The sequence below is a fragment of the Sycon ciliatum genome, chromosome 3, assembly GCF_964019385.1.
Source record: "Sycon ciliatum chromosome 3, ocSycCili1.1, whole genome shotgun sequence".
Taxonomy (NCBI): Eukaryota; Metazoa; Porifera; class Calcarea; order Leucosolenida; family Sycettidae; genus Sycon; species Sycon ciliatum.
In genome coordinates, this window is record NC_088645.1 from 28574513 (window position 1) to 28718691 (window position 144179).

Genomic DNA, 144179 nt, shown 5'->3' on the forward strand with positions numbered 1-144179 from the left:
CTAGTTCCAGCACCTTTGATCAGGCAGGACCGCGCTGTCCAGCCCGTGATCTGTCATTGGTAGTCTCCAAGGCGACAATCACATGACATACCGAAAATACAAAGCTTTCACAATTGTAAGCACATGCCCATGAAAACCAACAGAACGGATCTCCACATTTCATGACTTTCTATCGATTTTTTCGAGATAGTGGTGGTGTTCCTATTTGACAACACGCGCGTGAGCGGTAGTTAACCTTGACTTGTCTGTCAACAACTGACAACAGTGATGTCAAATGCCTGTCCTTTGGTTGCACCAGCTGGCTTATCTAGTCTATTTCTAGACTTTTGAGTTCCAGTCTTACTGTCAACTTTAGTATCTGCTGTGAGATACCATCCAGGTACATGTATGTGAGGATAATTCTGGCAACATCCCATCCCTGCAACACTCTATAGAACGTGAGTGCTCATGCCCAATGTGCGAAACACCGGCGTCCAAAGTGGTCGACCTATTGCGCGACTGGCGCTGATCGCATTGGAACGAGATGTCCTGAAGTAGAATTAAATTTACAAAGAACCAGGTTGTACTTGCTAGCAGCGGCGAGTATCCAGTATCAGCTTGTTTGCGTATATTGTGTGCACAATGGAAAGGAGACGCAAAGCCATTGGAGTGCTTACGGGTTTTAGAGGTGAGTTACCTATTCATATGGGTGTGACTACTTCAAAGTAGATGACTTGTTGGCTATCTTTGCACAACTGATGGGCATGGAGTGTGGAGGTGTACGCTGCTTTTTGAAAACGTGGCTATTCTGACGTTACCGCAATACTATGGGATATATTTAGGAGAGGATGCATGCCGCAGGATATCTGACACCATGTGGACACGCGAGCCTACATGTACATTAGGTGAATGGACATAATTTTTACGAGATATATAAACATTTGTTCTCGCTCCACATATACTGGCACACACGGAGACATAGACAGCAATAGCGACAACACACAAAGAGAAGGGTAGGTGGCCGCAGCCAGATGTGAACCGGAAAATGAGTGAGGTATGGAAGCAAGGACTGAGAACAGAGGGTCTAAGATAGAACAGGCGTGCCAGTGGATAACAGAAATAGGCCATGATGCAGAACCACTTGGGACCGTCAGATTAATTTTCCTGAACCGGGCCAGACGGGAAAAAAACCCTGGCGCCGACGTACGCAGTTGTGAGGGACAAAACCGGGTTTATATCCCCAATGACGATTACGCATCATGTAGGCATGGCAAGCACATCATGGCCAAAAGTGATAAAAAAGCAATGATAATATGCACAGGAATGAAGGGTGGGAGGGCAGGGACACTGGTGAAACTCAAAACTGACTGAAGAAACCATGCGAAAGTGCTCGTTGCATAACTTACAGACACCTAGGAACTGGGGACCACCTCGAAATGGGCCCAAAATACGACTGAATATTGGGTCCAAGAACGAGCGCTGGTACAGCGTACACGAGTGAGCTGAGAACAAACGACCATCATGCCAACATTACCTCACCTGAGTAGTCTTCACATCAACACCACATAGAGCCATGGCTACATCTAGGAACGCAATGGCCATCATCAACAAATATCACTAAATTGCTTGGCTAAAATAGCCAGATTTCAACGGCCAGAGCGAGAACAATTTGCGGCGCATATTTTCTGAACCATGCATTGCCGGACAGTGGACTATCTCCACTACCACCCAGGACATGTCTCGTAAAAGTGTTCCACGTTTTCTGGAAATAAACAAATTTGAATATTTTCGCTTCACCAAATTGCAACATTGCCAAATTCCTACCTGACGACGGAAAGCGCCTCCTCAAGCTCCAACACCAGGCACCGCTCCAGACGCCAGCACACCAAACACTGCAGCGTGGTCACCTCTACTGAGTCTTGCAAGAAATTTGAACTGACAACTCTTGTCACCCCAAAACACCAACCATTTCCTTCCCTGAATTTAACGAATCGAATTTCACTAACAGAAAAGCCCTGCAGAAGTGCAATAAATACTGAGCAAACCTCGATTGTTCAGTCCTCATACTCTTGAAACTGGCCGTCCGCCAACTACTGCGTGACATAGCAGATGGACGGATTTGATCGAGTTGATCGACAGTCAAGATCAGAATCAAAATCTGGACGACGAAGGCTGGATGAACAGCGGTACTGCTCGAGTATGAGTGACTGGAACTTGCTTCCCGTGTGCACCAAAGCCAAATAACATGCACACGCACACCATAATATTATTTTGATCTACTAACTGAGTTGCTCTTTCCTTTGTCCTTGTATTTGTGAAACAAGCGCAAAGTTCGTGAGCCAATGAACGCAGTGGATTCCGTTCCTGCCAGTTGTGACTTGAAGACGGGCAGTGGACCTAGTTCCATCACCTTTGATCAGGCAGGACCGCGCTTTCCAGCCCGCGATCTGTCATCGGGCGACTCCAAGGCGACAATCACATGACATACGGAAATACAAAGCTTTCACAACTGTAACCACATGCCCATGGAAATCAGCAGAATGGAGCTCCACATTTCATGATTTTCTCTCGATTTTTGCGAGATAGTGGTGGTGTTCGTATTTGACAACACGCGTGTGAGCGGTAGTTAACCTTGACTTGTCTGTGAACGACTGACAACAGTGATGTCAAATAGCTGTCATTTGGTTGCACCAGCTGGCTTCTCTAGTCTATTTCTAGACTTTTGAATTTCAGTCTTACTGTCAACTTTAGTATCTGCTGTGAGATACCATCCAGGTACATGTCTGTGTGAATAATTCTGGCAACATCCCATCCCTGCAACACTCTACAGAACGTGAGTGCTCATGCCCAATGTGCGAAACACCGGCGTGCAAAGTGGTTGACCCATTGCGCGACTGGTGCTGATCGCATTGGAACGAGATGTCCTGAAGTAGAATTAAATTTACAAAGAACCAGGTTGTACTTGCTAGCAGCGGCGAGTATCCAGTATCAGCTTGTTTACGTATATTGTGTGCACAATGGAAAGGAGACGCAAAGCCATTGGAGTGCTTACGGGTTTTAGAGGTGAGTTATTGATTCATGATAATATCATACTTCCTCCGCTAACAAAAACTTTGGGATGGATTTTGATGGATATAAAAACGCTTAGAACAGGTCAAGAACAGTTTGTCTCGACTGCAAATCACTAGATGAAGGTGATTCAGCCTATGTACAGCCTCTTTAGGCCGCGGTCACACATGAAAAGCTTGCACCGCTTTTGCGGAGGCGGAAAGCGGAACTACCGCAGCCGCTTTGGCGGGCCACACGATGCAGCGGTCACACATACATGTAGACTACTGTGCTCCTCAACGCTCCGCTTTGGCGGAGAGAATGCAAATGCAGCACGTCCTATGAAATTTTAGATGTTCTTGTCCGAGTTGAAGCGACCTTCGCTTGTACAAGTAGAGCTATCGTGGATCGCTGACAGGCTGCTGAATGTCTCCTGTCAAGTACACTTGTGGATTTGGGGCGCATTCACTGCGGCCCAGTACAGGTGTATTTGAATAATTATTACTAGTTTGGTTTACATCAATATCAAATTCAAATAGTTGTATAGCAGGGTGTCGTTGCCTCCTTCTTGTCTGAGTTGAAGCGACCTTCGCTTGCACAAGTAGAGCTATTGTGGATCGCTGACAGGCTGCTGAATGTCTCCTGTCAAGTACATTCGTGGATTTGGGGCACATTCACTGCGGCCCAGCACGGGTGTATTTGAATATTAGTTTACATCAATATCAAATTCAAAATAGTTTTATAGCAGGGTGTCGTTGCCTCCTCCATGATCCATCATCGACCCAGCGACTGCGTGGATGCCTGCAGTTGCAGTGAGGGTGTGGCTGAGTACTCTACTACTCCCTGGTTGCAGTCCTAGTGTTGCATACTCTGGTAGACGTATTGCTTGGAGAGAGAAGGAGAGAGTTGGAGATCGTCCGCGATCAGGGCCAATGAGTTGGGAGACGGATTCCCTCACCAATTATCCACTCATAACGATGCAGTATTGTTTGCGAGATCTCCAGAACGTACAGTTCATTGGCAAAGAAGAACAATATGAAAACTGAATACCAAACGGCAAACAAACAACACCAGAACTCAGTGCAGAAGTAGCACACCAAACTCCAAAGCCATCACCACGCAGGTTCCGCCAAAGCGGATCCGCGAAAGCGGAGGCTCCGCTCGCATTTTTTTGGCGTAGCGAAATCCAGACTTTCCGCCAAAGCGTAACTTACGCCTCCGCCGTTGCCGAGGCAACGGCGGAAGCGTAAGTTACGCTTTGGCGGAACCGCCAAAAAAGTGCATGTGTGACCGGGGCCTTACAAGAGAAACTGTTGGCGGAATGAGAATAGAGTTCAGTTTGCGTCGCTTTCGCTCGATTCATTTTTGACCTGCGTCGCTGTCGTCATCTGCTGCACGCGAGTCGTCACCTGCTGTACGCGAGTCGTCATCATTCTCGAGTCGTTGTTCAGCTCGTTTCAGCCTTGCCTCGGCTTCTTTGATCACACTCCGCTTGATGTCGCCGTCGTTCAAGTAAGTTTGCTTTCAAGCTGCGTGATCCGCCGCGATGGCCTTTACTCGTTTCCACCAGGGAGTCGTGAAAAATATTTTATGACTCCCTGGTTTAATCTTCGCCCTCCAGAACTCTGCGAAACGAGACGTAAAGGCACAGCCAAACTAATTCCATTTTCTCTAATGGATACCAGTACTGAACGGCAGCGGCTAGCAAGTCCAGTCGACTTTCTTTAGCCACGAGACTCGCATCGGACTGCAGACTGCTGAAAAATGCATGGTCATCAGCATTCGAACCTGGGCTTTGCGCAGGTTGAACAAGAACTTGAGTTCAGAATTATTTTCATTGAGCCGTGCGATCGGAGCAGCTCCTTGTTCACTGTGGCTATTCTGACGTTACCACAATGCTATCGGATATATTTAGGAGAAGATGTATGCCGCAGGATATCTGACAACATGTGAACACGCGAGCCTACATGTACATTAGGTAAATTGGACCCAATTTTTACGAGATATATAAAAAATTGTCCTCGCTCCACATATACTGACACACACAGAGACATAGACAGCAATAGCGACAACAACCAAAGAGAAGGGTAGCTGGCCGCAGCCAGATGTGAACCGGATAACAAGTGAGGTATGGAAGCAAGGACTGAGGACACAGGGTCTAAGATAGAATAGGTGTGCCAGTGGATAGCAGAAATAGGTCATGATGCAGAACCACTTGGGACTGTCAGATAAATTTTCCTGGACCGGGCCAGACGGGAAAAACACCCTGGCGCCGACGTGCGCAGTTGTGAGGGAAAAAACCGGGTTTATATCCCTAATGACGATTACGCATCATGTAGGCTTGGCAAGCACATCATGGCAAAAGTGATAAAAAATCAATGATAATAATTATGCACAGGAATGAAGGGTGGGAGGGCAGGGACACTGGTGAAACTCAAAACTGACTGAAGAATTCAGGAAAAGAAGCGACAATAATGAATATAATATATTATGGCAAATATGGCATTTAATGCCATATTTAATGCCATATTTGCAACTGATAATATTTCGCTGCGCTCGGCCGGTTTGTTTGTTTGTTTCTTTTATTTGAATTCGTTTAGAGCACAGGCAATTCTGCCTTCTCACCAGAGGAAAAACCTCCGGTTTCTGCTAAGAACGAATATAATATTATGAGAGAAGGAAATATTAAAAAGAATCATAACAATCATGATAATTCCAAAGCACAAAGTTTGTATATAATTCAAATGGGTGTGTGTATGTGTAAGCATGCAGTGAAGAAAACACCGAGAAAACATGCAGTAATGTGTAGGGATGCCGAGCAAGGTGGTTACAAATTACAATTAATTCTGTTTAAAGCCAGTTTAAAGGCAACCGCCGCACTGTGGAGGCGAATATCGCTGGGAAGGGAATTCCAAAGAGTGCTTCCCACAAATGTCAATGACTGACGACCGGAAGGTCCAGGAAGGAAAGGCACTTGCAGTAGCCGCTGCTCCTGTCCTCGAGTAATTCGGCGATCATCCCGGGATGCTTGGCCTGTGTTAGCCATCAACTGAAAATAGGTGCAGAAAAGAGGACTTGCAAGAATCAGATCATGTAGGCAACGGAAAACAAAAAATAAAACCTTGTAGTTAAGAATGTGAGTTAGGGATCGAATAGATAAGCGCACGAGGAGGGGGGCTGTGGATGCACGGCTGGAGAGTCGGAAAATTGCACGAATTCCGGATTTGCTGGATTTGATTAAACGACTCTGCAGCTGCTGTGTCAGCGACGGGAAGAATGCATTGGATGCGTACGTTAGTCGTGCTTGCACAATGCCAATGTACCAAAGTCTGCGGGCTCTTATGGGCAGAGATCGCCCATGGCGCCATAGCTGGCTGATGGCGACTGACGCCTTCTGCACAACACTGGAGACATGGGGCTGCCAGGATAGCTGGTCATCAATGGTTACGCCAAGGTATTTGGCAGTGGAGGTAACAGTTAAGGCTTGATCCTTACATTTCACGACTGGTATGTCGCCAGTGAGTCCCCGAGGTTGAATTACCATGACTTGGGTTTTGCAGGTATTCAGCAGAAGCCCAATTTCGGAGAGCCAGTCAGACAGACGTGTCACAGCCGTAGTCAACGTCTTGCAAACAGTGTCCAGATCTGAATCAGAATAATCTAGGATGATGTCGTCCGCGAACTCCTGATGAACAACAATGCAAGGTATGACGTCGGAAATGTCACTCGTGTAAAGGACAAAGAGAAGCGGCCCAAGAACACTGCCTTGGGGCACACCTCTTGAGCATGGGACTGCATCAGAAAGAGCCTCACACACCTTGACACGTTGAGTACGACCAGACAGATAGCTAGCCAACCATAACAATACTCTGCCATTGACTCCCAGGGTGAATAGTACTTAGGAATACTGGTTGACGAACATCTGTCTTTCTCAACCCAAGTGGATGCAGTATGTGCAAATGTCAATAGGAAGGTTGGAGCATTTGTCCACGCAAAGCAGAATATCAGCATTTTTGGCAAACGACTTTTCTATTTATCGATCATTCAGTCCACATTTGAGTTTGGCAGCACTGCATATATTCATTGCTTATCACAAGCCCTATATGACAAGCTTCTTACTGCCAGCCGCGTAGCATTAAAGAGAATATTTTCGTTGGATAGAATGACTCCCACCACTCTTCTATACAGTCATACTAACTTGTACGCCCTTGAGAAACGCCTCAACTTCAAAACCTATGTATTTGTTTACCGCTGCCTGAATGGACTTGCTAGTCCTCTTCTGCGAGACCGCTTTACCTTGCGCGCCCATGGTGCTCGCACTGCAGCCACCACCCGTGGCCAAGTCTCTGCTGCTCTTGTTCTGCCCCCCGCTAACACCCGATATGGCTTTAGTGCAATTTCTTATTTGGGCGCTGCCAGGTGGAATACACTTCCACCGGCTTGCCGCATGTCTAGTTCACCAGCTGAATTTCGCTCATCCATCAAATTATACCTAGGGTTCCCTGTAAAAAGGCGCTGACGCCTGTTGGGAATTCCCTCAAACCAGTCAAAATAATAATATAATAATAATAATAGTTTATCAATCAGACGTTGATGTTGGACACGGTCAAACGCTTTTGACATGTCAACCATCACAATACCTGTGTATTTTCGCTCTTGTTTGGCCAACAGCCAACGGTTGGCGGCTAGAACTAATGCATCTTCGGTAGAGTGCATTTTCCTGTAGGCAAACTGACTGCTAGGTAATATGCTATGTTGCGTGAGGTATGCTGTGAGTTGCTTCTTTACAAAGAACTCCAAAATCCGGGACAGAATAGGGAGCAATGACACTGGTCTATAGTTAGTAGGGGATGTTGCATCGCCACTCTTGAACAGTGGACTAATGTGTGATGTTTTAAAACACACTGGCACAGGGCCTGATGTCAAGGATGCATTGACTAGGGTGGTAAATGGACGTGCCAGGACATGTGAACACTGCTGCAGTACAATTCCAGGAATGTTGTCACTCCCAGATGCTTTGTGAGGACTCACAGTTTGCAAGCATTGTGCAACATCAGACACGCTTACCGGCTGAAATGTTGAGAAGCTAGATGCAGAGGCTGGACCATGTGGTATATGCAGCTCAGGTGGCCGCATAGGGTCATGCACAATGTCTCCAAAAAATTTACTGAGTGACTCAAGCGGCGCTTCAGGTTCTTTCCGTGTCTTCTGTCGGCCTGTGACATCGTTCATGACAGCCCAAAGTTGCCGTTGATCTGATGTATCACATCTCTTAGTGAAGTACAAGTTGCGCAGACTCCTGTCCAACTTCCGTGCTTTGGAGCGAGCTGATCGGTGTGCTTCTTGAAGGTTCTGATCGGTTTTGTCTCGGAGCCAGAGACGATGCGCCTGGTTCCGTTCACGAACACTTGCCACTAACTCATCTGTAATCCAGGGGCAAGGACGTCGAGATTTGCGGCGCCGTTCCCGAAGTGGAGCATGTTTGTCTAGAGTGGTCTGGATTCCCGCAGTGAGTGACGACGCAAGCACATCCACACAGACAGAGTCACAGGTAGTTAGCGTCTTCTCCAGGTCACATGTAAACATATTCCAATCCACTTTGTGCAAACAGCGAGTCTTGCGCAGATGCTGTCCCTTCAAGTGGTGACTTGCTGAAATTGGCAGCCTGGCAAGTATTGCAGAGTGGTCACTGATATCCAAATGTATGGTCTCGCAAACACCCTGGATCGGGGTGGTAGACAAGAATAGATCCAGTAGTGTGGCAGTACTGCTGGTTACTCGGGTAGGAGATGTGACGTGGTTGCGAAGGTTAAACTGGTTGAGTACATGATGCAAAGGAGTCACAGCATGGGCATCATTAAAGTTTACGTTGAAGTCTCCTACTAGCACAGTTGTGGTCTGCGGTCCACTGCAGGCAGTCTCTAGATTTGACTCCAGCCCATCCCAGTAGCCCGCAGATTCACTAGGTGGTCGATAGCAGCAGCCCAGTAAGACTGTCTCATTGCCTGGTCGACTTGGGGCTAGAATCTCCAGCCACAGCATCTCCAGCTCACACTCGAGGTCACGTCTTCGACGGACTTGCAAGGACGTATGACAGTAGAAGGCAACACCGCCTCCTTGCCTGCCTTCCCGATCTTTGCGGAACACACTGAAATGAGGAATGTTTACTTCTCTGTCTGTTACATCGGCTGACAGCCAAGTTTCCGCAAGGCCTAGGATGTGTACTCCACGGGTTGAGATAAAGTCTTCAATTTCTGCTACTTTTCTCCTAAGGCTACAGACATTTAAGAAAGCTACACTGGTCATGATCTAATACGATATGGTGAGTTCGCCAACTGTCATATGCCGGTCGTTGCTCTCGTTGTTACCCATGACCATGTCCTCCTGTTTCATGTCCGAGTCGGTCAGTAGCTCATTTACTGAAAAGTCAACAAATTTTTGTTTGGCACTCTGAAGGTTTTCCGTCCCTTGGCCACCATAAAGCCTCCCTTGTCATCTGGAGGGCAGTGAGCAGTTCCCAGCTCCTTGTTAAGCTGGTCTGGTTTGGCTGATTCCTGACTAGGTGAAGAAACTTGAGGTGTCCCAGTTTCAGGTGCTGAAGCTGTACTGCTTGCTGACTGGCTGGAACTCACTGTTGGTTCTGAATTTGCACCCACTGTGTCATCCAGTGTCCCCTGGCCCTGAGTACATGTACCCTTCAGCGCGCTGGCTGCTGCATCAGCGTACGGACTGGGCCTCCTGGCCTGGTGGGTGCAGAGTTTGGCGATATGAGTGCTGGAGCCACACTTGTAGCACGTGGGAACTTGACCCCTGTGCCAAACTCGCAGTTTCTGACGGGACTCAGACAACATGATGGTGGAGGGTACGATAGCTGTGGGTACTAAGTTTACGAATGTAGTACCAGTTGTGAAGGTGCAGCCTTCCACAGCCTTTGTTTCCCGCTTCGGAACACCAATGACGGATCCAAATTTCTCCATCGCGGACGTAATGGCGGACAGTGGGGTGTCATCCGCCACACCAAATATATGCACGGACACAACTGCTCCATCACCAACTACTAATACTAGTTGTTTTCCTTCAAATTCTAACCCTCTGGACAACACCTCGTCCCTCACGGCAGTGCAGGAAAACGAAACTCTACAGAATCCGCGCCTTCCACTCAGATCCACCTGCTTGATATCATCAGGTTTTACACCACCTGACAGAAGAAGTCTGATGAAAAAGGCATGATCCTTCGAGGACCACCCTTCATTCAGCTGAATGGAACAGATTCTAGACATCTTTATGACAATTCTACACGCTCTCTAGCCAGTTTCTGCAGAAAAATGTATCACTATCGGAGCTCAAAAGTTTGCTTCCACTCCCCACGCGTACACACTGTGGTATGCCGGTGAGAAATACAACATCATGCCGGTATATACTGGCACATCGCTGTGAACAAAATGATACACAAACATATTGACATCAGATGGACTCGACTTGCGGACATTTGCGGACTCATCAGAGCCTCACAGAGACAGTCAGGCAGAACCTGATAACAATGGCAATGACAATAATGTTTCCAGAGCAGGCTCGAAAGTAATTCTCTGCAGTGCTCAAACTGGCAAGTCAGTGAGCTCTGCGTTTCAAAATAACGAGATATATCGACATTTGATTTTTACTGGTCTCCTCCAACGGGCTTCTCTGCTCACGGTTGCGAAAAGTTGCTAAAGTTGCGATCTCTTCCAAAAACAACCAGGAGTTGCGAAAAAAAGTGGCGAGCATCTTTGGGAAAGGGCTATTCCCCACCTGTTCGTATTCTCTAAAATAAGTGTCGGCATTCATGTTCGCGGTCACGTGACGGCAACTAAAAAATTATTATAGTATGGAATACTGAATGTTACTAATAATTACTGTTGAATGTTTCTGTTTGTCGATTTGCTCATTGTACAGCCTGTTGGCTCATGGCAGTATGTATCTGTTTAGAGAATCAAGGTGTGAAAGGTAATTATCTATTCGTTATTTTATTCTTTTACTATTTTCAATGGATTGAGGGAAAAGACACAAACGGGAAAAGTCTGAAGCAAAAATTGACTGTCACCACCAGGAATCGAACTAGGGGCCTTCGCTTGTAGCCAGCGATGCTCTAACCACTGAGCTATTGTGTTGTCGTCATCCCAGCAGAGACCGTTCAATATTTTCTTTAGACTTCGTTTTGTTTTTTTCACTGTTATTCTAAATTCGTAACATACATATAAATAGGTGGAAAAAAACAAGCAGCTACTGAGTAGAGGCTGCACTAGGCAGCACTAATAGTGAAGTGCAAGAGGCTTCACCGACCAAATGTCTTGGTTTCAATGCCACGAGCATGCACGGAGAAAAAAGAAGAAGAAAATTGAAGCGAAGCTAGATTTAATTATGGAGAAGTAGAATGGGTAGAGTGAAGGTAAAAGTGCCGGTATACCATTATTTAACTCGGGTGGAGAGCCAAGGATTAAATTGAAAAAGAGGACCAAAAGTTCAACAATGTTCTGCTTATAACCGTTAGTGTTGGACAAAACAGATAACTTGTAAACTTATGGTATACCATTATGTTGTTAGAAAAATCAAAAACAAGATAAGGAGAGTATATTTTGCAAGCAGGCGTTTTAACTTTTCGGTGTTCATGACCACCATTCTGATTATTATCCTGATGATGGTCATGAAAACTGAAACGTTGAAACGATATTTTTGTGAAATACAGTGCTCTCTTGAGTGTAGGCAGGTTGCCTGCAAACTATTCCTTCAAAATTTTGATAAAGAAGGAGATTGTGATTTATCAGTTTTTCGATTGATGTACCATGCATGCAAAACACAGCTGAGAACTCTGAGCAAGGCCAGGTACGCGACTTAGCGGGTCTGGCAAGCAACGAGCCCGAACATTACAGGAAATCTGTTGTCCAGTACCAAATGCTGTCTCTCAGGTGTCTGTAGACTTTTATCTTGCTTGACTGAAAACGTTTTTTGTGCGGGTGTTGCGCCAGCAGCGTGTCAGGTAAGGATTTCAATGCGCCAATACAGCAGAACGGGAACGACTGCGTCAAGACGGGTGGAACTGACACAGGGGAGGGGTCTGACAGTTGATAAGGGCGGCTATTGGCATTACTGTGCCGGTTCCTGATTTTGGGATTGGCTGGAGAAACGCTATACGGTGGCAATACAGCAAGTAGCTGAGGAGGACCAGTGATTAAATGCATTGTGTACATGAAGGAGAGAGCAGAAACAGTCCCGCGGACAGCCAGACTGGGGTGAATTGCAGTCCTCTGGACAGCTCGCTGGCGTTAGAACTTCAATGATATGAGCTGCTCGTCGTAGAAAGCTAAGGCGCTCCTGGAGGCCGATGGTTAGGGTCCTGAGGTGACTAAGCGAAGGACAGTTTGGAGCCAAATCGAATTCAAATCAATGATATGCTGGTTTCCTCCGGTGCAGGGGTGCCACCAAACAGGATTTTGGGCAGGTCCAGGTCAGTGCCTCGGAGGTTTGCAGTCATAGCCTGTGACCTGGCGGGCTCGAATATCACTTTCCACTGCCAACCCCACTCATGCAGGCCGCCTGTAGGTATCTGCAAGGTCAGTACAGCGTCCTGAGGGCACTGAGCTGAGGATACTAAGCTGTATAGTGTTGTATTTTCCGCGGAGGCCTCAAGCTTACCATTGGCAGCAAGAGCATCGGTAGCGTCATTCACATAATAATTATCATTAAAAAAAGAAAAAAATTCAAGGTTCGCGTGAGACTCGGTTGGAAACCGAGTTTTCGCATCCGCCATGGGAACGCCACCCCTCTCTAGGATCAAGGCGCAGTTGCAGCGCCTAAACGGTGGGAGGTGAGTAGATCAGACCCACCACCAAGCGGTCAAAGACCGAAATCCCATTAGCTGCATCCATGTTTTTTAATAACACCTTAAAACTAAATATATAAACGTAAATTATCGGGTCCGTTCCCGAAGGGAACTCACGACGGCAACTAACACCCCGTAAGCCCTAGCGGCAGATGTGGTGGGGGTGAGTGGATAAGTCTCACAACCACTGGCACAAGTGCCCAGAAACCCCATTAGCTGCATCCATGTTTTTTTTTTGTTTTTTTTCGATAGTGAGGAAAATGTTATCAACTCCAAAGCACGAAAAAGGCCAAAAACTAAACCAAGAACATATGCAATAACATGTTATTTATAAAGACAGGACAAGTGAATAATTAGTCAGTCCATTGTTCATGATGATCTCCGACGGTTACGTCGGCAAGCGAGCCTCCGCCACTGCCAAAGCAGCGTGGGCTTCGCAGGAGGGTGCAAATTTCAAACCAAAATTTAAACGCCTTCAACCGCGAATGCACATGATACAGGATTTCAGAAGGCTGAAGGAAATCCTGCATCTAACAAATGCCATAACATGAGAGTAATGCTCACCCCTCTTCTCCGCCAACAGATGAGCAATTCGTTTGTACAGTGCTGTTGATGCTGGACCCATTCCGCCACTGGCTGACATGACCGCCGGAACAAAGGAGGCTTGCTCAACCTGCCTCACCCGCTCCTCATAGTGCCTTCTCTTTTCTTTTTCATGTCGCTGATACACAATAGTATGTGGTTGAGGTCGATTTGAGCGTGAGTGAGGATTAAAAACCCGTATATCAATAAGTGTACGCTCAAAACGACTGCCCCACAAACCATTGGCAGCGACATCCAACCGGGCACGGTCTTCCACATTTGCGGTCCGGTAGCGAAGACGCTCCCCCGTCAGAGGTTGCAGCAAGGGCTCGATGGACACACTGGTGCACACCTCGTCCAGCAGCTGGGCTGTGACGTCCCGAATACCATTGTGTCTAATGGAGGGAAACCCTCCATAGGGGCACGACAGGGAATGCGCGACAGTTGCCTCTTGGCCGCAAGAGCAGTGTGACGGTACCCTGGCCGGTGTCCATCCGTAACGGAGACAAAGTCCGTCCCAAAACTCTCCCTTTGTTAAATTAAAATGATATTTCTTAAGTGGACGGCACGTCAGCCAGCTGGACGACCGTTTCTCCTTCGCGACGTCTATGACATGTCGTAGCGACTCCGACGCACTGCCCGATATCGCGTCAAATTCCAGTTTCTGATGACGTCGAGAAGATGCCTTGGCGTCTCTCTTGGCCGAGCTGATTAACACTACCGAGTCACCGATGGTGTCATTCCCTGACAAGATTCTCCGAGACAAAGGGTTGGTCATCCGAACCGACGAGTCGTATTGTTGGCATAGGGACACAGGGTTAATCAAACCGAGCCCACCCAGACGACACGGCAAAGCCATAAGCCGTCGGAGGGTGTCGCCTGGGGGTGCACGGCAAGTTAAGGCTGGAATCAGTTCAGACTTCACAATGTCCTCCAGCGGTTCGAACATGGGTTCGGGTACCCTCATGGTACGACAGAGGAACGCCCATCTACCCCTGAGGCCCGTCACATACGCAGAATACGCAGCCTGCGGCTGGGTTTGTGCAAATACTGCTAGCTTCTTCAGTTCCCCCATCCATTCGTCCACCTTTGTTTTGATATAGCTTTGAAGAAAGCTGTCCCTTCCGATTGCTACGCCAAGATATCGTGATCCCTCGTCCGTTATCATTACACCAGTGTCTCGAAACAATTCAGTCGCCTCCTGGTAACACCTTTCCTTGACGACAAGGACCGATTTCTTTGGGTTTACGTAATATCCATATGCCGGTCCTCTCTTGTCCATTATGTCCCACCATAGACGGAGTCTGCGAAGACGAGCAGCAGCGGATGAATCGTCCGCGAACCATGACTGCACCGCACCCGCCTCATCCGCCAAACGTATCAAGGGCATTATTCCCAACGCGTACATGTACATTGCAAGGGGATCACCCTGTGTTGTCCCTTCTTGCGACAGGATACTTTCATCGTCCACGTAGAGATGAGCTGGATCACGGTAGGTATTAATTAGAACGGTAGCAAGTGATGGACACAAGTGCCGAACATTTCTTAAGCAAGTCTGTCGATTTAGTCTGTTGAACGCATTACTTGCATCCGCCATCAGAATTCTTTCGGTGTCATCCAGCTCAAAGGCCTGCTGCATCGCATGTATTCCCGCCTCTATACCGCAATCCTGGCCAGCGCATAGCTGTATACACCCAACCGCCTCCTGAACGGCTTGGCCTACGACGGAGAGGATGGCTTTGCTTATAATGCGTCGAGCGACCTCACCTATTCCAATCGGCCGGACACCGGGTTGCTTGTCCAACGCTATCAATCTGCTCGCAGTGAAAGCCGACAAAGATGCTGGGTGCACGTACGTGGAGGCTTAAACGCCTTGCACACGATGCTACTGCATCGCAAAGGCCCTGGGAGGCGTCAGAGAAACTAGCGCAAAAATGCCTCCAGTTCTCGGCGTCAACACCACTTGGCCCCGCAGCACCCTGCGTACCGAGCGCTGCACTCTTAATCGACTGACGTCCAAGGCTGCTGAAATAGATCGGATGAGGTGGAGCAGGTGGATCACCACCAATAACGGCGTCCTCGCTCATCGGCTCTGCGGGTGGATGTTTGTCTTTCAGGATATCCCGGACAGTGCGTCCGTCAATCTCGTCGTCCAACTGATGCATGCCTCCATCATCACCACTTGTCAAGCCACGGAGCGCCTTGCCCACTTTGCCCGCGGTGACATAATCTGCAAAACGCCTAGCAGGGTCAACCGATGGACCCACTGAATCACGTTTATGTTTGTTCTTGGACGATAGAAGAGAGGTCTGTATGGTGTCCGCTTCCCGTTGCAGCTCTGCAAAATCTCCCTTCGACCACTGGTCCATGCGGCGCTCAAGTATTTTACCATATTTATTATTGTCACAGTCCGGCTTCTGCAGCATTAGCATCTGGTAGACGGCTGCAATCTTGAGTGCGATCATTTCATACGATCCCCCATCTCCGAAGCAGGAATAGAACGATGTCAAGGTAGTGATAAATCGTCTTCCAATATTTCCAGACGGCACAGAGAAAGCATTCGGGCAAAAGTGAACACATTTGTTATATGCAGCCTCTATGGCTCCAGCTGTCTCCGCTGCAGACAAATCACCAAGCCTGAACTTCGGGTCGGAGCTAGCTATGGGTTCCGGCTGGGGCAGATCCAAGCCGGTCCGGACATCAGCTGAGCCCTGCACACGCAATGTCGACATAGCGGTATTCACTTCAACAGCATCCCCGGACGTGTGCCCCCTGGTCTCCCGGGAAGCAGAGTGTAAGTCACTTGTGGCTGGTACCGAATTACCACGCACAGGTCCCCCAGGCAAGGACCCGGTGTCATACACGCCTGGCGAGCATACTGGAGCAAAAGTGTCGACAGCGGAATGCGGATCAACCGCTTCCTGTCCATCAGGTAAGTTGGTATCAGCTCCGGTTTTAAAGGGTTCAATTCTTTTGTCATTTCTAGTATTGTCCACTTCACCATTGTCAGCTACCGGTAAAGACCGTGCATCGAGGCTCCTATCCAGCCGGCCAGCAGAAGAGAGAATGAGATCGCCCGACACTGGTTCATGTCCAGGTAGAACCGGCACTGGGCAAGCAGGAATACCCCGCCGCTGTGCCAAGCTGGAGTCAGCACCTCCCAAGGAACCATGAACCACTGTGGTACAGTCGCTTGGTGCATTGGAGTGCGCCGCCATCGGCACAAGACCTCTATCATCAGCTCGAGGTGGATGCGGATTGCGACATTTCCCATCCATCATTGGCCTGCAGTTTGTACAGGGCTGCTTGAGGCCGCAGCATCTACAGTCTCTGCACAGGTCACCGTTTGCAGCGCAGCGACAGCACCCCACCTGTCCGCTGTGGCCCTTCGCTCGCTCCCGCTGGCGTACACGGCTGCGCAGCGCGTCTACTTCACGTCTTGACGCTTCCTGCGCCCATACAGATTGGATATCGACATCGTCTTCGATCACGCGTGTACGGTCTGGACACCGCCGTGGCACCTGTGACCATTACACATTACGGGCTGAATCCGATTGCAGAGTCACAACTCCATGGTGCTTCGAGAGGGAAAGTGATTCCGTAAAAAGAAATATCGAGGAAAACAACGAGATTTCAAGACCTCCAGCAAGTCATTCATGCTATGGGAGAGTAAACTCCCCGAACAACTCCATTCGTAGGCGCAGTATGCCCTAGTGCACTGGAAAAGTCGAAAACTCGAAGAAATTCCTCCAAGAAATTCCTCCAATATCAGAGCCCAGAAACGCTCAACCGCTCGCGCTCGCAGTCAACTCATACTGCTGCATCCATGTACCCCTTGTGCCTTGCCACAAGTTCCCAGTTGACTGTGGGTAGCAGCACAGCTGGAAACACTGTTCCCAGGCAGGACTGGAACTAGGTACCTCTCGTATCTCAATCATGGTCTTTGACCAACCCACTGTGCCTGCCTGGTGACACCTTAGGACCCAAGATACTGCTCTGGGGCACCCCTCTGGAGATTGTGTAGCGAGAAGATATCTGCCTGCGGACTAATCACTGGAGTCCACAGCCGTCGAGATAGTACTATAAGAAGCTGAGGAGAGTGCCAGTAATGCCGAGCTAACAGACCTTGTAGAGGAGGCCCACGTGGGAGACTCGGCCAAAGGCCCGGCTATATCAACTGCGAAAATTCACTCCGCGCCGCCTTGGCCAATGATGCCCACCCAGGCGTTAATAAGTTTAAGCACGTATAGTGCGTATGCCATATGGAGACCCTGCGAAACCCAAACTGGTGTTGAATGAGACGCTGCTGGCGCTCATTTTACGATTGACACTAGTTTCCATTACTTAAGAAAGAAATATGGAAAACAACGAGACTGGGCGGTAGTTTTTTCAGAAATGAGCGCAAGGACCGCATGTGATTTGGAACCCTGTTACCTGTCTTCCAAGATTTTGGTTGAACTCCGCACCTGAAAAAGAGAGCGAAATAGCTGGGAAATAGGCTTCGCAAGCTGTTTTGCACACTACTTCAGGGCTCGGGGTGAAATGCCGTCAAGACCAGTAACCTTTGGTATGTCGAGTCGCGCTAGGAAACAATAGCCAGTTGCCGGGCGAAAATGAACGGCTGGGATTGCCGGTGATTCGGTTAGAACAAGGTTAGGTAATTCGTCAGCAGTAATATCCTGGCCAGTGACACTGCACTTCTTTGGGAAGAAGGTGGCAAAGGCCGATTTCTCACTGCTGGTTGCCCACGCCCTTCCGTCTGCACCAGCAATGAGAGGAAGGTCCGTGTTACGTCCGTGTCCACTAGCAAACTTTAACTTTGTCCTTGAATGAACCAGTTGAGAGGCTGTGACAAATACTGGCCTCTTTAGCTTCGTGGGATGGCATTAGGATATTGGAGGCTGTGGTAACGGAGCGGAGGCACTAACTTATGTACTGTGGGAGAACTGGAGCTATCTAGTCTCTCTATCACCCCTTTTCGCCCAACACAACACATCAGCGCAAACGGCAGCCTCTTGGTGGAAAGGTATGAACCACGAAAAATGCAAGTAGGAAATGGAGAGTGAACAAGAAAAGAACAACCAGAGCAACAAATCACGAGCACTTTGTCCAGAAAAAGACACGTCTAACATGGCATCCAAAATGGCGGCAGAGCAACCGATAGAGGCCCGTCGTGGCTGAAGCTGCTATTGCAGCGACAGCCACCACGGCCACCGTTGAGTGCAGAAAATAGAACTGAAAACGAAGTTGAGCAAACAGCAACTCGAACGAAGCAAAGAAAACAACAAGACCAGCTACGCGACTGCGCGCAGCAAGCAAAGGCATAGCGATGACATCATCAGTCACGCGTGAACACAGAATCTAGCATGCGCATGCAGACTTGCAGGCGCTGGCGAAATAAATAATGAAGTCAAGACGCAAACAAATAACACAACGAGTGACCGTTGCAGGAAAACAATTACAATTCAACTAAACTACTTCAAGGAAAGATGAGAAGTGAAACGAGTAGCCATAGAAGAAATAGAATGGAATATAGAACAAGGACAATAGAAGCGGACCACGGATGAAGCTACAATGAGGTAAGAGGCATGATACACTGATGACAGATGTCACCACAACAAATACATAATCGTTATGTTTGTCTACACACAAATTGTATCGTCACACTACACACATTGTATCGTCACACTGCACACATTGCCATATTGTCACAGTACTAACTGACCAACTCGGAGGGAGTTGTGGTTGCTCGTGAGAGTGCTCAATACACCAAGGTGCAGAGCCTAGTACACACACTTGAGAGGAATCAAACGCGTTTCTGCTCTAACTCTGAGTTTTACGGTTTCAACCGATCATCAGACAGCAACTTTACTACAATTTTCAGAAGATATAATATACTTCAAGTAGGCTGCAAGCTTGGCCTAAAGTTTATTCATTTTTTGCGCCTATTTTTGCACCCCATCAACCACCTCCCTCAATCATTTTCATAATTACACTATCAGCCCGGATCATCCATTCGCGCCATGATCCAAGCTTGCAGCCTATATCAATAATAATTATCTTCTGGAAATTGTAGTCAAGTTGCTGTCTGATGATCGGCTAAAACCATGAAACTCTCATAGTTACAGCAGAAAGGCTTTTGATTCCTCTCAAGTTTGTTTACTAACTGACTATGTGTATATCGCTTGGGGTAAATGAAGTATTGTTTTCCCAGTAGATTGTACCTAGTCCCAGTGTTAGTGATGTATTGAGCTAGTATTGTGACACTGTACTGTTGTGTATGCTCATGCAGGTCAAACTGTCATTCTAGGTGCTGCTGGTACAGGACAATCGATGGCAGCATTCACAGTGGCATTTGGTAATGGACAACCTACAGTCAATGTTACAGATTACTTACCTGTGTGCTTGGTGATCAGTGGATCAGGACCATTCATTCGACTAGAGAAGACTGATGGTAGTCTAGTGTTGGGTGAGACAGGTGCCTTCTCAGGAGTTACTACTGTACAGGTGAACAGCACAGCACATCCTATACTCGACACATCATACACTGGACTGTACCATTGCAGAACTGCTACACACAACTCAACACAGACATATCAACTCAACATTGTAGGTAAGTAAATACCGATTTCTTTCTTTCCGATGAATGCAAGGTGAACAAAATAGAGCAGTGATTTAATATGAGGCGCCCGAGCAACAGAAAGTCTCCTCCATAAGCACGAAGTTACATATTACCCAAGCAATGTCTCAGACGAGTTGCTGCACTCTTTTTTAATTTTTTTAATTTTTTTTGCTATGTTCACATAACCAGCTCGAAAATAATAAGGAAAGACAATGGTACAGAGACTAGGACAAACGTGACAACTAATAAGCAGGCGCTGCACCGAGACGCAGCAGTGATGGTGGGGCATTAGTGACTCTGCCGACCTGAGGTCTCGGCGTCATAGCCAAAAACACGCACCAAAAACAATGAAAAAAAAGAAGAACATAGCGCTGTACAGGTAAGGAAGATGCAAAAATCCAAGGCTTAACACGAGCGATTGTGGGGGAGAAACTGTCTTAGCATCATACTATTCATAGGGAATCGACTGCCCAGAGCCAGTTCGTGCTGCGAAGACGGCGGTAAACATTCGTTTTGAATGATTACATTCTCTTTCCCGGCAAAGGAAAGCGGCAGGGAGGGAAGTCCAATCGCTGATGCTGCAGTGTGGGAACGAGCGCTCCAGTACCAGCGGGGCAGATGCAGGCAGCTGGTGTTGGAGCTGGTGGTCATGGCCACTGGCAGCACCATGCTCGCTGCGAGTTCTGGGGTTGGTAGAGGTGATGTGGCGCGGTGGCAACACAGAGAGCAGCTGCGGAGGACCAGGCAAGTAGTGCCGCTTGTACAGACAGGCAAGGGAGGCAACAGTGCGGCGGATGGCCAGGCTGGGTAGGTGTGCCCCAGGGCCGATAGCACGAAGCGCGCGGCGCTGAACATTGTTCAGACGCTGGAGGTGACTCTGCGCAGCTCCCATCCATACAAGAGGCACATACTCCATGACTGGTCGTACGGACGCCTTATTTACGGTCGTCCGGCCGGCGGGGGTGAGTACACGATCAAAAGCTCCTGCGATGTCTACAGCAAGGATACCAGCCACCCCTCCACAGCCCACAGCGCTTGCCCAGGCAGTTTGGAGAGCTTGCAAATGTTGCTGATTTTCCGAGGCCTCTGTGAAATCCAAACTGGTGCGACGAAAGCAGATGGTGGTCTTCAAAATGGTTTACGATGTGTCTGTTTACAAGAGTTTCCATTACTTTCGAGATTATGCACAGTAAGGATACGGGCCTTTAGTTCTTAAGGGTTGATCGGGAAGATCGCTTGTGGATCGGAACCACGTTTGTTGTATACTTTATTTATAGTGGAAATCAAAACAGGCAAAATGCCTAATAACATTGGACCCACTGTGAATAACATGTTAAAGGATATTGTGGAAAAGTAGATTCAAGAGAAAAAGAGAAAGGAAAAAAACGGAAGGTTGGTTGCAACGAACAGATATCAATCCAGTGAGCATTTGAAAACCTTTGTCGCTGATAATATATACTGCAAGGCTTGAGATTAAAAATCCAAATACCTATTTGAACATTTTGCTGCTGGTGGCAATCTATTCCACATAATGGCTCCAGCGTGCGTTAGGCGCTTAGCAGAACGAGCAGTGCTAGCAGGTGGGACCACAAGCAAGTTGCTTTGGCCTCCCCGAGTGCGAGTTGAGGGCACGACAGCAAAAAAGGACTCAAATAGGGTGCTACATGCATCATGCAAACATCGCCAGATGAAACAAAACATATTCAAGTGCACAGAAACCTGTAGATCACAAACATGCATTCGATTTAGCAGGGGAGCAGTACTAGTCCACGGTGGCGACTTGCAGACTGCCCGAGCGGCACTTTTGAACAGCCTATGTAGCCGTTGTTCCTGGGCAACTGTCAAATACGGGTAGTAACTAATAAAAGCATACAAAATGCAGGCAAAATGATAGATCTGAAGTAGGTGAGTCGGCATGAATATGGCAGCGAGGAAGCATGTCGCAGCAGGACAGCAATTTTGCCGGCAACAAGACGAGCAACATGGTCCACCATTGTGGTCCAACTCATGTCCGAGTCAAAATGCAGGCCAAGGTATTTGGCAGTGTGACTACTGGTAGGACTTGTGAATTGCATACAACATTAATGTCGAGGGCTGCAGCTCTTTGGTGTGGTATGGCGAATATCTGCGTCTTGGTCTCTTTAAGGATCAGTCCACGTTTCTTCAACCAAGTGGCCAGGTACTGAACTGCTGCAGTGAGGCGCTGGGAGACAACTTCTGGCTGTGGACTGCTCGCACGCAGCGAGATATCATTAGCAAACTGAATAGTGGTGACGTCATGAAGGGCAAGGTCGCCGGCAATATCGCTCACATACAGAACGAAGAGCGAAGGTCCGAGAACTGACCCTTGAGGAACCCCTGACTGGCTGTCAAAAGTTGTACTTCTGGTTTTTCCTGTCTCCACGTATTGCCGGGGATACATCAAGTAGTCTGAAAACCATTGCAAAGCAGTGCTAGTGAGACCCAGTTCAAAGAGGTCCTCAACCAGAATGGTATGCTTTACCTTGTCGAAGGCTTTAGACATGTCGACAAATGCTACTCCTGTGTGCTGCCCAGCAGCTTGTGCTTCATTGATGTTCTCTACAGCTAGCGCTAAGGCATCTGCTGTGGAATGCTGGTGTCTGTAACCAAACTGACTAGTAGCAAGACATTGTTCGTGTTGAGGTACTGCAGAAGGTGCTTATGTACAATACGTTCAAGCACTTTCGACACTATCGGCAATAGGGAGACTGGTCGGTTATTCTTGGGTTGGCTGGGGTCTCCAGCCTTGAACAGAGGCCGTATCTTACCCACCTTCATTGCCGCAGGAAACTGTCCTTCTCTCAATGACTTATTAAATAGTAGCGTGAGTGACGGTGCCAGGATGTCAGCATGCATCTGGAGGACACTTTTGTTGTATACTTTATTTATAGTGGAAATCAAAACAGGCAAAATGCCTAATAACATTGGACCCACTGTGAATAACATGTCAAAGGATATTGTGGAGAAAAAAAAACAAAACAAAAAAACAAACAAAAAAAAAACAAAAAAAAACAAAAAAGTAGATACAAGAGAAAAAGAGAAAGGAAAAAATGACGGAAGGTTGGTTGCAACGAACAGATATCAATCCAGTAAGCATTGGAAAACCTATGTCGCTGATAATATATACTGCAAGGCTTGAGATTTAAAATCCAAATACCTATTTGAACATTTTGCTGCTGGTGGCAATCTATTCCACATAATGGCTCCAGCGTGCGTTAGGTGCTTAGCAGAACGAGCAGTGCTAGCAGGTGGGACCACAAGCAAGTTGCTTTGGCCTCCCCGAGTGCGAGTTGAGGGCACGACAGCAAAAAAGGACTCAAACAGGGTGCTACATGCATCATGCAAACATCGCCAGATGAAACACAACATATTCAAGTGCACAGAAACCTGTAGATCACATACATGCATTCGATTTAGCAGGGGAGCAGTACTGGTCCACGGTGGCGACTTGCAGACTGCCCGAGCGGCACGTTTGAACAGCCTATGTAGCCGTTGTTCCTGGGCAACTGTCAAATACGGGTAGTAACTAATAGAAGCATACAAAAATTCAGGCAAAACGATAGATCTGAAGTAGGTGAGTCGGCATGGATACGGCAGCGAGGAAGCATGTCGCAGCAGGACAGCAATTTTGCCGGCAACACGACGAGCAACATGGTCCACCATTGTGGTCCAACTCATGTCCGAGTCAAAATGCAGGCCAAGGTATTTGGCAGATGTGACTACTGGTAGGACTTGTGAATTGCATACAACATTGATGTCGAGGGCTGCAGCTCTATGGTGTGGTATGGCGAGTATCTGCGTCTTGGTCTCGTTAAGGATCAGTCCACGTTTCTTCAACCAAGTGGCCAGGTACTGAACTGCTGCAGTGAGGCGCTGGGAGACAACTTCTGGCTGTGGACTGCTCGCACGCAGCGAGATGTCATCAGCAAACTGAATAGTGGTGACGTCATGAGGGGCAAGGTCGCCGGCAATATCCCTCACATACAGAACGAAGAGCAAAGGTCCGAGAACTGACCCCTGAGGAACCCCTGACTGGCTGTCATAAGTTGTACTTCTGGTTTTTCCTGTCTCCACGTATTGCCGGCGATACATCAAGTAGTCTGAAAACCATTGCAAAGCAGTGCTAGTGAGACCCAGTTCAAAGAGGTCCTCAACCAGAATGCTATGCTTTACCTTGTCGAAAGCTTTAGACATGTCGACAAATGCTACTCCTGTGTGCTGCCCAGCGGCTTGTGCTTCATTGATGTTCTCTACAGCTAGCGCTAAGGCATCTGCTGTGGAATGCTGGTGTCTGTAACCAAACTGACTAGTAGGCAAGAAATTGTTCGTGTTGAGGTACTGCAGAAGCTGCTTATGAACAATACGTTCAAGCACTTTCGACACTATCGGCAATAGGGAGACTGGTCGGTTATTCTTGGGTTGGCTGGGGTTTCCAGCCTTGAACAGAGGCCGTATCTTACCCACCTTCATTGCCGCAGGAAACTGTCCTTCTCTCAATGACTTATTAAATAGTAGCGTGAGTGACGGTGCCAGGATGTCAGCATGCATCTGGAGGAGACTTGCTGGAATATCATCACTCCCAGTGGCTTTTCTGGTGTCCAACTGTTCCAACATTTTCCGAGTAGTTGCAATGGAGACTGGCAAGAATTCCGAGAAATGCACCGCAGGTGGAGGCCCAAGGGGTAGGCGTAGCTGTGCAGGGCGAGCTGGATCTTCCACAACTTTCGAAAAAGTGTCTCGAATCGCATCCACCGTGCACTGTGGATCCCTGAACACTTGCTGGAATATCATCACTCCCAGTGGCTTTTCTGGTGTCTAACTGTTCCAACATTTTCCGAGTAGTTGCAATGGAGACTGGCGAGAATTCCGAGAAGTGCACCGCAGGCGGAGGCCCAAGGGGTAGGCATAGCTGTGCAGGGCGAACTGGATCTTCCACAACTTTCTAAAAAGTGTCTCGAATCGCATCCACCGTGCACTGTGGATCCCTGTATGTCGACTGTTTGCCTGTCAACTCCTTGATTATTTTCCAAGTCTCTCTGGCATTTCCAGTACATTGCTGAAATTTGGAGTTGTAGAACTCCTGTTTCCGGGTCCTGTTGTCGCTAGTTGCCGCACGTCTGGCTGTACTGAATTCATCGTAAGTCTCCTGTGTCTTAGCAGAGAGCCACTTTCGGTGCAACCTATTCCGCTTGTGTAGTAAGTACAACAATTGCCGGTCAATCCATAGCACTGAAGGCTTCTTCGTTCTGTGATTACTTTGAAGTGGGGCATGGACATCCAAAACCTCAATAAACCGGCTAGACCACGCGGTCCACATGGCGCTTGGGTTGCCGGTAATACTACACAAGTTCTTCTGGGTTAAGTCACGCCGGAAGTGATCGTGGTTTATAAGGTGATAGTTGCGGTATAACCGTGTGGTGTCAGATCCACGAGGCACAATGAGGTGAAAGTCACTGGCCACGGCAGCATGGTCACTGAAAGCGACCGGGATGATCTTCGCTGTAGTGGAAGGATCAAAATTGTTCAGTATCAAATCGAGGGTGCTGTCTTGTCCTGTTGAGCTAAATCGCGTAGACTTGTTGACACCGTGATGACACGTTGGCCGTCTTCCACATCCTAGGTGGGACTCCAGACCGGAAGCATGAAGCAAATAACTTGGACAGTGGATCTGCGAGCTCATGAACACATTCATTAAGGACAGGAGCAGAAATACTGTCAGACCCTGTAGCCTTGGAGACGTCGAGCCTTGCCAGGAGGCGGCAGACAGCCTGTGGGCGGAAGCGGATGGTGCGAAGATGTGGAGCCTCTGAGGGAGCAGGGTCCGGTAGGTCAGCCTCCACAAGGTCCGGACCGGCAACGCTACATTTCTTCGAGAAGAAGCGAGCGAATGCCTCTGCTTTCTCTGAGCTCGTTGCCCACTTGCGGCCGTCAAAGTCAACAACTAGGGGAATTTCGGGCTGTGTGCGGTTGCTAGCAGCGTTCCTCAATTTCGTCCACCACTGTTTGTCTCTGAGGGACCCAGTTGAGGGGCTGCAACGAAGGCTGGCCTTCTTTGTACGTCGTGATCGGAACTGGGTGGCGATCGCTACAGTCACGGAATCGGTGAATGCCTGCTGAAGTGCTGGGTCATATCGGTTTTTTCTCCAGTCGCGCCAGCGCTTCTCCTTCTCGCTCTCAGTCTGGGTGCATTCAGGCGTCCAGCATACCGGATCAGAAGGCCTCGTTTCCAGAACTTCGGATGGGACAAACTGTGCAACAGCTGCAGTAATCGAAGCGGTAACCTGCTCACAGGAGGTTTCTGGGTCCTCAGTGATGATATCACCCCATTCCACGTTGCGAAGGTGCGCCCTGAGGCGATCGCAGTCTGCCATGTTGTAGCGAAATACTGTTCCTTTAACAGGGGGTTAACGTCTAGGGAGCACGGAAGGAAAGTCTGACAGTACAACTGCATCGTCAGATCGCCCGGCGGAAGTATGCGTGTAGTTACTGGGGACGTAAACGTTGACATTATGAGATCTAGCGGGTTGTCTCCACGAGTTGGTACTGTGAAATGCTGAAGAAGAAGATTGGTTGCTCCAAAAGACGCAAGGAGTATACTTTTAAAGCGCATTGCATAACATTTATCCATGTTGAAGTCAACAATGAACAGGTTTGGAACTGATTTCCCTCTCCTGAGATTCGAAAATTGAAAAAAGGTGAAGCGTTAAGTCGTAAACTCGCTAGTAAACAAGTAAGAGAACGATTGAACAGTTGACGTAACCACCAAGAATTAGAGAGACAATGTCAAACGGGGAACCCGCCAACAAAGATCAAAGAATAAGAGAGTCAGATAGTCAGAAACAACGCTGATGACTACAGACGACAGCAACTTGCAGCGGTAAGCACAGGAAGTTCAGGTATGTTCCAACTCCACAACATCATTATATTCAAATTTCAAAACAAGGAGTATATGTACTGTCGACTCATAGAATCACAACACAACAATGTACCCAAAGTCTCTAAAAAGACTGTTTAGGTCCGTTGAGCGTTACAGTCATGATGATGCAGTCCTCTTGGACCATAACTTTCATTAGCCTACTAAAAACCCAACTGATGAGGTGTTAGTTCCCCGAAACACTGCGTGTTGAACACTAGTGACATCCTTGCATGCTTGCTGCATGGAAGGTTGGATAGAATTCACGTGTACCTTGTATGTTGTCTGTCAAGTAAGGATTCAAGTTCGCATGAAAATCGTGATGTCCCAAATCCTGATATAAAACCATGTGGGGTGAATGTGAGCTACGTTCTGGAATGCCAAGCACCTTTTCTGAAAGTTCTATCCTGTGCGTGTAGATGTCTGTAGAGTCATTCACATGTAAAATGTACATGTAGTAGTTATCTTGGTGCTAGTTCGAGTGTATAGGCAGTCCAGTGACAGACACGGTGGTTTGTCCAAATACAAACAATAGGTATGATTAACTGAATATGTGAGCCACGTGAGATCTTGTCCAATTTTATAATGCATTATGCTCACGACGTGACTTTCTCATAAACACAATAATGCAAAGACTGCAATTCGAAAGAAACCCCTCACTGCAATGACCCCTAGAGAGGGCAATCGCAACCATAGACTAATCCCTAGACAACAACAGACAACAGTTAGAGCTATCGCCTGGATATAGAGCAAGACAATCATCATTGTAAGTAACACAACGACGTAATGACATTATTTTAACAAAACAGGATAAATCCACTCCAAACACACAGTACCCCGAAGGGCAGAGCTTTCTTACAAGGAAGGTGGAACATGTATTGTAAAAAGAGGTGAGGACGTCGGTTTGATCATTGTGTCACTTGCTGATATGAATCCCGACAGCTTGCAAATTTGGGCATGGTCAACTGAAAACTTTGAGCCACAGAGACAGGATGCTGGAAGGTTTTCTAGAGGCCAACAGTATCGGAGCCGAATGTGATCGTGAACATCAACCCTCATATCAAAGCTGAAACCGTGCTCAGCCATAGGGACGGTGGTCAGGGTACTGGGCCCTCCCTTCTCGCGTGTCAAGGACATTGCTCGCTGTTGTGGCTGCGGCAGGTAGTCTTGGATGGCAGTCGCTGTTGCGCCCAGTACTGTGTGGTGGCGAATTCCCACTGCCGACTTAGTTGCCTGGTCCAGCCGAATGCTCTCCAGAAACTCCGATCCGCCGTTAGCGATCTGTGCTGGGAGGTGGGTGGTGCAACCTAAGATGCAGAGTGCTTGCGTGGAGAGTCCTCAACAGGGTTTTTTAAAGACAAGCCTCCATGTCGAGCAGGCAGAGCCACCATTTCCACCTCCAGATCGCTCACTTTATGCTTGGTCATGCTTCATGCTTAGTCAGAGCTCCACACTTGCCCGATCACCAGGCTATACCTATTCTGGTCTGAAACTGGAAATAAGGTCTTATTACAAATGTATAGGTACAGGAAAGCAACTGAATAACCATTGCTTGGGAACCTCGCAGATATGTGCACTCACACCCGCACCCACTCTCACGCGCACATACACACGCACGCGCGTGCGAGTGCAATAAACAACAACGCACAAATATATGCTTGCACTCTTTCCAACACTCACACCTACACAATCACGCACAACACAGAACACCTTCACGCTGCCCACTGGGTGACCCAGAAACCACACATTCACAGTCACACTCATCCATCCATATATGCACATGATGCCTGATCGCATTCACGCTGAATGAGTAGTCATATAACAGCGAAACTAAATGCATTGTGGCAGGGCACGTCTCTACCATGTCATGTTTGGGATTGTATGTGTGTGTGTGTGTGTGTGTGTGTGTGTGTGTGTGTGTATGTGTGTGTTTGTCCATGCATATGGATACGTGTGGGTGCATGGTGAAGTGTGTGCTTCACCATGCAACTGACAGTGTGCTCGTGAACTAACAGTGTGCTCGTGTGTAGTTATGCGTGCAGTGGGTATAGGTGAGTGTGTGGTGTGCATGGATGAGTGTCCTGGGTGCAAATGTGAGGATTTCGTGTAGGATACAGTATGGTATTAGATCATCCTTGTTTTGGTTCAGACTTGTCGTTTCACTGTTATTACCTGACGATGGCCAAGTGACGAAATGTTGTAAACTAACTGAACTGGTTCGGATGTGCAGCGCTATGGGAATGGGAGTGTCCACCCGAATTCATTTCAGAGATGAAGCTGCACGAAGCCTAAGCCCTTCTTCAGGTCGTAGAAGTTGGAAGAGAAAGAGGTAAAAGGGAAGAAAAGCAATTCAGGATCAAAATAGCTATTGTTTGTTTATGAGTATCAAGAAAACATCCAGGAGCGATCAAAGAATATATTACTAACGTTATGAGAAGTCTAAAAACTCTCCTAGAACAGAAAGGTTCAGATGGTCGCAACTGATCGGGGCTCTACCAACTGTGGACGGTTGTAGAAGGGTCACTGTTTCTGAACACGATGTTCTCCACCTTGTTACATGCTGTCAAGCAAAAACATGTTAGGGGTACAGTATGTACATGTGTGCACGTGTGTGAAGTGTGGGAGTGTTCACCTGTAAATTGTGTCTATGACAGAGCCTGAGTTCAAAGTTTATGCCAGCGTGAATATGAGCAGACATCATGTGCACGCATGGATGAGTGTGAATGCATGGTGTTTGAGTCTCCCAGTGGGCAGCGTTAAGGTGTTTAGTGAAGGTGTGAGTTTGTTTACTTGCATAATATATACGTGTGTGTGTGTGTGTGTGTGTGTGTGTGTGTATGTGTGTGTGTGTGCGCGCGAGCGCACGCGCCTGTGTGTGTGGGGGAGCAGTGGGTTAGCAGCCGACCAATCTTACTTCAAGGCAGCTGAATCTAAGACTCGTGCCAAGGTGCGCCGAGCTAAGGACCGTTAGCTGGTCACAATTGCAGCACAAGTTGAAGGAGCTCGTTCTGCTTGTGAGGGTGCTACCGTTTGGGAATCCATCCGCACCATCCAGTTTAACCACCAGGGTATCCGATCACTCGCCAACAGCACTATCAAGGATAAGAATGGTAATGTTTGCGCTTCCATCTCTGACACCTGTTGTCGCTGGGGCCGACGTTTTGGAAAGGTTCTGAATGTGGAGAGCATATTTGATCTTGCTGCGTTGAACTGCTTCATGGACTGCCCTCCTCGTATTGAGTTGGCAGATGCCCTGATCATGGAGGAGCTGCAGAAGGCCATTTCTCACCTCCCAAATAACAAGTCCGCGGGTCCCTCTGGCATTCTGCCAGAAACGGTGAAGTATGGTGGTATTACCCTGCATGAGCATCTGGTAGGATTAGTGTGCAAGGTGTGGCATGAAGGCAGTGTCCCGCAGGCATGGAGAGATGCAGAGTTGGTCCCCATCCCCAAGAAGGGTGATCTCTCACTGTGTGACAATGGCATGGCATTGTTTTCTGGACATTGTTAGCAAGGTCATTGGCAGACTTCTCCAGTAGCGCCTCCAGAAAATTGCAGAGGATGTGCTACCGGAAACTCAGTGCGGCTTTTAGCGTGTTTATTCATGATCAGACCAGATACTTGCTGTGTCACCGGTGGTAGAGAAGCTGTACGAACACCGCATGCCAGGCATTATGATCTTTGTTGAATTGCTTGAAGCTTAAGATTCCGTTCCAAAGCCTGCATTGTTGCGTAGTTCGGAAGTCCTAGGGGTTGCACCCTAATCCAGCTGCTGCAATCGTTTCGTACTGGTATGGAAGCGAGAGTCCACGTTGGCAACGACCCGACAGACCCCATCACTGTCAACAATTGGTTGCGATAGGGATGTTCTATTGTACCGGTACTTTTCCAACTGCTTTTCAATCTTGTGTTGGCAAAGTGTTTTGAGGAAGTGGACAAGACACTCGGCGGTGGTCTTGCACTACGCCATAACATCAACGGAAATCCATTCAATGGACCGCGCACTTGCCATCGGGTAGTAGCCATCACCGATTTCGAGTTTGCGGATGATGCCGTCTTGGTACCACCTAGTCGTCAGTTGGAGCTGATTGCTCTGGAGAGGTTTCACCATGTGAGCCCGGATCAGCGAAAACCATCACTTGTGTTTGATATCAAGTTGATCAAAAAAGTGACGTTGAAGTCGAGCGAAAGAAAAGTCGCGGACCTAACAACTACCCATCACCTTTCTGTCTTTCTTGTCACTAGTCTTTCTTGTCACTAGTTTTTCTTTCCGCCTGACAAGCCCGTGTTCGTTGGTTTGTCAGTGACTAGCTAGCTAGGCAAGCCCCAGGCAAGTGAGAAGACACGGCTGGGAAACCCCACGTGCCTGAGCTTGGCTGGCGAATAGGTACGATCGCACGCGAGCATCGCACGTGCATCGATCGTCGTTGACGCCAATCACTACACAACGTTTTTTGGTGATGACTGGGATGGCAATTGCTCATCAAGGGAGTCAGGAAAGCCGCGGAGCTCCAGAGGATGACTTTCTCCTGCCGCAAAGCGACTCGGCGAGGCTGCAGACTTCGTGTAGAAGAAGCAGCGCTGATGAGAATGACGACGACTCGAGTGGATATTGTTGAGCGATGAACGACTCCTTCACTAGTAAGTTTGTTGGATATCGACTGGGACGATGCAGAGCAAAGGCGTCTCGATTCACGACTGGAAGAGCAACGAGTGCTAGCGCCAGATAAGATCTGCTTCGTTGGCTTGGACACTGAGCAACTTGAAACATTTATTTGGTCCATGCAGCAGCTCCCAAAAAAATTCAAACACAAGTTCCTGTTGGGTCAGGTAACCGTTGAATGTATCTGCAACTAGTATGAACCTCATGCTCATGAGCCGTTGTGCTAAGTAGTCACAGCTACTATGATCGCACTCCGTGTGTGCAGATATGTTTTCATGGAAGTGAAGGGCTTGGAGAGCATCAGTACAGAGCCCAGTGTAGATGCAATATCAGCCCCTGGAACCAACTTGGCCATATGCCGTTAGCTGGGCAATAGTCAATGAATCCAATGATTTACTTGGACAAGCCAGTGTCTGAGTACACCCACAAGGACTATCAAATTCCTCCTTGTTAGCCAGCTGAGTGATGGCAATGCCTAACAGGATCAGACACATACCAATGCTCACAAGTGCATCTTACACAGAAATGCCACTTTCAACATTTGTACAGAGATGTGATGTACCGCATTTTTTTGCCCACTGACGGTGCTGTGATTGATCTAAAACTTCTTGAGACTGGTTATCAGTGGTTGTGGATCAATGTGGAGCACAAAAATATTTTTTGAAATTTTTGCACATGTGATGGTTTTTGCTGATCCAGGCTCATGTCTGTCAATCCATTGGCCTTAATGTCAACTATTCGAAAACTTAGTTACTGATATGTGGCACTGGCAGTGTTGATGCGGACCATCTCCTGATGTCTATTGCTGGTCAATATGTGGAATGCGTCTCGTCGCTCAATGCCAGCGTCTCAGCTGAGCTTGATCGCCGGATTGCCAGTGCAGCACGACCGTGTGGTGCTCTTTGCTGCATCTTTGATGACCGAAACCTGTCATTGTGCACGAAGAGACTGATTTACAGCGCATGTGTGGTGTCGGTATTGCTATACGGTACCGAGCGCTGGCAAGTCCTGCAGCGTGACGAATTCCGAATTGATGGTTTACCTCTTGCTTGCGTATCATCTTGGGTGTGTCTCAGTGAAATCAACAGTCAGATTCAGTAATCAATGAAGAGTTGAGAAGATGGGGAAAGCCGGAGTTGTTATCCACCTGCATCCGCAAGCAGCGCATGGATTGGCTTGGACATAATGCACATATTGCTTTTGGCTCAAGGACCGTGGTCATCACGACCTACGCTCCTTGAATTCACCATTGTGTACAATAGCCCAGATCGAGTGGCGTTGATGTTGTGCCTCCATCACCACTATCTAAACCAACTGTGCAATGCGGTGTTTGCGATTGACGGTGGACTGCCGCCATCTTAGTGGGCCTGGGTACAAGCGGCATAAGTGCAGTGCGGCCCGTCAACTTCCTGTCAGCCAACAGGCTGGTGCAAAGTCGTATCAACTTTGCGGTAGATGGTTCAAGAGTGCTGGTGGGCTGAAGGTACATAAGTGCCCTCTCGCAGGTCCATCCCAACAGCCAGCGGACTCTGGCTATCCTGCACCTCACCTACTGTTCCAGTACCAACATTGTTGTTCATTGCATTGCCCTTCATGTGACCTGTGCTTTCGATCTGCTGGTGGATTTAAACTGCACCATTCCGAGTGTGGCAAGCGACCAACAGCGAGGGAGCGTCTCAAGTTCAAGTTCTGCTGTGAGTGCAGCGAGAGATATCGCAGGCAGCAGGATATTCAACGACATGAGAGCGGATGTTTTGCCGCGACGCTGAGATGCTACCCCTTTGTTCTCCTCCTCATGAAGGCAGCTTAGCAATTTAATGGCAACTGTATATCAAGGTCAAGGTCAAAGTTTGTCACAGTGTGCGTGTGTGTGTGTGTGTGTTTGCTGCCCGGGATCTACGTGCCCGTGGCGTGGAGGCATCGTGGTATGATGTTGCATGTGAGTCCCGCGTGGAGTGACGCAGCGCCTGAGCCTCCGCCCCTAGTGGTATGTACAGTATACGGGATTTTGCACGGAAAGGAGACATGGCTCGGCATAAGTGTCTGTAGGTGCGTGCGCGGCCTGTGTCTGAGCAGCGGGGCGCCAGTCAGTGCGGGCGGTGTAAGCGGTGGCTGAGAAGCCGCGGTGGCTTGGTCCGGCATGTGTTCGCCTCGACGGTGGATGCCACAGTGCCACCTGGAGCTATGGGAACGTCGGCACCGGCAGAGGGATGTTGTGCCGCGCATTGTGACAGGTTTGGTCGCTGCTTTCGCGGTGTCCGGGGACGGGGCAGGCATCGCTGTTCAAGGGTGGCGCATAGACCAACAGCAGAGGAGCGCTCAGCCTTCCAGCACGTGTGCATATGCGGCAAGCGGATGCGACTACCCGTGCACCTAGAGCGTCATCGAGCGTCGTTTCCTCTCTCTGTCTCTTCTCAAGTTTCCCAGTGATGGGATCACGTGACCCTTTTGCGGCAATGACTCTACAGGACAGGACAGGTGTGTGTGTGTGTGTGTGTGTGTGTCAGGCACTGGTTGTCTCTTCTCCAGGAGTGGTTTGCCTCGTCCTAAATGCCTCGATGAGCGCCGCAAACCTGTATCGGAACAGAGAGGTAGCCGACAATGTTCTTCATGCGAGCGCCGGTTCCGCATTGCTGGAGGTTTCGCGGTCAACAAGTGCCCCAACTGTCGGACTCTCCCCGGGACATCGTATTAGGCTCCGTACCGGGCGGCGGTGTCTACCATTGCTGCTCAGGCGACTCCTCCGCCGCCGCATGACCGGCTCGTCCTCTCATGCTGGAAGGCCCACTGTGGAGCCTGTGGTCGGTGCCGCCGCTCTACTCATGGATTCCAAATCCATAGCGGCCAAAGATGGCTCTTTCGTCGTGCCGATTGAATATGGTTCCTAACTTTTCGGCAGACTGCCGACTTTCTCCCGTCGCTCGTCGTTTCCAAGTTGTCGGCCCCGCAAAGGGACACATGACCGTAATGGGAGTGTTCACTGGGACCAGGTGTGTGTGCGTGTGTGTGTGTGTGTTTATGTGTGTGTATGTGTGTGTGTATGCGTGTGTGTGTGTGAGAGAGAGAGAGAGAGAGAGAGAGAGAGAGAGGATGAGTGTGAGCGTATGTGTGGAAGTGTGTGAGAGTGTGGACTTGGGTGCGTGTCTGGGTGATTGAGGACGTGTCTTGTCGTGCGTTGGAGTGAGTGTATAGGTTTGTGTGTTATTGTTTATTTTACGCGTGCACGGGTCCGTGTGTGTGTTTGTGTGTATGTGCGGATACGAGAGCATGTATATGCGTGGTTCCACTGTATTCCTTGACCGTATTCCCCGCTTCATACCAGAAACGTGTTTCCTGATGACAGGGCAAGCGTGAAACTCTGAGTTCCAATGAAAATTCTGTTCCAACTTACTTGTAATAATATCTTGGACAAATTATTGATCGAGGTTTCTGCCCTCCAAAAATGTTGTCTTAGAGAGTCTTTTTTCAGGCGTGAGGGCTTGCAAGCTCTCTCCACCTGTATACGCCACTGGCTGAGGCTACTTCTGCAAACATTCCCTTATCGTACAGGAAGCGGCTTTTCCCGTCACTGCACGATCAGTTGTGTATTTTGTCTTCTTGGGTGCATTATAATCTGTATTGGCCTGGACAGTCTTTTCATACATTTCATTATACTGTTTCCATTTTTCCTTTTTGTACAGCTCAACAGGTTCAATCAGGACCATCCCCTACACCACTGACATTGACCTACACTGGTGATACTCACACCATACCATGCGTGTCAAGTGGAAACTTTCCTCTCAACTCATCTTGGAACTCAACATTAACTCTGGACACACAGATGATACAGACGGTGACATCTACGAATTTGACGAACTCAACATTCACCTTCCAGCGGAATGATTCCCAGATTGTGTTTACAGAAAGTGATACATCAGGTATTACCTTCAATGTAATCTGTACAACATCGTATACTACAAACTTTGATTGTATGGGAATGGGTTCAAGTCCTCCACGTTCACAAAGTGTGATTGACAGATGTGTGAATGCCACCCAGGCAATGTCTACCACTGTCTCTGTCACAATCCAAGGTTTGTATTTTTCAGAATTGCTATGTTTGAATGCATAACAAGTGTGATGAGGGCACTGAACACTTGAGATATCACTGTCAGTGTAAAAATGCAGTTGACAAACTCATTCACGCCGTTCAAAACACATGATTTCCTCATGACGGTTGTAGTTTATACAATTTACTGAAGTAGGTAACATATTCTCTGGTGCTGAAAGATTACGAGCAACTTGGGCAGAATGTTGGGCACCTACTTAGAAGTATCTATTTAGTTTGGTAATACACCTACGAAATCAATACCGCCTCTCTTATCAATTGGGTCAAGCTACAAAAATAAAAAGAACAGCCTGCAGACACTGGGCTTTGCCTTGTTTATACAAAGGACGGCAACTCCTATAAATTATCAAGGGGATTCGGCAATAGAAATACCTAGATGTTAGCAGAAATCACCCTTGTAGTGGGATCCAAGAACTTCAATCTCCCTGAGAAGTTTTTCAAAGTAGGAAGAAGAATGAAATTGAAGACACCACCGCAGCTGTACTTATGGTTGTTAATATGGTGGTAAAGACACACCTGGCAGTATGGCGGTAAACACACGCCTGCCCACACACGCCCTCTAAGCTGCAAAGTTCTGGCACAGAGCTCTCCTTCTCACCACCACCACCACCACCACCACCACCACCACCACCACCACCACCACCACCACCGCCATCAGTTCGCGCCTGGCGCCTAGTCGATGCATGGTTGGCGGTGTCCGACATAGGAGGCTGGTACATCAAGTACCTTATTGCACATAGAAGATTACACAGCAACGACATAGCTCGATTGCGACGTATGAGTCCTGTGGGGACGAAACGTTCGTCGCAATCTAGACAAGGCGCCAGGCGCGAACTGATCGTGGAGGTGGTGGTGGTGAGAAGGAGAGCTCTGTGCCAGAACTTTGCAGCTTAGAGAGTGTGTGCGCAGGCGTGTGTTTACTGCCATATTGTTAGGTGTGTCTTTACCACAATTTTATTGATCAGGAAGAGATAAAAATTTCATACTTAGAACGTGTGTGCCTTGGACAAATACTTTTCACCTTAATCCTTTAGGCCAAGCAATTTGTGACGTCATGTCCAGCGCCGTTTCAGGCGACTTTCTCATATCCTCCAACACATTTGGTTGCGGTTGAGCGACGAAGAATGAAATCGGGGTGTGACCGATGTCTAGCATCTCAGTATCGTGTTGAAGCTGTTTTCTAGGTTTAATGTGGTTTACAACTATCGATTTCCTTCACGAGTCTGAGCTCGTCATAAGTCTGTCTGCAATAGCTCTTCTGTGAGCGAAGGCTTTTCAATATATGTAAAGTAGAACCGACAGTGTGATGGAACATCAAACGATGCGCACTCATAATTCAGGAATAATAACATAATATTATTATTGTATTCTCGCTGTCATTTGGAGACCCACAGTATTTAGGTTAATTAAAGTCTTTCACAAACGAAGACGTGTATTTTGCGCCATTACCTGTGCATCTGCCTCACAAACGCCGTCGATCATACAAAGAGTACATTATCCATTGGTTTCAGGGAAATGAAAACGGGAAAGTCGGAAAACAAAGTTGACTATTACCACCAGGACTCGAACCAGGAAACATCGATCATGCGCTACATCTCATGTGCTGAAGTTCTTGGAGTAAATTATTAGTAAAATGAAATGTTAGATTCTTGAAAAGAAATTGAGTTTAAGGTGGTCAGCTATCCCCAGTATATACTGAGGTACTCAAGTGTTGTGTGTTGAATACAGAGCCAGTAGCTTCCGCAGTGGATTGTTCTATCGAAAATCAATACACAAAAATCAACAAATAAGATAAATTGTGCACTCATAACAACAGCAAAAATGAAGAAAGTCAAGTTCCATAACGTTTTCTTGTGACTGTCATCAGTGGAACGCCGTCACATAAAAATGTAATAACTAAAACACACACTTATATACATGTAGCTAATATGGTTTCAGGTAGAAATACAGCAGCTAACAAGTACAAAAAGCGAAGTTTGCACCTTTGCAATGTGTGAATATAGTGTATGTGAGAAAGGTAGTGGCAGATGAATGTGATACTGTGTGAATGAATGTAATGGTGCGTGTGTATTATTTGAAGAGTGTGAGTGATACAACGCTGCAGGTGTTGGAAGCTGTGTATATTCGTACTCGTGACCCTGTGCTATGTAAACAGAAAGAAAACGTTGTATCACTCACACTCTTCAAATAATACACATTTTGTGACTAAACACCACTTTACTACTGTGAACTTACTTCAGTCATGCAGATCCTCAGTAGGTTATATAGCTATATACATATACCCATTCGAATGTAAGCTGTCCAGTTCAGGTGTTTTACTTTCACAGAGGGCCGTCAATATGGTATCTGAGTTGTTATACGATCATAAGAATGTGGATCAACATACAGCTCACTCAGTTAACATAGGAGTTCATCTTCAGTGTTGTCTGTCAGTATGCAATGATCTACTCTCTGTGTTATATTTTTGTTCTGTGCACAGCAACACATTGTCCAGAGTTAAGCTCGACAACAGTTACGACTTTACCAAGGAGAACTATTGGCACCAGCATCACTGCATCATGTATGTCTGGTTATGGCAATATTTCAATGCCAAGTACAGTGATTTGCCAAGCTGATGGAACATGGACTACACTACCAACTTGCCAAGGTTTGGGAACATGATGACAACTTCTTCTTTATCTTACTTTTTAACTTCTTAACTTCTGCCAGTATAATTACCACAGTATCTACTTCGCCTCAGGGTTATTTGGGAAGTTGCCATGCAGGGGTGTTGAGCGCGTCCTTCGGCACCGGGAATACAACTAGCTCGACTCTGTATCTAATGAGTGAGGACGACCCACACCTTGATCTGGTGAGCTGGTCATGGAGATTTGCAGTCAGATGTGTCGCCGCCTTATTTATTTGCCATTCCGTAACGTCAAAGTAAAAACAAAATTTGAAAAATTTCACTCTAAGACATGTTTTAGCTGGTTGTGGCCCATATACAAATTACATCCTTCATGGTCCCCATCTCCTTGCTCCCAAACGTATTCCTCTTTACATTACTCACGTGTGGTTCTAAGCCAAATTCGCCCCCTTTATTGATGCATGTAGTACATTGTATGTCATATCATGTGGGGTAGGTCTAGGTAGCACCCGCTGGCACTTCAGAACTTTACTCAGATTTTGGAGTTACAGCTCACTGCCACTAAAAACATACATGTACATAACAAGTAGAAGTCGCAAAATGTGGGGAGATTCTAACACCCCGTATCATGGCAATCCCAGTTTGAAATGATTTTGTAAGTGCATCATATTATGATGCCTCCGGTAGTTCTGTGTTTAACTCTGATACGCTGTGTTCTATGCGTGCGTGCCTGTAAACATGTGTTCAGCTCACCGAACAACTGAAGTGTACAACCCGACTGCCATCGGTAGGTGATTTGCCTGTAAATCAAGCACACATCCACTGAAACACAAAGCCTGTGTGGTTGAGTGCCATTGGTCAAAACCGAGAGTCCCGTGGTCCACTCTTGTTCTTGTATGGTTGGAGGGGGGGGGGATAGTAAATGTGTTCATTAGATGTTTAGACTGCGGGTTGCACACGGCATATGGCTTGGGACTCCCTGGTGCCGTATTTACCTTATAGACGTAAGGGTACAATAACGTACTTACCTTACAGGCGTGCGGGTACAAAGACATAATCACCTTATAGGCATCCGGGTACAATGACGTAATCACCTTATAAGCGGGTACAGTGACGTAATCACCTTACAGGGGATTAGAACCCCTTTCTCGCACCAAAGTATTATTTTTGCTACTTGACCATGCAACCCCCTTTTTTCGATGCCAGGTTGTGCACTATCCGCGGCTTCCTCGGTCTGCGCACGAGCTCGATCTTTAAACAGCTCCGCCTCACCACCCTGGAGGACATGTTTAACATTAAGCTCTTCTCCCGAGCCTCTTCTCCTGAGCTAGCTCCCTCTTCACCAGCTTCTTCGTGAGAGTTACTGGTGACCGTACTCGGGGAGTAGCACATCACCTCGTTCGAGTACCATTTTGGCCCGGTTACGCGGGTCGAGCGACCATGCAGGTTATCGGCGCAGTCCTGTGTAACCAGCTCCCGCCTGATCTCCGTTCCGAGCCCAGCCACCTTCAGTTCTGTGCCCTGCTGAAAGCGCATCATGGCTCCGTTTAAATGCTTTTCGGCTAGTGTGTTTCTGTGGTTTAGCGGACTGAAGAATAGTAAACGTGTTTTGCAATATGTATGAAGCTATTTTGTATATAGTATGTTCCCATTCCGTTTTTGCTTTGGTGTAGCCCTGAGGTTGATTGCTTATTTATTTCTACCCTTCCTCTTTCCGTACTTCTGTCACCCCCCCCTCTCTCTCATTCCTTCTGTCGTCGACATGTTTCAAAGGAATCGCCTGTTTATGGTGCGACGTTAAATAAACTTCTACAACAACAGGTTTCAATGCTCGTGCCGAGGCCCCTGGTCGGTCGAGTTGCTCCCTGTACATCGGCACGTCGTCTCTACATCCCCTGTGTCTTGTTGTTGTGTTTGTCTCCACATGTCTCTTTGTAGGGCTGTATTCCCAATAAAATAAAATAAATAAATAAATAGGGGTCCGGGTACACTGACGTATTCACCAGCCTGGTCGTTAATTTCATATGGCATTCAATTGACCGAAACTTTGGTGTCTCTTGATGGATCTGAGTGATATTTTCACCACACACTCCTGCCAAATAGCTGAGGCTGCAGTCACCTCACTAATCATCTCATATTTTCAATGCTCCCTTTATTTTACTTTAACAATTTCGCAACCTCTCTCTCCCTCCCTCTCCCTCTCTCCCTCCCTCTCTCTCTCTCTCCCTCTCTCTCTCTCTCTCTCCTCTCTCTCTCTCTCTCTCTCTCTCTCTCTCTCTCTCTCTCTCTCTCTCTCTCTCTCTCTCTCTCTCTCGCTCGCACGCTCGCTTTCTCTCCCACTCTCTCTCTTGCTCTCCCTCCCTCACCCACTCTTGGTGCGTCTAGGTGGCTTTGAAGTCGAGACTCTAGGTCGGCGGAGCTCTTTAAACCTCACCACCCCTGTCACGATTTCCCAAGGCGAAATGTAGCCTACGAAATGGTTTCTCTAGACTAGGAGAAGATGCTGAGTATTCTCCATCTCTCCTGAGAAATGTTCAGCCAAAATATCAAAATATACGACATTATTACTTGAATCTCATTTGACTGACTTGCCACTGCCATCTAGATCACACAAGAAGTTCATGGGACATTTTACTTGGCAAACTTGCAGTAAAGCACCACTTCTTGCTCCAAGCATAACGTTTCAAGACACTATCCGCTCATCCGTTGAACTTGAGTAGGCTAGTGAAACTACCCCTCATCCGTTGAACTTGAGTAGGCCAGTGAAACTACCCCCCATCCGTTTGTTGAGTTCAAAACAGGGCGACTGACGACACATTATCCAGACATTACAACGGGAACAGATAGGTTGGGGGAACGACATGTATTATAGACGATGAGACAAGAGACCAAGACGAACGAAACGACTACATTGAAGAGTGAAAAAGAGATCATGTCTGAACGGCAAGATAAAGGGCCTGGGGAGCTATGGCAAATATGGGCGCGCAAGTAGCTACACAGGCCAACGGAACAAAAGGAGACAAAAGGTGAGTACGCAAGTTCATGCAGGCCAGCTAAAAAAGGTACGGGAGGAGGTACCTAACATACCACCTCTCCATGAAAAAAATCCCGAGTCCTCGCGGAGAGGAAAAAAAGAAAGAAAAAGATTAAAAAAATTACTGAACGAGAAAAACACACACACACACAACGCACGGGCCTCACAAAAATGTGTACTAAAAAATGCACTACAGATCATTACAACCGTCAACGTTCCTGTACTACTCATACTATAGTGTGTACATTGCTAATAAAAACGGGCCCAAACGCCCCTTCAAAACATGGCACAAAAATTAACTATTGGAGTTCGACGAGGGACTTGAGTTGTATTCTGATGACTAGTATTTTGCACGGCTAATAGAGCCTAGTTACACTTTAATATACGACATAAATAAGAGAGCGTGGCTCACCATGATCTGACCCCTAATATTAATGAAGGACACCCGCGCGCACACACACTACAAAAAATTCACGAAAATACATTTGACGAAGAAGGAACGCATACAAAACGAGAAAGAGAGAAAGGTAGCTGACCTGCATGGCTTGAACGACACGAGGTTGACATAGACGAGACGAAGTTGGCGTAGGAGAGACGAGGTTGATAGAGACGAGACGAGGTTGGCGTAGGAGAGACGAGACTGATATGGACGAGATGAGGTTGACATAGACGAGACGAATGGCGGTTGAGGACGGCTGGGCATGGGATGATCTCAGGGTCGTGGATCGCTCAATAATCGGGCGCCAATGTTGAGTTCGAAACAGGACGACTGACGACACATTATCCAGACATTACAATGGGAACAGGTAGGTTGGGGGAATGACATTTGGCCCAACTTCTGCGAAAACCAGGCTTAGGGTGAAAATCATTTTTTTGAGAAAAATGATGTTTTGTAAAAAGGTTGTGTCGCGTGGACGCTCGAGTGCAGTGAAGTGGAACCAAAGAGAATCTCGCTTGTTTGAAGAAGTAGCAGTCATCAGGTCATGGCAGGAAGGGTTTCAGCGGTCAGGGAAGTCAAAGGGCTTCCGGTAGAATCTGCTACTAGTACTCCTCTAGTCCCAACGAAGAGTTTTTGAGCTGATCGAACGGATTCCATCTCCTTCACTCAGGGATGGCGAAATTTCTGCGCTAGCTGCTGCTTGCGGAAAATGGTGAAGAAATCGTCTCCAGTTAGAGTCGTGATGGCGATAGCGAGAAGAACCTGGACGACATCGACCCAGCCAATCGAAGTATGGAGATACTAGCTGTTTCTGGGCCTCACGCAAAGGGGACACGCGCAGCAGAGCTCATACGTTTGCAGCAAGTTCACTAGGAAAAAGGCTAGAAGTGCAGTGTGAAAACTGTTTTGAATTGAAGTCCTTGGCGATGAAGTGCTATTGAATGCCAGGCGAACGAGCGAGCAGATCGAGAGGCCTCCACTCGAGACTTTCCTCGCTGGACAGCTAGCTCAAGGGATTGTACGGCGTGCCGAGATTTCACTTGCTGGTCAGCACCAAGCAGGCACTGCAGCACGCCAGCACACTATCACTATGCGCATACTACGAACAGTGGAACAGTTTGAAAGGCCGTGTTCTTGCTTGTTTTTGAATAGTTGTACTAGATTCACCCTTCAAAAGGTGCCATCTCAACTGGAGTCGGGTTTCCTTGTGGTGTGTAGCGCCAGAGCATGCCAGTACATGTATGCAGCCCCAGAATGTGCTGAGTGAGGACTCTGAGGAGCAAACAAAATTCATGCAGAACTGTGCATGGCCACTACAGCCTGCAGCACCAAGGGGCCGCAACAAGCCTGGCCCCATATGCCTACCTTGTCATGTCACCTAAGCAAAAATCATCCATGTCTCTTCCTTCACTCTGGTGGATCTCTCTTCATTTCTTTCCTGTGATAACAATTTTGTGTTTTTTTTGGATTTTTAACACAATACCCTGGTGTGTTTGAGATACTTTTAATACCACTATGAGTCGACCCACACCTGTAATATTTTGTCTCCTGACCTCCCATGCCCAGTAGAAGCTGAAAATGGGAAAAAGTCATTTTGTGAAATTTCACCCTAAGCCTGGTTTTCGCAGATTCTGGGCCATTTATTATAGGCGACGAGACAAGAGACCAAAACGAACGAAACGACTACATTGAAGAGTGAAAAAGAGATCAAGTCTGAACGGCAAGATAAAGGGCCTGGGTAGCTATGGCAAATATGGGCGCGCAAGTAGCTACCCAGGCCAACGGAACAAAAGGAGACAAAAGGTGAGTACGCATGTGCATGCAGGCCAGCTAGAAAAGGTACGGGAGGAGGTACCTAACACGTTGAACTTGAGTAGGCTAGTGAAACTACCCCTCATCGGTTGAACTTGAGTAGGCTAGTGAAACTGCCCCTCATCCGCTAAACTTGAGTAGGCTAGTGAAACTTGTACTCACAGAGCACTGCCGTTTAAACTGTCAGTATTGTTTTTCTAGCCTAAATATCACTAGTATTACAGAGTGTGACAGAGCTCTCGGCAATTGAAGATAATAAAGAGTCACTGTGACGGGAATGGTCTTAGAGACTGCTTCCCCCATTCCCGTTGGCCTTCCAATCACATAATGACTTCCACTCCTTCTGCAGGCTCTGTATGGTGATCCCCGAATTAGTCTTATTATTATTCATGCATAATGGACAACTATTTCTCTACACTACCTCCCACACCGTACTCTGAACACAGCAGGGAGTCGAATATGACTCCCTGCATTTATTCTGAAATATGAAGCTGGCCACGACGAGGGTTTCCCCTCAGTTCTTGGTTAGTCCAGAAGGAGTGAGTTCGATGTGTTGTGTCGACTGGAGCTGCTAGTAAATTAGTATGCTTACTGTTACAGTCACCTCTACCATTACACTGCGCTCTTTAGCCGACTAGACCCTCCTTCACACAACCATCACCACTGCGAGGACGATATGGATAAACTCCTTCAGACAGTTGTTTCGCTAATACATAGCTCATCCGTGAAGGGAAATGTTAAACACCACTAGGGATACTAAAGTCCTGTGCAATCATACAGTGACACTTTGTTTCAAGCACAACAAACGCATGTTTTACCAATGGTCCTCAGCGTTCGGTGTGCATTTGCACAAGCGATACTTATACCGCAGTCTGGAGTTCGAAAGGTGTTAGTCGCGCTGAAAACAGAGAGCCAGTGTTGGATTGCACTGTATGAAGCAAGAAACCAACGGTTTTAATGAACTAGCAACTCTGATACAATTGAAGGCATCATGTAGATTAGTATGTGCTGGTGGCCATGTGTCAAAAGTATGTGTGTATGCCTGCGATTATGTTATTTCAGCACTTCCAACAACTGGGAAATACAGCACGACTTCCGGAAGTAAGTGGTATGCCTACACATGCAAATCTAGTACACATCAAATAAGACTCCATACCTTAGTGCCTTGATCGTTGAAGGGTTCTGGTGGTCGAAAGGATGCGGTAAAATCGGCGTCTAGCCAAGTCTTTCGTGTAACGTTATTGTGATCCTTTCTTTAATTAAGTATTGGTCGAGGACAGCGGGCCAAAACCGAGAACACCTTCTTCCAGGCTGGGCTGCCGCAGTCGTTTTTCGTATATTATTTCACACTGCGAATGCCCAAAGCGTCCGGAGTGGCGCTCTTCTCTCGCTGGTTTCACCTTAGAGGATAATGTCTGAAAACTGGAAACATTTGTTACTTCTTTTCGCATGCTTCATGCAAGTTTTGTATTTAATACGCGGTTCGGTGGGAACTCGGTTAAAAGGATTTTCAGCATCCGTAGAAACGCCACCACCGTGCAAATATCAAAGGCAAAATAGACCTCCTAAAGCATTGGGGGAGGGGGGGGGGGAGGAGGAGATCATCCCACCAGATAAAATGCATAGACCAGTGTACAAACTTCCGTAACTTCGTCAAACATTAACGCATTGCGACAATCAGTACACCGTTGGAAAGGTCTTGACCTCATCTTTCGCGAATATAAAGTTCTTCACGATAGAATAATAATTCATTGAGCGGCGACAAGATGAACACGGAAATCACGGCCCAGAGTGAAGGCGAATTTTTTTGTTCATGACTTCTTTTTGTTGAGGAGTGTGCCAGGGGATTTCCCTTTGGCACGGCGCATGCGTGATGGACATCAAATGAAGCGCTTGGATCTTAGCTTTGCAGCGCAGTTTGAATTGTGAACATCGGTTGAATTTGGGCAAGAACCCGAACAAGAATGTGAAATTGAGTTGTTGTGCGGTTCCGAGGCACGGTGGAGTAGTTTGGAGAGGACGTGGAAGTGGCCCTGATGTGTCTATGGAGCTGAGAGCTGCCAGGATGGATTCGCTTGGTCCTGATCTTTCCAACTAGCCCAGGACGATGACAATCCATCAAGGTGGAGTGAAATGAGAATAAATTTCGTTCGGAGCTGTGAGTGCATACTCCACCAAGACAGTCAGTGCGCTGGAAAGCCAGTGGATTGGAGAAAAGGGGCTCAGCATGCAAAGGGTTAACGGCCTAAAATCCCATTTTATTGCTTCAGGAGCAGAATCTGCCAATTTTTCGAATTTCAGCCGCCAATGGGTAGCTGAGCATGTGCACAGGAGACGTGAGTTGCGAAGTCTGGCGAAAGAACGTCTCTGCGCAATGAGAACGACCTATGTACGCCACAATGTTGAAGCAGAGCATCGCTAGCCATAAGCCGGGCACCCTGGTTAAAGTCTGAGCAAGAGTACACTACATGTATTTCAGTCTTGTTGAGAGTTGCCAACTTAAATCAACAAGATCATCATAACCAATCTTCAAGGTTGCTAAAAGAACTGTAGCTCTGTGCGTGAACAGAAGACCCTCTTTTACGGGAGAAAGACACAATGGATGAAACCGCAAAACAAATGGCATGGAGGAGCTTCAAGAAGACGTCGACGCTGAAATATTTGGATGCAATAATATAAAAGAACGTCGCAAGTTTTGTTCTCTGCGGTATGATTTCTCTTTCTGCGTTCGTTCCAAAGTGTCACAGCACCAGTGTCCACTTTCTCCTAGACAAGTTCTCCGGTCTGAGTTCTTTGTTTTGTAGATTTGACACTCCTTAGTGCGTCTTAAGTTTCATTCGTTTACTTGTGCCTTGTTCACGTGCTATTGTCCCCCACAATTAGGCGCTGCATGTGCCGTTAGGGTTTACAGGGTGTTAGCCGCCATCGTGAGTTCCCTTCGAGAACGGACACGATTATTTCCTTTTTTATTGTCCTTTTTTGTCGATAAAATAACTCGCTCTTCGTAATGTTCTGAGAGGTAATTGTAGTATCCCTGCCCGACCAATACGGAAGTAGTACGGAACTAATACGGAGCTTTGCCTGATGTATATTTAGTGTATCTCCGTATGTAAGCGTACCGCGTCTGCTGCATTAAAGCTGCTGCGCATTTCTGTTTAGAGGAGATTTTGATAATAACGAGCTATTCAACCTCCAGGTGTGCACCGGAGAGAAACTCATTTATTTGCCGCTTCTTCTTTCACTAATAATTATATCTCAGGTGTGTACCTGAGAGAAATAGAATAAAACTAATTCTTGTTAATTGCACCGCGCCTACCACTCGGCTACCCATTACAGTAATCATGCTGGCGGTTACCATTTGTTCCCTTCTGTAGATCATCTGGACTGCGCCTGACCAGCACAGCTCTTGTAGCACCTACTAATCCTATGTTGTCTTTGTCTCTGGTCTTACCCCTACAACTTTGTCGGGATGTGCACATACTGTAAATATACAAAATTTTGGCGATGCAAAATTTCGGCACTTCACGATTTTTGACATTTCGGCGGCGATGTATTTTCGGCGTGGGGTGGAGGGCATGGTATAGCGCGACAGATGCTGTGAAAAATTTCATCGGCGTTTTAATTTTGGTGTTTTGGGTCGGTGCCGATTATAAAATTTGTATAATTTACAGTAGTTTAAAAAATAAATACAAAAATAAAATGTGCTTTGTCCGGAGTGACAGCAGCACTAGCTGCATGTGAAGGAGCATAACATCTAGTTTGGTGGCTGTGATTGTGGATAAATTGTGAACTTCCCTGCACTTGTGTATAAATAACCCCCAGTCCACGAATTGACAGCGCTTATCCAAGGGCGGCTGGTGAAGAATGGACGAGGGGTGTTCACTGTTCAAAGAAATACGGTACATTGGTTTCAAACTGCTGGGGAGGAAAAATTAAACTCTCCGTCCCTTTCTGGCTGTTCCTAGTATACTTCTACTACTGACTGCACATTCTGCACGAATTTTTCCTGATTTACGACTTTTGTCTATACGTCGACTGTCCAAAATGTAGCGCTCATTTATTGCTCATTTTCGAAATAAAGTGCTCCTGGTGGCTCGCATATTCGAAAACCGGCGCTTGGTGCTCGTTTTGGCGCCAGCACCAAGTCCCAAGGCCAAATTTAAACAAAGCAAAAGTGAGTTGTACATGAGGGTCACGGGTAAAGTTGGACGTGTAAGAACGCGAAATAAGAACGTAGCCTGGGGCGTTGAAAAATAAGAACTTTGCTAGGCTGGCCCTCTGAAACCGCGTTCTTGGGCGTACGAGTCTACTGTACATGTATACACTCAAGGCCACATATTTCATCTTTTTTCTGTTTCTGTCTCATATTCAGATCCTAACAACACAGACCAATTTTCAAATGGTAAGTGATGTGCGACTGGTTCACGTCCTCCGTTTTATAATTTTGCTTAGAAGTACATGTACAACTAATTAGAGCTCAAACGGTAAGTCTGATTAACCGGTTGCAGACCGGTTACGAAGAATTAACAGTAAACAGATAAAGATAACGGTTACGCAGTAACTTTCCACTCGATTTTTCAAGTATCAGGTCGTCGCAAAGTATGCACTTTCGCAGGCTGTCGCACGCGTACGCAATTTCTGGGCTGTCAACTCCGTTATATCTGGTCTCTTGGTGTGAGAGTATGTATGAATGAGCATGCAAGAGAATGAACAAGTGTGCGTTGTACTGAATAGGGTACATTTTTTGAATGAGTATAGTCAAATACACGACTAAAAAAGAGTCCGCAGGATTGCCGTGGTTTAAAGGTTATAAGTTATAACTGTTGAACCAACCGTTAGCGTAGCAGTTAAACGGTAGGGGAAAAACCGTGACTGTTTGAGCCCTACTACTAATCAATGGTTTGAGAGAGAGAAACCGAAAATTAGAGCTGTAAGATCTTTTCAGACCGCTCGCTCGTTTTTCGTGGACTGCTCCAGCACGCAGGGAACTTTTCAGAATGATGTTTTAGAATGTTGCGATGAAAAGTTTTTTTGGAGGATTTTGACTGCACCTCGGGAACATTCCATCTCGCGGCACAAATCCCCTCCCCCCCCCCCGCCATTTTGTTTCTTTTAGATCAATGAAAACTGTGTTCAGGTCCGGAGAATAGGTCTTAATAGAAGTTCGCAGAAATCGGTGTAAAATTCGGAAACTGTGTGAAGGTTCTAAAAACCTAAAATAGCAGATTCACTTGGACAGTTGATGAGTGTAAAAAGGTAATTATAAATGGCGCCGTGTTCCACTAGCATTCTACCGAGTTGGTTTGCTGACGTTTCGAAGCTCAATGATCCATGATCCCTATAATTGCACTAATTTTGCGGGGAACAGGTAGAGTAGGAATAGCAGTATTTGCATTGTATTATTTAAAGGATTTCCCAAAGGCAAAGCCTATCGGGGGACCTCCTAACAGTGAAAATGATCCTTCCTTTATATTTATACTAGTGAAGCGACTTGTGCAGGCAAATATATGCTGTTTATAATGAGCACGAAATTGTGTCCGAAATTCTGAAACAGAATCTATAGCGGTTATCTTAGGTGGAAGGCAATTCCATGATTTTCCGATTTTATATAAGAAAAGGGAAGATGAAAACTGCCCATGAGAGCAGTAACAGGATGGCCTCAAATAGTCCCTAACTATCAGCGAGGAACCGTGAACAGAGGTATTTCTATATTTTATTTACTGTCTGCACTTCATGGCGCATAATGAAAATAGCCAATACAAGGAAGTGAGGGTGAAACCACCGAGGGCAAAAAAATGCGGTAAAGAGAAGAAGAAAAAAAGGAAAAAAGAAGCATTACTTGCGAAGAGCTTTGTTGAAAGCGGAAAGTGTCTCCGCACGTCGAATACTATAGGAAAGGGAGAGGCAAAGTCGATAAACCTTGGGTAAACCAGGAGCAGGCAATGATACCTGATTTTGAGTCGTTCTATCACGTCGGAATCAGTCATGCTTTTCCAAGTGTTGGGGAATTCGTTTAAAGAGGAAGTCCGCTGAAAAATTTAAATTTAACAGTCCGTAGAGTTCAGGGCGCTGAGTCGTATGGTCTTTATCCGAGGAGGCTGCGTCCTATGGTTCGTCAGATACGGGCAATCGAACGTGTGCGAATTTCAGCGCCTCACCCAAATCCAGGTGATGACGTCACAGCGTGCAGCCAGGGAGCCACACCATCTAGATGTGGACAAACTGGCCATATTCGGACCCCGTTCGATTGGGAAACCGTTTGTTGCAGCTTCTTCGGACCAAGACCATTCGATTCAGTGTTACAAACACTACGTACCCTGTGATTTTCAGCTCGGTAAACCTCGAGGTTATGCCATATTTTAGCCGTTTCGGAGTTGGACTTTTTCCGTCGGGATGCACTGGCCTCTATGGCTCTAGCAATGCGCTGTGTGCATTCTAGCTGTAGTGTAGTCAGCAAACTCATCACACACGGAACTACGTCCCGCACTGCCGTGCTGGGGTGGGTACAACATGACTCGAGTCACAAGACTCAGAAAACTACATGACTTTACTAGTAGCCAACAGACGGACTTGTAATGTACTACAGTCGTATTGTACAGTCGTGTAGTCAGAGAATGAGCGTTTCTCCTTGCCGGTACGGTGCCGGTGGTTGTGCTTTGAGAAAGAATTTTTTTTGTTTTCCGCTCCCGGCTCATTATTATATGCTACAGCGATGAGTGCACAACCGTGACAAGTGACAAGACAGCGAGCAGCTACCGGACCTAGAACTTTCAGATCCCGTAGCGTTGCGAGCGAAGAGTCGTGCCCGTGGTTCAAAGAACCTGCACCGTTCTCCAATTAAGTAGTCCGAAACATGCCAAGTTCGCACCAAAACATCACCATGTGGCAGGCTACTGGAGTCTAAGCGAAACGGTATGGAACAACATTTAGAGCACTCGCATCACTCGCATCACTCTTCTCCATTTTGGCGACTCTGCCATCCAGCTATCTGATAATTATATCAGCCTCGTCTGCAATAGCTGCTGCTTCTTCATCAGTCGGAAACTCAGTAGCGCTCACTCTTGACCGGCTCACGCGGCCATTTCTTCAGCTGAATATCAAGGTTCCCAGCCCCAGACCGAACTCATGAGGGTCAGCCATGGCTGCACCCTCACTCTCACAAGGAGTTACGTCTTCGGAGTCGCTTGCACCACTTTTTCTCTTTTTTTTTTCGAATGCACTTACTGTGGACAGTGTGACTTTTACAGCTCCATAGTGTTTGACAGCCCAGCAGGCAACAGGCCGGTCTGGAAGTAGGACAGTAGTGCAGGGTAGGGTAGCATAGTGTAGTAGTGTAGCGTAGTGTAGGGGTGTAGGTAGGTAAAGCAGTCAGGGAGAACTTCTTTGCCATGGGCGAACTCGCAGGAGAGCCTGCGATGAAACTTCTCTGCTCCCTCCCGGGTATAGAGCAGACTCTGCTCAGCGTGCTGCAGACCCTGACTTTTCATGTCAGCGAGTCGAGGGATCGTGAGGCGCGTCTCCATCAGCGTGTGGACGACCTCTCCACGCCGCTCCCTGGCCTCCGTGAGGAATTTTTTTTAGACATCGCTGTCGTCACCGAGACCAAACTATCACCCGACAAGGCTACAGTTGCGGAATTCTCAATCCCTGGCTATTACCCCCAATACGTCGACACCGGACAGCGCAAGGCGGCCGATTCGCCATTTGGCTGAAAGAAGGGATGGCGTACAAACAACTGGACATCAACTCTGAGTGTGAAACTCTTTGGATTAGTGTTGCTGCACCGCCAGGCATGAAATTTGGCATCTGTGCTGCCTACAGACCTGGGACGAGTGCAGACAGCGACTGCAGTATCTTCACCCAGCTGGAATCTGACATCGACAAAGCCCGGCAGTCCTGCTCACACATTATTGTGGCAGGGTACTTCAATGCCCACAACCGGGAATGGCTCGGAAGTCCACGCACCTCGGCTGCTGGAGAAGCTGCAGAAGACATGTGCTGTGTACATGGACTCCGATAACACGTCACCTCAGCCACTCGTGGAGAAAACATCCTTGACCTCGTCATGTCAGATGTGCCTGGAACTGTGTCTACCACCACCCAACCACCTCTTGGCAGATCAGACCATGTTGTTGTCATAGCCGACTTCCAGCTTACTGCATCTGTAGACCAACCCACCACTCGTACAGTATGGCGATACCAGCGGGCAGACTGGCCCTGCCTCTCTGCCTTCCTTCGGACTACTGACTGGGACACAATAATCGGCGACGACCCTAACATATCATGTGAGCTTCTGACCATGCGAATCACTGAGAGAATGCAACGCTCTATACCATCCAAGGTCTTCAGGACCAGACCGCAGGACCCAATCTGGTGGACGCCAGTTTGCTCTGCAGCAGTTGACAGAAAGCGCAATGCCTGGTGGAAATTCCGCGATGACACCAGAAATGGGGCGTTCCAGTGTACATTCAAGCTAGCATGCCTTGGCTCAACAAGATGTCTACCAAGAGCCAAAGCCAGACATCTCGACCATGTCAAGCAACGGCTCCGGACGGGCAGCCTGCAGGACAGAGAGTGGTGGAGTGTGATTAAACGAGTTGGAGGGCATGGCCGGGACAGCTCCATCCCAGTCCTGGTTGACCCTGATGCCATGGAATGCACAAAAGCCACGACAAGGCTAACGTCATCGGGAAGTACTTTGCCCAGAAGTGCAGCCTAGACGATGACTTTGCAAAACAGTTGAGGCCGTTCCCGCATGTCCGCCAGCGCACCGCAAATATGCTTGCAACAGTCCACTTCCGCCAAGCCACCGTACGCCGGACACTCCGAGCCCTGAATCCACGTAAAGCCACAGGACCTGATGCAGTACCCACTAGAGTGTTGAGAAAATGTGCCGGCTCCCTGGCCCTGCCCCTATCCAACCTGCTTACCCTGTGCTTCTGCAGTGGTCATCAACCTGCCATGTGGAAAGTTGCCAACGTCGTACCGGTACACAAGAAAAGCCCCAAGTCGAAACCCAGAAACTACTGACCGATATCACTACTGCCCATAATGTCTAAGTGTATGGAGTCCATCGTGCACCGCAGCCTGTCCAACTTCCTGAAGAAGAATGACATCCTTTCTCACAGGCAGTTTGGCTTTCGCATTGGACTGGGAACCTCTGATCTGCTGATTGCTCTTCAGCATGAGTGGAGCCTTGCAGCTGCCAGTGGAGGCCTCGTCAGGGTACTCGCAGTAGATATTGCCGGGGCCTTCGACAAGGTCTCGCACAACGGCGTCCTCCACAAGTCTGCGCGGTGCGGCATAAGTGGCCCCCTCCTTGCCTGGCTCCGGAGTTACCTGACAGACCACCACATCCGTGTCGTCATAGGTGGCCAGTCTTCACCGACCCACCGAATCCAATCTGGCGTGCCGCAGGGCAGCATCCTCGGCCCAACCCTTTTCCTTCTGTACGTCAACGACGCAGAAGACCACCTGCCTGATGGGGCGAAGCTGGCTGTATACACCGACGACACAACACTCTACAAGTGCATCACCACCCGACTCAGACTGCCAGAAGAGACAGCAATCCTCCAGCAGACAGTAGACTCACTGGCAGCATGGGGAAGCAAGTGGAGGATCAAGTTCGAGCCCACAAAGTCGCAGGCATTGATCATCAGCCACCACCGCTCGCCAACCCCCCATCCCCCCCCCCCCCCGAAGACAATACGCTTCCAAGGAGCAGTCGTGCCAGAAGTAGAGGGGCTCAAGCTTCTTGGCGTCACCTTCGACAGGCACCTGGCATTCCGCAGCCATATCCGACAGCTTGCAGCACGCGGAGCCCAGCGGCTCGGCTTCCTCCGTAAGGCATCGGCTGTGCTAGACCCAAAGCACCGGGCAATCGTGTACCGTGGCTTTGTCCGCCCTGTGTTAGAGTATGGCATGCTGGTGTGGATGAGCACAGCCCCCACCACCTTGGCCCGCCTCACTGCCATCCAGCGCCGTGCCCTGCACATAATTGGAGATGGATCATACCTCCCGAGCCTCGACATTCGCCGTACCGTAGCAGGGCTCTGCTTTCTGTACAAGCTGCACTTTGTAGAGGGTCCGGAAATAGTGAAAGCCATTCTGCCACCATCAGCAGCCGCACCACAATGCCGCATGTCTACTCGTGAGACAACCAGATCTGCAACACATCATCCATCGCAACTCACCAGTATTCTTCCTCCTCAGTCACGAAACAACATGCTCCGCTCATTTCCCCACTCCCTCATCATCATGTCTTTCTTGTCTGTTGTTGTCCTGTGGTCTACTTTGATTGCAGCGCATTACTTCTCTCTGATTTATTCGAAGACTGTTTGTTTCTTTCTCGTTTGCATACCATTGATTTGTGCATGCCTGCTTTGCACTTTTGTTGAGCCGCACACGCGGCCGTCCAGCCGCGACGCCGCAGGCGTTGCTCTGCCGTACATATACGCAGCGTACGCGAATCCATGCGTACTGGAAGACCGTTTCTGGGGCGCTTTTTGCGTTCTTGTGTTTTTTTGGCTTTCGTCTTCATTGTTGTTCGTCCTACTCTACAAAGTCAATGGAACATATCTTCTACATGTACTAGCCCTCTGTCAAGACGTTGACGTGTGGCTCAGTGTGTGCTGTGTGCAACTTCAGTGTGAAGTGTCGTTCCGTTACATTCTTTTCTCCTATGTATCGGCTACCAGGAGTAACGATGATTCCGAAACCTTTGGTTGGAGGAGTTACTTTTGCCCCGCCCCCACTTCCATCCAATATGCCCCCGCCCCCGCTGTGCAGCATCTGATGGTACTGTGGTATTCAGAAAAAAAGGAAGAAAAAAACTACTATGGGTGGCCAAATCATTTGAAATAGCACTGACACTATTGCTTTCACGAAGTCGTTTTGACCTAGCTGCACGCTTTGACGTTGCGGAGGGTGTGGCGCGGCCGCATGTTGTCATGGCGCAGCCCCCGAAACTCCGTTTTTCAAACGGAAATATCTCGAGAACGCTTTGTCGGAGACACGTGGGACCAACACCAGCGGCCGAAACTCTACCGACCCTGAAATTTAAATTTTTCACCGGACTTCCCCTTTAAGATAAATGTTATGAGCAAGGGTACATAAGTGGGCTTGGCGGCGCTCACAGAGCGGAGATGAGGCGGTCCGAGAATATAATTGGGCACTACTAAATAACTGGAGCAGTCCAAATAACAGATTATTACAGGGTGCGACAAGCCTCTCGGCCATTGAAGAAAATGTTGAGTCACTTCCACCATTACACTGTGTGCTTAACTTCAGACAGCTGTTTCGCTAGTACATAGTTCATCGGCGAAGGTAGATGTTGAATGATTAAATTATATACATGTATGACCCAACTGATATTGTAGCGGTTTTCACGTACAAAACTGGCATAGCTGAGTTGGTAAAGCGGGAAAAGGAAAGTGTGAAGTACTGTTGATGCGTATGGGACATACTTTCAGGGTCAGAAATTCGGCGCCGAAAATCGATCACAATGACTATCAATGCAGAAATAATGTGCCCGAATCAGTGCACGGTGTACCAAAATCATGGAATTATGCGTTACATGGATTCTCGCATTATTATTTCTGCAAAGATTATTATTATTACATTATTCTCGTATCCGTTCCCAAGGGGAACTCAAGACAATGGGGTGAAAAAACTTAAACAAAAATAAAAACATGGTGATGTGGAGATAATAGTGTTGCGTACATTGAGTACAAAATAATACAAATACAATCAGTGCTTCGGCTGCCTGTAGACTCTGATATAGTAGTGAGCACAAGCACCGTCCACACACGTAAGACAGTCCATATGTTCATGTGATGGCCGAGCAGATGTTGCCCCATCTCGTTCGATCGGCCGCAAAGTCCCGGAGCGTGTCTAGGTGTCAATTCGTCTTCAGTGCAACTGCAGTTAGCTTGCGGTCTCGTTGAAGGATGGTTACCAGGCAGGACCGAGGTGCTCCCTTCCTGTGTTTAGTTGTTTCCTCTGCAGTTAGGTATGCCATCATTGCTTGGTTCCCTGTTGTACCGATTGGTTGGCGTAGAATGTGCCCGAGTAACCGCCATCTAGCTCGCTTGGCAAATCCAGATATTGGCTCGGTGTTGGTGAGCTTATACAGATCGTTGTTTGTGATGATTTTCGGATAAAGGATGCCAAGCATGTGATGAAGCTGCTTTCGATGGCTCTTGTCGAGGGAGTCTTCCAGTGCCTTTGACAAGCCTGCGCAGCCAATGATGTACGTAAGAATCGGGAGGACGTATGCGTTGTACAGCCTCATCATGGTGTTAGTTGTTAGGTGCTGTCGCCGGAGCCAAATCTCTTTCATGCGCCCAAATGCCGCTGCGGAAAGGCTAATTCGCAGTGCTACATCATAGCATGATGCATACAAGGAGCCAAGTGTCTTCACCATTCTCCAAGGCTACTGTCCTCGAATAACGGACTGGTGTGTTACTGCTGACTGTGCCGTTGGTTCTAGGTATATTCTGTTCCATTCTGCTTTTGTAACGTTAACTTTTAGATCCTATGTGTTGAAGGTGCTCTCCGCAAGCAACAGAAGCTGGTCAAGATAGGCTTTGGACGTTTAAATAAAGTCTACGTCATCAGCATAAGCTGTTTCTGCCGATAGGTTTTCATCTGCAGCTGGTCTCGGTGGTAGGACTGAACGAAGGTCACGTAGAGCGACTTCGAGGTAAACTGTAAATAGGACCGGCGAAAGGCCATCTCCTTGAGGAATGCCTTTCGTAGTTGGAAAGGCTGATTCCGCCCTGACCTCAAGAGTGGTGTTTGATATGAGGTACCGAATGATGCGTAGCTCATCATCGATTACAATCTGTTAGCTGCTCAGCACACTCAGTAGCTTGTTTCTGTTCACAGTTTAAAATGCTTTACTGAAATCAAGACCACGAACATGAATTTCAGTGTCAAATCTTTCCACAAGAGACGAAAGCCACCTCTTGCACCAGACTACGTCCGCCGTTGACCTGTTGCAGCGAAAGCCAGGCTGTCCTTGTGCAGAAATTTCTCCACTCCTGGTCGGATTCTATTCAAGATGATAGTTACTTTATCGCCATCATAATATTGGGCACCATTGCCCGTTTGGTCTGCGATACAAAATAAAATTTCGACAACAACAACATAAGAGAGAGGCTCTTCGTGAGTGAGGTTAGCAAAATGATCGGACGGAGGTTAGCAGGAGGACCTTTTGGTTTGCCAGATTTCTGCAGCGGGATGAGGGTGCCTTCGCCGACTTTGATTCTTCGATGATTTTCAAATACGTTTTTGAGCATTGCTGATATGAGATTGGCTATTGTTGGTCCGATGTACTTTAGAAGCTCTCCTGGTAGCTCATGAGGACCACATGCACGTCCATTCTTTAGGCATTTTAGAATGCGAGTGACTTCGGCCTGGGTAATGGGATTGTTAAGAGATCGCGGGATGCCTTCAAAGGCATCAATCATCATGTTGCTAGCCGGCCCTAGTTGCTCCTGAAAGTGCTTGGCTACTATTTTGGCTTTGCCTTCATTGTTATATATCTGCTTGCCATCCATACCGTCAACAACAAGTTCACTCCCAGTGTTGGATTGGAGCTGTTTCACTGCTGCAAACATCTGCATAGTATCCTTGAGGTCTTCAATTTGCTTCACCTTTTTGTCCAGATGTTCTGATGCCAGCTGATGTGTTATCTTCTTTATTTGTTTTTGAATTCTATTTCGTTCCTGCTGCAGTTGCTTACGGCTTAAGATATCCTGCACACTGTTGATGTCCATCCAAATTTTTTCTGTTGCTTTGACAGTGCCTCCACCTCGCCAGTTGCATATGGCAGTCTGGACTTCGGTTTGTTGCCGAGTACAGTCCCGGCAACACCCCGCAGAGCATTATTCAGGGAGTTAATGTTGAGGTTTGGCCCCGATCCACAGCAGAGCTCAGTTGCTGCTTCCCCCATTTTCATTCCAAACCTGCCTCTTGTTTCACTGCGGGAAAACTCGACAAGATTTAGGGGTTTGGCTGATGAATGTTGACCATGGGCTTTCCATACGCAAGGCAGTAGTTTTCGTGAGAAACGGCATGAGACAAGGCGATGATCCGATGATGTCTCAATTCCAGCATAACTTCTGGCATCCTGCAGCAATGACTTAGTGTTGTGTTTACACAGGATAAAGTCTATTTGATTATAGATCGGGGTTCCACGAGGTGTCCTGCCTTCCCAAGTCGTGAGGTGACGGTTGGGATGTTGAAAACACGTGTTGGCAAATACAAATACATTCATGTCAGCAAACTGCACAAGCGCGTCTCCCTTCTTGTTACGCAGCCCCTTCACATGACTGCCAATGCAAGCCTCTCCGTTTCTGCGCGGTCCGACTTTGGCATCGAAGTCGCCAAGTACCAACACAAGCGCGCTCCTCCGGAGGCCGTTGACGACATTCGTAAGTGTGTCTTTAATTTTCTCCAGCTCATCGGGATCCTTCTTGGTGATGGATGGCGTTGGGCCGTACGCATTGACCACGCTGAGCAGTAGCCAACGATCCGCGGTCCCGTACGGTACATGAAATTGAGCGGCAGCAATGCGCTCCGTGGTTCCGACCGGCCATGCGCTGTGCAGGGAATTCGCAAGCAATGGCCCGACAAGAAACCCCAGCCCTCGAGCTCGTGTCTCCGGTGTAAACGTCAGTAGCCGGTATCTCCCATTTCGCTCCTTCAAGTTCTCCAGTAACTTTCTTTCCTGCAAAGCAAGTAAGTCTAGATTGAATTTTTCAGCGTCGCGAACAAGCGCTCGCCGCTTCTCAACTGAGGAAAGTCCTCGCGCGTTGAGGGTTCCAAATCTTCATTCTCGTTCCGCCATTCAAAAATAACAACAATAATACACAGTGTGTGCCACACCATTGAAAGACAAAGCCAATGCTCCTCAGTGCTCAAAGAGCTTGAAGAGCGAAAAAACTTCAAGTTGTCAGCTCGAGACTCAAAAAATAGTCATGGTGATGATTTTCCGCGCCGAATTTCTGACGCTGCATTTATGTCCCATGCGCGTCAACAGTACTTCGCACTTTCCTTTTCCCGCGGTGTGACCTCAGGCTTCCCAGTTTCGTACGTTAAAACGCTATAATTATAATAGCAGCTTGATCCTATAATAATTATAATTTAATTATTCAACATCCACCCTCACTGATGAGCTGTGTATTTGTGAAACAGCTGTCTGAAGAAGTTATCGATATCGTCTAGAGAAGTGTCGTCGCGGTGGTGATGATTGTATGCAGGAGGATCTAGTCGGCTGAGAACGCAATGCAATGGTAGAGGTGACTCAATATAGTCCAAACAACCATTTAATAATCCTTTCATGATGCGCTTCAAGTTTTGTGGACAAATTTGAAATTACACCACACCATGCTGTGTGGCCGTAGTCGAACAGGCGCAAAACATAACAATGGTGGATAGGGGGGGGCGTGGGAAAGGCGGGAAGTGAGTGCTATAAGGACGGAGCTAGTGTAGCGGGCCTCGAGGCAAAACAACCTAACAACTCGAAACAAACTTTATTAACAATTCTCTCTCTCTCTCTCTAGAACGGCAAAACTGCCTCTAGCAGTAAAACTCTAAACTCATTGTGAAAGATGAAATAAACGCAATTTATGGAAATAATCACAACCAGCAACGTACTGTCATGCGACCGTTGTATGGTAGAACGAATGTTGTATTGAACAGTACGCTGAGCGTATACGCAAATGCTGAGCTTGTAGCGTGACCAACGCGTGACCAACGCTACACTAGTGCGACGACGAACATCATGAACGTGCTCTGCAGTGTGTACTCATGACCTCGTATTTCATGTTTGCTAGTTTCTGCTTCATTTTATGGTAGGTACTACAGGCACAACCAGTGGTAGGTGCTGTAAGATTTGTTCACTTCGTTGTATGTGAACTTAAGACATTGCATAGATACCCTACTATTTACATGTATGGGTTAAAACATTTGTGACGTGCCCCTCAATTCCTCTTTTGATTATGAAGCTGGGCGATGCCTCACCTTTATTACGTACTTCACCCGATCTATGGCGCAAAATGCCCAAAAAATAATTATCGCAAGCGCACATCTATCACATCACAATGCTCTTACATTAGCGCTGTAATAGACCATCACCAACGTCTTGTTCCCTTTTCAAGGATGGAAGAACATCGTTCAGGATTAAAATTGCCATCACCAAAGCAACATGAAGACAAGAAATTATTCAAAAGTATATTCGAACAGTTTCCCTAGCCCTAACGATTAACCGCGTATTCCTTCGAAATGTTTAAATCAGTAATTTTCTATCATCTACTGCAAATATGGCAAACGAAATCCGGATCGCATTCCAAAAGCAGCGCCAAGCCTCATGCGATCCCTGACGCCCTTGGATCTGTGTTTGTAACCTGTATGATTCAATGATGACGAGACCTTACTTTGACTCGTGGGCGGATTTGCTTAGTCTCGTGTTGGCATTTTCACTTACAAAGCTGGAGAACGCGGTGTTTTTGTTCACTTTGACGAGGAAAAGCAGAATTGGCCATTTGTAACTCTAAACAAGTAGCTTCTCCTATCACCACAGATATTATCGTTGTAAAAACGTTCGTGAAAATTACAGCATTCCAGAGCGATAGGAGCGGTTCCCCAGTTGGATACTGTCCGGAAAAAGAATTCACGAAAACAAATAATTTTTGTTCCAACCCAACTCCTCCCTCCCTCCCTTTCAGAACCTTTAAAAAGTGTTGACGAATACATGTAGATGGTCAATGTATATACAAGAAATGTCGCAAGTCTATCACTACTCTTAAGGCCATGTACATGTAAGATCGTATCAATATTTTCTGAAACGGAATTGGTCATTCCCTCCTATCCCATAACGAAAGTATTTGGTTTCGTCAAAATGTTGGATATTGATTTTATCGACGACTCATGAGCATGCATTCGCAAAACACGTTCAAATTTCGCTCAACAATTACACTAATTTTTAGGGCTTTGGTGCATAGAATAAGGGACTAATTTTTATTCGTTCACGTTTACTCCCTCCCATTCTCTTTTTCTACCTTTCCAGGTGATGGAGGCATAGGAACAGGCGTTATAATACTGATTGGCGGGATTGGTGGCTTGTTGGTGGCTGCACTGATAGTAGCTGTGTTAGTTTTGATAATACGTCCCGAAAAGCCAAGTCAACCAGCAGAGACCATGCCCAATCTTACGGAAAATGCAGCATATGGAGACGCCGGCTTTGCAGAAAGTGTCCTCACCAAAAGTGATGCTTATGGAGTAGTTCAACCAGCCGAGGATCCACATTACTCGTATGTGGATGTTCACCAATAGTTGTTCAATCCCTGCATTTCTTGTGGATACATCCGTGGTCAATAGTATTGCCTTCTCGATACATACGTATGTACACTGTATATCATGTGCACATTCACATATCTGAAGGTTTGTGGTTTTTCAATAATAAATAAATAAAATAAAAAATATAATAGTTAACTGTGTCGTTTGTATCTTCATAATAATCCATTTTCAAAAATATGCAGGTTCAGCCGTTTGACACTAGTCGTCAGAAAGCCCCACTGTGACCATGGCTAAGAGTATCGGCCACATTCCTTGTTTCAGAACATGTCGTGTTTAATAGTACTTTATTACTAACCTGTTATTTTGTCTAGAGTATTTGTTCTGAATCAGGAATGTGCATGATTTAAGTGAGAAAATACTGAAGTCTGCACTGTATGTATTAGCTGTCCAGAAATGCCTTTTTGTTCTTTAATGTTTGCTTATACGCATGCTATTGGAGCGTGTCTGATTGCAGTGTGAGTATACCGCTCTTGAAGTGCACAATATAATCACGACCATTGCCGACCCCAGCAGAATGTGATGTTGCACTTTCAAGCCCAATTCGCGTAGGACGGAGCGACAACTCACGGTAAATTTGCCGAAAGGTACATGTACAAAGGTACAGATCTGAAAGAAGTAACATACCCGAACTGACTATGAGGACACATCGGCCAAGGTAGTGCAATCTTCAGACTAGGAAGTGACCAGTGGCTTTCCGAGTCAATTTAAGGAGTGAGCTACTTCTCATTCAATTTTACAAATCTTTATTTTTGGTTTTCCTAGGATCATCGATATCGAGTTCATTGATACTAAGTTCAATTAGGTTAAACAAGTTTGTTGTCCCAACTCAATACACAGGGAGCAGGGAGTGGTGCTTGCTTGCAGGCTTGCTGAGTGGAAGCTACGACGCGCTCAGCGTGTGCTCGGGATGGCAGTCAAGAGCCAGTCAAGTTCGGAAGAAAGCGTGTGTTCCTCGCGGGAGCAACCAAATTCATGACTAATAGAGAGAATTTAAAAGATGCACGTTAGTTCTGTGTTTCTTCTCTTTTTTAACATTTATTACTGGCTCAGTATCCGAGTTTAAATAAGAGGACGGGAAAGTGTTTTAAAACATTTTTCCGTCCTCGTATTGTTTGAACTAGCTCTGCCTCTCGGTATTGAGCACTTTCCTGAGCAACCTGGAACCTCTCTGGTTTATAAGACACTTATGCATGGACATGTGTATCCACACGCTGAAGGTTCTGGTGGGGCTACGAAGGTTTGCAACGAAAAAAAGGCTGAGCAAGTTATTGTCAGGTTGGTTTGCTTCAATTGATGTTCCAATCAATGAAACCCAGTATGGTCATGTGATTGGCCAATGCAAGCCTGACGAAACACCTCCTCGTTGAGGTGACATTTGGCAGCATAGTAGTCCAGCAAATGGCACGTCGGATATTCTAATCTTCCCAAACCTTGCAGTACTGGGCCAAGCTCGCCAACAAACATCTGACCAATGGCATACATGTTTGGAAGAAACTGGTAGCTTCTTAGATGTTGCCTTTATTTTACTTAACCATAGGTACAGGCATTGCCGCTTTCTTGCTGTGAATCATAAATGATGCCACAGCTCCTAGGCTATGATTAGATTCGCCTGATAGTTTTGTGCCAGGATAATATTATTATATCACATGATAGGCCATTCCTTGCAGCTCACCAGCATGGCCCTTCGCATGCTTTCACCAATTGGCATTGATGCGATGCTGACGGGCTTCTTTGTCCTAGCTTCTCTCCTTTCCTGTATCATGGCGTGAAAATACAGGATGGGTAAATGGAAAAATGCGCTGAGCAAACTGAATTTTCTCAAAAAGCTCTGGCCACGTGGCCAGTCCCATAGGCTCGATCCAGGGCGATAACAGCCTTGAAGGCACAACGTGCAATGCTGTGTATCTACAAGGCTCCGGCGGATTATGCTCGCGAAATCATGGAATTATGCTTTCATGGATTCTCGCATTATGCTCGTAAAATCCTCATTTTAGGGAGGTTTCGCTCTACGGAATTACGTATGAAAATAACGTAGGAACTGCACGGAATTTTCATACGTAAAAATCAGAGCGATTGGGTTTCGCTCTACGTGATATCTCCACGACTGCTAAACATACCGTGTTGCTTTGGAGACGCGTTGGCTGCATGCGCCCGCCGCATGCACCATGAACCGAAACCGCGTTTCCCTTTTTATTTTGCACGTTGGTGTACGGTATGCGTACCTTGTGTTTCGCGCGGCTTGAACGTTGCCATGGACAAATGCGGAAAATGCGAAAAAATATTTCAAAAAGTCCTACGGAGGACCCAACGTAGGAAACAGCTTTCCTACGGAAATTCGTAGAGAGATTTACGTATGAAAGTTGCCCTCGCTCTCCGGCGCGTACGAAATACGGATTTTCATACGTAATTACGTAGACCGAAACCTCCCTATTATGCTTTGGCACCCGGGGATATTATATTCACTTTGTTGTACTTATGGAGCCTCAAAGTTCGGAAAATTGTGCTTTTTTCGTACTTGCAAGTTGCAAGTGGCCATAAGTACAACAAAATACATGAGTATCCCCATACCAAGCTGCAAAGTGTCCATGCATGTTAGAGATCAACATGGAAAAGAGAAAACATCAGTTCTTCTATTCATCACTTGATTTGTTTTGTAAAGTAAAAAGTAAGTAAATTATCGTGTCCGTCCCGAAGGGAACTCACGACGATTTCTTTTGTACTTCAGTACTTTTGAAGTAAAAGTATTATTTCATTGCCAAATTAGTTTGCCGTTGAAATCATGTTCAACTCACGGTCTCCATAGCCTGCAGTCATATCATGACTGCTAAAATCCAGACTCTCATGACTTCGTAACATGCATAATGTACAAATGTAATGTACATGTACATGTACACGGAGTTTTGCGGACTACCCGCCACTATCTCGTCCGCTACGGGATACCTAATGAAGGCTGATTCACTCGCATCTTCTGCTACATGTACTGTATCAGTGTGAGAAGAACTTTGAAGAAGACGAGTTCGAGCATACAATACCGTGACTGTATTGCCATGATTTCTACCCTGCTTTTCATTGAAAACACTATCTACATGACCTCCGAACACTTTACCATACAGACCACCAGCACTGATCAGGTGCATTGTACACAATTGTATAGCCTACATACTAGAATTGTGGTATAATCGTGTAGTTATGCTCCTACCTCCGAGAGGATGCCAAATTATGCTCCAAATTTTCAACCACCAAATTATGCCAATAATTATGCCGGCATAATTCGCCAGTGCCTAGTACCTACAGAATGACTGAAGACGAGGGAAGCTATAGTGTATATTTAAATGTCTACAATAAACAGGTACATGTACGCGTGTGTCACACCGGTGCTCAGGTATGATATCAAGTAGGCAATAAAGTGAATAAACCCATTCTAAATATTGTACTCGGATACTGAACCAATCATGCAATGAAAAGTACAGTGCTGGCAACTGAAATCCGACCCCTGATCAGCTGAGCGGTGCGCTCAGCTGATCAGGGGTCGGATTTCAGTTGCCAGCACTGTACATGGGAACACATGAGTACGAGTTATGAAGCAAATGAAGTAACTGTCCACCAATGCAACAGTAACACGATACACGTCTACGGTCATGTAAGACCGAAGCGCGAAGAGTGCAATTAGATAGTAGCAACTGGTTCTTCACAATTCGCGAAAATTGCCTTCGTATTTATCTATGATATTTCCGATCCACCGAAGAATCTCAGCCAACAACACGTTTCATTGACCACAGGTACGCCACCGACATGAGGGTCAAAAGTGTGGATGAAGATCCAAAACCTATGCAAAGCGCCAGTTATTCACGGCGAGAAAATCCAATGTTCCCCTACTCCTCTCCTAAATGCACTCGACAGACTATGGTTAGTTAAAAATCTAGGGCAGAAAAGCGAGATTTTGGGGTAGGTGTGAAGCTGACATGATGGAGAGGGATACAGGGCCATTGTATTATTGAAAGGTCTAATGGCGCCGCTCACGATTCTATAGCTAATCTCCAGATTTACAGAAAAACAGTTCCACACGTAATTGCTGCTCTACAGTTATTCATAAGAACTATACTCTCCCAAACCCAAAAGAATAGGGCTTGAAGCTTCTATTTAACAGTAGGCCTAAAGGCATAACCAATGCTGGCTTTTGGATCTACATGAACCGTTACTGTTACGTGGATGCATGCATGTTCTTGTCATTCGTATTTTGTTGACCCAAACGCCAGACAGATTGGCTGGACCTGGTCTTCCTGGTCCTGGAAACACTACAGTAACAGAAAGACATCACACGTGCGTGCAACACCAACACAATGGTCTTACCCACCACGCACAACAATGAGCAATGCGCGGCCAGCGTGTCCCAGCAATTGTAATCTGTCTGTGTGTCTGTGTGTCTAATCTTCCACCAAAATTAATTTCAAGTCATAGAAATGACAATAGGACCTCAGTGGACATATATTAGAACTCTCATGGTACACGTCCTTTGAGCTCTGCACGCCATACGCACACTGCAATCAAATTCAGGATAAATACTGAAGATTATGAATCCTAATTTAAGGTATAAAGAGTACAATCTCACTTACTGATCCTAGCTGTGTAATGAAATAATTATAAACTTTTTGCTCTCGCAAATCAAATACCTCATCAACATATCTCTCAATGAAAACAGAAAGCCTAACAGAAAATCTTTATCTCCTCTAAATTTAGTGAAAATGATATCCAGCCCCAATAACATGTGCCAAGGTAATGAAGGAAAAACGAAAAGATAGGCCGCCATCGGACATGAAATATAGCTATCATGATGTACATAATAATGTTAATACACATCTTTTTAGTTCTGGACATAATAACCATACTGCAATGAATTTTGGATGTACATCCAAGATAACTAAGCCTAGCTGTGTAATAAAATAGAAACTTTCTGTTCTCGCAAATGAAATACCTTACCAACATATCTCTCAATGAAAACAGAAAGCCTAACAGAAATCCTTAATCTCCTCTAAATTAATCGAAGGGTTACACCGCACAGAGAGGCATGTATTCCGGTTTTCATTAATGACAGTCTCCAGTCCCTATAACATTATACGTAGGTAAGTAAACAAGAACCAAAAATATTTACAAAAATCTCAAATAGCTTTCTTAAATGTCCTTGCTTGCCATAAATAGAAATGAAGCAAACCAGGACATGCAGGGATAAAACAGCACCTAATATAGCGATTGGATATGAACGTGAGAAAAATTTCTCGGATGAACAAATTTAAAGCAAACATCTGCATGTGTTTTACATCTACTTTTAGCAATAGATTGCGTGATTCTCGAGGATTGTATGAAGAGAGAAGGGCTGCTGTCCACATAAACTAAGAAATGGTCAGCACAAAATGTAGTTACGCTGATAGTTGGAAAATGCATGCGTAGGAAAAATAGCGTACAAACCAGGTGTACATCTTACATACTAAGTTGGTTCCATTCTTCATGCAACACACTGGTTGGATGGTTCAGCAGCGTTAGCAGGGGACTTCACTCTGATATCTCGGGCTGTGACGCTGAGGGCTAGAATTAGCCTTGTTGATCCTCGTTCCTTCAAATATTATCAAAAGAGCAGAGTAAACAGATAATAGGAGGCATCTAAAGATACATGTACCGGAACTAGAGATACACTATAGCATGATATGTCGGTCACATTAATACAAACGCAGTGATTAAATGAGCTCGATCTCATCAAACACCCTTCTATTATCCTGTATGGTTAATACTGATATTTGACCGCTTAAGACCGATTCACAATACAACTTTCTGCCACTCGACACGCGATTTGCGACTGCTGCGACAAGAAACTGCCTGTTATGAGCTGTTGCATACAGCTCGCAAGGTGCCTGTCGCAGAAGTTGAAGAAAGTTCAAATTCTGCGACATACAACGCACAACATACACAGATGGAGTGGTGAGAACGAAATAACTGCTCCATCCACTGCATTTAAAGTTTCTTGAGAGCACGTGCAGTAGAGTATGCACTAAATCTACCCTATAAACCAAGTGCTTCCTCAGGATTATGGGAGTATTCAGGAGCTTTCCGTCTACTCATCATAGAATTTGTTCCAGCCAAACTACATACATTGTATGTACTGTGGCCGACTTCATTCTATTGGCCAATATCTACAACTTGGAGTCACGTTGTTGATGTAAATGAGGTTGGGCAGAAAGCACATATTGTGGAGGTGAAACAACCTCATTGCTTTCTCCACAATCCAAAAATTAGGACTTTTCTTGAGCTATCAGTTCCAGTAAAATGAGCACTGAGGAATCGGGTGAGACCGAAAGGGTGCAAAAAGTTTTTTCAAAGAGTAAATCAACTCATTGTTTTGAATGGCCCTTGCTTTACTAAGCCAAATATTTTTAGCATACAGTCAAGGTAGAACGCCGAATATCCAGACGTCAACTATCTGGATAATCAATTATCCTATTCGCCTGGCCGGGCTGGACTATAGAAGGCTTTATAATTATAGTTAGATATCAGACGGTGTGCCTAGGAAAACATTGTAACCTGGAAAAATGTGGGCACACGTTCTGCGATCGAGGTCACTAACTCAACAGTCAACCAGATTTTAAACAGTCAGACGTGTACAGTCTAGCACAACCCTGACAAGGAGTACTGAGACATTCCACGGCATGAAAGTCAGCTTGAGCACTGCTCGATAGCGCTAATCAACGGTCTTCTGACTTGGAAGGCTCATGGATTAACAATTCTGGTTTAGCTGGTGGACACGATCGCATAACTTGTGCCCACATTTTCCGTGTTAAAATATAGTGAGTAAAATGTTTCAGAGCAGACTCGCTCTCTGCCCATTCACTCTGCGATCTCGAACTCATTCCAAAGTTTTTGTACAGTGCTGCATGGATGCAAATTCCGTTACTCCGCATTAATAGGATTTTCAGAGCATGACGAAGCTGTTGTTTTCCACTAGTTTCCACGCATGGTAATTCTGAAGTAGTGGACATAGTATGGCTGAGGATCTATCTAATGCCGATCTTGCCATCCTCGGCTTTGACGAACTTCGTGACCTGGCCAAGAAAAATGAAATCTCGTTCACCAGCAATATGAGCCAAGGATTATTTTATACAAAAGACCAAGGAACTACGGAAGGCTGCTGGCGTGCGCATTCAAGATGTGCTAGAGCGTTTACCCAGATAGTCGCAGATTGTCAGTACCGTCGGTCAGTGTCGTGCAATGTTATCGCATGAGCTGATTGTTTAGTAACTGGTAGTGTTAGAGAACAGTATAGCGTAACTTGTAGTTCCTTGGTCCTTTCTAATTTGTGTAATTTGGACTTCACGGAGAATTTCAAAGTGTTAGGAAAATAGAGGCCGCATGCCTCGTACTGCTCTTTTCTCTCCGAAACTCTACACTTGGAAGCCAGATAAGAAAGAAGGAAAATCATTAGTCACACCACCGGGACTTGTACCAGTGACCTTGCTATTCACGAGCAATGCTCTAACCAACTGAGCTACAGTATGACTCTTATCTACAGTGATGGCAAATCTGTCATTCTTCGATCAATCAATATCTGGCTTGCATCGTACTGGCAACTCACCATCAGGCGAAATTACTGGTCAGTCGGCGACACGCATTTTTCACAAAAATTTGCGTTTCTCCTGCTGGGAGAGTATGCGTGTACTCGAGTCTCATCCTGAGCACGTTATTTCTTCTTTTTTTTCAGCTCCAGTATAGCTGTATTTTTCATTGCAAAGCCGTCCTCGATTGTTGTGTTCGTTGTTCAAACGAAGTGGACATTCAATCATGAAGGCAGAGGACATCGGAGGATGATTGGAGTCTCTCGTGGCATAGGGCGGCCACACAGAGACACTTTGGGATTTTCTGAATATAAAATACTGTACGCACGATGCTGAGATCAATTTGTGCGATATCAAATTGTTTGTGATCTACCACATCGAGCAGAACGGGATCCAAACACAAGCTTACCGACGGTTAGGCTGCCGACCTGACTGGACAAATGATCCCTGGCTTCACCAGATGCCAGAAGTCGGACACCATGTCCTTTGCCGCGACGTCCATCTCCAAAAAGAACTCCATCTTCGTCGTGAAAAGGCTTGAAATACTCAATATTCAACCGAGATTCGCGGTCTCACCCTTTCTCAGATCGAATCATTTTTTGTTGTAGCAGTTGCAGGGCAGATCCCCGCCACTACTTCAACAGAAGATGGCTCCAAAGCATGCCTGGAACAAGCCATATCGAGGTTGCAAGCCACTCCTCTCAGCACTTTTTTTGAAGAAATTCGAAATTTCAATGGTGGAAGATATACTATGAAGAGAATTTCAAAAAGTGTGTTTTGCGGAGCGATCGCTCAACCTACGTCATTCAAACTTTGCAGGATGGTTCAGACGTACATGCTAGGCATGGAACCACAGAAGATGATATCATAGCTGACACAGAGAGTCACACACACAGCAGATTCGTGTGCACAGATACTAAATTAGTGGACGTCGTCATCTTCTTCCCGCTGATCTCAAATGTACTATGACGTGCTATTTCGCCTGACGACTAATCAAGAGGTCCCTCCGCCATTCGCTTGAAATCTTGGGGAGTGCATTAAACTATGTCGACTGCGAGCAAACACAAATTACACTTTCCAATTTGGACTTCGTTGAGAATTTCAAAGTGGTAGGAAATTAGAGGCCACATGCTCATGAATTTTTATATTGGTATTATTCCCATTAACAGTCCCGTCATCCTTGTCAACTCCACCCCTATCCACATCACAACCCAATTTCGTGGAAATCCATTCCAGAACAATGCATCCCATCAGCTTTTGAGCATTACATGCTCCTGCTCCGTGCATCCACCTGGTTTATGATATCTCAATCCCCCCTCCTATTTTCACTGAATGTTTTGCATTTTGCCCCCAGTTGATTTCTATTTACTTCAAGTAACTGTTTCTGGCTGGTATAAGATCTATCGCACTTTTTAAATTTCCTTTGTGGTTAAATTAAATGGAAACATGGAAAACGGTGTGGAACAAGTTCTATTTTAGAGTTCGCGAACTAGACCAGATTCTGCACAGTCAGACGTGCACAAAGTAGCACCAGACTGATAATGAGCTCTGAAATACTCCACGGCAAGGAAGTTAGAAAGAGCCGAAAAACTAACAAACTCTTGCGCATAACTTGTGCCACACCGTTTCAACCTTGATAACGATACTCAACTGTGCTCCACTGTCCAAAGAGTCCTCAATGCCCATAGATATCAGAGGCTTCTACACGTATCCACAACTATCAGCCACCAGGTTTCCTGATGATCGTGGAAACTTGGACTTGCACTACAGCTTCCAATCTCTCTGTCTTGTGGAACGATAAAAACCGAAATGGTATTGGTATTGATTAAGAGAGCGTGTCCGAGAATACCAAAGTATGTGTGCAAATGGATCTCTCCGATTTCGCTCAAAATTTGCAGGTAGGTTCCCATTGGGGTGTGGATCGATTGTGCAAAGCCCTTTAAAAAAGTTTCTGAAGGGAACCTTGAAATTTGCATACCCTCAAAAATGGCTGAAATATCACATTATTTATGGGTCTTGAAACGAGTCACGCCACAGCGTATACGAACAAGCTATGAACAAAACTCCATGAAGCCAACATTGCCTCACCTTAGAAGTGCTCCTGGGGCAGTACCGCTTAGCCACGCCAGCATCCCAGAAGACGAGGTCCATCACCCCCTGACGCCACAAATGATCGTCTTGAAAATAGCCAATTTACAAGCGCTGGCAAAACAGCCAGCTACGTCGTCAATTGGCCAGAACTATACACCGGCAGATAGTAGAACACCTCTTCTAGCGCTGAGGACATGTCCCCCATCTTTCTTTTGGGGTTTCCTTGAATTAAACTTTTTTGAATTTTTCCACTCGACCATGCTGAAATACGGCCAAAGTCATACCTGTGCAGGAAAGCTCGCCCCTCCGCGACGTCTCCACCGCAATTTTTACTTCAACACTGCTCCCAAGGCCGCAGAACAAAGTGTATTGTTGGCTCTGACAAGGAAAAGCAGCGGTGATCACTTGTCACTCCAAACGACAAGCTTCTTCTTGCGCCACCAATTATTTTTTGTGCGACTGTTGATGCAAAGTGACTGAAGGCATGAGCGCAATTCTTGAATTTTACTACGAGAGGCATGGTGAAATCACGTGCCTTGTGACGCAAGAATGCCAGGCCGCGTGAATCACGGCTCACGAGATTTCAGAGTCACCTTCGTCAAGTGCGCTTGTTACTCGCCTTGAACGCCCGTTGGTCTGGAAGTGATCACACTTGTGTTGTTACTGCACTCAAGAACACGCTGACCGTGTTGTAGGCCTACTAACAGGGACTTTCCCTGCCCGTGTAGGTCGAAGACCAATGAAATGTTGATGAAATCACATTCTTTTTGTATAGGATGTTGCACGGTTCTGAGGGGATTATTTTTCAAATCCCCTAGGCGCGCAGCGCTGCGGGGATTATGAAAAATAATTCTCGCGGACATTGTGCAATATCCTGAATCGACCACCCTTTTCAGGAGATCAGTGTGGTACACGTTTTGTGTGCTGTTTTGTGTGCTGTTTTGTGTGCTGTTTTGTGTGTTGCTTGACTTTTTCAAAGACCGGTACTACCATGTTGTTTTTTCTATGTGATTTCATGCTGGTCAAGTTGTTGTTTCTGTCCTTGTGATCGTCGTCTCCCCGCTGTCTTGTGTTACTCTGGCTGTGCATTCGACAGCCTGTAATAATAGTATTTTAGTAGCGTTTACAGTTCGATAACTTGCGTGGTAACAGTAGCTAGAATAGGTGTAGGTAACGTGCTGTTTGTGTTCTGGGACGACGAGTAGCTAAGCTTGTTTGACATGGGCAAAGATCTGGTCTCATTGGAAGTGTCTGATGAAGAGTATGATGAGCTTCGCTGCTCATTTGTTCCGGATGCTCCGGTGAATAACTGCGACACAGATACTAGAAGTGATGAATTTGACGAGCCTTGCTGCTCGCTAGTTCAAGATGTGGAGGATGAAAAGTTTGATGAGATTTGTTGTCCGCTTGTCCCTGATGCTGATGATAATGCTGATGCTGCTATTGCTGCTGATGAGGCTGATGAAGCAAAGGACGATAATGATCATAATAAAGTCCCGGATGAGTCTTCCAGTTCCACGAATGATAACGCCAGTAATCGCTTTGCCCTGGTTTCGTACGAACAGGTTAGTGCCATGGCAAAGTCAAGTGTGCCCAAGAACACCAGAAAAAATGGCCTGGGCCGTTTCAATTTGGGACAAGTGAAGATCATCAAGGGATTCAGCACAGTATCCAAACGAAAAAAAATGAAAAATGCAGCCGCTCGTCCAATTGTGGAGTTAGACGACATTGAGCTGGTGTGGCTTCTGAAAAGGTTTGTCCTCGAAATCCGTGACGGTGGCGGCCAGGAGTACTGTGCCAAAACCGTTCACGAGATAATGGTTGAGCTGCAGAGAGCTGTCAGGAAAGGGGTCTGACTGCAGCTTCTTTGCTCCTGGGAATTCAAGTCGTTTCAGGACGTAATGGATGGTCTCATGAAGCAATCTGCAAGATTTGGCCAACCAAAGACGAAGCAGGCCCTGGCGATATGGCCTGAAGATGAAGATGTTCTTTGGAAGTCGGGTGTGTTGGGCAGAAGAAACCCAAAGCAGCTTGTGGACACGATGTTTTGTCTTGTTGGCAGGAATTTCGCACTGCGCAGCGGAGAAGAGCACCGTGCGTTGCGCTTTGGTTCCACCAGCCAGATCAAGCTGGTGGAGAAGGACGGGGAGCGCCCGTACCTTCTGCACACGGAGGAAGTTTCGAAGAGTTACCAGGGTGGTCTCAAGACCTGGAAACTGACCCCCAGAACGGTCAAAGCCTTCAATAATCCGCAGTGCCCCGAGCGGTGCATTGTCTCACTTTTCAAAACCTACACGAACAAGCGTCCAGATAGCAATGAGTTTTATCTCAAGCCGTTGAGAAAACCAATCACTCTCTCCGCCGAACGTGTGCCACGGTCCTCTACGATGAGGGCATGGACGAGCAGCTGATTAAAGAGCACACAGGTCACCGAAGCCAGCCGTCCGAGCCTACAAGACGACGTCACATAAAAGCGAGATGCATGCATCTGATGGTAACAGACTCAGCATTGGCTGTGCTCACACGGGTAACGATCAACCCAGATGATCACCGTCTGACCAGCTACTGGAAGACCAGATATTTTAACGTCAATTAAAGTTAAGGATCTCCGGACTTTTGTGGGTTAACGAGGTGAAATTCTAACGAATTCTGTCTCAAAACTGGCAAACGACTGTACATGCACATATCGTTTAGTACATAACGACTTCAAATGTTAACGAATTTTTTAAATTTGTTAAATCGTTAGAATGAAATGTTCGTGTTACGAATTTGTAGTACGACTATGATTTACGCATGTCGTTGTATTTGGTTCTTGTCTTGTGGAGTCCAGTGTCTGATGTCATGGTCTAGGTGTACACGCGAGTATGGTGTGATGTGTGACGTTTATGGTATGTGGTGCATGCAAGAGTACGCGTTGTCAGAGTGTGAGGATGTGCTTCCGTCTGTGTGAGAGTGACTGTCAAGTGAATGCTGTACATGCGCAGTGCTAGTTTGGTCTGGGAATGAGAGTCGTGTGTGATTCGTCCGTGGTCTGGTTGTCTTGGTCTTGGTCATGTGTTCTGTACGTATTGGTCCCTGATTGGTCGTCTCGATTTGTCGTCGGTTTATTACTGCTTGTTCTTTGTTGTTTTCTTTGAGTCTTTTCCCGGGAGTCTTCCCGTTGTCCTTTTTGTCCTCACCAAGTTTGTCTCTCTCCTCCTGCGCCCTCGTCATTTCTTGGTATAATATAAGAGTATTGAAGATACAATCAAGAGTTTGCGTTGTTGTGTGGCGAGGGCCAGGGGGAGAAGCATTTCCTTTACATTCGTTCATCAGCCCAGATGATCACAGTCTGCCCAGCTAACGTTACTGCATTGCCTGGCCCAAAGCCAGTGCAACACGACGAATGGCTCCAAGCCCTTGATAACAACGAGTACTGCGGCATAGTGTTTGCAGATATGAGCAAAGCTTTTGACCGAGTTAAGCATCAAGAGCTCATTGACGAGTTGAAGATGCTTGGCATTGCTGACACTGCACTTGCTTGGTTTGCAAGCTACCTGACCAGACGCGTCCAGCGAGTAAGAGTAGGACAAGAGCTAGGTGGGGCCCGCCCTTGCACAAGAGGCGTCCCACAAGGCTCCGTGCTCGGCCCACTGCTATTTTGCATTTACACCCGTGATGCACCACAGTGCTTCCAACATGCATTGAATCAACTTTATGCCGATGATATCACACTCTATATCAGGCACAAGTCCATCCAGATCATCACAACCCAGCTGAGTGCTGACCTTGCCGCTCTGGATCGCTACCTAGATCAGAAGGGACTGGTGTTAAACCCGTCCAAGACTCAGTTTGTCCTGCTTAGGCGACCGGGCAAGGAGCTGCCACCTGGCACCGCAGTCAACTGCCGGGGCACTTCCATAGCCCCATCTGCTTACGCTCGGTACTTAGGAATACTGGTTGACGAACATCTGTCTTTCTCAACCCAAGTGGATGCAGTATGTGCAACTGTCAATAGGAAGGTCGGAGCATTTGTCCATGCAAAGCAGAATATCAGCATTTTTGGCAAACGACTTTTCTATTTATCGATCATTCAGTCCACATTTGAGTTTGGCAGCACTGCATATATTCATTGCTTATCACAAACCCTATATGACAAGCTTCTTACTGCCAGCCGCGTAGCATTAAAGAGAATATTTTCGTTGGATAGAATGACTCCCACCACTCTTCTATACAGTCATACTAACTTGTACGCCCTTGAGAAACGTCTCAACTTCAAAACCTATGTATTTGTTTACCGCTGCCTGAATGGACTTGCTAGTCCTCTTCTGCGAGACCGCTTTACCTTGCGCGCCCATGGTGCTCGCACTGCAGCCACCACCCGTGGCCAAGTCTCTGCTGCTCTTGTTCTGCCCCCCGCTAACACCCGATATGGCTTTAGTGCAATTTCTTATTTGGGCGCTGCCAGGTGGAATACACTTCCACCGGCTTGCCGCATGTCTAGTTCACCAGCTGAATTTCGCTCATCCATCAAATTATACCTAGGGTTCCCTGTAAAAAGGCGCTGACGCCTGTTGGGAATTCCCTAGTAAAAGAAGAATAAATAATAATAATAATAAAAATAACACATCAGTGGGGACCGGCAGCGAACCCACTAGAGTCTAGACGCACACGTACGCACACACACACACCACACACGCGCGCACACGTACACGTACACACACGCAAACTCACGCTGGATTAGGTGCCATGCCGCGGAGATTCTGCGCCTGGTTGGGGCTGATGTGACCACTATGGAACAACACACACGTACACACACGTACACATGCACAGGGCGTCAGCTTGATTGTTTGGACAATCGAGGTCGGACAATCAACGTGCAAATAATTGGATAAGCAACATATTCGGATAAGCAAGGTATGGCTGCATTATACTCAGGGAAGAACTCATTTTATTGGTCCATTAATTCGCAGATTTTATCCCTCCACAGATATTCCTCACTTCTTTGTATTGGCTATTTTCATTATGTGCCATGAAGTGCAGACAGTAAATAAATAAATAAAATAAATATACTCCAATTTCAGAAATTTTCGGTGCTCAAAATTTTCGGTATGAGAGCAAAAGGCCTGGTTAGAGGTGAACAGAAATTTTAGGTGCAGCAAACCAATTCCCTATTGGATTATGTCTTTTAGTGTTTGTTCGGTTTATTGAAATTTTAGGTATGAAACAGATGCACCGAAAGTACCGAAAATAAAAGTACACCGAAAATGTGTGAGCTTACAGTACTCGATCTGAGTCTCTCTCGTCGTTGTGCCATTGTTACTTTTGCTCCTGGATTTCTCTCGCTGTAACTTTGCTACTACAATTGCTAGTACTCATTTAATAGCTTGTGGGTCGGTGGCACAGTGGATACAGCATATGCCTCCCTCTCTCTCCTTTCTTCCTAAACTCACTACTTGTGGGAGGGAGTAGTAAACTACCGGTATTTTACTACTCATTCACACGCGCATTTGAATGTTTCAAGTTCCTTCCAGATTTCCTTGTCCTTTGTGGCTTTCGTTTTCAGATAATTTTAGTTCGAGTGACTTTTACTTTCAGCTCGAAAAGAAAAATTACTTCAGCCTGTGTATAATTACAGTATTGTTGGTCGCCGAAGAACTGGGGGGGGGGGGGGGGGGGGGGGGTCAGCCTCCTAGCCTAGACCGTTCATATTTTCATGCATTAGTCTGTGTGCAGTTAAGTCACCGTGTATACTGTATACATTGATATGCTGTGCTTGATGAAAGTCTAGCGTGGTCGTTCTCCGACGCTCTCCGTTCTTCAGTGCCCGACAGTACTGTAGGAAAGGTGCCTGCTCTCCACACCGGAGCTCACGCTTTTCCCCCGGACTCGACTTGACACTTGACTGACTCACGACTCAGCCATCCAGAGCACGCGAGCAGTCCATTGAGCTTTCGACAAAAGCGCGAGCTCCGGTGTGGGGAGCAAATACCTTTGCTATGAAACCATCACCGAAGTCGCTACCACTACTTCGTACTGTGTGTACTTGCGAATTCAAATGAAGAATGCAACTCACGGAATATGCATGAATCTTTCAGCTGCAGCTTCTCCAGCATCATGCAAGGGAACAGGTGCTCGTCCGTAGCACTCATACTCCTCAAACTGTAGAGCTCTGATGGCAGAGAACAGAAGGCGGAAAGAGCAGAAGACGCGAGCTCCAGTAATCGCAGTGCACAATGTCACGTTTGTGAATGTGTCGAACGATCAGCTGTTCCTCAAAATGTCACGGGTTTTCACAAAACGAGATGCAAAAACCACAGTACGTTGCAATGCTATGGCCGCAATGCCCACAGCCCAGCACTGCAAGTGTGGAGCCATATGAAATGCCAGGCATGGACACCGGCGTGCATCACTCGTTTCTTGTAAAACAATGTGCTGTGTACTTATGTGATGGCATTCACCTAACTGTCGCCTGTCTCGCGTGCACGTGTAATATGAACATGCATGATTTGTGTCTTTTCCGTCTTCTTGTTCATCCATGTTTCGACCAGTTACCGTTTTAGTCACGTCCAAAACCTACCACGCTAGTCGCAGTAAATACCAACTGTAGCAAACATATAATTGTCTACTTTTCCTTTGTGTTTTGCATTCCGGGCACGGAATGGCCGTGATTCCGTATCACGTTGCTCATCGCAGAAGCAGAACTACTTCCTATCTGTCGTGGGGCTGAGACATGCAGACTTTTAAGATGCAAACTAATATTGACACTGTCGATCACATCAACGTGCTTGCTCATCATATGGCAGAAGTGAAATTGTGCATAGCACTAAAGGCTAGGATCCAGAAGAGATCATTCAACAGCTCCATATGAAAATACGGGTACGAGACGCGCACAAGTTAAATACTTGATCGTTTTCTAGGGCTGAGGGCTCGTAAGAACGCTGCCGAAAACCTCGTATTGAACGGTGTACACCTCTCAATTTGTCAGCTGCTCCGATGTGAGTTGTATTTCGCACTCTTTCCGTCACATAGTGATACAAGACTCGTTTCATTGTAGCAACGATTTGGTACCATATCTCCGAGACTACCAGTGTGTCCTTTTCAGTGCCAAGATACAACAAATACTCAAGTCAAAGAGGGGATGAAAAGCATTCGAAGGTGGGTGCACTAAAAAAGGAGGGGGGGGGGAGGAGAGGAAACTAAACCACTGCTATCACAATAGCTGAGCCCTGTCATAGCACAGCCATAGAAGTATTGCAGTGAGTGAATTGAAATAAAGGAGTGCAGCAGCAGCAACAACAACAACAACATCGACGACGACGACAACATCCATAGCAGCCTGAGGTTAGCCATCGTGAGAATAATGATTTATAACTTACTCGGCCATGGCGGCGTCTGGATGTTTCCTAAAATGGACAAAGATAAGCAAAAGCACCATAGAGAAAAATGAGCACAGAAAGACAGACAGACAGTCAAGCAGACAGATAGATATACACGCACGCACAAATGCTAGTTAGCGTGGGAGGTCAACAACAACACCTTCTCTTCCCGGCCAACTCACACTGACGCCGCTCGACTGCTGGCTTGTGGTGTTGGTGGCTGTTCACGCAATGAAGGAACTCCGCTTCTGAAGAAACAAGACACAGGAAAAGCGGCACTGTTGACTCATACAGACAGAGAAGCAGTGCCTGAAATTTTTGTTACTGTCAGTGCAGAGCTTGGCCCAAGAAGCTAAGCAAGCAGATCAGTGACATTGCAGTGTAGTAGTCATGATCACTGTGGCTCACAAAGAGTAATCGTGATCACTGTGGCTCATCACGTGACACATTCTCACAACCCGAACCCAGGACATAGGGCACATCTGGACAAGACTAGACAACCGGGTGCCAGCCGACCAGCCAGCCAGCCAGCCAGCCAGCCAGCCAGCCAGCCAGCCATCAGTCACCTCCACCCATAGTTAACAACGAGCAACTAGCAAGTGTAGATCCACAGAATTGCATGCCACTATCATGTTGTGAAAGAAAAGCCGTCGTCATAAGTGTAGAAAGGCAGAGCTGTCAAGTTGTTCAGAGTCTGCCAGCACCCGGCAGTTCTGTATGCATAGAGAACATGAAATGTGTTACATACCTCTCCTGCAGTGCGCTATACCTCTCTGGCTGTTGTAGACTGCCGTAAGGTTGCAATGCAGGGCCAGCCGTATTGTCACCATACCTGGGCATAATGAGAAAGAAAGAAAAGAGAGAGAGAGAGAGAGAGAGAGAGAGACAGACAGAGAGAGAGAGAGAGACAGAGAGAGACAGAGAGAGACAGAGAGAGAGAGAGAGACAGAGAGAGAGAGGGAGAGAGAGAGAGAGAGAGAGAGAGAGAAAGAGAGAGAGAGAGAGAGAGAGAGAGAGAGAGAGAGAGGGAGAGAGAGAGAGAGAGAGGGTGAACGGCATCTAGACAGTCTAGTACACAGCTATGTCGTGAATATGCATCACGAATCCGCGTTACGCTCATTATGTCTTTATTTGTTTATGTGTTACATCATGTTGACGTCATGCTGATGTCTTGCTGCACGCATCGCGTGCACCGTTTTGCAGCTCTCAGCCCGGAGCATGCGCAGCGAGTGTAACTCGTATACTCTCAGTCTCAGCACTCAAAGCACATACTTGTTGTTACGTAAGTAGTTATCAACATTCGTTCATTGTTCTGGGCGAATGCCGAGCAGCTAAGTCTCCAGTCTCTCCGGAGGCGTGGGTTCGAATCCCACCGCTGCCACCATTGTAACTCGTATACTCTCAGTCTCAGCACTCAAAGCACATACTTGTTGTTACGTAAGTAGTTATCAACATTCGTTCATTGTCTCACAAGGAGAAGAAGAATACAAGGCAGTGCGAGTATGCGCACAGCCTATCCATGCATTCCTACGGTGTACTATTTATGCGTATACAAATTACGTGTCATAAAGTAGCCATGCTACTCGAGCCTGTCGCTCTTTTTTTGCTGCCTTTTCCCTTTTGCATGCTTCACTTGTCTCAACCTTGTCTCAACTACTAGAACTTGTCTCAAATAAGGTTTTCTGGTGACACTCCTTTTCAAGTCACCTAATCCGTTCAAGTAACAAGTGCAATGTCGTTCCGTGAACCGGAACCCCTCCATATTTGAGTTACCAAGACGTATTTGTGCTTGGCTATCCAAGCTCTCCCACTCAACAGTTCAAAGTTGCGCACACAGCTAGAAGAGACGCATACCAGAAAAGGGCCCACTCTGTTTAATTATCTTGTCCTTGGTGACACAATAGCCTTTTAAAACGACACAGAAAATTTGTGATGCGTCCGAACTGCATCTGTGGCATCCGAGCCCTCTTCGCACATTGGATGCATCCGAACCCAGGCGGGTAGCTCGTGTTTAGTCAGGGTAGTCTGGTCATTACACCAGCAAATGGCCGTCAAATGTACTAAAAAGTCAAAATAGCGGATATGAGGTTGCCGCCGGTGGTACATGGCTCGCACATCACAGATGTGCGAGCCACGTACCCGGAGCCCTCTGGGCACACTGGGTGCATCCTTTTGATGATAGATAAATTGTACGCCATCCTATACACACCTGTTGGGAGTGCAGCGTCCTGCTGTCTGGGCTGGCACCGCTGCTGCCATTGCCATGGCTCCAACGCTTGGTGAAGCACCACGAGACGGGGTACGAACGCCATCGTTCACTTCGCCATAAAGGCTGTAGGGGGAGCTGCAGTGTGAACACAAAGTGAGCAACACCGAAGGAAGATCTTTGCTTGTATCAAGCTCTCGCAATTTTTCCTAATCCGCCTGTGTGTGTGTGTGTGTGTGTGTGTGTGTGTGTGTGTCTTTCTCTCTGTCTCTGTCTCTCCCTCCCTCCCTCTTTCTCTGGTATACGTACACTCTACACCCTACATACATACACACATGAGCATGCGGCACTGTCATCTACACAAAGACAAGTTCAACTCTAGATGGGCGGATACATGCAAATCAAAAGCACACAGGCTGGTGACATACTCTGATACGGACTTGTTCTGGTTCATGTCTTGCAGTGCGTCATACACTGCTGGCAGGTGAAGACTTCCGTAAGCTTCTGCTGGAGGGGCAGCCGCATTGTTCTCCGGTCTGGTCGTGACAAGAACAGCATGTCCAAAACATGAACCATGAATGCACCCCTGATGTCACGTATAAAGGCTAGGCTTATGCTGTAGAGGCCAATATCAGGGCTAGGCTTCTATTCAAACTAGGCATTCTATGTATGTGTATGTCAACACGAAAACCAGGCGTATGTGCCGCCAGTGCATCTTGAGTATCAAGCTTGTATTCAAAACAGGCTGCTATACAAGGCAGGCTATTATACAAGACACTGCGGCACTCATGGGGATCTGAAGCGTCCGTGCACACCTAACAATTTGGATATATTTCGCACGGCTATCAGTTCGATGTGCTTGTAAAGTGCTGCACATAATTATATCATATCCACCGGCCAGTGTCGTTACTCTTTGGCTTGCCACATGCATGGTGCACAGCCATTAGGCCTAACTCCAGCGCATACTGCAGCTGAAACTGGTCCAGCAAAATGTAGCACAAAGGCACAATCATACTATTCATACGATGATTTTGCATGTCCTGTTCGCAATCAATTCATTGTTTGCTACTAAAAAAAGTGTCCTGACCAAGCTCCGGCCAAAGCAGAAGCAGCAGGATAGGCTACTACACGTCTGTATGATCTGTAGGCAATACACCATGACATGGTGATGATCATACCAGTAGCTGACATGGCACTGCGAACGCAGTTCTGTTGTACGGACAAGCCGGCCTGGACAGTGAAGACACGGACAGGCGATCTCTACAGCGTACGCTGAACAGACATTGTACTTACGTGCGCGCTGTCAAGTAGCCACTCACGGAAACGCCGTCGGCATTCGAGCCGCAGCGGCTCAGGTGAGAGTAGCTGAAACAGGCAGGCACAAAACACAATCGACAATACACAGTGCACAGTGGCAGAGTGTCAATCATACAGGCTGAGCGCGGATGTGAACACAGCCGACTCCTGATATAACGAACACCATTGTACAGGAGAATTAGTTCTTTATATCCAAAGTTTGTTTTGCACAGAACTGCACTCACACTATACAAGCAGCAAGGCATGGCTGGAGTGTACTTGGTTCACATGCCGCCCTACAAGGTGTGGTGCACCGCGCACACTTGACTCACTTGATCGGCTTTCATCGAGCAGCACTGTAAATCGTTTTTTTTTACCTGGACGCTGTCTTCAAGGACAGATATAAATACTCTTCTCTAGCAAATGATCTGTACTCCATCATCAGCTTACATAAATATAGCTATAAATATAGCAAGTGCTACATTAGTGCAAATTTAACTCGGTTACTGAGCCAATAAATATAATCAAAATAGAAAAAATCACATGAATAGTGGATGGTTGCTTCATAACTCGTTTCCATGTGATTTCTTCTATTTTAGCTACATTAGTGCCTTACGTTTCCTGTGGGTTAAGTCCGCTGTTGTTGTCACTGACAGGTATCATCCAAATATACAGGTACAGCCGGTCACAGCCGAAAGAAACCACGGCAAACAAACACACACATGCACACACACATACACACACACCAACACGCACGCATGGACACAACTACAGATTATGGGCAATAAGATAACCGACGAGCAGGAGCTCAAGAGCAATGGTCAAATCCGGGGGGGGGGGGGGGGGTGCTTACTCGGTATATTGTGCACCCGCTCTTGATTTCCAGTTGTGTTTGCAGGCTAATAACGTTATCCCTGTGAGCCAACCTGATTCTGTCGATCAGGCGTACCGGGTAAAGTTAGAACGTATGGCACGGGCGGTCTTGTGTGAAAGCCTCACGGGCATCGCGGCCTTCAGGTTGCAATCCCTGTCCGACGCCCAGAGAGGAGGGGGGGATTGCGAAATCCTGACTTAAATTGCATGCATGTGTATACTGTACTAGAGTGAGCAAGACCTGTAACTGCTTCTCAGCCGATCAAAATCGGATTCCAAAAGAAGTGTCCCAAATTGCTTTCCAACAAAAAAATCGGTGACGAATACCATATTATTCTCCGGAGTATAAGCCGCACCCAGATTTTTCAGTCACGAAATACAGACATCTACCCTGTATTTGGGCACCCTGTAAGGGCCGATTTCCACTACGGTCCCGTGAGTGCCGTGCCGTGAGTACCCATGGTGATTTGCTCACGTGAGGGGCAGTTTTGTTGCGAGTTCATTCCGTGGCTCCTGCCGTACCGCGCCGTGGACATTCCGGTGCCGAGGGCCTCTGGGGGGGGGGGGGGGAGGGATGGAAATGGCATGCCGTGGTATTCCGTGGGGTCGAATGCAGTGAGTAGTAGGTATTTTACTACTCCCTGACATGAAGTTTTTTCTTTCTTTTCATGCTTACGGTTTTCGTGGCATTGAAGGCGGTGGGTGAGGCTGAGCAGCACTCATAAACCTTTCGGTTGCATTGCTGCAGCGGTGCACAGGAGAGAACGAATCAACACAGCATTATCACCGTCAGACTGATGTCACGACTGCAGCACTGGCTGGCCCGAGAGGAGTGAACTAAACCTGGCCTACTAACTTACTGCCATGTTCGGAAACTTCACTTCTCAACTCGAAAACGGTCTCTTCACTGCGATTCAAATGAAATTAAGATTTACATTACACCAAATGTTCGGGTCTGGTCCATCGTTTTGGAGTTGAGAAGTGAAGTTTCCTTAATGTGTAAGTGGCTGCGTTGGAGTTTGCGGAAAATTAGAAGGGTTTACTACTGTTATGTTTGGGGAAATCTGGCTGGATTGGGGAAATCTGGCTGGATTGGGGAAATCTGGCTGGATTGCCATCCGCTAGTACACGGCTAAACGGCATACAGTTGAACCCCGCCTAAGACGCACGCGCGCGCTAGCACCCACATCCACTCATGCACGCCCAAGCACACATAGCCCTCCCTCCCACTTCTCCTTTCCAGACACACATTGAACAAGATGACACCAGCGCACACGAGACAAACTGACCGAGGTGATCCCGATGCCAGCGCCTGATATGCCGCCGCCTGCAGATCCGTGGCTGTACCCGATCCGCTGGGAGAATCAGATTTCAGCAGCACAGAGAGTAGAAAACACCAATGGTCCGCACAAGTCGGTAGACAACACATGGACTGGCAGACAGAAATTTGAGTAGAATCCACAGATCCTCACAACATACAGGGCTCTAGCCAAAGGAGGGTAAGTTAGGAGGACGCAGCCACCCCCCCCCCCCACACACTCACTCTAATCGAGCGACCCCTGAGAAAATGTGCCCTTCCCCCCCCCCCCCACTCATTTGTCGATTTTTCAGGCAATTCAATGAAAACGCAGTGGCTAGTCGCAAACAGAGTGTTCATAAAGGCGCACTCGTATGGGTGAAGTCGGCGATTCGCTCCCATACATTGCATTTTGCAGGGCAAGACAATTTTGGAAAATGGAAAAATGGGTTACGGAGCATCCGTCTCCCCTGCCCCCCCCCCCCCCCCCCCCACTATTTGGACCTGGCTAAAACCCTGACATACAAGCAATGCTGGACTACTTGAGGATTGCAAATAGCCAAACGGGTTAACCGAGGAAGCATTGTCTAGAAAAAATGTCACTACTCGTGCTCTTCAGGGTGCTGGGTCGAATGGTCTTGGTCCGATGAAGCTGAGACGCTTCCTTCCTCCTTTATTCCCAATAGTACTCGCGCACTTTCACCAAAACTGGCTGACTGCGCCCTACTAGACGGGGATTTGTATGGAAAATGTCACTAAAAGCGCCATTTCGTTCTTATAAAAGTACGTATGACCGCGATTGGCCCATACGTTGTAGTCTTTCGGATGCCGAGTTGACTGTTTTTGGTCCGAGAAGACGGCGATGCAGCGTTCAGCTCTTATTCCCAATCGAACACCAGGGTTCTAGCCAAAGGGGGGTAGGGGGGCGCCGTGCCCCCTACTCCATTTGCGCCCCCCCCCCCCCTGTGAAATAGTGCCGCCCCTTCTCATTTTCCGATTTTTGTGTTTTTTTTCACGCCATTCAACGAAAATACAGTCGATAGTCACTACTAGAGGGTTCATCAGGGCACATTTGTGAGGGGTGAAGTCGGGGGTTCACCCCGTATGTTACATTTTGCATGGCAAGACAATTTTGGACAATGGAAAAAATGGGTCATGGGTAACTTTTCCCATGCCCGCCCCCTACTATTTTGACCTGGCTAGAACACTGGAACACGGTTGAGAAAGCGGTCATGTGCCGATCCGTACACTAGTCACCTGATCACCATGCCTGCGGGCTACAACTCACAGCCTGTTAGCGCGCATTCCTGTCACTCCAGTTGAGCCTCGGTGTGAAGGTTGTAGCCTACAGCCTACAGCATTTCATACGTAGTGTCCATACCGCTGAAGTAGAGTTTTTTTTTAAAGAAAAGACAAGTAAAGGAAGAAAGAGAGGTAGAGAGTAGTCTTCTTCAAGGTTTTTTCTTAGTTCGGTTTTGGAATTCTGTGGCCATGAGGCGGAGGCCCGAGTAGATTACAAGGCGCTGAATCGTACGTCAACCGCCGATTGCCTTCCAAGTGCACGTCGAACTCTATCCCCTGGAGAAGAGGACGGCGTGTATAGCGCCAGCTATCTGCTTGACAAGCGACGTCACTTCTGGTCCGAGTTCTGTACAGCCGATCATCTCGCGCAGTGCCTACGTGTACACATGTACATGCTGCACGCGAGGCATGGATCCACAAAGGAAAGTCTTCAATGGATCCAGAAAGGAAAGTCTTCAATGGATCCAGAAAGGAAAGTCTTCAATGGATCCACAAAGGAAAGTCTTCAATGGATCCAGAAAGGAAAGTCTTCAATGGATCCAGAAAGGAAAGTCTTCAAGCTGCTGGTCCAACTGAACAGCTGCAGCTATGCTCAACATCTTGTAAACTGTAATGGAAACCATCAAGGACTGAGAGGCCACACTGGCATTCAATGGGAGTAATGCTCCTCCTTGGATTCGGCATACATGGCGGACATCTTTGAGATGAAATCCTCTCCACTATCGTCCATTTCATATGTACCGGCATTCACTGGGAGGAATGCTCCTTCTTGGATTCGGCATACACGGCGGACATCTTTGAGATGAAATCCTCTGCAGTATCGTCCATTTCATATGTACCGGCACTCACTGGGAGGAATGCTCCTTCTTGGATTCGGCATACATGGCGGACATCTTTGAGATGAAATCCTCTGCAGTATCGTCCATTTCATATGTACCGGCACTCACTGGGAGGAATGCTCCTTCCTGGATTCGGCATACACGGCGGACAACTTTGAGATGAAATCCTCTACAGTGTCGTCCACTTCATATGCAGTATCCATAATGTAGACATTAATGATGGAGACGAAACTTGGTTGAACTACACACTACTGCACTAGTAGTGTGGAATGCGGGATCATGGCAGATTAGCAAATATACTAATCGAACGAGGAGCTAATCCCAAGTTGCAGATCCCCCGGGGAGGATGGAGTCCGCTTCACATGGCAGCGTACAGGAACCATACCAGCGTTGTCAAGGTGATGCTGTCACATGACAATGACGGTGTCACCTTGGATACTGCACTGCTTACCAATAACGGAAAACAGTACTGAGTACAGAGTCAGTACTCTCACAACAGTCAGTAGCAGCTCGCCTAGGCCGAGCGCCTGGACTTGTAAAAATTAATTTTGTAAGTCTTCAATCATGTTTGCATGTACGCGCTATCCAGCCATGTGGCGTGAACAGATTGCTTGACGTGAAAGGTAGCGAGTCGTACGCGGACGTGTCTGACACATGAAACGAAAAGATTTTTTTGGCGGGTAGTCAGCAAAAAATTAAGTGACGGTCCCTTTAATCCTTCGCGTCACATGACAGTGACGGTGTCACCTTGGATACTGCACTGCTTACCAATAACGGAAAACAGTGCTAGACATTGCAAACGATCGGAAGCATGAGGGATGTGTGAAATTGTCCCTTTAGTCCTTCGCGTCACATGACAGTGACGGTGTCACCTTGGATACTGCACTGCTTACCAATAACGGAAAACAGTGCTAGACATTGCAAAAGATCGGAAGCATGAGGGATGTGTGAAATTGTCCCTTTAGTCCTTCGCGTCACATGACAGTGACGGTGTCACCTTGGATACTGCACTGCTTACCAATAACGGAAAACAGTGCTAGACATTGCAAAAGATCGGAAGCATGAGGGATGTGTGAAATTGCTGCTGGAACACGAGAGTGACAAGTCTCCATGCATGCAGACAGACAGCCTTCAAATTCTCACCCTAACTTGTGGCAGCCGTCCTTCACTAGCCGCGGTCGCCCGCCATGCTCACGATGTTCCCTGGTGCACCCAGGTGTCCATGCCCGGTGCCCCTTTCGACCAGGGCTTCCGTCCGTCGGCGCTGGGAGGGGAGTCACACTACAGTCCAGCACGCCAACCCATCTTGATTCTTGAGAAGAAAGACCTGCCGCAATTTCACCGAGGACCAGTGCAACAACTCCTTCTGCTGCCGTGCCTGCGTGCGCCTCCAACGCAGTGGAAAGCACTCAGAAACCGAATGCGGTAGGGATCAGCGCGCCTCCTCAGTGCCTGCTCTGTAAGCACTCCGTGGACACCCGCGTCAACGTTTGCCGATTAGCCCGGCTCCTAACCCTTCATTCTGATCGCTCCTTCTCTCAACTTTGCATGTAGTCCATGGGCACTTTGTGCTTTTTCATGCCATTCAAAGAAAATGTTTCCCTGCCAGCCCCCCCCCCCTCCCCAGCCCTATAATTTTTACCTGGCAAGAACCCCCTGCTGGCGCATGTACAGGTTTCCCGTACGCACGGCAGGGCTTGCCGTCTTTTCCAGTTTCCATGCCTGCGGACAGCTTTCAAATTCTGCCCCACCCTCCTCATCCCATGTCTCACTCTTACACTATACTCAACATCACCTAATTCTCAGTCAATATCCCAATTCTCTTTCACTACAGTACCGTCGGGCACCGAAGAACGGAGTGCCAAAGAGCGACCAGGCTAGAACTCCATCAAGCACAGCATACCAATGTATATACGGTGACTCAACCGCGCATGACAAAAGAGTAGTAATACCGTAAAATTCCGTAAATAAGCCCACCCTAAATAACGCCCATGTCCGATAATAAGCCCAGTTTTAGGCGGTGTACACTTCAAGTCCGTTTTAGCGCCCATGCCCGAAATAAGCCCAGGGCGTAAAGTGGACTCAAAATGACCAGCGCACGAGCGTGCGTTCGCGTACAAACTGTAGAACAGTTGTAGATCGAGTGCGTGCACTCCAACTGCACGCAGCACAGTGCAGAACTCAACACTGTCACGGCGCGCGAGGACAGCGATGTTCCGTTGGAATGTAGCAAACTGCCAAAAAATGTAGCAAAACATGTCGCCTGCCAACTAGTGGGTTGCTGATAGATTGATCTTCTGCAGATTGCGTCCGAAATAACGCCCATGCCCTAAAATAAGCCCATGCCCAAATATACGCCCGGTTTTTGACGCTCTGCAAAGTATACGCCCGGGGCTTATTAACGGAATTTTACGGTATTTCCACTGAAACTCACCCAAAGGGTGCCCCGAGAAATAAAAGTGCCTGTAATTTCGGGGTCCGGATAACCGCGATATGAGAGTACTTAGAAAAACTCTCTGGTTTGCGATGACTTACTGTTGACCATGGCTGCGGTTGAATGTGTCGCGCGAAGGCTTGCTGTAGGATGGTTTCTGTGCGGCGGTCTGGCCTGATAGACCGGGCGTAGGGACGATGACAGTTGCTGATGATACGAGATGTGTGGGCTGGGTTGTGCTACTGCAATACACACACGCACGCACACACACACACACACACACACACGCACACGCGCACGCACACGTGCACATGCACACACACACACACAAGGAGCAGAACTAGTCTTCAAGTTGACTTTTTAAAGAACCTACATCACTCTGAAGAAGACAATCATCGGAACGGTAAATATGAATCGGTATCATCATCAACAGGTGTAGTTTTGCTCCTGCTGTGTGGTCCGGCTATCTACCGTTGCATTAGAGCATAGGCAGAGGTTTACCACATATCTGATATGCAAAAAAACAACGTCAAATGTAAAACATCAACAATCCCTCTGGGCGTCCTCTGGCGGAAAGGTTTCAAAATTTAGAGACCAAATCATCGCATTTCGATGCCGCAAATAGTGTGTGGTGTGTGGATGTGTGTTTGGTGTAGGTTTGGTGTGTGTTTGGGGGGGGGGGGGGAGCAAAAGTACAGTCAAGACTCCTATACATGGGGGGGGGCAGAAGTCCTAAAAGTGGGGGGGGGGGCAAAAGTACACAGTCAAGACTCCTAAACATGGGGGGGGGGCAAAATTTCACGGTCAAGACTCCTAAACGTGGGGGGGGGGGAAGTACGCAGTCAAGACTCCTATACAGGGGGGGGGGCAAACGTTCACGGTCAAGACTCCTAAACGTGGGGGGGGAGATGTTCACGTTCAAGACTCCTAAACGTGTCTGTGTGTGTGGGGGGGGGGGGTACGCAGTCAAAGAATCCTAAACAGGGGGCGGGGAGTACCCACTCAAGACTCCTAAACGCAGGTGGGGGGGGGGGGGGCAACATTACGTCGTCAAGACTCCTCGTAAGTAAACATGGGGGACAAAGTTCACAGTCAAGACTCCTAAACGTGGGGGGGGGGGGAGGAAACAGTCAAGACTCCTGGCTACTCATGCTGCCCTCTGTTGCCCCGGCATGCGTTCAACCAGATACAACAGCAACTCGTAACAGTATGAGACCAAGAACTTTCTCCTCTGAGATAAAACTGCAAGAACCAAAACTGTAAACTGCTTCCTACAGTTCAAAACTGACCACTCCAAAACTTCAAAGGCATGGAAGTATACATTCTAGAATGACGAAAGCGAGATCGCAACCGCAGCCTGCGAGTATCCACAGGACTGTGCACAAATGCAAAGACGAGTGAATATATTACGACTAGATAGCATGGAGACAGCACATGCATCAAACGATACGCTACTTGAATCTCAGACAATGCAAAGGTTGAGACTGGCCTGCGGTAACAATAGTCAATACATCAGGCGCCAGCAGCATGCACTAGAATAAAAGAAATGAAACCTGAGTACAATGAAAGGTCATGCAAGATTCACCACAAGCTGGGAATATTCCAGAACATATCCCCCTTCACTCACGAGCACAGGGTCAGCAAACAAACTGTGACGAGTGAGTACTACTACGGTACTGTATGATGAAAGAAAAACTTCATAGGTTGAGAGAGAGAGAGAGAGAGAGAGAGAGAGTACTGTCACAGGGCTGCCTGTAGCACTTCAGATACACAAGGCACAAACTATTCGGTGTCCAGAATAGGTACTAGATGGTGGATAGACCGTCGGTAGATCTTGTCGCCGATCTTAATATCCACTACTCGGACGAGCTTGTCTGCACCAGGATGCACTGCTGTGACTCTACCCATGGGCCATGTTCCACGGGGAGTGTTTGATGTAAGACACAGCATGATGTCACCTACGGCTACATTGCGACCTTGACGTTGCCACTTACGACGGACATTCAACAAGGGAACATACTCATCTCGCCACCTGTTCCACACGTCTGCTACAAGCCGCTGAACATACAACCAACGTTTGCGTGGGTCTCTGCTGGGGTGCTCGTCTGCTTTCACTTCCAGAGCCATTGGTGGGTCGAGTCGTCCGACGAGGAAATGTGCTGGTGTTAGAGGCTGCAAATCAGCTGCATCGGCACTTACAACTGTCAGCGGGCGCGAGTTCATCATGTCCTCAACCTGGCACATGGCAGTCACTAACTCTTCATCTGTGACGTCCGCTTTCCCAAGTACTGCTGTGAGTCCGCGCTTAGCCGTCTTGATGAGGGATTCGAATACGCCGCCGAAATGTGGTGCTCTAGGTGGGTTGAAGCGCCATCGCACGCCATCACTGACCAGTCGCTTCTCGATCTTCTCCTTGTCCATGGCCCGGACGGCCTCACGGAGTTCTTGCTCCGCGGCAGTGAAGTTGGTCCCGTTGTCGCTGACCATTTCAAGCGGGACACCACGGCGCTTTGTGAATCTCTCAAATGCTAACAGGAATGACTCAGTGGAGAGGCCATAGGATACCTCTAGGTGACAGGCACGAGTCTCAAGGCATGTGAACAGGCACAGGTACCGCTTAGCCTGCGTCTTACCTCGGCCCTGCTTGGTCAGGAAGGGACCCGCGTAATCAACTCCTGTACGGCTGAATGGTTTCAACGAGCCTGCAACTCGGAAGTCTGGAATCTGGCCCATCATCTGGGACGCTGGCTCCGCACGGTTCTTACGGCAAGTGACGCAGTTGCTTCGAACGGCCTTGACTGTTGATGTTCCGTGAACAATCCAGTAGCGTTGTCGCAGATTGGCCAGAAGATGCTGTGGCCCAACTGCATGGAAGCACCGATGATCTTCCTGTTCGATTATCAGCTGGGTTACTCGGTGCTTTGCTGGTAGGATGACTGGGTGGCGTACGCCACTTGGCATGTTCTTTGTAGCTTGCAATCGACCTCCTACCGTCATCAGGGGTGACTCTGTTGCACTATCGAACTGGGGACAGAGAGGTGCCAGAGGGTCCGATTTCAACATCGGCTGCCTAGACTGTAGACGATGGTATGCTGTACCATGGCAATCCTTCTGGGCAGTTGCAATCCAGTGCCGCTCTGCTACTGATACTTCGTCAGTGCTGAGAACTGGAACACTGATGGAGCGGGTGCCGCCAAGCTGTACTGGCACTCTCACTGGCGTGCTGGACTGGCTGTCCGATGCGGCATCCCCCTTCGTGGACTTGCTGTCACTGACTGCCTGCCGACAGTTTGCCACAAATCGCTTGCACCATGCTGTCACGCGTACCAGTCGCGACCATGTGCTAAAGCGACCCAGGATCTCGGAGGGTGGAGGGACGACTGCAACTAGCGCCGTCTTGAGCTGACCAGGTAGCGAGGATGTGCTGACTTCCTTCATCTGAGGCCACTCATCTGGCTGCTGGCGAAGAAACTGTGGACCGGACCACCACACTGCGTCACGGCACAGTAATGCAGCAGACAAACCACGAGTACCTTTGTCTGCAGGGTTGTTCTTTCCGGGAACATGTCGCCACTGGTGTGCTCTCGTTGAGGTCTGGAGCTCAGAGATTCGGTTGCCAATGTCCACTTTGTAGCGCCGGCTGTGGCTTTGGACCCAGCCCAAGACGTTCATCGAGTCCGTCCAAAATGTGTGAGCTTACACTGGGATACCGATGGATTCAGCGACGAGATGACTAACGCGAACGCCAAGCACAGCTGCTCTCAGTTCAAGCTGCGGGATCGTCTGTCGCCTCACTGGTGCCGGCTTCGCTTTCGACATCGCTAGCGTTATTCGGGTGGTACCGTCTGGGTAGCTGGCTCTGACATACACAGCGGCTGCTATCGCCCGATCTGAGGCGTCGGAGAAGCAGTGCACGGAAAGACTGGCGTCTTCGGATGGCTGTTGTGGATCCTTGAAACAGCGGCTGATCTCCAGGTTACTCAGGTCTGGGAGGCCTTGGAACCAACCCTGCCACTTGACGACTTGTTCCTTTGGCAGCAGGTCGTCCCATCCCTGTCCCAGCAACCAGGCATCCTGCAGGAGTACCTTAGCCGTGATGACGTATGGCGAGATCAGGCCACGCGGATCGAATATGGAGGCCAGGCCGCGCAACACAGAGCGTCGGGTGAATGTCGTAATGTCCTTCATTTGATGCTGGAAGGTGAAGGCATCCTTCTCGGCGTTCCAACTGACGCCGAGAGTCTTGACAGTTGGGAGGCTGGTGTCACTGTCCACATCTCGGACGACATCAGGTGACCTATCTTCCTCTGGTATGGTGTTCATCACTTCAGCTTTGTTCGACAGCCATTTCCGCATGTGAAAACCGCCCTTGGCAAGTAGCTGCTGCGTTTGCTCTCTGGCCTGGATGGCACGCTGTGTGGATGGTAGTGATGACAGCATGTCGTCAACGTAGAGGTCTTTGCTTAGGCACTGCACGACGTCAGAGTCGTACTCATCACCGTGGTGCTTGATGACCTCTTTCACCGCTCGTCCTGCCAGATACGGTGACGCCTTAGCGCCGAAGAGCACACGGGTGAACTGATACACCTGCACTTGGCCATTGTCATCATACCACAGAAAGCGATGAAAGCGCTGGTCACGTTCCGCCAGTTTGACTTGGAGGAACATCTCCGACACATCACCAACAAGCGCAACTGGTTCCAGTGAGAATCGGATCAACACACTGGTCATGTCGTTTTGAAGTGCAGGACCTGTAAACATCTCATCGTTGATGGAGTGTCCATCCCAGCGGGCTGCACCGTCAAATACTATTCTCACTTTTGACGTGGATTTATCTGAGCGTACTACCGGGAAATGGGGTAGGTACCACTGGTCGTTGCCGTCTTTGGCTATCTCATCCGGGTCCACGCGTCTCACATAACCCTTGGCAATGTGTTTCTGCATAACGTCAGAGTACTGCTGCTTCACGGCTGGCCGTGACTGTAGCGACCGTTGTAGACTGCGGAGCCGCTGCTCAGCCTGAGCTCTGTTGGACCTGACACGTGGCTTACCGCTGTCATTGACCCATGGGATTCGGACAGTTACCCGGTTGCCGTTGCAGCTGATTGATTGGCTCGTGAGCTCCTCGGCTCTTCTGTCATCGGGTGAAGGCGTCTCCTCTAGTGGGTTATCTGTGCCCGCCGACTCATCTCGCCAGAACTTCTCTACTAGCTCGGTCAGCCCATCAGTTAGCACTGTGTCAGTAGCTGGTGTAGTAGCTGTGATTGCACGAGTGGTGTCGACTCCTGTACCAATGCACACCCACCCGAGAGGAGTTCGTCGAGCAATGGGCGCTCTTGCTGTTTCTGCTCGCCGTTCTTCTAGAGTAGCATGAAGCTCGATGGCATTCAGGCCGATAAGCGCGTCGATCTGACTGCCCTTGATGGATGGGAAGTCAATATCACTGAGATGCGGCCAGCTGCTCTTGTGCTGATTCCAGTTCACTGCCGGTAATGGCACGGTGACGGTGGGCAGAACCCAAGCTTCAAGCTTGTTCATGGTCTTGTCGCCCAGAGCCGCCACTTGGATCTGTACATGCTCACGTCTTGCTGCGGTCTGCTTGCCGCCTACTCCGGAAGTGACGAGCTGCCGCTTGGGTCCACGCACATTGAGGGCTGTTGCCACGGACTGCTGGACATAACTCGTGGACGATGCTGGGTCCAGGAGTGCATTACCTTGGAGGCTCACCATTGTGTCGGAATACAACAGGCACAACCATGAATGACTCGCCACTGTCAATCTCTGGCTGATGACTTGCGCAATGTGTTGTAGCAATCTTGGCAGGACCGCCACTGCTGGCCGAAGCTGCGTTGGCCTTGATTGCGGCATTTGATGGGTCTGCAGCGGAATCCGAGCGTCGGATGTTGTAGTGTAGCATGTCATGATGCGTGCGGCTGCACTTTGAACAGGGTTGCCTGGTACAAGTCTTTGCGCGATGATTGAGACCGAAGCATAGGGCGCAGACATCTGGCTTGGACTTGATGACTTTCCATCGGTCCCTGACCTCCATCTTAATGAAATCGGGGCAGCGGTGGAGCTGATGCGCCTTGCCACACGAGGGGCAGCTTCTGTCGGCACCTGCATCCTTGCTAGTTGCCACAAATGTTCGTTCAGACTTTGTAGCACTCTGCTTCGACCATGATCTTGCTGGTGCTGGTGCTGAGGCAGTGACTTCTGTCGACCGGAGTCGTTCATCGGCACGGCGTAGTGTGTTGACGCGTCTGAGGAGCCACTGTGTTAGCTGGTAAATATCACAGTCAGCATCGTCATACTTCTCCATGTACCTAAGCAACAGCGATTTCGGCAACTTCTGCGTAACCGATAGGTACAACTCACGGCCCGGTGTTACTGCACACATCTCCATATTCATGAGCATCGTCCGGAGTCTGAGGACAAACTTGGCAAAGTTGTCGTCTGACTCTTTTAGCTTCGGCCACTGCAAAATCTCCTTCTCTTGGCGCTCAACAGTGCGATTGTCGCCGCCATACCATGCATCTAGCTCCCTAAGGATGGTGTGGTAGGCTCCTGGACCGTCAAGCACGCCATCAACAAGGTCGCTGGCCGTGCCATGCATGAGACACTCACGCAGTTGTGCAAGTTTGTACGCTTCAGTCGTTAGTGGATCTTCGTCAACAACGCGGCGAAAGTTCTGCTTCCACCGGTCGTAGTCACTAGTCTTGCCAGAGAACTTTGGTAGCTCCAGTGGCTTCACGTGAAAGCTGAAACTAGCAGGGTGTAGTGTCTGCAGTTGAGGTGGATAGGGCATGAAGGACTCTGCTTGCGGGTTTAGCACCTGCTTGGAGTGTTCTTGCACTGCCACTGGTGTTGGTGGCTGCTGTTTTGCCACTGCTGTATGCTTCTGTGGTGTATGCCATGGTGGTGTTGCATTCAGCATTGATACTGCCTTCTTGTTACTGCCAGGCAGTCTTGATTGTACTGCTGCACTGCTTATTGCTGGCTGTACAGGCACTGCATTACTAGCTGCCTGTATGGACACTGTAGTACGTCCTACAGGCGCACCACTGGCCATTGACTTCTTGGCTGGCACTACTGACAGCACTGTACTGGTCACAGACTTTTGAGCGGGCGCGCGCATGAATGCTTGCGCCACTGGCCCCAGGGCAGGCACGCCAAACGCATTGACACTACATGTACTTGACTGAGCTGGGCTGTCTTCCGCCACACCTAATACAGCCTCAGGTTGTGTGGGCGCATTCACAGTACGAAGCGTACCTTGCAAACTCCTTGGCTTGCCGTGGTCGCGTTGTCCGTTCACTCCACCGACATCACTCATCGTTCTGAAGTGCTCACGCGGTGGTAATACGAATTTTCGACCAGGTCCGACCAACTTGTCGTGCTCAGCAAGACTCTTGGCAGTCAATATTGCCCTGCCACTGGATGCAGCGTTTCCAGTCTCTGATTTGCGAGACGACACTTTGCTCCCTGACCCGGATCGTAGTGCAGCTGCAGATTCAGCCTCGGCTCTTCGAACCTCCAGTTCCTTCTGCACCAAACTTGTCTCACGAGCCAACTTGCGTGTCTCGGCTTCCTCCTCCAGCTCAGCGATTTGCTTTGCAGCCTCAAGTTCTACACGAAGCATCTCTGCACGAAGTGACGCCTGCGACGCAGCAGTTCCTGAAACTTTCGAGGGCGCATGTCCTGCAGAGCTCACGCTGTCCGGAACGTCACTCCAGTTATCAAACCCGTATCTGCTCGGCGGTCTCCCTTTGGTAGACCGCGAGCTCCGTCTACACTCAGCGCCTGGGACTTGCTCGTCGTCGCGCAGGACTTCTTGGATCTGGCTCTGAGATCCGGCTCGAATAGGACCACTATGGCTACTCATGCTGCCCTCTGTTGCCCCGGCATGCGTTCAACCAGATACAACAGCAACTCGTAACAGTATGAGACCAAGAACTTTCTCCTCTGAGATAAAACTGCAAGAACCAAAACTGTAAACTGCTTCCTACAGTTCAAAACTGACCACTCCAAAACTTCAAAGGCATGGAAGTATACATTCTAGAATGACGAAAGCGAGATCGCAACCGCAGCCTGCGAGTATCCACAGGACTGTGCACAAATGCAAAGACGAGTGAATATATTACGACTAGATAGCATGGAGACAGCACATGCATCAAACGATACGCTACTTGAATCTCAGACAATGCAAAGGTTGAGACTGGCCTGCGGTAACAATAGTCAATACATCAGGCGCCAGCAGCATGCACTAGAATAAAAGAAATGAAACCTGAGTACAATGAAAGGTCATGCAAGATTCACCACAAGCTGGGAATATTCCAGAACAACTCCTATACAGGGGGGGGGGCAAAAGTACACAGTCAAGACTCCTAAACATGGGGGGGGGACAAAAGTACGCAGTCAAGACTCCTAAACAGGGGGGGGGGGGGCAAAGGTTCACGGTCAAGACTCCTAAACGTGGGGGGGGGGGGGATGTTCACGTTCAAGACTCCTAAACGTGAGGGGGGGCAAAAGTACGCAGTCAAAGACTCCTAAACAGGGGGTGGGGGGAGTACACACTCAAGACTCCTAAACGCAGGGGGGGGGGGGCAGAAGGAGTAAGCCATAAAAAAACCCTAAACGTGAGGGGAGGGGGCAAACGAGAAGCAGTGTGTGCTTGCTTACATGAAAAAAAGGTTAAAAAATGTTTCCGCTCGGGTTCGAACCGAGGACCTTGTGCGTGTGAAGCACACGTGATAACCACTACACTACGGAAACACCCACATGCTATCAAGGTACCAGTTGTTCTGCACATACATACAGCTTGATACTTGGGGAAGGTTGGGCACATGTAGTACGTGGTCACTTTGTATGTGAGGCCATGTTCCTATGTCGTGTAAAGTGTGTCCGCCTGTTGCTGCGCTACAAGAGACATTTCGAACTTTACAAAGAAGTCGGAACGAGGACTTGCTTTTGTAGTAGGCATGCATCTCAATTTCATGCAATGCGATCATCACTAGTAGAAATTAATAAGAATAAAAAAAGAAATTAAATAAATCACGTGAGTTTTTCCCTGATGATCGATCGTATGTCGTGATGCCTAGGTTGCCAGCACAACCTCATTTTGACCTCGTTGTAGAGAACCTCCGCTCATTGTGCTATCAGGCACTGTCACGGTGGGCAGGCGAAGAATCACTGGCTACAGTGGGGCTTTCAGATGTGAAAGGAATTTGTACCTGATTCAAAGGTCAGTTGGTGAGCACCCTTGAAAGGTCCAGGCGCCCGTATAGCCGTGGTTGACTATAAAAACCCTGCAATCACCACGCAAAGTGATCATTGGCTACCCCAGCCACGTATTGCTTGGAATAAAATAAATAAATGAGAGTCAGACTCTTGCATTGCTACACACCAATACATGTACTGGCTACTAGTAGTATGCAGCCACTACTCCCCCCCCCCCCCCCTTGCCACGTTAACATCTCTGTTCTCAGACCCACTCCTGTGTTCACAGTTATCAACAAGAGCTGTTGAACACATTAGACCCCCCCCCCCTTCCCACACACACATACCTATAAAAAAAACCTAAAGTGAAGTACTGGTATGGTGCGCTGGGAAATCAGCAAACACAAGGAGACAGGCATTCCTTGGATGCTGTTCGAGCCAATCTAAGAAAAAAAAGAATCGCAATGGGGGTTCAGCTCAAGTGGGGTTTGAACCTCCAACTGCGCTTTGCATGTGGGCTTGAAGATTGCCAGAAATGAAGAAAAAAAAGAAAGAAAAAAAGCATCCCGCAGGGGCTCGAACCTGCAAAGTTATGAACTAAAAGCTCACGTGAATACCATTACCCTATACAGCAGGTGATAGAGAATGTGGCGGAATTTGATGTAATCTACTATAGACATACTTGTGGGATATCGGTTTCTTGAGGGGCTTTCACGGCAAAGGATACAGGATGCTTTGCCAGCGGGAAAGAACCAACCCAGCACAGGTGCCCTAACTGGGAAAACGGAAAGAAATGCTGGCTACATCACAGTGCCCTACAAACACACTGACTGTGTCAATCAACTCACAATGCAGAGCAGGCTTCCTAGCTTCTTTCCAACTTTTCTTCAAAACAATGATCTTCCAACACATATTACTGATCAGGATGGACAAGGTTTGAGAGACCAAACGTGATGGAAAACCCAAACTTCCACAAAATATTATTGAAAAGAAACACAACTCTTGTCAATGAAGGAAGCAAAACCATGTAATGATCAAGCTGAATTTGAGGGAGTGTGGAGTAGTCAAGACTCAGGCATGGGGGGAGGAAACAGTCAAGACTCCTATACATGCGGGGGGGGGGGCAAAAGTACACAGTCAAGACTCCTTAACATGGGGGGGGGGGGGAACGTTCACGGTCAAGACTCCTAGACGTGTGGGGGAGGGGGGGGGGAGCAAAAGAACGCAGTCAAGAAGTCCTAAACATGGGGGGGGGGGAGCAAAAGTACGCAGTCAAGAAGTCCTAAACATGGGGGGGGGGGAGCAAAAGTACGCAGTTAAGACTCCTAAACATGGGGGGGGGGGGTAAATGGTCATTTGTCGCTCGCACCATCCCGGCGACAGGTCCGCTGTTCGAGCCCATTGAGGACGCCGTACGTCTTCAGCTCATCCCCGCGCTTACCGGCCGGTGTCCGCCTGGTGACCAAACCAGGGCCGTACTGTCATTGCCCTGCAGACTTGGTGGATTGGGTCTCATCAACCCCACTCATCTTGAGGACCAATTCCGTCAGTCCAGCATCATCACCCAACCTCTTGTCGACAAGATCCTCAGACAGGAGTTCAACAACGGCGGAGTTCGAGTGGCTATGCAGCTCTTGAAGTCAGAAGTCCGAAAGGAGTCAACGCAACTGGCCAATGAGCAGATGGCTTCACTGCTTCAGCAACTGGACCCAGACATCCAGTATGCCGTGAACCTCGCGTCAGAGAAGGGTGCCTCAAGCTGGCTAACATCCAAGCCACTTGCAGTTTTCGGCTTCAAGTTGCACAAGGGGGCGTTTCGAGACTCCTTATGCCTCCGATATGGATGGACGCCGGATCATCTCCCGACAACGTGTGCATGTGGAAAGTCGTTCACGACCACCCATGCCCTGTCCTGCTCGCTGGGCGGCTACCCCTCTCTCCGCCACAACGAGATTCGGGACATCACGGCCCACCTTCTCCGGGAAGTTGCCCATGATGTAGCCGTCGAACCCCATCTCCAGCCTCTCTCGGGGGAACACTTCCCCTTGAGATCTACCATCACCGACGACAACGCGCGCCTTGATATCGCAGTCAGTGGATTGTATGGTGGACGGTTTGAGAGGACATTCCTTGATGTCCGGGTTTTCAACCCATTTGCCCCCTCAAACCAGAAGTCATCAATCCCGGCAGTGTACCGCAAGCACGAAAAGGAAAAGAGAAGAAGTTATGAGAGAAGAGTCGTTGAGGTTGAGCATGGATCATTCATCCCGGTCGTGCTCAGCACTACAGGTGGTCATGGCAAGGCAGCTGGCAATCTCTACGCTCGGATTGCATCCATGTTGGCCGATAAGAGGTCCGAGCCTTTCTCTATCGTCATGGCATACATCCGCACTCAACTGTCTTTTGCACTGGTCAATGCCGCAGTCACAGCCCTGAGAGGTCATCGGCACAAAGCGTCAAGAATCAACGGCTGCCCTTCGATCACGTTAGCAGTGGCAGAATGCAGCATGTAATGGTCAATCCTTGACTTAGTTTGGTAATCGTTTTAGTACCTCGAACCCCGTGCTGAGTTTGATACGGTTTCTGGTATCTTGGCCGTAGACTACTACGCATACTGCTTCTAGCGGTTTCTTTGGATTTTACTGATTGATTACTAGTATACTGTATTTATTTATTTGCACGTGCTACATAATGGGCTGGTTGTACATCATGTAAAAAATAAAATAAAATAAAGTATTTTACGACTCCCTGGAAAAAAAAAAAAAAAAAAAAACATGGGGGGGGAGCAAAAGTACGCAGTCAAGACTCCTAAACATGGGGGGGGGGGAGCAAAAGTACGCAGTCAAGACTCCTAAACATGGGGGGGGGGGCTTTGGACGACAATTTTGACGGATGCCGGATGGGAGTTTGAGCTCTCACTCGGACCTGGTTTCTGGCGCCCCGTTCGCAACTCACCCTGATGCAGAGTGGCCAGTGTTGCCGGTGCAACGGCAACGGCACCTGCGTCAGGTGTGACTGCACCAAGGCGGCACGGAAATGCTGGAGCTGCCTTCCATCAAAGAAGGATCGTTGTAAAAATTCCGCCATCCCTTCTCCTCCCCAGCCGGAGCAAGCTGTCAACGGCCATCGACAACCTACGGTGCAGGACAACGCTACGGGAACAGTTCTAACCGTACAATGCGATGATGCCAGCGTGGATGCCAGTGCAGCCAAAGCTCTCACCGCCACCCTGCTGGCAGAATGTCGAGATCCCGTACCCGTAGATCTACCGTGCAGCGGTGAGGTGGCGGCTGACCATGAGGCCAATCAATCCACTCGATTTACTGGCGATCAGACCGCTAGCGCCGCCTCAGACTCCCAACAGTTTGCTTGGAGAGCACTGGATCAGCTGCAACCAACCACCGTGGTTACGGAGGGCGGAGCGGACGAGCCTCCTGCCGGCGCTCAGTCGGACTCCCAGCAGTATGCGTGGAGGACACTGGACCAGCATCAAGCACGCACAAGTGCGTCCCAGGAAAGCCCTGTGCCCACCCCAGAAGAGGTCGACCTCGTAGCCAATCTGGATCAGAGCCAGCTGCAACAGACCCCGACACACTCAGATCAGGAGCTGGAGGAAGGCCCACGGGATCTCCCGAATTTTCCTACTGCCCCCACTACAGGATTCCTTCTGGGCGAGCGTACCAACTTGGATTCTGTGCAGGCTGTGCAAGACGTGTACGAAGAAGTGGTACACTGTAGACCGAATGCAATGCAGGTACCCCGAGGAGCCACTGGCAAGCTCTTTGTATCCCAACTCTCCAATTACATTGTGTGCTTTGGAACCAGTGGGCCATATGAAGGCATAGCTCTGAAAGTAGCCATGGTCTTCCAAATTCTGATGCTGCAGAAGCCGCCAGGTCCTGCAGAGAAATCCGCAGATATCCTGCAGCGCCGCCTAGCAGCATGGCACAGAGGGGACCTACACGACCTGCTGCACGAATGCCGAACGATTCAAGAGGAGCTCACAGCACCTAGCCGGCCCCACCGCGGGGGTAACAAGGAGAAGGATGATGCACGCCACTTTGCAAACCTGGTGACAAGTGGGAAGCTATCCAATGCCCTACGATCGCTAGCCCCCAACGGAAATGCTGGAGCCCTGGCGCTGGATGACAGCATCGGTGATAAGTCAGTGCAAGAGGTCCTGCAAGACAAACACCCTGACCCTGCGCCCCTAGCCACGGAGGCCCTGATACAAGGTGTTCCCCCTCCTCAGCCTCATCCGGTCAGGTTCTCTGGTCTCAATCGTGACTTGGTGAGAAAGGCGGTACTCAACACTCATGGCGCAGCCGGCCCGTCAGGTGTAGACGCTGAGGCATGGAGGTGGATGTGCACAATGTTCTCCGATGCGTCTGACTCGCTATGCGATGCGCTGGCAAGCTCTGCTCGACGTGTGGCGACCGAATTTGTCGACCCCCGATCGCTGGAAGCGTACCTGGCATCCCGACTCATCCCCCTCAACAAGAACCCGGGGGTTAGACCCATTGGGATTGGCGAGGTGATGCGGAGAGTGGTGGGCAAGGCCATCCTGTACGTAATTGGTCAGGATATTCAAGAGGCAGCTGGCACCCTTCAACTTTGTGCAGGCCAGGACTGCGGGATCGAGGCGGCGATACATGCCATGCAGCAGGCGTTCGACCAGGAGGATACCGAAGCGGTCTTAATGGCAGATGCCACGAATGCGTTTAACACGCTGAACAGGGAAGCGTGCCTGCGCAACATGCGTCACCTATGCCCATCCCTGGCGACAGTCGTGATTAACAGCTACCGACAACCCGCAAAGCTGTTTGTTGGGGGCAGCGTCATCATGTCGGCAGAGGGCACCACCCAAGGCGATCCCATCGCGATGCCGATGTATGCGCTGGGCATTCTACCCCTCATTCGTGCTCTCTCGGCTGAGGGAACGATCCAGATGTGGTTTGCAGACGACTCCTCCGCGGGCGGCAGAGTCCAACGACTACGCGCTTGGTGGGATATTCTGCGACAGAAAGGACCGGCATATGGGTACGCAGCAAATGCTGAGAAATCAGTCCTGGTTGTCAAGGCTGGTCACCTGACGGAAGCTGAGGACACCTTTGCAGGGACCGGTGTGCACATTACCACCGACGGCCACCGGTTTCTAGGTGCTGCACTCGGATCGACGGAGTTCGTCCAGAGCTATGTTTCCCAGAAGGCAAACGGGTGGAAAGACGAGATCGTGTCCTTGGCCAAGATTGCCGAACCCCAGCCACAGGCTGCCTATGCAGCATTCACGCAAGGCCTGAAGCATCGCTGGTCCTTCCTGTGCAGAGTCATGGAGTGTGCTGCTGAAAATCTTGGCCCTCTGGAAGACACCATCACCAATGTCCTTATTCCTGCCCTGTGCGGTAAGCCAGTAAACTCACGTGAGCGAAGGGTCCTTGCTTTCCCATGCCGTGAAGGAGGCCTCGGCTTAGTCGACCCCACCACCTTGGGCGACCAGTTCCGGGCATTGGCAGCGATAACCTCGGCGCTCGTCCGCAAGATTCTGGACCAGGACACCCAGATTGGCCATGTGCTGGACCTGGTACGGTCCACTAAGAGGGAGGTGGCAAGTCGTACCCGCACTTCAACGGCCCAAGCAGCCAAAGAGTTCATCCTGACGCAGAACACTGATATCCAGCTCTGTGTCGGTCTGGCGGCGGAGAAGGGTGCGTCGGCTTGGCTGACCTGTAGACCCCTGAAGGCCCATGGCTTTGCCCTCTCGAAGGGTGAGTTCCGGGATGGCCTTGCGCTCCGCTATGGCTGGCCGCCAGCCCACCTTCCATCGATCTGCCCGTGTGGTGCATCGTTCACCGTCGCCCACGCCTTGTCGTGCTCTCTGGGTGGGTTTCCCTCACTGAGGCACAACGAGGTACGAGATGTTACGGCTGGTCTCCTCAAACGGGTCGCCAACAACGTCACCACTGAACCACACCTGCAGCCGGTAACTGGGGAAGCATTCCGCTACCGCTCTGCCATAACGGACCCCCAAGCTAGGCTGGATATAGCAGCGAGTGGTGTCTGGGGTGGGCGTTTTGACCGCACTTTCTTCGACGTACAGGTTTTTAACCCTTTCGCGGCTTCAAATCGCTCCACCTCAGTACCCTCCTGCTACCAGCGCCACGAACGGGAGAAACGCCGCTGCTATGAGGAGCGTGTTCGAGAGATCGAACATGCAACTTTTTCACCTCTCGTTCTCTCCTCAACAGGCGGCATGGGCAAGTCGGCAACAGCCTGCTATAAGCGGATTGCCGGGCTCCTGTCCGACAAGACGAAGGAGCCGTACAACCGTGTAATGGCATGGATTCGCTGCCGACTTGGCTTTGCTCTGGTTCGCTCCAGCATGGTTTGTTTGCGTGGTGCTCGGCGACGCCCCATGCGCGTCAGCGATGTGGCGGATGCATCTGCTACCTTGGCCGTTGCCGAGGCCCGCTGCCCTGTGTAACTGACTGCAAGTGGTTCCTCAATCAGTTCCTATTCCTCATTGTTGCTTCTTTTTTCCCCTCTAGTTTTCTTTTACGGTATTATAATTTCACGGAGAAGGCGGAGAGCCCGAACGTGTGCAGTTTTATGTTTATTATTTGCCATGGCGACCCCCATAAGTCCAAATAACTGGCAGGGCAGGGTTGGGCCTTTTTCTTTCTTCTCGGATTTATTTTCATGACATGCTCACTGATTTTACTCAGAAAAAAAAAAAAAAAAACATGGGGGGGGAGCAAAAGTACGCAGTCAAGACTCCTAAACATGGGGGGGGGGAGCAAAAGTACGCAGTCAAGACTCCTAAACATGGGGGGGGGGGAGCAAAAGTACGCAGTCAAGACTCCTAAACAGGGGGCACACAAGGAGTACACAGTCAAGACTCCTAAACGCGGGGGGGGGGGGGGGGGGGGCAAAAGTACACACAGTCAATACTCCTAAACGTGGGGGGGGGGGGGCAGAAGGAGTAAGCAATAAAAAAAACTCCGAAACGTGAGGGGAGGGGGAAAACGAGAAGCTGTGTGTGCTTACATGAAAAAGGGTTAAAAAAAGTTTCCGCTCGGGTTCGAACCGAGGACCTTGTGCGTGTGAAGCACACGTGATAACCACTACACTACGGAAACACCCACATGCTATCAAGGTACCAGTTTTTCTCCAAATACATACAGGTTGATACTTGGGGAAGGTTGGCAGGCGAAGAATCACTGGCTACAGCGGGGCTTTCAGATGTGAAAGGAATTTGTACCTGATTCAAAGGTCAGTTGGTGAGCACCTTTGAAAGGTCCAGGCGCCCGCATAGCTGTGGTTGGCTATAAAAACCCTGCAATCACCACGCAAAGTGATCATTGGCTACCCCAGCCATGTATTGCTTGGAATAAAATAAATAAATAAATAAATGAGAGTCAGACTCTTGCATTGCTACACACCAGTACGTAAAGTACATGTACTGGCTACTAGTAGTACATGTAGTATGCAGCCACTACCCCCTCACCCCCGCGCCCCCCCCCCCTCCCCCCCACACCCCTTGCCACCATGTACTGCTTGTTCCCTCTCTCTCCGGTACAGTAGCAGGCATGTGTCTCAAAGAGGCAATACTGATGACAAACACATGTATCCCAAAAAAACAACAATTTTGTTAACATCTCTGTTTTCAGACCCACTCTTGTGTTCACAGTTATCAACAAGAGCTGTTGAACACATTAGACCCCCCCCCCACACACACACATACCTATAAAAAAAACCTAAAGTGAAGTACTGGTATGGTGCGCTGGGAAGTCAGCAAACACAAGGAGACAGGCATTCCTTGGATGCTGTTCGAGCCAATCTAAGAAAAAAAAAGAATCGCAATGGGGCTTCAGCTCAAGTGGGGTTTGAACCTCCAACTGCGCTTTGCATGTGGGCTTGAAGATTGCCAGAAATGAAGAAAAAAGAAAGAAAAAAAGCATCCCACAGGTCTCGAACCTGCAAAGTTATGCACTAAAAGCTCACGTGAATACCATTACCCTATACAGCAGGTGATAAAAAATGTGGCGGAATTTGATGTAATCTACTATAGGCATACTTGTGGGATATCGGTTTCTTGAGGGGCTTTCACAGCAAAGGAAACAGGATGCTTTGCCAGCGGGAAAGAACCAACCCAGCACAGGTGCCCTAACTGGGAAAACGGAAAGAAATGCTGGCAACATCACAGTGCCCTACCAGGAGGTCTCTCACATACACACTGACTGTGTCAATCAACTCACAATGCAGAGCAGATGCTCAAGCTTCAAGTCCTAGCTTCTTTCCAACTTTTCTTCAAAACAATGATCTTCCAACAAATATTACGGATCAGGATGGATAAGGTTTGAGAGACCAAACATGATGGAAAACCCAAACTTCCACAAAAGATGATGGAAAATTCAAAAGAAACACAACTCTTGTCAATGAAGGAAGTAAAACCATGTAATGGTCTAGCTGAATTTGAGTGGGGAGTGTGAAGTAGTTTATGATTGCTGAAAAGAAAAAGAAAAAAATGTTTCCGCTCGGGTTCGAACCGAGGACCTTGTGCGTGTGAAGCACACGTGATAACCACTACACTACGGAAACCCACACACAACTAGACCCAGAACGTAGCCCTGATGCCAATAGCAACTTTGCCTGGTGACGGGCTTGGACAAAGCAACCCCTCCTCCCTGACAAGCTCTGGACACAAGCAAACACGTGGAATCTACGGAACAAATTTGTTTCCCGAGAGTAACATGTACACTTAGACTAGTATGTCAAACCTACTCAAGTCGTTATATTCTGAAGTGCAACGGCTCACGCAGCTCTGCTTTCCACAAGCCGAAACACTTACACAGGGTTCACACCGTTACAATGTGCAAAAAGAAAGAAAAAAGTTTAAAAAACACCGCGGTTCCCTTAGAGACAAGGCCACTGAGGTATTTGCTCTAGATCTAGTATATTAATTAGTTTACTAAAGTGTCTGAGAGACCGACAGCATTGGGTGACCAGGCGTTATACCAAGACCGCCTCCCATGCGTGCCTCACCACCAACTAAACTGGTCAGAGAGACAACTATCACCTAATTGAATCCCGCAGTCCTTGTATTGATACAGATAGGGCCGAAGAGAGATGGAGATAGAGAGTGAGAGGCTGCTGAAGGCCTGTTACACATGGGCGGTATCACAGTTCGACTCTACGGTAAGCTGCCTTAGGGGGTGGCTTTCACGGCTTGAAGTCGAGAGCTAGAGGAGGGAACATTGCCGGTGCTAATCAAACTAGCCACCTACATTGGCCAGTGGATAATTATCGAAATATGCCTAGTTCATTTTCGGCAGGCTGAAGAACTTGACGGTCAACCCATCAAGATACTCGGTGAGATCTGTAAAGTAGTGTTGATATCATGTACGCTCTCTCTCTTTTGCAGATAAGGACAAACCAATATACGCTGTCAGCATTGCTTTTCGAGGTGATCAATTTCCCTCAAGGCGGCAACAGACGTAATAATTCTGTTGTCATAATATGCCAACGAATGAGTACTGCGAATTCCGACTGTTTAGCCCCTAATAAAAGCACGTTTAGTTACCGCCAACGGACGACAGAGCGGTATTTCAGGGCCTAGAAATTAACTACCAGGTCATATCTATTAGAACAGACAGGGGAAAGTAGAGTGATATCGGACCCTAGGCCACTCCAGATACAATAATATTGGCAAGTTTATGCATAATACTCCCGCCATTCGATCTTGAGGGGCAAGTCCACTAAAACGGTACACACTGTGATACCAATCCTGCATCAAAGGTCATAAACTGTGTACGTTCATACCCACAAATGTACTACAACTGGCTGTACCTGCCAAATAGGTGACAAGTTGCCCCTCAGGAAGGTGGCGGCCATGTTTTATGCATAAACCCCATTCCAGTGAACAACAAAGAGCAAATTCATTCGAGCGCGACACCCTTACAACGAAACTACGAATCACCTCCCCCCCCCCCCCCCACTATACACAAACACTTGCGAGACGCCATCTTTACAGACACACATCGTGACGATGTCGCGCGTTTCTTCACAAGACAGGCGGGCGGCAAAGTTTGGCGTCAAGCTATAGGCTGACAGCTCTATGGTCACATGGCATGCCACTGACAGAACGGGACTTGACCAAATACGGTCCCAAAGAGCGGTGTTTGAACTTTGAACACACATGGCACACACACACACACAAACCTCATGTCGTCAACATGCCGAGTTAGCTGTCTTGCAGCAGGTGTATTTTTGGTAACAGATTCCAGCACGCACACTGCATGGCTGCCAACGCTTTTATACGCGTGTACACTTCAGAGAGGAAAGGAGAGCACGCGTGTGCGCCTGTCCACCATGTTGCTAGCGTCCAGAGGCGTCCATGCAGCCAGCAGGGATGTGTCAGAGTTGTGTCTACGCAGGCACAGCTCTCTCTCTCTCTCTCTCTCTCTCTCTCTCTCTCTCTCTCTCTCTCTCTCTCTCTCTCTCTCTCTCTCTCTCTCTCTCTCTCTCTCTCTCTCTCTCTCTCTCTCTCTCTCTCTCTCTCTCTCTCTCTCTCTCTCTCTCTCTCTCTCTCTCTCTCTCTCTCTCTCTCTCTCTCTCTCTCTCTCTCTCTCTAGCTCTCTCTGTCTGTGCTGTGCGTGATGACAGGCTGCAGTGACATGCAGCGTGACCACACGCTGTAGTCCAGGCCTGGCATTGTGTCACATTGCCGTGTGTGTGTGTGTGTGTGTGTGTGTGTGTGTGTGTGTGTGTGTGTGTGTGTGTGTGTGTGTGCACCAGTGCACACGCCATATGCCTAACAGGGATTAGCATGATGAATGGCCTGCAAACTACACTCCCAGCCGCCCTGTGTCCTGTGTCTGCAGAATCCACCCGCAGACAGTGCACGTACATTTACATTTGAAGGGCTCCAATTCAAAACACTATAAAGACCAAACCGGAGCTTTTGCGTTTTTTGTCACGAAAGAATTCGTTTTCACCCACGGACGTCCAGGCTTATCTCCCCACCTACATTACACACACTGTCGTGTCTGGACTACAAGTATCAACTCTAGATGGCCACGAAAGTTTTTAAATATACACGATAATTTGTAAACCTTTGGTCCTCTTTTTTAAAATTGTTGTTATCCTTGGCTCTCCATCTGAGTTTAATCTGCATACATGATATAATTATAGTTTGAATTGGATGAGGTCAGGCCTGGCATATCTGCAGTTTCGCCTCCTGGTATATTAGTAAGCAGACAGGCTGGACCGGTTTTCATACAAAATATGATAAACTCCGAAGGTCAGAACTGATAGCATCAGCACTGCCAAACCAACACACAGCTATCATCTCACCCTACACCTTCGCCCATCCATTGAAACACAAAACCGTCTCAGAGTCGGAAGTCCAAAACACACTCATCGCCAAGAGCAAGTTCCTGCTTCACAATGACTGTTTCCTGGCTGATACGGTCTGTGCCCGTTGTCTGTGCCCGTTGCGTCGCCGCCGTTGTCGTGGCCCTAGTCGTTACTGTCACCAACACTGCGTCTGTTGTTGTGGTACACCACCATTGCCATTGTCACTGCCGCCATCATTGCCGTTTTCTTTGCTGCTGCTGCCAGCACCAGTACTGTTGTCACTGCCACCACCACCATCACCACCCCCACCACCACCTTTCCTCCTACCAGCACCACTGCAGTCACCGTTGCCACCACAACCGTCACTACCTCTTCCACCACCACAACCGTCACCACCATCACCACCACCACCACCACCACCACTATCACCGTTAGCGTTGCAACCGCTGCCATTACCTCCACTGCTATTCTAGCAACTCCGCAACCACCGCTGCTGTGTCTGCTGCCCGAGTTCTTGCAACTGTTACGGTTGCACCGTGTTGTTTTCATTTCCATAGTTCCTGCCACACATGCTGCTGTGTGTACGGCATCAGTGCGGGGGCACTGCAATGTTAGCTTGTTGTTACTACACGCTATTGCGGATTTGTTTCTAATGCTCTAGTTACCAAGGTCACCATGACATCCGACAGAGCTCGTACACTAGCGCCGACACCGCATTCGCTGGTGACAACTGGCATAGTGACAGGAGTGTCCATGGCTTGGCTGTGACATGGCGTGGGTGACATTGAGATGGCAGGCAATGGTCTCTGGCACACAAGACTCACACGCACGCACGTAAGCATACACAGAACGAGCCACAATCGCACACTCACGCCCATATACACCAGGATGAGAATGACCCTAGTATTAAAAGCGCAGGTCTACATTTTTCCCTGGTCTACATGGAGAGGTTGCACGTGGTAGCTCACGAACGGCTTACTGGGGATTTCCCCCTTTCAGAATGGCTAGGCACAGTATATGTTATGGAACGCCAAATAGAAAATGCTGTCATCACGGCCGAGTTGGGAAGCCATGAGAAGCAGACTAGCGCCACAACGCCCAACTATTCACTTCCCTTATGGTCATCCTACAGTCAACTGGGAACTTGTGGCCAGGCACAAGGGGTACATGGATGCAGCTAATGGGGTTTCTCGACACTTGTGCCAGTGGTTGTGAGACTTATCCACTCACCCCCACCGTTAGGCGCTGCATCTGTCGCTAGGGTTTACCGGGTGTTAGCGGCCGTCGTGAGTTCCCTTTGGGAACGGACACGATCATTTACTTTTGCTATGGTCATGAAGCCCACTCAGACACAGAAAATCTGCATACATAACCAATCTTTTGGGGAATTGCATGTGTGTGTGTGTGTGTGTGTGTGTGTGTGTGTGTGTGTATGTGTGTGTGTGTGTGTGTGTGTGTGTGTGTGTGTGCGCGCGTGTGTGTGTCTGGTCCAGGACCAGGACCAGGTGTGTGTGTGTGTGTGTGTGTGTGTGTGTGTGTGTGTGTGTGTGTGTGTGCGCGCATGTGTGTGTGCGTGCTCACGCAAGATAACCCCAAAGAAAGCAAACAGTTAGTTCTTACCCTGATGACATGGATCCTTGCGGCACCCACATGCTTGGTGTGTCAGCCTTGTGATACTCGATGGAGGTCTTCACAGTGCCCTCGTGTGTTTCGTAGCGGCTAGGGTGCACAGGGACACAAGCATAAGAGAGTGGTATATTCATACAGGGGCGTCGGAAGGTAATTTAGTGTGGTACGGTCAGCCATCTGTAGTACAATTTACTTGTGGGGAAGGGGTGGCTGAGACGAAACGTTTGGAACATTTAGAGCCCAAATCATTGCATTATTTTTTATTGATTCACAGGGTATTCGGGGCAAATAGTGGTACGATCAATACCGCAGTGACCGTATCGTGTGCGACGCCCCTGTCATAAGGGTGAGGATGTCGGAGAGTGTTGCATGGTAAGAGATTCAGAGATACGGCAAGAAAGCCGAAGAGGAAGAAAAATAGAGAGAGATAGAGAGAAAGGTGGACAACACCACCACCACCACCACCCTCACAACCACCACCAACAAGAACAACAAGAACAAGAACAGGAAGAACAGCAGCAACAACAGCAACAGCAGCAGCAGCAACAGCAAGAACAAGAACAAGAACAACAACAACAACAGCATATCATAAGAATAAGGATTTGAAAGATTTGAAACCAAGAACAACAATAATTATTATAGCAATCCAAGTCACACTTACACAGAATAATCTGCAGATTCAATGCTGTCTTTACGCACTCCCTGGTCATACATCAGCACAACACCACTGGCTTCAGATGTCCGCCGCTCTCGATCCTTTGCCAATTCAGCAACGGGACGTTGACGCCTGCAGATCCTGCACATGCCCGTGCACAGCAATGACAATGGCACACACACACACACACACACACACACACACACACACACACACACACACACACACACACACACACACACACACACACGCACGCGCACACACACACATGCACGCACGCACGCACGCACACACACACGCACACACGCACACAAACACACACACACACACACACACACACACACACACACAGACGAAGAGTCAGCATTAAAACCAGCGTGCAGTCATACCTGCATTATTAACCCTTTGTGCGCTCAACGAGCGATTTCGCTCGTTTCAAATGCGCGTCACATTTTTGATCGTCGCGCTTGACTGGTTTACCGCATCGCGCCGAGACTTCACCACCGCGTACCTGAGAAAATTTCCGTGACGTAGGTACTAAACATGATGTAGGTCGCCACTAAATTTTTTTTGATAGCACGCTTTGAAAGAGCCTTTGCAATTATGTCAAAATTAGAATTTGGACTTATCCAGCGATGGATGCAGACGAGGCGCTTCGCCTAATACAAGACGCGGACCAAGCAGATCTCCCAGTAGAGGATATCGCTTGCTCTTCAGGCGACGAGGTAGGCGACTCGGACAACGATTTTATTTCGTCTGACGAGGAAGATCGCCTGAATGACGATCTCTTTTCCGACTTGGAGCAAATAGGATCCGATTCGGCTGACGATATCGCTATTCCTGTTCCCGTCGCTGCTCGTGGACGTGGCGCTGGACGAGGCAGAGGCCAAGCAGTAGGTGTCCCCGCGCGTGGAAGAGGGCGAGGACGTCGAGCTGCGACAGGGCGAGGACATTGAGTTGCGACAGGGCGAGGACGTGGAGCTGCAAGAGGGCGAGGACGCGGAGCTGCAAGAGGGCAAGGACGAGGACGTGGTATACAGTACGAAAATTGTAGTGGCTATGATGATGTTGACCAGCTGCAAACCAATACACCTGAGTTCAACATAACTGGCACTGGTTTGAACCTACCTGATAATTTCGCTCCAACATGTGAACTTGATTTCTTCAAACTATATTTCCCGGACGAAGTTGTGGATTCAATTGTCAAGTTTACAAATTTGTATGCGCACGAGCATATCGCTGAAAAAAAGACGTACCAGACGGATGGTGTGTGGAAGGAGACCAACCGTAATGAGTTTTACGGCCTCCTTGCATTTCTCTTCTTCCAGGGATTTCATCCTCTGCCTGCGACGAGGGACTACTGGCGCGTTACGTCGTTGTACAACGGAAACTATGCACGCTGCATGATTCGAACCTACCGGAGGTACTTAGCGCTGATGTGCTTCATCAAGATTGTGGACTTCAGGGCAGATGATATAAATGATCGACTTCGTAAGGTGCGATACCTTCACGACCATCTGCAGGCGGCCTGCAAGCGTTTGTTCATCCCTGGCAAGTGCGTTAGTGTTGACGAGCGCATGGTCAAGTGCAAGGGACGCGCTCCTTTTACGCAGTATATGCCCAAAAAGCCCGTCAAATGGGGCTTCAAGGTCTTCGCTGCCTGCGACGCCCAAAGCTCCATTGTTGTAAACTTTGAAGTTTACACAGGCCAGCAACCTGGAGGTGAAAATGGCCTGACTCATGCTGTGGTGATGCGGCTGGTCAGTGACGTGCGCGCCGGAAGTGTGATCTACACGGACAATTTTTACACTTCCGAAACCCTGGCCACATCTCTTCGTACCAAGCAAATATCGTTGGTTGGCACCGTCCGCGCGAACCGCACTGGATTTCCAGCCGTATTGCGGACCGACATGAAACAGTTCGAGAAACATGCAGAGCGAGGTGCAACACGCTATGTTCGCAACGGAGATCACCTGTACCAGCAATGGAAGGACAAGCGGTGTGTGTCAATGTACAGCAACATACATCAGGGCCATGAGCATGACACAGTAACAAGAAATGTCAAGATTGATGGTGCACACCAGCAAATGGAAGTGCAGAGGCCAATGTGCATCAGAGACTACAACAGCAGCATGGGTGGAGTCGACACGTTCGATCAGCTGATCGAAACGCACCGTGTGCTTCGCAAAACGAAGAAATACTGGAAGAGTCTCTTCTTGGATATGGTCGACGTGTGCGCTGTCAATGCATACCGCCTCTTTCACTTGTGGCAGAGCCAGCATCCAGGGGTGATAAGTCGACGATGCAACTTGCAGCACTCGGATTTCCGCTGTAACCTCATCCGGCAGCTGTCATCGATTGATAAACATGCACCGCCACCGAAGCGCTCGTATCGCCCAGTGCCTGTTCCGCAGGATGTCCAGGTTCCTGTTGCTCAGCTTCACATACCTGGAGTGAGGAAAAGGAAGAACTGCAGAAACTGCACAGAAGTGGGTAACAAGCAGCACCAGTGTGTAACCTACTGCACTACGTGCGATGTTCACCTCCACATCACGAGCGACCACGACTGCTACGCCGCTTACCATGCACGCCACTTCCCGTGAAGGATATCTTATCTCAGTGCTGTGAGTTTCTATCTTGTCTACTGTATATTTGTACATAAAAGTATGGTTTCATTTCCTTCCGATGGTGCGCTCTGTAAATAATGCGGCTATACACTTGATTATGACAATATGTGCCTAATATGGCAACATTGGTAACCATGGCAACATTCTAACATAGTTTTTTGGATTCAGCCGAACGATTCCATTCAGAAAAACACAACTTCTAATTACATATTCTCAAAAACTGTGGAGTTACAGGGGATTATTGTCGGAATGGAAAATTTGGTCATTTTCTCCGAAACCAGTGGACTCACAAAGGGTTAAGTATGTAACTGTGTTGTTTTGAAAGGGGTACACGATATGGTACCAATCTATTTCATAGCAATACACTATAAAATTGCCTTTAAATGAATGAGCTTCAAAGGGGTCCAAAATCACCAGAACCCCTTAGGATAAATTCCATTTTAATCTTTAAAAGAATTTCGTGCCAAGAATACTACATGTAGTAGTTGAGCAATGACGGCAAGACCTGAACAGAGCAATGACGGCAAGACGTGAACAGAGCAATGACGGCAAGACCTGAACAGAGTTTTGCTAGTAGGATAACGATGCAACCGAGGCACAACGCGCAAAAAACCGGCATAAAATGATAGCGTACGTCATTGAGTGGCTATGAATGAATGACAGAGGGAGTCGTTACCTGTTTATATGCAGTGATGGCGTTGTGGACACATGCACGCGACGGTGACTGCACTGGATGGCGGTGGTAGATGACACTGGCAGATGGCGTTGGCTTGTGACACAAGGAAGCCTAGTGTTCGCTGCGGTTCACTGAAGGCAATCGTGGTGGTGGCTACACAGGCATATATTTTCATATTCTCTTTATCTATCATTTTTGGAGAGACTCCCAAGAGAGGTCTTCATTTACCTCTGGAGAATCCAGACAATACAAAACAATTCACATGTGTGCCAATGTGCAGCAGACAGCTAGTTTGGGACAGCGGTCTAGTGGTGGTAGTGCTGATGTCAGGCTGCATCAACCACTGAGCACGCCCAGTGACTGGTCAGACCATGGGAGTCAATGGCAATGTGTATGTGCACAACAGCAGCAGCAGCACCACCACCAGTAGCAGGAGAAGCAGCAGGAGCAGAAGACACAGACCTACACAAATACACACAGGGTTGTGCCTAAGGCCGTGGCTATGGCATTCATGCATGACTATGACTGAGTGATTGACTGACTGACTGACTATAGTCCATTTCAAAAAGATTAGCAATCAGGTTTTGCTCTTAAAAAGTATGAAGATAAGAGAAATTTGAACAACACAGTACACAGAATGGCTTGTTAGGACATGGCAAATTGTTCTGTGAAGGTTTCGGAACAATTGGACCAGCCGTTAAGGAGTTAGAAATTCGGCCAGGTTTCCGGCCTTTTCCCATGGTTTACAATTTGCCCTGGATGTCAGTATCGATTTTTTTATCAAAACCCACGATTTATCCTTTCCTTTTTGGCCTTGTGGTTATGAATGCTGTCTGCTGACCATGAAGTTGTGAGTTCAAATCCAATCTATCTTGAAGTCAAACTTTTTTTCATTGTTTTGGTGATCACGGTGGTACAAAAAGTACAAGCCAAAGAAGGTGGCTGCATGCGCCAAACGACTTGTTGTTGTTGGAGCTCGCGTTTCCTGCCGAACTTACTGAGTGACACTTGACTGGTTCACGCCATGTGAACACAACCACAACACTGAAATGGTGTGCGTGAACACGGAAGTCATTGCGCTGTAACTACGTGTTGTTGAATACAACGGCACATCGATCGATCGATTTCTCTTCGAGAATTATTTTAGTATTTCAAGATCGCCAATTTATTTGAATTTAGGAGTCAACGCCGTCTTCTATCAGCTTTCACAGGCGTCTGCTTTTCTCAAAATGTCGTCGAAGTCACACGGATAGCTTTGCCAAGTCATGGCCTTGGGAATGAGTCAGTGTCGATGTCGTTTTCGTCACATCGTGAGAGTAAATTGCATCGCAGCTCAAAGAAATTGGGCACGAAACCCATCCCGCTCGTCAACATTCACCACACTTTCGACATGTCCACTCCATATCGATACGAGGAAGAACTCGTTTGTTGTAAACCAGACGTACATGTACCGACGTGAGTGAGTTGTCTATTTTTTATGCTTTCGCGCGGATTATTTCTTCGAGTTCACAGTGAGTTTTTCCAGTCAGCTCGCCAGCGCCCATACGGTAAGACGGCAAACTCCCCGGGCGATCGCCAGGATTGCTAATCTTTTTGAAACTGACTGTAGGGTAACAGATGGTAACAGGTGCTGACAAGAAGGTTAGTAAATGAACCCTGCTGCACTGGCTTGCGGTGGGACCCAAGATAAGGGAGAACCCCTCCTCCATGCATGACAGGATGGCAGCATGCAAGTATGACCTAGTAAACATGCGTATGGTGAAGTCCCCCGACCCAATATTCAGTGTGTGCATGGGAAGGAGGGTGGGTAAGCCCAATAGTGATCTTCCCGGGTGGTCTATTTCCCGGTACACCCCAGGTAAGCACTATAAAGGCATGCAGGTCAGCCACAAATAGGGAATATGGGGCAACACTGTCCCCGACAGCCAGCTAACTTGACTGAGGTCCACAGGGCTCAGCTAATCACATAGTTGCATCAATGTGAAGGCAACCATGACATGCACCACTGCCATTGTGACCCCTAAGGAAGGGATTCCACCATTCTTATTTTCTTCTTCTTTTATTTCTGTGTGTATGTGTGTGTTTGGGAAGGGGGGGGGGGGCATGCCAAGATGCACTAGTGTCAAACTGCATTGGTATGGCTGCACAAGAATATGCTTGTTCCCTGGACAGAGTCCTGTGCATCCTGGAAACATCACAGCTTGCTGCAGCCATACACCGTCCGGTGTGGGTCAACAGCAGGAGAACCCCGGTCCCGTCCAACGGCATCAGGGTCAAAATTCAGAGCACAACATGCAGTTGAACAATGACTTGGGATGGCAGGAAGACAAAGAGACAATGATTTGGGATGGATGGTGAGCGCAGTGACATACTCGACGAGACATGGCATGACACGCATATACGCAGTGAAAAGAGGCGAGCTCCAACAGTAGAATATCCCAACCGGAATTGATAACTGACAGCGAAATATTTTTTCGAGATGGCATTTTAGTGCGCATAGATCATGGTGTCACAGAAAGAAAGCGCGAGAGAGAGAGAGAGAGAGAGAGAGAGAGAGAGAGAGAGAGAGAGAGAGAGAGAGAGAGAGAGAGAGCTCACGAGAGAGAGAGAGAGAGAGAGAGAGAGAGAGAGAGAGAGAGAGAGAGAGAGAGAGAGAGAGAGAGAGAGAGAGAGAGAGAGAGAGAGAGAGAGAGCTCACGAGAGAGAGAGAGAGAGAGAGAGAGAGAGAGAGAGAGAGAGAGAGAGAGAGAGAGAGAGAGAGAGAGAGAGAGAGAGAGAGAGAGAGAGAGAGAGAGAGAGAGAGAGAGAGAGAGGGAGAGAGAGAGAGAGAGAGAGAAAGAGAGAGAGGGAGAGAGAGAGGGGGGGGGGAGAGAGAGAACACAACACGGCGACACAAACTCAACACCTGTTCGATAAAAAAAAGCAAAGTGGCCAGGGCGGCTAAACACCAGACGTATATGCTGAGATCGGTAACTTTGTAATGGTACAAACAGGAGAGGAGGAAAAGCTTCAGGAACACAACACCTCATCATGCAGTGTAGTCAGGTCTACAAGACAACTTCAGTACATTTCTTGACACCATTGCCCAGCACAGGCCAATGAACACAACACAATTCTTACTGGGCCGTAAACCGTGCATACACACAGTGGTGGTCGGCCTGGCGTCCACACAGTCCCGCCTTGCCCTACGAAGAAGCCAGAGCAGGTAGATCTCTCCGATGATGCCGATCACACTCGCTGTCCCTACTCAGTGTAACTCAGGCCCCAGCCTGCATGGTGCACATGCTATTCTGTTTCATTTTTCGTCATTCGGCCCAGTAAAAAAACTGTGCAAAGCTCCCTTTCAAGTGCGCATTATCCAGTGTTAACATCTCCGGACGAAAATTCAGTTCACTGTTACGCTGACTTCTCCATAAGGCAAGGCAAAAGTGCGGCGGGACAAAACGTGGAAATGCGGAACACTGTCAAATAGGACTACAAGGTACAACAGCGGCAACTACGCTGGGCGCCTTGGAACAAAACTACCATAAAAGAGAGCACGGGGCTTTTGAAACAGCTGCAACGTGGCAATGCAGGGAGAGAGAGCATTGCGTTGAGCTCAATCTATAAACGTTCCCTTCGAGTCATGTGTCCAACACAAAGGAGACAAAAAGTTCGGCGGCAGCGACTCGTTGAATCAAAAACTCAACAAAGAGGGATGGTCAGGACGACTTCATATCTGGTAAATTCTCGAGCACTGATGCAGCAGACATCAAATGTGAACGACTCCTGTGCACTTCTCCGACCCAGGCACGAGCCTGTCCTCGACCGACGTCGGAACAAACAACGGGATGCTGACGCTTTTCTCGCCGCTATCTCCGGTCTTGTCGTTGTGTTGCGACGGTGAGCGGTCACGTCCCGAACCAAACCGCTGCTGCTGGTACTGGTGGACGTCCGGACGTAGCGGAACGCCGGCTTCTGCTGGCTCTGGTGCTATTTGGGAGCTGCGCAAGGCCTTGCCACACCTGGACACAAGGAAGACGAATGGCCAGGGAGAAGGATTCAAAGGAACCATCAATGTCAGCAGCACTACAACTCCGACATGGGGGGGGGGGGGCAGAAGCAAGGCAGGACACAGGACAACACAGGTCACACCCCACTTTAGGTAGTACAGGGCACCTGTCTAGTTCTAGTGTGTTTATACAAGTAGCAGTCAAAAATGACGACACGAACATGGCCTCACTGTAGCGCGTGTGTACAACGAGGGGCGCATCATCTCGCTTTTTCCGCTGTCATTATTATCTTTTCCGGTGGGACCACTGAGAAGTCTTTCTCCCTGTACTCCACTGCTAACAGGTTGCGAACATGAAGTGGCAGGACCAAAATTTTCAGAGTTTTTTCAAAACGAGAAACAAGAAGAGAAAGGAAGAATACGGAAGAAACGGCCGTCGAGGCATTGCCCATTGGTGGAGTGAAAAAATGGGAGATAAACGGCAATGTGACGCAAAGTGGATGCCTCACAGATACTGTAATCTGGCGCAAGGTCAGGCCGAAAACCTGCACTGCACAGAGATATATTTGAGGATCTGATGAGATAACGTTGATTGCAAAACAATGCACGGCTCCGTAGCTAGCCTGAACACGCAAGAAACGGCAAAGTGCCGAGTAACACAAACAACTTGAATTACTAAAAAAAAGGGAGAAAATGGAGTACGGCTCGAACTGAAAAGGAAACGAAACTGGGGACTGCTCAAAATTGGCCGCAAAACATGGTAAGAAACCATACCATACAGTAATTTAAAAAAGAAAAGGCAGGCATACATTGTTTGGCAGGTTGCTAAACTAGCTCAAAGGCTGCTTGCCACCAGGAAAGGGGCAATACTAAGTTACCACTACAAGTGGTTGCATAAGATGAAGTAACCACATGTACAGAGGAAGTGGAAAAGCCAAAAACAGAAAAAACAAGAGAAATAAAAACAAGGAAACGGAATCACATGCGGAGGGAGAGAATACGGCAACGTGCAACACTAACTTGTCCTATTTTTTCTTTTTTCTTGGGGAATTGTAACAGTGTGTTTGCTAGCAGTTGGTGACCAGGGGAAGCATGCAAGTGGATGGGTGACAGCTATGACTGATTTTGATGGAGCGTATTTAATGTGGGCATGCAGACCATACATGCACTACAGATGTGTTATACATGAGCAGAGTGAAACTTTTTTGTAGGATTTTGCATTTTTTGTGGCAAAAGTAGGAGAGTGGCATGCAGGTTTCTGTCGAACTTCGTGCGGGTCGAGCAGCCCCTGGCGAAGAACATGACAAAGGGACTTGGGAAAGCGGGGTGCTCAAATATGCACAACAACATTAACAAAGGGGAGAATGGCATGCAGCAAGCGCAGCGTGGAAAGCATTGTGATGGCGCGTGTGCGCGCGTGTGTGTGCACGCGTGCGTAGCGTGGAACGCATTGTGAGCGTGCGCGTGTGTGTATGTGTGTGCGTGTGTGCGTGTGCATGTATCTGTGCGTGCGCGCTCGTGTGTGCATGCGGGCCGATAGTCATAGACATAGGGCAACATGCAAACGGAGAACCGGGCCAATGGGATGGGGATGGCAGGTGCAGCTGAGCACGTCAGCCAGAAGAACCGTGGCCTAGTTTCAGATAGGCTTGCCCGAGGCCCTGGGGTACGGGAAGAGGGACAGGAAGAAAGAAAAAAAGAAACAGGGAAAGACAGACAGAATGAGAGAGCAGGAGTGGTTGCTGACGGCTGAAGAAGACCGATGATGACAATACAGAGGAAAGAAAGGGAAGGAGGTGAGGTCGAAAAAGGATGGAAGGAAAGCGTCAGACTTAGCCTACCATGTACAAGTACTGCTGGGTTGTGGGAAGTGGCCTTACAAGGCATGCCCTCCTACCATGTACAAGTACTGCTGGGTTGTGAGAAGTGGCCTTACAAGGCATGCCGTTGGGATGTCTCCACTCTATTTGTTGCGCTTTTTCTTTGTTGGATCTACCATTGAGTACACGTCTCTGGGAGGTGCAGGTGAATCCGTAGCCAGGGACTCCAAATTTGGTGATGGCAGTTGGTTGTCAGTGGTCGTGCCCTGGGCCGCGTCAGGAGGAGGCTGTGTAGGAGTTGTTGCCAGTGCTGGGGCCTGCGGTGCAAGGTTGGTTGAATCGACCGTCGAGTACACGTCCGGTTTGGGAACCGCAGGTGAAGCCGAAGCAGGGGAAGTGACTGCGGCAGCGTTTGGCAAGACCTTGCCGATGTGGTCGTACGTGCTCGGGTCGGGACCCTCCCCAGTCGGTTCAGCGTTGAACGTGAACATGTCGTAGGTGTCACCGGCCGGGTCCGCACCAGGCTTGGCGGCTGTTGGTGGCAGGGCGACGTCGTACTCATTCTCGGCCTCTCCATTTGCTGCCATCTGACCAGTGGTATTTGTGCCCTGTGCTCCCTGAGCTGTGGTTGCATTGGGTGGAACGACGTCGTAGTCCCCTCCACTGGTCAGGTGGGCGGGAATACGATTCATCGGGACCGTGGCAGGAACGTTGGGATCGTGTGGCGGTATAAAACCCCTCTCCCTGTTCTTCTTGTTGATCTCAATAAGGCCAGTGTCTGGGTCGAGAATGGGGCCAGCATTGCATGTGTTACGCACACATACACCAATACATAATGCCACAGCACGGAGAAACCAATGCAACTGGTAACATTTTAAAGCTAAAACACCACATTATAAGCATGATATTATTTTACTCTTTTTCGTGTGTTGTACTTCACGTACTGTAGTACATGCACTGGGGCCATGGGATGCAGAGAGGGAGAGGCTTCACAGTTGCAGCATAGTACGTGTTTCCCCACTTATGCATGTACAGTCAACTTTGCGTATAACAACACTCGGCGGCGGGGCATCAGAAAACTGTCCTTATTCGCGAAGTGCCCTTATACCCCAAGTCTCATTACATGTGTTACAGTTAGATGGGACTTTGCTTGGGACATGGAAATTCTGTCGTTATTTGCGAATTGTCGTTATATCCGCAGTCGTTATTAGCGAAGTTGACTGTACTTTGAAGTACATTTTGCTAGCTTATCTCGCCACTATTCGCAACACAGTGATAAATTTCACCCTGCTGATGCGTTCTTTTCGCTTTGATGCGTTCTTTTCTTCCGATTATTATTATGTTCTTCCCTTTTTCTTTCTTTTTCCTTCTCTTGCCATGGCTGGATAGCGCCCTCTCCTTTGCATTGGCTTCTGCCATTGGACGGTGAAATAAAATAAAATAAATAAGATGTTGTTGTGCAGAGATTTGACATAGTTTTGGCGTTGGGGGCTTTGTTGACCTCAGGCAAGTGCCACTACAAAACTTGATTTTCATTTCGGCTCGCACCGTCAATGGCCTGCTAAGTTAAAATTCCTTGTGAGACGGTCTTTTCTTGCCACCAAGTCGCATCCACTTTGCAGCACTTTCTCCGGGATGGTGCGTCATTGCACAACTTCTGTAGGAGGTTGTAGTAAGATCGCTGTTTACAGGAGGAGATCTCTTCCTGCAGCTAATTTCAATTATTATCTCGCTACTCTCATTACTTACTGGCAAGAGTACATAACTCCACAGAGTTTTCAACCACCAATGGTTGCTGTCGCCACTACTCATCTTTAGAAGACAGGTCATGCTGCACCCCGTGAGGAGCACGGGAGGGGGCCACTACGTCTTTCTGCCTTCGTTCAGCATGCGCATGTTCGGGCGAAATGGCGGGGACCACAGAGTTCAGTGGCTGCCGGGAAGTCAGAATCGAGTGCCAGTGTGCCAAGTTCACGTTTACCTGTAGCTAGCTGTATGTGTGCTGCATAGCTGTACACTGCAATTTCTTACTGCTGTAGGTGCGGACTGATTCAACAAGATTTTCGGCTATGCACCCCTAAAAGCTGGACCAGATACGTAACTGGAATAACTCCATTCCTCGTGATCTAATTAGGCCCTATGTATTTTAGATGCGAAGTCAACCGTGCACAATGAAGTTTCGAGCACCGTCAGGCGCATTGCACCGTGAAAAAATAAAATACGTCAAAAATGAGTCGTGACTAGGGCTGAAACGATATGCAAAAACTGCTTAACGATAACACTTATAGCTTAACAATCGATATAACGATATAACGATATTTCAAGCCCGCATTTGGCTGGGTAAGGTGAGTATAGTAATGGTATAGCCACCAAAATGAATTAATTATTATGAGTGGTGACATAACACAGCTAACATGTCGTATTACTGTTCAAGCTACTATCAACCAGACGTTACTCTCCCACCCGTTCTCTGCAGCCAGGACAGGCAGCCACCATATTCGAGGCTTCATCATGGCTGAGGGCAACTAGCTGCTCCTCCTTGATGCCAAATCTGCGTACCACATCTTGCGTAGAAAGAGCCAGCTTCTCGTCAGTGTGGCTACCACTGAATATTGCTGTTTCAAGCACACCATTCAACAACGTCCATTCGCCGTTGACGAAGTGAACAGTGTGCGTGATGAATGACTGCGTCGCTGTGGACGTCCAGCCATCACTGATCAGTTGTCAAAGAAACGCCCGCCATGCCGTCGGACCGAATCAACGCCTTCAACTCGGACTTGCGCAGCGAATTCCGCTTGGCGAGTAGCTTGGCGAGATGCGTCCGCAACGGCATCTTGTATTCGGGCTCCAGCAACTTCAGGAGTTTGACAAACTCACCGTCGGCTACGACAGATAGTGGTCGCAGTGAACCAACAACCCAGTCGAGGATGTGTTCTGTGATCACACCAGCACGACGCGAATCACAGGTCCTGGCAGAGCTGGACGGAAAACACGACGCGACAGACTTCGTTCCGCAAGAGGTAGTTGCTGACACCTCTGGTGTTTTACCTCCAGCAATAAGAGCATGCTGCTCCTTATGATGCGTCTTCAAGTGCGAGAACAAGTTCGTTGCGCCACTTTGTTCGCACGAGCGTTTGACTTCAAAATAATTAATTACACTTTACCGATCCACCCACCTCTACGAAATATGCCCATACTGGCGACCGTTTTGTTCTAGAAGCTTTTGCCGACATTTCTTCTGCAGCTAGCTCGCGTAACAAAAATGAACTCAGACCTTGTCCTGCCCAAAGACAGAAAATACAACCTTCGGACACACTGTGACTTTCTTCCCCACAACAAACAACAGCAACAGTTCGCCACAGCCACTTTCAAGTTCAAGTACCGGTACGCATCAGCAGCTGTAACTGACTACAGTCCAAACTGTCATAGCCGAGCGCGGCTGGACAGGGCTAGTAGTGTAGTAACTTACTAGTCCGCGCGCTCGCTGGATCAGTATACGCACTAACTGAACAGTGACTGTCTGCCACCAGTGTACAATGCAGTACACAGCGCGGTTTGGACCCGGTACACACAGTAGCACAGTGCACGCAGCACTCACACTCACAGCACTGTTACTCGCGTTCTGGCACCTCACGCACGTGCATCTACATAGTTCAGTAGTATTGTTATATCGTTAGTGACACCTAACGATAATCGATAATTTCCTTAGCGATTAGCAAACGGTTAATCGATCATATCGTTTCAGCCCTAGTCGTGACTGAAGCCTATGTGGAGGTACGCACTCTTGATACGCTCTTGTTAATAGAGCTGTACTCGTACTCTAAGGCTCTGCTGTCCTTGCCTGCCAGTCCTCGCAATTCGTATTTTTTTTATCTCGCTTACACTTTCATTTTGGCACAGTACTGTCGTGGACAAGGAAATCCAGTCGAATGACCGGGGCCGGCGCCCTCAGCGCGTACAGAACGTTGCATGCAGTGCACATGTTGATCTGACGCGACCAGCGCGCTGCAGCGCATAAATGCATGTGTGTACTGCTTACCCACGCCTGCATGGCCAGCGAGCGCCCTGGGGCCGCTAGACGTGCGACCGGACTTCCATGTCCACGACAGTAGGACTAAAAAAAAACTAATTTTAACGTTTGGTACTGCATGCAGCACAGGCTAGGAACCTTGCCCCGTTGATGATGTCACTTGAGTACTACTTTTACTATTTCTACACTGAACCCTTGGCTAGGCATGTACATAAGACACAATGAAGACATAATTATCATTATTTTTAAAGTGAGCAAAGTGACATTTACTTACCTCACACATGTCAGATTAATTGAAATGCTGAAAGAATAAATGCACTGAGGGGTCGGGTCGGCAAGGGTACATAACCAGGAGTGTGCCCAACGCCCACCCTACATGGTCTGCTGCGATGGGCTCGCCCAGGGCAGAATTCCTTTATTGAGGCAACTTTTCGGCGGCAGTATGATCCTATGTGTACGCCTTTCCGCACTATTCACGCTACGTAAGTTAGTCAGTTTCACCAGTTTAGGAAGCATACACGAATCCACAAGATCTGCTCCATTGTGACCATTGCATTGGCAATGGACGTCTTCTTTGCCCTTTCGATCTCTGGCTACGCAAGATAGCAACAGTGAGTCTAATTACTGCGAAAGACTGTTGTCATTTTTAATACGAACAATATTCTGCCGTGGGCTAAGGGATCGCCGAGCTGCACACTCTTGGTTACGTATTTCTGGTGCCAGCAAACAGCTGCCTTGTTTAATCTACTATGGCCTGTATACGTCTACCCAGGTGACACCATCAACAGGGTATTTTAGCAACTAAACACATCCTATAGATGCTGGTTTCATTCAACTCATTATTGGATAGCACACTTCCGCGGGACAATGGCTCGGGGTGACGTTGGCCATTGATGGGTCTCAATGAATTTCTGAGTTGTCCTTTCGATGAAAAATCTGCAGTCTACAAACTGAAACCACCCTCCAGAGGGATGCGGAGACTGGAAACGGCACTGTAAGATAAGCCGATTTTACCTACGCATGTGCAAGTACTGAGGCTTCAAAACGTACAAAAACTGTTGTCTGAGCTGGTTACAACCGTGGACTGTGCGCACGGTGTCACTGCGGGCGTGACACATCGGACACCAATCGCCAAGCCCATGCATGTAACACATGCATAGGTTGCCCTGCCAGCAGGCCAGTGTATTGTCGATGCACTCATATCTCTCTTATCCGGGCAGCCCCCGGGACCGGGCGCTACCCATAACTTGGACATGGCCGTAACTCTGAATCATGAAGGTTTTGATGGGCAAGGGCCAGAGATCTTGCATATCGCATCACTATTTCCACAAATATTGGCAAAAGAGTAACAATATTTCCACAAATATTGGAAAAAGAGTAACAAATTTCCACTAATAGTGGCAAGAGAGTAACAATTTTCCACTAATATTGGCAAGAGAGTAGCAATATTTTCACGAAAATCACCCATAGGGTGCCCGGGTAGACCGAGGTACCCGGAACTTGGAGGTCTGCTTGAGGGAGATAAGAGTGAACAAGATTTCTTGTAATCTTTTCACGTACAACCTAGCCATGCGTGGGTGCGTCAGCTAACTATTGTTTGATTTGTTTGTTTGAAGTTTTATTTAAAACATCGCAAACCAAACGGGAATTGATGCCCAATATTATGATGGCGATAGAATAAAGAAAGAAATGTGGCTATTAACGCGCTAAGCCTGTCCTGTTCACGTACTGCGCGATCAGGCTCATTTCCCCCAAAGATGTCCTTTCACCTACAGCGATTTCAAGTGAGTGCAGTGTTGTACAGACCACTGTGTACAACACAATACGTCTGCAGAAATCAGTCGAATCTTAACCACTGACGGTGTATCGGAAAGCCAATGAGCAGAGATTTACAGAACTATACGGTTGGTAGAAACTGGGCGGGAACGACAAAGTTCAAATTGCTGCAATTCCTGAAATTTCCTCAAGCGAAGTGCGCATATGGTGCTATTCAGGCACCAACTTCCTTAGTCTACCGTCCAGCCGCAGTCAATTGAGGAGCGAGGGGAGGGGATTCCCTGTAACAATACATTGACCTGGGAGTGGTTGTTGCAGTGATGGAAGGTTTCCTGAGTCAATGCCTCGACGAGTATCGCGTGTGCTCTGGATGGCAGTATAAAAGGAGTCGATGGGAAAAGTGCTAGCTTGAAACAATGCGAGGAATTGGCTTTCCTACTAAGGTTGCGTTTGTTCGGTGCCATTCCCCCACCATTCCAAAGTCATTCCGCCGTGTTTTGGTTCCGGAGCGTTTGTTTGATGCACTGGACAGCGTTTGTTCGGGGCAATTCCGATTCTGGTCGCAGAATGAAGGGGGCAGAATCGATTCTGGCGATTCCTAAGAAAAAGCGGAATGAGGTCTCATTCCGAGCGGAATGAAAATGCGCGGAGGGGCTTCGTCGCTGCTGCATACCTCTCCAACAAAGCTTCAAACGCGATTATCTATATACAGAAATGTTAGCGGACATTGTCCAGGGTATAGGCTGGCACTGTAACCTCGGCATAGTTACTTGTTCGTGGTATTTTGACCCTTCACTGCCTGAGAAAGTGTGTACCAGGGATAGTTGATGAACTGGAAATATACCCTCGCAACTCAGCTCTTCATCGTCGTCAAGCAGGGCCTCTAGAATCACAGGGAGGCAAGCCAGAACTAGTTTTCGAGCCAAAGACCCAAGACCAAAAGAGGCACTGAGCCTGCCACTTCACTTCTTCTTACAACAGTGCCTCGTCTCTGTCAAATAAACACGGGAGCTAGAGACGTTTCTGTGAGTGATACGAGGTCGAATAGCATGATGAAGTAGCGGCCAAACGCCGCCTGCAGGCACCCTAGTTACGGGCGCCCGTTGATCTACGCCGTGTTTGGCCGCTCCTTCTTCATGACTGTCGTCAGGACATGCAGAAACTTACGGAAGCAAGTAGCAACTACCAGGACTGGCATGCAGTAGTCTTCGCGAGGCTGCAAGTAACACTCCAACAGGTAATACTCATACTCCAGAAAACCCAAAACATTTGACCGTCATTCCGTTTCCAGAGCTAGAGTGGCGCAAAACTTTTGCCACATTCCCGGATGCATGCCGGCGCGTTTGTTTGCTACGCTCAATTCCGCGATGGGTACCAACGTCATTCCATGCCCATTCGGGAATGAACGAAATGCAACCTAATTCTACCGAGATTGCTACTCCTAATAGGGTCTTCCTGGGTTATCCATGGTCGTTTTGGAATGATTTTTGTATTTTTCTATAAAATCCTTTCTATCATACAAACACCAGTAAAAATAATTTTCTGTTCGCATGCTTCCGGCGTACTCAACTCAATGGACAGGCAGGGGGACATTTCTTTGCTCATGGTTATGTATCCAGGGGTCCAAAGTTCCAAACACTTTCCTAAAGTTAAACCACCGCCAGTAAAGGGGAAAACACAACGCGTGGCAGCGGGCTCATTGGGTACATCTGCCACACAAAGAACTAGGAGTCAATAGTAATGTCCTACCTCGGTTGCTTCTTGCAAGCAAGTACAGCAAGTACAGCTCCTCCAACAGCAATGCCAACAATAGCTCCAGTTCCTATGCCTCCTCCTCCCTCTGTAGAATTAGTGGTAGTGGAAGGAGAAGAAGACCCATTCATTGTCATACTTGTTGGATTTGTCACATTTGTCATATTTATCATAACTGATTGTGGACCATCGGTTGGCGTAAGCAAGTTTGGGTGCAAGTAGTCATCGCGTCGTGGGCAGAAACGTGGATGTAGTGGTTTGGGAACCGCACGTTGTGACATTTAGGGCAACAAAAGGACATAAACGAAAATGAGGAATTCAGTACCAGAGGTCGAGCAGCAACTAGTTACTTCTGACATGCTGAGTGGTGTGGTACAGACGTACTAGTCGTACACAGAGTACAAAGTGAACAATGAGCATGCCACCAAAGCCACGTGCACCTTTGCACTGCTAGAAAAAAGGCTGCCATAATTTTGCCCAGTACACGTTGCAGAAAGGTGTTGTTACTGATGTAATAGTCACTTCTGAGCCAGTAGTTGCTGTGACAACTGTGCTTCGTCTGGTAGTCTCCTACGTTCCTATGTGTGATACACAACTGGCTTTGGGTGACTGGGGAATTGGCATGCTACAAGCAAATCTATGCATTTTTTAGTAGTGTTGTGCTCCAAGTTTGCCCTTCAAGAGAACTAAGAGATCTGATGATAATGATCAAATACAAAGGGAACCACACAATACATAAAGTGGTTATAACGCGTTCTCAAACTCGGTGCAGTGATTGGTGCATTCAGTGCAAGTGCAGAGCAAGGCAAACGACAGATTAGAACGTACCCGGGGTAGCAGATGGAGATTCTGCAAAATAGAATAGAGCAAAAAATGCACGCACACAGAGAAAAGCACACACATACCAGCACACAAGGGCACGCGTTATAGACAGAAAAACACAGATGGAAACAAACTACTCAAAACCGACAATGTAGATCGCAACTACGCGAGCCATCCAAAGCAAATAACGACCTAAGAACCTTGAAATCAATTCTCAAGCTATGATGAAGCAAAACTTCAAGTTGACATCACTTCTTTTTTGTAGTACAGGTGGAATCCTGATAATTCGAACCTCAAAATACCAGCAAAAAACTTCTAAATATCCGGACATTCTAATTATCCAAAAATGAACCCACAACACAATATGTATGTCAAAATGCTCCCATGGTCACGCAGAGTTGCGCTATGGACCTTAGACACAGATTTCACGGATACTGAACTGACCGGCACAGCCTGCTCATGCAAACTGAACTGACCGGTACAGTGTACAGTGAACTTCGAATTACACTTTGCTAACTTCGAATTATCAGCACAAATCCCACACATTTTGTATAGAAGTGGAATTCGTGGGACTTCGAATTAACCAGGCATGTCCGGCTCGAGCGGGTTCGAATTATCAGAAAATTTTATGTGGGAATCGTATTGACAGAAATCGGTCCTGGAAAAACTTCTAATTAAGCAGTATGTTCGAATTAAGCCATATTCGAATTATCAGGATTCCACCTGTATGTGTGCAGCACGGACATAGAAAAGATGACAAACTTTGGTTTGACTCTATATTCTTGTTCTCGACAAAAGAGCGAGTTGGCGAGTAGATTCTGAATAATATGAGTGTTCGGTGCTCGGGAGCCTGGTCGGAAGTGTCATTGAGCACGAGTCATAGTTTCATATGAAGAATGATCCATGGTAAAAGATACGGCTGGCAGAGTGAGCAGTGCTTCAGTCACGTGACCGGAGTTACTACCAAATTCCTGGATCAGCTGAGTCAATCTGCCCTGCAAGCTAAGCACAGCAAACAGTGTCCATGGAGAAGTGCTCGGTGGAAACTTCAGCGCTTCCGCTCCGAATATTTCCAACAGAGATGAGGGCAAAATATTGCGACAGGAGCGAAACAGTTGTCTAGAGGCGTAACAGGTATCTGTCAATGGAAGTGTCCTTGCTGTGCTGGTGGGTTATGCTTTTCTGTATTGGTACCGCTAGGAGCTCATGGTGGTGACGGGTTGAGGACGTAGTAAGTAGTGATGAGGGTGCGAGAAAACCAGAGTGAGTCCTCATTGCCGCAAATCGTCATGGCGTGAACTCAATTGGTGGAACCTGCATGGCAAGAAGCACCAGGAGCAATGCATACCATCAGGGGTGTCACAGGGCAGTGGCACGCCCGGGGGTTTGGTTTCCCGCGGAAAAAAGAAGGATTTTTTCAGCCAACAGAGCACGTTGTAGCCTTCTCTTATTGCGTTCCTGGATCAATTGGGCGGGCCATTCTGGATGAAAAGTGGTACAACCATGGTCATACTGGTCCGTGCCGTGTGTGACACCCCTGACCATGCTGCTCAGTGTTGAGCAACTCAAGAAGAAGGCGAAAAGGATTACTAATGGCTGTCATTCTGATGGTTGTGCTACGCTCTGACTAGTCGGCACCACTATGCACATGCTCCACTGGAATCTGAGAATTGTCAGTCAGAAGTGCGCAATGTAACTTGCTTCAGACCCCTCCGATGATGCTGAAGTCGTTTCAGAGCGTGGTGGAAGACAGCGCTGTTTTAGCACATTATTTTGGGTGCGTCACATGTACGTGGTGCTGGTGCATGCGCATGCTGCGGTTGTGTGGAAAATAAGTCTTCTTCATGAGTTTGCCATGTCTAGTTGGGTTTCCGCGGTCTCCTGGTAATTGCAGTCTTTTTCCTATGTTGTTTTGCCGTCAATTGTTTGAGTGTGGAGATGGCATCGGGCAGGGAGCAGTCAGAGTAATTGAGTTACAACAATGCTGAACCGTCGCTGCATGGTTAGGCTTGCAGGATACCTGTAAGTGTAACTTCTACGGGTGTTTTTGTTGCTTGTGACAACAGTGCTGCTCACACCTGAACAAAGAGGTACTGCCATACCTCAGCCTAAGCCAAGGCACAGAAGCCACCTGCAAACAGCTTCAGTGTATCCTTATCAACGATTCTTGATCAAGAAACAAATCTCCAACAAAATACTCCCGAGTCTGCTTATGCCCATGTAGGCTAAGCATAATGTACAGGGGCGTCAGAGGGTGGCTGGGAGTGGTGCGACGGGGGGTCGGGGGGTGTCCCCCGGAGAAAAATATAAGGATTTTTCGGCTAACAGGCCACCTTTTAGCGCTCTACAGCCAGCCGCAAAGGAGGGTTCCCCTAGCACTTATTCGACAACCCCACTCCAGCTCCAAAAACATACACGTACTTCTCATGGATTTTTGGTATTTTCTGTACATCGTAGGTAGCCAAGCAAGGCAAATGGAACCCATTCAATGATTCAGGGCCATTGCCCTCGAAAAAATCGCAAAATTCGAAGTACAACTACAAGCGTGCTGCGCGGTCTAGCGCCAGCGGCTATGCAAAAACGTATGTCGTGTCCTGCAAAAGTCTACCGCGTCGCGTACACTATGTACACGTCCGGCCTGGGCAGTCGCGAAGTAATTATTTTAGTTGTTTTTAGGGAGAGAAGAAGATCCTTTGTTTTTGTTCGGTGGGATTGAAAGATCTGCCAGTGGACCGGAGAGCTACAACAATGGAAGCAGAAGAAAGCGCTTGCGGAATCTTCTCTGTCTTCGTGGCAACAGGACTTTATTTTTCGAGAGACTTTCGTCCTGTCGTCGCGGACGAAATTCTTGTTGCTGCTACCAGGAAACTCGGGGAACGAAACGATCGTAAATCGTTATAATATAGGTGAAGCGGGTCGTGTCGGTGAACAGCTGCAGAATATTCTGCCGCCGTGGAGCAGCAGTCCAAACACTTTTCAGCTTCGGAGAATGAAGCGCTTCCCTTTTCTGTTGACAAGCGCTGCGTTCGCGGGTGTAATGCATTTTCGAATCCGCTTGCAGTAGATCGTCAGGAGCCAGAGGCACTAGGTAGGTGTCGTTGTGGAAAGAATATAATTATTATGTTGTAGCTGACAAGTGACATACATGTAGTGTCTCTTGACGTGCTGATCGCCATTGTAACATGGTAGATCTTGGAAAATTTTAGTTCTGGACCCAGTGATCGCCGCCAGCTCAGCTCTGTTTCCGTCAAGTTTGCAGTGAATGCGTCCGTGAGGAATCCATCGTCTGGTTATCTCTAACCGTGACTCCAAGCCTATCGTAATGGATAGCCGCCTGGAGTCTTGGGCGTAGCCCTGGTAGCTGCTAGTGCTAGGCATCAAGTCTGTATGCTCCTTGCAATGAAAGTAACAGTTGCGATGTTTTGTACAAGTCCGAAGATCCTTGAATTTTTTTATTGCTTTTTCGGATGAATTGGGTGGACCATCCTGGACGAAAAGTGGTACGACCATGGTCGTAGTGGTCGTACCGTGTAGCAAACCCAAGTAAAGGCCCTCTGCTAAAGAAAACACAAGGTAATCATTGCTGGTAGATGTTGGCGGTCGATGGACTACAGAACTGAGGAAACTGAAGCATCCAAAAGAAAGCTGCTTGGCCAGTAAAAGCTGATTGGCCAGCCCATTGACAACCATTCTTCAAAACACAGTTACAAAACATGTTAGCTGTTTACTTTGACAATACGGAATGGCACCTTAATAGGGACGTTGTAATCATGTTCCCTAACCTTGGCAAGTTGGGAGTGTAGTCCATGTTCCATTAACTTGACAATTCACTGAAGACGGCATGGAGATATTATCGTAACCAGTCTTACATGATACACTCCTGTTGGTGCCAACAGCACTCCTGTTGGTACCAACAGCACTCCTGGGTATAGTCACCAATGTTGCCGAGCTTAAATCCGGACAATGTGTTGCTGTGCACAGAACCAAAGTATGAAAGAAAACAGATCAGTGCCTACTGACAGACAACACAGAAGATGATCTCCAATGTCAACTGAGTGATTTGTATGTTGATACGGATTTTGGATGATCTTGTCACAACTCAGATAACGTGAAAGTAAGACAGCTGAAACGGCCAGTGTTCATTTGAATGGATTCCTGGCTATAGGCTCTACATGACTGGTATCAAATCACAGTGGTAAAGCTGTGTTCACTGACAGCATTGGAGGAATCATCTAATTCCTGCCATGCCATGAAGCAATTGGCTTGCGCCACTGCACAATAAACTTTGACATCGACATCCGTGGTCACCAGCTTTCTGTGAACACCATAGCATGCTTTATAGCATATTTTAGAATGGAAGAATCCGGGTTACGTTATATACAGCAAGGCACTTACGTTGACATTCACCCATGGTCCATTGGAAGTTTTGTCCACAAACAAAGTTGACAGTTGCCATTGCCATTCCCACTGCTGGTACATGATTACAATCCACCACGTTAGTGTCATTGCATTCCAACATGCAACCTGGAGTGGAGAAGTAAAAAAGTCCTATGTTACCTTCAATCTCGTGAAGATGGGCTTCGGCTTCAGGTGGCATCCTCCATTGACATTGCCAACCCCACGCGAGGACTTGAACTCGGGACCTTGCTTGTCATGAACAATGCTCTAACAATCTGAGCTATGGGACCAGGCCAAACCTACAAGGCGCTGACAAGTTGCTCACTCCAAAGGCAACTCACAATCTGGTAAAATGTGAATATTAAATTTTGTTTGCTTGGAAGAGATACTGGACGAGATATTCCTTTCACTACCAGCTGACCGCTCAAGCGACAATGCACTCAATGCCAGGTTGTCAGCTGAGCTGTGCACCCCCCAGCGCCAGGGCACTTTTTACCTCCAGTTCAAAAATCGAAAAGCCAACCTTTCATGGATTTTTGGTACATTCTGTACTGAATATCGTTTTCTAAAGTATACATCGCAGGTAGACAACTCATAAAGGAAGCCATTGCCCTCGAAAAAATCGCAAAATCCGAAGTACAAGCGTGCCGCGTGTTCTAGGGTCAGCCGCTGTGCAACAAGTCATGTCATGTGAAAGTGCACCGTGCGCCGCATGTACTACATACACCCTGTGTAGCCAGTTAAGTTAAGAAGTAAAGTTAGTTGTTGTTTTGGAGAGAGAAGCAGGTCCTGTTTTCCGTTCGGTGGGATTGAAAGATCTGCCAGTGGACCGGAGAGCTACAAACTTGAAGCAGAAGAAAGTGCTCGCTGAAGCTTCCCTGTCTTCGTGGCAACAGGACTTCAGTTTGCGAGAGACTTTCGTCCTGTCACTGCGGACGCAATTCGTGTTGCTTGCAGAACACTCGGGGAATGATCGTAAGTCGTTTCGTGAAGCAGATTGGGTCGCTGTACAGCCACGGATTGTTCTGCCGACATGGTGGTCCTTTGTTCTAATAATTATTAGCAGTCCAAACTCATCTTTTCAACTTCGGAGAATGAAGCGCTTCCCTGTTCCGTTGACAAGCTAGCGCTTCCCTGTTCCGTTGACAAGCTAGGCGTTCGCGTATGTAATGCACTTTCGCATCAGCTTGCAGTAGATCGTTCGGTTTTGAGGTAGATGTCATTGTGGAAAGAATAATATTACAGTCGTCCCTCTCTAATCCAGCACTTTATAATCCAGCACCCTCGATAAACCAGCACAATTTTCAGTAGCCAAAATGTCCTCTTCATGCACATTCTAGCAGAAAATCAGATTTGTTAATCCAGCACCCTCCCTAATCCAGCAGATTTCCGTGGCACAAATGGTGCCGGATTATAGAGGGACCACTGTATAATTGTGTTGTAGCTGACATACCTGTAGTGTCCCTTGACCGTGCTGGTCGCCATTGCAAAATTTTAGTTCTTAGGTAGTTCTGGACCCTAACGAGCGCCGCCAGCACTGTTTCCGTCAAGTTTGTAGCCTCATGCAAAATGCGTTCGTGAGGAACCCGTCGTTTGTTTGTCTCTACCCGTGACCCCAACCGCCTATCGCAATGGATAGCCGCCTGGAGTCTTGGTAAATAGCTAGGCATCAGGTCTGAACCAAATTCTATGCTCCGTGCAATGAAAGTTGACGGGAAAGAGAAAAATAATCACACCGACTCAGCGAGGTGGAAGTGCGTGGGAACCGATTTCTCGCGCCGCTCTGCTAAAAATCGGAACGCATTTTCAACGACGCTGGTTCGTTCTTTTTTTCCAAATGGCAACCGATACTCCTGGCAGCGTATTTCAATGGGTATTGACCTCTTCCAGGGCCCAGTTACCCTATACGGCAGCTAAACATCTCCAATACAGTCAGACCTCGCCTAACCGCACACATCCGTTTCCACAAAATATCCGGATAGGCGAGGGAACCGGATAATCGAATACACATACTGTATGTGTGCATAACATGTGCTGTAAATCGGTCACCAGCGATATTCTTCTGGATGGCGAGGGATCCGGAATAAAGAAGACCGGATAAGCGAGGTCTGACTGCACCCTGAAAAAGGGCAGAAGTTGTGGCCCAAACTGGGCGAAGTTGGCCTGTCGACGGAAGTTGACAGCGGCACTGGAACTGCATTTTTTGCTGGTCGACTGCAGTCGACAGCAGCAATGGGCTGTCGACAGCGCACGGCTGTCGACAGCGCAATATGGCTGCCGAAAGTCTCGATTGGGCTTCAATGGCAAGAAAATTTGAATTTTCAAATCGTCAGAACACGAGTAGGCCATGGTTTCCCCTGGATTTTGGAGACTAGTCAGCCCGGACAGCCCGGGGAACACGCTGATCATCTGCGTCTTGTTTCAAGCTTCCCCTCGTACCTCACATGACTGCCTTTCCTTCAAGAAACATTTGTTCTATGTCGTACGACTTTGGCTTCGTTCTGGAATACTCCTTGTGTCGTCGCTGACAAACTCGGCTCCGAGAAGCCCTTCCCGATTTGTTCCCAGCTTAGATCGATATTTTCCCAGATAGAGGACTATCCTCTGGTTGTCTTCCCCAAGTGTCATTAGAACAACAATGATAATCTGTCCTCTGAGTGTGGCGTACGTGTGATGTACGAATAAGAGAGTAATCGGAAGGGCTATCGTGCGAGGGAATAAAACCCCCCGACGACAATTGGCGCCCAACGTGGGGCTCGAACCCACGACCCTGAGATTAAGAGTCTCAGGAAGAAAGCACCCAAAACAACCAGAATGCGCACGATAAGCATGCGCACAACAACAAGAACATGTACGATAATCTCCAACTGGCGCAGTCCGCGCGCGGTCCGCACCAACGTGCCAAAAGGGGCACACACATGCCAAAAGGGCAGGGACAACAAAAGTATTGAACGTTTTTGTTCCCTTCTTGTCAAAATAATACTGGGAATGATGGAAATAAGCTAAAAGACTACAACTGTAAGGGAAGGAAGTTCAGAGATACATCACTCCCATTATGTGTAGAAGTGACACGAAAAAAAGCGTGGAAATTCAATAAGTGACAAAAACGAAGCGAAAAGAAAAGAGAAAATATCAAGACAACTAGCACTGCCCGACAGGTGACACTTGATTCGTGTGTGTTTTGTTGCGTGGTAGGTCTTTGTTACATCTTGTCGTGTCGGAAGGTTTTTTCCTGCTCCAAAGAAATCACGTATCACCGAAAAAAGCACGGTTTCAAGTTTGATCCGAACGTGACAGCCGGAAACCAGCTGATTCACTTCAAGTGATTCTTGCGTGGAAGATGCGGAATTCTGTCCCTGCGGTCAGGTCGTTCCTTGGTGTCTCGGGCTATCGCCGCAGATTCATCCATGCGTTTGCGCAGCGGTCAGCCCCACTGACGGCTCTCACAGGTAAGAATACGCAGTTTGTCTGGAGGAAAGCTTGTGATGCTTCCTTCCGCGCCCTGAAGTCTGCGCTATCGAGTGCTCCGGTTATGGCATTCCGGGATGCCGGCCCCTTCTATCTGGACACACATGCCTCTAAAGTGTCCATTGGTGGTGTACTGAGCCAGGTACAGGACCAGGTGGAACGCGCCATTGCGTTTGGCGGCTGAATAATGACGAACGCGGAGCGTAACTATGACGCCAGTGACCGCGATGCCCTGGCCCTTGTCTTCTTCGCAAACCACTTCCAGCATTGTCATACTTGCCAAGTACTGAGAGTGCTTTTTCTGGGTCGCCATGGCAAAATCCCGGGATTTGCCTTGGTTTTTCGGGATATGTCGTATTTTCCAAAAAAAACCTTTTTAACTTTTGATGGCACCAACATTTCGATAATAGATGATTGATGGTGATAATCGGATCACATTTACACATGTTCAAGACTCGAAAATGGAGGTTTTCAGGGACTGTTTATGGAAGGAGCACTGGTACTGCATGCTATGGTGATCCGGAATCAATAAGGATAACTACTGGCCTGTGACAAGTCATGTGAAGTGCTCCAAGTACAATATCAAGCTTGTTTCTTGTACAGTGAATTTCGGGATAATCGACAGGAATTTCGGGATCGCGGGAGTTCATCTAAAATTGCGGGATAATCCTGAAAAAATATGCAGGGGCGTCACAGGGTGGTTGTGAGTGGTACGACCGAAGCGGGGGTCCGGGGGTATCCCGCGGAGAAAAAATTCGGATTTTTCGGCCAACAGGGCACGTTTTAGCACTCTACAGCCGCAAAGGAGGGTTCCCCTACAGTCCATTCAGAAAAAGATGGGCCCTGGCTCTGGCGAGCTCCCGTATTTGGCGATTTTTCGTGATTTCATTGTACACAGTGCAGTGCTGCGAAATTTGATCTTTGAAAAAGAGTCCAAAAAGGGTACCTGAACTGGGGTTCGAACCCCACAATGCACTGTTGCAGGCAGGGTCAAACGGCCTGGATTTTGATGGTTTTTTCCAATTCAATGCTTCTGGGGCAAAACCTGGCCGATATCCTATTCTTGTTATGGCTTGCTTTTTGGACAAATAGACTTCAGAAACATAATTGGAAGAGGATTCCATAGGGGATTGCAGAAAAAAATTCTAAAAAAACTCAAAGTTTGACCCATTTATGGCCAAAAGCTAGAAGTCCATCTTTTTCTGAATGGACTGTAGCACTTATTAGACAACCCCACTCCACTCTCCAGCTCAAAAAAACGGTTCTCATGGAATTTTTGGAAATTTCTGTACATCATAGGTGGCCAAGGCAAAAAGGAAGCCATTGCTCTCGAAAAAATCGCAAAATCCGAAGTACAGTTCTAGCGCCAGCCGCTGTGCAAAAACGTACATGTATGTCATGTCCTGCGGCTGCGAAAGTGCGCCGCGCCGCATGCACTAGTCTATGATTGTACATGATGTACACGGCCGGACCGCGGACAGTCGCGTTTTTTGTTCGGTGGGATTGAAAGATCTGCCAGAGGACCGGAGAGCTACAACACTGGAAGCAGAAGAAAGGGCTTGCGGAATCTTCTCTGTCTTCGAGGCAACAGGACTTTAGTTTGCGAAAGACTTTCGTCCTGTCGTCGCGGACGCAATTCTTGTTGCTGCTACCAGAAAATTCGGAGAACGAAACGATCGTAAGTCGTTTGGTGAAGCGGGTCGTGTCGGTGAACAGATGCAGAATGTTCTGCCGCCGTGGAACAGCAGTCCAAACACTTTTCAACTTCGGAGAATGAAGCGCTTCCCTATTCCTTTGACAAGCGCGGCGTTTGCGGGTGTATATGTAATGCATTTTCGCATCAGCTTGCAGTAGATCGTCCGGAGCCAGAGGTACTAGGTAGGTGTCGTTGTGGAAAGAATATAATTATGTTGTAGCTGACAAGTGACATGCTTGTAGTGTCTCTTGACCGTGCTGATCGCCATTGTAACATGGCCGATCTTGGAAAATTTTAGTTCTGGACCCAGTGATCGCCGCCAGCACTGTTTCCGTCAAGTTTGCGGCGAATGTGTCAGTGAGAAACCCATCATCTGGTTGTCTCTACCCGTGACTCCAACGGCCTTTCGCAATGGATAGCCACCTGGAGTCTTGGGGTGCTAGCTGCTAGGCATCAAGTCTGAACCAAAGTATGCTCCTTGCAATGAAAGTTGTGATGTTTTGTACAAGTCGGAAGATCCTTGAATTTTTTTATTGCTTTTTTCGATGAATTGGGTGGACCATCCTTGGACGAAAAGTGGTACGACCATGGTCGTAGTGGTCGTACCGTGTGTGACGTCCCTGATATGGATACTTGGCAGGTATGCATTCTCTGCTTGGTCGCGAGTTCAATGCGCGGACATATAATTCTGCGCTAACTGCGTTGCGGGCAACAAAGAAAACAAACCTTTGTTGCCTTTCACCATGAATGATTGTGTTGTTGACAAAGGCGGAAAGACAATACCAAGTCTGTGCAATAGGTCCTGCGAGCCAGACGTTCACCGCACTTTGTTAAGTTATATGTACAAGTGTCTCTTACCTTGAATGATGATGGAGTACGCTGTTGACAAAGGCTTGACTGCTACAACACATCGGTCCACTACATCCTGGGATGGCTGCTTTGCACCTCCAGAAGTATCTACGAATCTACAATTAAAACTGTGTGTGTGTGTGTGTCTGTGTGTGTCTGTGTGTGTGTGTGTGTGTGTGTGTGTGTGTGTGTGTGTGTGTGTGTGTGTGTGTGTGTGTGTGCATGTATGTGTGCACTGCTTACCCACGGCTGCATGGCCAGTGCTCTGGGGCCGCTAGACTTGCGACCGGATTTCCATGTCCACGACAGTATTGAAAATATTTCAATGGACATCATGATAGCGGTGCAGGAATTCTTAGCACCCACAATGTTTGTAGATGTATTTAGTAACCCAAGTAGAGAACTCTACAAACAGTTGCATTAACCTGTTGATTTTGCTGGTTATGAATCTTACCTTGAATGATGATGGAGTACGTTGTTGACAAAGACTTGACTGCTCTATCACATCGGTCCAGTACATCCTGGGATGGCTGAGAATAAGTTGGCACATTCTCTACAAATCTACAATTAAAACTGGTCTTGTATGTTGTAGTGCATGTCACATTGAACATCACACCAGCTGGGTTATCTCTGGTAAGCATTATGCTGGAATCATTTCCCATAAAACTGAAAGTAGAGTTCACATATTCCAACAGTCCATTTTGAGATGTTCCAATCATTGTGTTCACCATCTTTGTTTTAAGATCTAAAGTGGATGTCCAAGTGACGTTCATACCTGATGAACCCACAGTATTACATGGTATATCATATCTCTGATCAGTGTAGTTGAAAACCATTGTTGTAGGAGTGACAGAAGTACGACTTTGCTTTGCTGTACATTATAATGGGGATAGAATGTTAATGTTCACACACGGACAACCACATACACACGCACACGCCCCTCCCCACACACACATACACACACACACGCACACACACACACACACACATACACACACACATATGTGTACACATAATAGTACCCAATTCACGGAAAGAACTGTTTCCTCTTTTGTGGACTCATCAGCGCAGCACAGAGAAAGGCCGAGCCAGATTGCAATAAAAAATACATTTTCCAAAGCCAGATTTAAACCAGGTCCGAATGTACCTTGCCAGAGTGCTCAATCTGAAAAGTCAGTGAGCTCAGCATAACCCAAACACATGCCGTTCAATATGAACATCTTCATACTCCGAGTTCAGTTGCTACGCAACCTTCCCATGTAGAAGGTAATGCAGGCATGCAAGGAAGACGGCTAAAAGTCTCCCGTAGTCGATACTGGCTCTCAGCCACAAATGCCCTCTAAACCCTCTCTGAACTCCCTGTCCGCTTTCACACTAGCTCAGTCGTATTATTCTACTACAAGTATCACCTTTCCATTTTTTTCCATTTTCACCTTCCATAAAATATACATTCCCCTCCCCAACTTCTACTCCTCCCCACTTTTCGTTGCACGGAAGTGTCGCTAAATCTGAGACCTCAGGTCGGCGGAAATACTCCAGTTTCACCACCACACCTGGGACTGCAGGCACCTAAATAATACAGAAATCTGTTCTCAAATTTCGTAGTTTCTCGTTTAAAAAATCTGGCATAGAAACATAATGACGCCGTGTGCAAACAAGTGTCTAGTTGTGTTTCGTCGTCGTGTCAATAAACAGTCTTCTAAATGTTATCGTCGTCCCTTGGAGTAAGTGTGGAGATGGCACGGGACTGGGAGCAGGTGGAGAAAGGCCAGTTACTACAACTGCACGATGTATTTTAACATGATGCTGCCATGTTATCACGCCTTCATGATTTGCAACTTTTAGGATGCCAGTGTTTCCAATAATTATTAGTTTTAGATCAAGCAATGTTCACTGTATGGCACCATGCAGTATTTCTATGTAAATTCACTTTCAGTGTGATAATGATTTCTGATGAAAAAGGCGTTAAATTCCCTATATACTGCTTTGGGGTGAAGCAAATATTAGCACGTTCGACAAGGTTCGCTCCAAAGTGGATTTGAAAAGAATACAATTTGTTACTAAAGTACTCAAGCATGCAGCTTCACTTGAATTTTATCTGTTTTTCTGGAATGACTGCTGCTCTGCGCCCTTTGTGAACATTACCTGCGCTCGTGGAGCAGCTGGAAAGGACCACTAGTATGTCTTGTTCCTGGTTTAAAAGTGGACAGTCGACATTTGTGCCTTGAAAAAAGGAGTAGAGTGCAACAATGTACGTCTGTAGCTGATTTTTGGGCGCTCCTCGTACATTTTGATGGTAATAGAAAATTCTCAGACCGAAATCAGCGTGTCCGTGGGCGTACAGTTTTCTTGTGAATTTGTTAGTTATTTCGCCTCGTACCTATGTCAGGTGATATTGAAGTGGACAAGATGATTGTCATCATCTATGTACTGTTCATCCAACTTTGCACCGTCCTCGTTGAAAAGTGATGCTGAAAAAAGGTCGATTCGCAAAATATGTTGATTTTCATTGTACTTGAGGACAAGCGATTGCTGGCTACGTCACACGACTGTAGTGTTGGAAGAATGCACAAATGCCGGTATTTGCATTGAATGGAAGCGAGGATATGCAGCCATGAGCATAAATTATAAAAAAAAACTTGGGGGGGGGCAGGACCGCTTGTCAAATTTCTACACAAGCCTCTGGCTCGCAATGGTAAAAACAACATGCATAATTATTGCAATCGAGTTGCCCCCCGCCCCCCCCACTCATCCGGACAGCTTGTTTATTACGACACATCAGACCTTGCTATCGACCCTCACGATAAATAAATATCAACATGACGTACAAAACGCAAGGGTCCCTGCCGAAACTTCTGTACAAAATTTCCTCACTATAACATAATCCGCAATAGCATAATTTTCGCTATAAGTATATAATATAACCTAACCAGTTGATTATATGGGAAATATAAACCTGTATACAAACCGAGGCGAAGCCGAGGTTTGTATATTGGTTTATATTTCCCATATAATCAACTGAGTAGGTTATATTATGCTTATACTGAGCTGATATACAAACTCCCCTCTCCCCCACAAGGGTAGAGATTGGAATTCCAACCCACAACCATGGCTCGACGAGTCTTCCTTTCACCAACCTGTGCGGATCAAGTACAAGACTACCACTGACTCTGTGCAGTGCATGCAGTGCTAGTGCAGTACCATCACACACTCTTTGTGCCTTCACTTCAGTTTAGTACTGAAGTACTAGTTACATCGGAAGTAACAGCTATGCGCCAAGTAAGTTAGTTTGAACCTCACAGTGCTAGTGACCGTTACCGCGCGCAGATCTCACCGCAGGCTCTGTAAAAGAACCGTTTGCTCATTAGACTTTAGAGACATAGAGTTCGTCTCCTTTCCAAAGTAAGAGTAAAATGAATCAGCACGAGCCTGTTGAATCGACTCCCAAACGTTTCTTCTGAGGACGACCACGAATCACGATGCCATTATTCAAGCAGCAGTTTCTAAGAACACTGGCAGTGCCACGGATTATGGCTGCGCATGTTCCGTCCGCTCTGCGAGGGACGCGGAAAGGAGAACATCGATTGGAAAACCATCAGTAGTGAAGTTCCGTCGCCCCTGCTATCTGCATTCTATGTCCATGCAAAAACGCAGGAGGAGCGGCACGCGGGGCTCTTCAGCCGCACATGTCGAGTGCTGCGCTTGACAGACGGAGTGCTGAAACAGCGAAAGAAGGACAGCCTCGAACGCCAGGTGCTGCACAAGGCACATGTTACAAAGGACGACGTTGTATTCTTCATCGTTGACGGGAAAGAGATCCTGAAGTTGGGACCGTCGTGCATGTCGAAAAACCATCAAGGCGGACTGCAGGTCACTAGTGTAATCCTAAAAAAAAAGGAGTTTATGTACCAGTTTATACACCAGTTTATACACCAGTTTATATACCAGTTTATATACCAGTTTATATACCAGTTTATATTCTCGTCATCGAAGTACCTGTTATATGCAAAATACAAGTCTGGAGTGTTGTGTGGGGAGAGATGGGAGTTTGTATACAAGCTCAGTATAACACACTGTATCGCAGCGTTCACTTGGTCCCATGCGCACAGAGACGTCAGTAGAACACAAAAATGTCATCCTGTCAGGTGTCTTTCCAGGCTGAATCACTTTTTTTAATGTCGCCTCAAGGCTCCATATCCTTGCTTCCATTCAACCCACATACTGGCATTCATGCGTTCCTCCAAAAACTACACGTGTGTGGACCTGGGACATAAGGTGTACTTCGAATTAGTATTTTCAATACATACTGTAGACACACTGTAGAAGTTATACACACACTCCCTGAGTTGATCAGAGTGGCTCATAAGGCCACGGTCACACATGCACTTTTTGGCGGCGCCACCAAAGCGGTACTTACGCTTCGGCGGAAAGTTTGGATTTCGCCACGCCAAAATAATGCGAGCGGAACCTCTGCATTCGCGTATCCGCTTCGGCGGCACCTGCATGGCGATGGCTTTGGAGTTTAGTGTTAGTTGGGAGTTTAGTGTGCATCTTCTGGCACTGACTTCTGGTGTTGTTTGGTTGCCGTTTGGTGTTCGGTTTTCATATTGTTCTTCTTTCGCAATGCATTTTATGTTCTGGAGATCTCTCAAACGATACTACATCATTGTGAGTGAAAAGTTGGTGAGGAAATCCATCTCACAACTCCTTGGCCGGGATCGCGCACGATATCCAAATCTCTCCTCTCTTATTTACAAGCAATGCGTCCATCAGAGTATGCAACACTAGGACTGCAACCAGAGTGTAGTAGCGAACTAGTATTCTGCCACACCCTCACATGGAGTCACTGCAACTACAGGCATCCACACTGGGGTCGATGATGGATCTTGGAGGAGGCAATGACACCCTGCAATACAACTATTTGAATTTGATATTAATGCTAGTGCTGAAACGAACATAAAATTTGAGATTCGAACGTTCTCGATGTTAACGAACGAACGAACGAACATTCTCTAACATTCTTGTCGCACGCGCGTGCTCGCGCATGAACCGGCATAGGCA

At 47.9% G+C, this 144179-nt stretch overlaps 4 protein-coding genes and 3 non-coding genes across 7 annotated transcripts in view; 2 read left to right on the forward strand and 5 right to left on the reverse strand.

The window, feature by feature from the left end:
* Nucleotides 1-2820: 2820 nt before the first annotated feature.
* On the forward strand, nt 2821-61573 carry LOC135812635 (uncharacterized). The gene is made up of 9 exons (XM_065325933.1): nt 2821-3042; nt 10960-11010; nt 19758-20078; nt 35365-35754; nt 38269-38436; nt 39164-39202; nt 44763-44801; nt 48073-48102; nt 60775-61573. Exons 1-9 carry the CDS (start codon nt 2997-2999, stop codon nt 61038-61040), a joined length of 1350 nt encoding a protein of 449 aa, XP_065182005.1. The 5' UTR covers nt 2821-2996; the 3' UTR covers nt 61041-61573.
* Nucleotides 61574-72654: 11081 nt separating this feature from the next.
* Nucleotides 72655-73164, forward strand: LOC135812973 (zinc finger MYM-type protein 2-like). The gene has a single exon (XM_065326191.1). The coding sequence runs from the start codon at nt 72655-72657 to the stop codon at nt 73162-73164; it is 510 nt and encodes a 169-aa protein (XP_065182263.1).
* A 2206-nt stretch (nt 73165-75370) lies between these two features.
* Nucleotides 75371-114610, reverse strand: LOC135811940 (uncharacterized). The gene is made up of 15 exons (XM_065325211.1): nt 114517-114610; nt 111220-111354; nt 110550-110648; nt 88460-88600; nt 83776-83841; nt 83163-83228; nt 82230-82262; nt 81611-81682; nt 80746-80853; nt 80321-80455; nt 78860-78943; nt 78294-78359; nt 78112-78138; nt 76809-76904; nt 75371-75523 (listed from the first exon to the last, which is right to left on the reverse strand). Exons 2-15 carry the CDS (start codon nt 111270-111272, stop codon nt 75463-75465), a joined length of 1107 nt encoding a protein of 368 aa, XP_065181283.1. The 5' UTR covers nt 111273-111354; nt 114517-114610; the 3' UTR covers nt 75371-75462.
* On the reverse strand, nt 97058-97130 carry Trnav-cac (transfer RNA valine (anticodon CAC)). The gene has a single exon. It is a non-coding gene; the product is annotated as a tRNA-Val (tRNA).
* Nucleotides 104638-104710, reverse strand: Trnav-cac (transfer RNA valine (anticodon CAC)). The gene has a single exon. It is a non-coding gene; the product is annotated as a tRNA-Val (tRNA).
* On the reverse strand, nt 106100-106172 carry Trnav-cac (transfer RNA valine (anticodon CAC)). The gene has a single exon. It is a non-coding gene; the product is annotated as a tRNA-Val (tRNA).
* Nucleotides 114611-123037: 8427 nt separating the features above from the next.
* The window catches only part of LOC135812974 (uncharacterized), a 29721-nt gene continuing 8579 nt past the window's right edge, over nt 123038-144179 (reverse strand). The window contains exons 2-7 of the mRNA XM_065326193.1: nt 139573-139989; nt 133103-133231; nt 132490-132678; nt 128714-128734; nt 127883-127973; nt 123038-123305 (exon numbers count right to left, since the gene is read on the reverse strand). Coding sequence (XP_065182265.1) covers nt 123038-123305; nt 127883-127973; nt 128714-128734; nt 132490-132678; nt 133103-133231; nt 139573-139954 — 1080 coding nt within the window. The 5' untranslated portion in view covers nt 139955-139989. The remainder of the gene's footprint in view (nt 123306-127882; nt 127974-128713; nt 128735-132489; nt 132679-133102; nt 133232-139572; nt 139990-144179) is intronic.

What these genes read in the sequence shown, in the direction of transcription:
- LOC135812635 (XM_065325933.1), top strand. Translation starts at nt 2,997, where the DNA reads ATGGAAAGGAGACGCAAAGCCATTGGAGTGCTTACGGGTTTTAGAG. An exon ending in ATATCAACTCAACATTGTAG is followed by an intron (nt 20,079 to 35,364) that starts GTAAGTAAATAC and finishes CTTTTTGTACAG; the next exon opens with CTCAACAGGTTCAATCAGGA. An exon ending in TACACTACCAACTTGCCAAG is followed by an intron (nt 38,437 to 39,163) that starts GTTTGGGAACAT and finishes ACATGTGTTCAG; the next exon opens with CTCACCGAACAACTGAAGTG.
- LOC135812973 (XM_065326191.1), top strand. Translation starts at nt 72,655, where the DNA reads ATGGATGGTCTCATGAAGCAATCTGCAAGATTTGGCCAACCAAAGACG.
- LOC135811940 (XM_065325211.1), bottom strand. Translation starts at nt 111,272, where the DNA reads ATGTATGACCAGGGAGTGCGTAAAGACAGCATTGAATCTGCAGATTAT. An exon ending in CAAGGATCCATGTCATCAGG is followed by an intron (nt 88,601 to 110,549) that starts GTAAGAACTAAC and finishes TGTGTATTGCAG; the next exon opens with TAGCACAACCCAGCCCACAC. An exon ending in GGACGCTGCACTCCCAACAG is followed by an intron (nt 78,944 to 80,320) that starts GTGTGTATAGGA and finishes CATTATGCCCAG; the next exon opens with GTATGGTGACAATACGGCTG.